The sequence below is a fragment of the Patagioenas fasciata genome, chromosome 15 (genome assembly GCF_037038585.1).
Source record: "Patagioenas fasciata isolate bPatFas1 chromosome 15, bPatFas1.hap1, whole genome shotgun sequence".
Classification (NCBI taxonomy): Eukaryota; Metazoa; Chordata; class Aves; order Columbiformes; family Columbidae; genus Patagioenas; species Patagioenas fasciata.
In genome coordinates, this window is record NC_092534.1 from 2,056,476 (window position 1) to 2,197,034 (window position 140,559).

Genomic DNA, 140,559 nt, shown 5'->3' on the forward strand with positions numbered 1-140,559 from the left:
AGGTAAATCATGGAGGGCTTTAAATAAAACTAAACCCTCAGAAAAGGTAACAGCCGCTTCCGCTGACAGAAGCACGTTACACATCTTTTCCTTGTCTTGGTGTTCCCGAGCTATTTCATGCTTGGATTACAACGTTATAGCTCTATCCATACATCTTCCCTTTGGCCACCTTTGCCAGGCTGGTGTAAAGCTTACGGCTGTAATTTATTACTGTCCTGGACTTGTCGCTGATGCCGTTATGCTGGATGCTCAAAAACCTCCCGTAATGGGAAGCTTATTGGGAACCGTCATCTGCTCTGCGTTTGCACGTGAGGGGGGGAGCACAACGCAGCTGCCTCTTGGTTGTTCTTGATCAATGTCTCAAGCTTGGCCTGTGGTTTCAAAGAGCCATTATCTTACCACCATTTTTTTATCTTACCACATTTTTTTAAGCTTTATTTTTGTCCCTTATTTCAGGTATAAGCTTAAACTTTTATGAAGTGGTTTAATTTGAAATTACTCAGTCTGCAGACGTTACTGTGTGAGCCAGTGATGCTGGCAGGCCCATTTTAATGTGTGTGTTTTAAAAGGGGTATTCCCTGGGGAGAAAATCTCTCCATAGAAATACACTGATTTAATTGGCATTTCCAGCTTGGATCTATTTCTTCTCACTCCAGAACAGTACCACTTTAATGGTCAGAGCTGTGTAAATTCTAATTAACCAGAATGGATAAAAATACTCATACACGCTTTTCCTATTTACAGGAACATGTGGATGATGTAACCATCGTGCGGGAGAAGAAAGGAAACTGTGATGAAGTTAACATAGACAAGGTATCCTTTGTCTTAATTGTGTGAGATGTCAAGCAAGTCAGCATTTAATGCACACATAGAATTTGTAACAAAAATCTGCCTTGTTGCTTGTCTCCATCAAGATTTCCCTAAATAGAGCTCTGCTTAAAGTGTGCGTTGCCTTCCAGGCGTGGAGTCCAAAATAGACGGCTCCAATCAATATCAGAAGCTTATAGTAGCTTATAAGGTTAAATACAGGTTTCTTTGCCTCATGTCAATTTTGTGTAGCTGTTACCTGCATTAGAAGATTAAACATACCTGATAAACCAAAGTATTAATCTAAAATACCACTTGAAAAGTCCCGGTTGTTGTGTTGAGTGTGTCAAAGGATCACATGCAACTTTTTAATTATCCTTGCAAAAATTTGAAAAGAACGACTTACTTTATTCTTCCCTTATCTTTTCCTTGCGAATTGAATGAACTGCGGTTTAACGGCCAAGAGATAGCGTCTTGTGCTGTTTGTTCTGTGTGCTAGGTGAGGCGGCAGGCTCTGCAAGAAGAAATTGATAGAGAATCGGGCAAAACTAAGGTTTTCAGTCCTCAAGCGGAACAGGTACGTATGAACCTGGATGGGAGGGAAATATTGTGTCCCAGAGCACGTTCCTGCAGAAATCACTGCGGTGTTTTGTGTGTGGCCGGGGAACGTGGACACAGCTGCACGATCACACTATAGAATGGGGTTGTAGGATCCCAGGGGCGTCCGGGAGCTGAGCAGTGAGTCCCACCAGCAGTTGGTGTTGTACGGAGCTCTAATTCCCATCCTCAGGCCTCAAAAGCAACATTTTCTCTGGAGAATGAGCCACAACAAATTGCAATAGATGCATTTTCTGCTTGCTGTGAAATATAAATAATTGTAGCCTGTGGGGACAGCAGTAACGGGATTGTATCTGAATTCTTACCTGCAAGATTTCTTAGACATTCAGAAGCGGGTGCATGTGGAAAGGTGAAGTGATGACAACCGGTAACGTATGTGACATATACAGTCAGTCCTCCCAAACGTTGACCTCTTCACTGCAGCCTTTGAAAGCTGATTCTTGACTCTGCGTCCTGCTCAACCCGTCTCCTGACGGCTTTGCAGTTCACTTACCAAAATCACAGGGTTTGACGCGCCATCATTAATTTTGCAGCTGTGCAGTTGTGTCCCGTTCCAAAGGGAGGACATATATATATGTATGTGTGCTTGCATCTGTATCACAGACCTGGGCTTATACAGCAACTTGTCTTTGAGTAAGCTAAAAATACTCACAGATTATGGATAGCTTTCTTTTAGCAGCAGGTATTCTGGCCTGTTACAGTGAATGATACTCCAGCGTTGCAATATTGTGCAGCACGCCGTGTGTTGTGTTGGCAGCTCAGCTCAGGATGGCTGTTTTCATGCAAACTACAGCTGTTCAGTTGGAAGGATTTCAGCCTTACTTAAACCCACAATTAAATTCACAGTTTTTTCCTTTGATGTAGCCAGCTCAGTCTGTTTAATTAATGATCAAACATCCTTCCATTTCATATCACCCCCAATTTTGAAGGAAAAATGGGGAGTAGCAGTCCTGCCATAAACAGGTATAAATGACCGCATTGCTCCTGGCTATGGCTCAGGAGTCAAATCAGATCCTGGAATAATGAAGCCTGTTCTTGGGTAAGCCAAAAATTCATAAACGTTGTCCTGTATACTTTGCTATGTATTTTGGGTTATCCACAAACGGCTGAGTTCTGCTTGTACTTGGACAAAAGAATAATCCTGAAAATTGTGAAGTGAGCTATTTCAGTACTGTGCAGGGCAGTTAATGCATGGGAGGCTTTAAGCCAGACTGAACAGTGTCCCCAAAATGAATGTAGCAAGACCCTGCGGCAAACAACAGCGAGCTGACCAGGCAGGAGGGACAGGACAAGATAACAAGTGACGGGGGAAAGGAGAATTCAGTCTGACAATTGTCTGAGCAGAAGGGAAGCGATGGGGCAAGGTCTGGGGCTGGGTGGATGTTGTCCAGAGAGCAGAACAGCCGAGATTCCCAAGGACAGAGGGAGAGAGGTTTTGAAAATCCATTGAATCCAGGTTAAATGAACTGAAATGCTAATGAAGATGCGCTCAGGCAGCTTTTGTCACATCCTCTGGGAAGCCTTCCAGCACTGTCAGCCCTGGCTTGCCTTCCTTAGTCTTGGTTTTATTGAACTGTAGTGTTTTGCCTCACAGGACACGAGGTTTGGCCAGTGGAGCACAGCTGCTTTTCAGAGTCCCGAGCAACAAATGAAGTTCTTGAGGTTGATGGGAGGCTTGAAAAAGGGCTCCGCGCCTCCCCGGGATCCCTCGGCAGCTGCGCACACGGCGACCAAGGCCCTGGGCAGGAACGGGCAGGACGAGCTGCAGTGGAACCTGGAGATGCAGTTCCACAAAGCAACGGAGCTGAAGCAACACAGAGGAATCGGGCTTGGATTTCAACCCGCTGCCAACAGAAAAGCATACATAGACAAATACGCGTCCAGGTCTATAAAATTTGAAGATTAAAGCTCCAAAGTAATAAAAGGAAAACTCAGCAGGCAGTTTTTGTTTTTTACATCCTTTTGCTTGAAATAAAATACAAAATGTTTATGAAATTCGATTATGAGGCACTTTTAGTACAAGTTTTCAACTGCATATGCCGGACTTTCTGCTAAACAGTTTTTTAAACATTTCCAGTGTTTTCTACAAGGTATGTAGGCAGTGCCTGCAACAAGTTGAAACAGTAATTTATTTTAAAAATGATGTTTTTATAAACTTATTTTTAGCTACATCTCAGTGATTCAAAAGGATTTTAGTGTTCTGTAAAATCTTCACATTTTTACACTCTTAGTGCTACAAAGTGAGTGTTTTACTTGGAAGAAACTACTGGTGCACCTACAAGTTTGATGAGGGGAGACTTTTACCTCAGAAAGCAGTTTCTTCAGTATTAGCATTGTTATGACAATAACGGATAGCACTGAACATCCTTGGTATTTTAACTTTCCTCTGGAAGTTGGATTTTCGAGCAGCAGCTGTTACCTGTGAATGGAGGTATCGCTTTCTGGAGAGCAGCAGCCAATGTATGGATCCAGACTTCCTAAATTATAGAAAGCAAAGTAATTTTAACAATGTGCATGTTGGGTTCATTAGGCATCAATCTGAATGAAATTTGTAGCCTTTGGGTTTTGAGATGGGTACAAACCATGAGGTTGAGCTGCGTGTTCTGCTCAGAACTCCAGCGCCCAAAGCCACCTCTAAGTGTTTTCCTTGATGTTACAAAAAGACGGTGCAAAACTGTCCTGGATGTTATTACAGGCCATGCTGTTTGTTACGGGAGAGCGTTGTTAAGCTTTATGAAGCTCTGGTTCTAAGCAGAACACAACAGCATCTCAGCCCCGGCTGCTGCAGGGCAGCAGTGCCTGATCCGCAGGGGAACCCAGAGCTGGGTTCATGGCTCTGCTGACCCAGCTCTTGGTTTTTCTGCCAAATTAGTGAAGATCACAGAATCACAGGATGTGAGGAGTTGGAAGGGACCTGGAAAGCTCATCCAGTGCAATCCCCCATGGAGCAGGAACACCCAGCTGAGGTTCCACAGGAAGGTGTCCAGGCAGGTTTGAATGTCTGCACAGAAGGAGACTCCACAGCCTCCCTGGGCAGCCTGGGCCAGGCTCTGACACCCTCACCAGGAACAAGTTTCTTCTCATCTTTCAGTGGAACCTCCTGTGTTCCAGTTTGCACCCATTGCCCCTTGTCCTGTCACTGGTTGTCACCCAGAAGAGCCTGGCTCCATCCTCCTGACACTGCCCCTTTCCATATTGATCCCCAGGAATGAGTCCCCCCTCAGTCTCCTCTTCCCCAAACAGCTCCAGAGCCCCAGCTCCCTCAGCCTTTCCTCACACGGCAGATGCTCCACTCCCTTCAGCATCTTGGTGGCCTACCATCTTCACGCCAACTGATCCACTAAATTTCTTCCTCTTTTAAGGCAAGCTCATTTTCCACAATAGACTCCTCCAGTGCATCGTTCCACCTGAAATCAGCTGTCTCCAGCTGAGCACACACTGGATAAAACAACAGTTGGGTCCAATGTGTTTTAGGCAGCTCCTGAGGGAGAGTGACGATGATACAGCAGCTCCAGCTGAGGGGTTTGCCACCGATCCACTCCTTGAGCTGAACTTGTCTTTGTGGAAACCATCTCCTCAAAGTGCCATTTAAAGCCACCGCTGCCTCGGGGTGAGTCTGTTTTGCACCAGCCCCTGGCTGCAGCCGCCCTGCCAGGCTTCGGCTGTTGCTTTGCGTACATTTGGGTAGCAGAGGTTCTGTTTTCTCCTTGAAGACAAAAGCTCTTTTTCCCATCTAGAACCGTGTGACGTACAGCAATGAGCTGGAGCTCTGCGCATGGCACCGGGCTCTTGACAGTTCTGCACACGTAAAAATGTCATAGTTTGAAAAACAAGGCACGTACCTGGGGAAAAAAGTGTCAGCTTTGGCCAAGCCATCAAATTTGATCTGGCCTGTGTATTTGCCAAATACAGAAGAAAGAGGAGATCTATGGTAAGTAGAGTGCTTTAACTAAAATCTGTTTTGCTGTAACGTGGATATAAGCCCAAAGCAGGTTTTTTTGCAGTTTATTGTTAACTTTTAAGCTTGATGGTTGGAGTTTGCTCCTGATAACTAAGTACAGCTTTCTGAGCGATTTTTGCACTAATAAAGAGCAGTAAAACATTTGAAAGCATTTCTCATGGCCATCTTGCATTAATAAAGAAACCAAAGTGACACTGTGAGACGACAGGTAAACACATTAATAAAGAATTAATAAAGAACATTAATAAATTAATAAAGAAACATTAATAAAGCATTAATAAAGAAACCAAAGTTATACTTTGCTCAGGAGACCACTGGTGCATGCACAGGACCAAAGACAGTTGTACACGGCCCTGAGTTTCCGTCTTGCAGGACCTGTATCATTAAAATAGCTACAACTAAAGGTTGGAAAGGTTCAGTAGCAAGTCAATACCACTTCATAATTATCTTGTATTCCTGCAGTTTTACTCAGCTTACGTATATACCAGGACCAGAGGTTTGGTTCTTTACAACCTTAACACAAAATCCAGATTTTAGGTGTACCTGCTTCAATAACCACCAAGGAGGTGAAAAACATGCAACAAGAATGGTTTAATAATTTGAGTGGTATTTATTATCAGCTTGCTAACTCCTTAAATACATGATTCTAGCAAAACCGATTGCTCGTTTAGCTTTAACGAATACAGCATTTTTGTGCAAAAATATATCTTGTATCCATATAAGGATTTAGCTCACTCAAATGAAATACCACTAAGCAAATCCAGCAATAGATGCGAGGTCTCAACGTGGTTCCTTACATGGGACAGAAGTAGCGAGAGTGAGATTTATCAGCTGTAATAGCAGCACATGGAACTAAGTTCCACAGGGTAAGGTGATAAATCTGTATATACAAAGAAACTCCCCCAGAACAAACAGATGAACTGTGTATTGTTTTATTCGGTGACGCTGAACTTTGCACACGTTTCCATTTTCCTTGCAGACAGCACTTGAATATTCCTTCCATTTTACAAAATGCCGCTGAATTAAATGAAAGCATGAACATGTCTGTCAAAATGTATTGTAGAAATCAGAGCAGTGACACCTTTAGCCATTTTTCTCTTTTATTGGAACTGACCCAACAATTGTCGTCAGCGTCCCAAAGCAGAAGACAACTCAGTAGGATTTTGACATTGAAATGCTGCTTTCTACGCAGGGGAAAGACGATAATGCAAGTGGGATGAAGTTTGGAGGCTGTGAATTGATCCTGCAGCTCATTTTCTGCCTTTGTTGCTAAAATGACAACAGACGAGATTTTGAGAGGCTTTTGCAACCACAGAGGTTCAAAATACCCTTTACTGCATCTAGATCAGCATTTGAAATAAGAATAATGTAGTGGGAAAACTGGAAGGAGAAATTCAGGTTAAATTACCGCACTCAGAACAGTTTTACCTGTGTCCAGGTAAACCCATCACACTGAGTTAAATCACAATACACTGATCTCCTCAGTCAAGGTCTCTCCTGTGCGGGTGAGTCCTCGGCCAAGCGCCGTCAGGTGCGGGACTGCAGGGGAAGCCGAAGGGCCAGGTCTGTGAAGTGGCTCATTTCGGGCTGTTTGCTTCGCCTCTTGATGTATTCCAGCGTTTTCACCTGGGTATGCAAATAAAGATATTCCGAGATTTTTAGTGCCTTTGTCTTTTCTCATTTTGTGGTGTTTTAATGGACACTCTCATGCTTTTCTCTAGGTTCTACTGGCCACGCAAGCGCTCGCATCTCTCACTCCAAGCTTGTCACCATGTGTGTCTTTTTCAAAGGCTCTGGCGAGCCCGCTTTCCCCGCTCACACCGTGCAGTTGCTGCATTTCTCCTGAAATGCTGTATTTCTCTTAAAGACAGTTTTCTGTACTGAAAAGTTATAGCACCCAACATTTCCACGTTCCTAAATGTGTGAAATATGCTTGAAAGTGCTAGAAAGATACAAACCACTTGAAATAAGAGAAGCTGCCTATTCATTAAGAACCATTTAAAAACTGGGGGGGTTAGGCTTTTTTTTCTTTCCCTAAGAGAGTAACTTGTAAAGACATTGGGTTTATTCAGATCAATAAACTGTTACCTTTTCCCAAATGAGGAGCTCAGAAATGTCTTAAGAGCCAACATTTCTCTGCACTATCTGTTTTCCTTACCATCGTCTTGGTGTCAGCATAGCCGTGTTTCTGAGCAAGATTCCAGAGGTTGACCGAGAGCTGGTTGAGTTTGTTGTTTCGCAGATCCCCGTGAGCTAGAATAGTGTTAAAGAAGTGGAGCGCCAGCTGGCTTTGTCGCTTTAGGGTCTACAATGCAAAAAGAAATTCCTGTATTAGCATATAGTCATCCCAAAATATCCAGCATAACCTTGCTGGATTCTCTGGACTCTTCAAAGAGTGGGGGGCAATTACTCATTGTGTGACACACAGCAATAGTTGCAGACACAAGAACATGGGCATGGTTTTCACGTTCCATTCAAAATGCAACAAGTAGCGCTGGTCCTGAATCGACCTGGGTTGCTGTAAATGAAACGATGGCACCGGAGTCCCAGGTCTCACACGGCTTTGGCAAAGCACAGTTGGGAGCTCCAACACATTTTTAACTCTAGGCTCCCTACAATTGCATAGAAATCACCCCCCGCAAAAACACATCACCATATTATATATTCTATATTTAGAGAAACCATGATCATAGGTCTACATGAATACAGCTGCAGGCTCTTTCCAGTGGTCTATTCTACTTTCTTTAACCAAAGACAGTTTTTGCCTGCTCTTCTCTCACTGCAACACTAATACCAAAAGATTTGACCATATTTGCAGCTACTTTCCCTGAACCCTGGGGCGTTCAGCTGGAGAACAGGAGCTGAGGGGAGACCTTCTGATCTCTGAACTGCCTGAAAGGAGCTTGGAGCCAGGGGGGTCGGGCTCTGCTCCCCAGGAACAAGCGCCAGGAGCAGAGGAAACGGCCTCAAGTTGCACCAGGGGAGGTTGAGGTTGGATCTGGGAACAATTTCTTCCCCAAAGGGCTGTGGGGCATTGAACAGGCTGCCCAGGGCAGTGCTGGAGTCACCATCCCTGGAGGGTTGGGCAGACAGACATGAGGTTCTCAGGACATGGGGCAGTGCCAGGGGTGGGTTGTGGTTGGGGGAGCTGGTGGAGGAGGCTGAACATGGCTGCACAAACCCTGGGGTCAGGGCCAGGACCCGTCCTGGAGCACCTGCGTGGGTCCGGTGTCCAGCCAGGGTCACCCAGCACAACCCCCTGACCCCGTCCCCTCCAGCTCTTCCCGCTCCGTCCTGTGCCGGCTCCTCACCAGGATTTTCCTTCCTCCGCTCCCGGCCCACATCCCCCTGTTGTTAAGGGAGTGGAGCATCTGCCGTGTGAGGAAAGGCTGAGGGAGCTGGGGCTCTGGAGCTGGAGAAGAGGAGACTGAGGGGGGACTCATTCCTGGGGATCAATATGGAAAGGGGCAGTGTCAGGAGGATGGAGCCAGGCTCTTCTGGGTGACAACCAGTGACAGGACAAGGGGCAATGGGTGCAAACTGGAACACAGGAGGTTCCACTGAAAGATGAGAAGAAACTTGTTCCTGGTGAGGGTGGCAGAGCCTGGCCCAGGCTGCCCAGGGAGGTTGTGGAGTCTCCTTCTGTGCAGACATTCAAACCCGCCTGGACACCTTCCTGTGGAACCTCAGCTGGGTGTTCCTGCTCCATGGGGGATTGCACTGGATGAGCTTTCCAGGCCCCTTCTAACCCCTCACATTCTGGGATTCTGGGATTTTGGTAAAAGCATTTTATTGTGCGAAAAATTCATTTTCCTTTATAGCTTTTAAAGGAAACGAACCAATAAAAACCCAGTATCATCAGAGGCTTGTTCACTGAAATGAGCAGCCAAGCAGATGAATAATCAAAGGTCACCAACACAGAAGCAAACCAAATACCGCAGTGATTTTATGGTCTGTTCTACTTTAGCACAAATGGGGGTCTCTTTGACAATATTCTTGTCGCCTCTTCCCTCGGCAACAGCAGCTTCCTCAAAAAACTACTCATTCTTACAAAACCGTTTTTATCTAAGTCCCTCAAGGACGTTTACTCAACAAAGCAAAATAAATGCTCCTCGCTTTGTAAATAAGGATTTATTTATTCTAGGGCCGCAGAGGCAAAGGCTGGGCAAGGTCCTATATCCATGCTGCTTAGCTTTAAATCCAGTTTTCTACGCAACAACTGTGTCGGTGGAATAACACAGGATCTCATTACTCAAAGTATAAACTTGAAAGCAGAAAAAAAATCCCTTCAGAAGCCCAGGTTTCAAGCCCTACAAACGTTCCCACTCACATATTCCATATAGCAGTCCGATAACAAAAAAAAATTCCTCAATATACAACCCACAGCCCTGATAACTCTGTTGAAAATCCCCTTGCAATACTCACTGGACAGTCTTAGCTGTGCGAGAATGGTTGTTTTCTGCTGTTATTGTTCTGAAAAAGAACTGCTGTTGGATGTGGTGATGTGTACAATGATGCAGAGGCATTTGAACAAAGGGTTTATTCATTCACACAATTGCTCAAGGAAGGATAAACAGGATGGGAAAAGAGACAAAAGGCTAAAGAGGTATCACTTAACACATTGTGTATTGGCAAACACTACATGAAAACAAGCTACCTAAAAAATTCCATCGAATGAATCATCCTCTGCCCTCCCGTGTCAGCCTACAAGCCCCAGGATTTGCAGGGAGGAAGCTGGGGGGTTCACGCTCAGAAACGGGTACATCAGCAGAACACTAAGTTCTCAGTATTTCGGTAATACCGAAAACTCCACTCACCTGACTTTCCTGTACCATCCATGAAGCTGCATCTTTCAGAGCCTCTGAACTCCAATCAAGAAACCCAATAAGCTGCCTGGAGTTTATTTTATATTGAATAATATAACCCCGTCCTAAAACCAAGGTAAAGTCAAAACACCTTTTCGCTCCCTGTGCCCCGCTCTCCTCATTTCATCCTAGCATCTAGGGTGCAAAACTTTTACCAATTAAAGGTGGTTTCCACTGCATTTTACCCAGTAACAGACTGTGAATTCTCATTTTGCCCATTACAGAACTGGTCATTTCAGGCTACTGTTAACTCTGCTTCCAAGAAAATACAGTTTATTTACAAAGAGGGAAAGGTGAGAGCCAGGAGGAAACCTCCGGAAGGACAGACAGGACTTCAGACACAACTACATTGCGAGGGAGGGACTGTGGCACAGTCTCCCGTTTTCTAGTTTAGCGGTAATTGCAATACCAGCATCATGGAGCTCATTATAGGCGGAAAAAAAGGTTATCCCACACTGAGCATCGTATTTCCATAGCCAGACTCCACTAGGAGCCAAGCAAGTTAATTTAAAGCTAACATGACCCTCACTGTCCTGCAGCAGCACTGCGTTCTTGGCTGCGTTGCCAAAGTTGATCCCAGAGAGCGGGATGTACGGCGTACGGCTAAGGAAGAACTTCAGCCTGCATCTTAAAAACGGACTATCATTGCTACACGATCTCTCTCACATCATTAGGCCTTTCCACCACAAGCCTGACTATGTGATTGACTCACTTTTTTAACAAGTACCATTATTAATACCCGATTCCATGTCATTGTAAGGTTCCTGGAGCTTTCTAAAAGGCCTGGACAAGAAGGTGGGCCATTTATTCAGCTCTAAAGTAATTTGGGGTTTGTATTAAATCAAGCTGGGAAAGAACATACCTCCTCTTTCCCAAGGGTTTTCAGATGATCCAGGATCTGCGCTATCACCGTTTCACACAGTTTATTAACTTCAGCCAGGAACTTGGAGTCTCCACCGTACAGGGCATCATTGGAATCAACTGCAGAGAAGAATTCAGGCTTAGGTCTGGCTGAAGAGCTGAGCATTTGTTTGCTACTGAAAACACCAGCTATTTATAGAAGACCAGTTTTGGAAGTTATAAAACGACCCTCCTCCATGAGACACAAAGAGAACAATCTTGGTGAGGTGCCTACTGCTTGGTTGCCCACTTGATTTTAGAACAAAACACTTGTAGGTTAAAGCCAGTCCTGTATGCTTGGTTCAGAAACACAGGCTAGACTTAAGTGCAAAGCAACATACAGTGTCAATTTTCCCTTTTCCCACACAGACGGACTCCCCGCTCCCATCGCTTTAGAAGGGCACGGCCATCGCAGTCAACGGCAGCAGGACTGGGGAAACTGTCTGTGTTGTACTTAGGGAATACAACAACATTTTCAAAGGAAACTGCATTTTGCTCTCCTAAAATAAAACCTCGACTACCTCAAAGTCACAGAGAGCAATCCAGAAAGGGTGTTTTAAATTTCAAAGCCCTTGAAGGACTTTTTGGGGGGAGAGCGCTCTTGAAGTTTTCAGAGCTTATATAATTGTGATTTTAAACATGTGTTTTGGCCTCATTTATTTATAATATTTTAATAAGAAGTTACAAGAAATGTGTAAGCTTGAATGTATTCTGGGTAAATCAGAGTACGTAAGATAGAAGGTGATCGTCTGTTCTCCAGTAAACTCCATTTTAAGAAGCTGAGGTACATGGTCCACTTAGAAAAAAAATCATCATCCAACTACAGGTGAAAAATTATTCATTTGATTTCTACGCTTGTCTCCATTGAAATGTAATTGATTTAAACGTCTCTTCTTGGGATTACGCCATTATTTTGGTCATTAAAAAATGGAATTAAGAAAAGGCAGCTAAGCCAGGTTTCCTTCCAGGATTTGAACAGCAGATTTACTATAGAGTAGTTGTTCAACTGACAGCTATTTTCTGTGCTGCGAACTGCAAGAGATACTCCTGTAGGGGTTGGTAACTCTGACAGACTGTTCACCAAAAGAACTGCAGAATATATTCCAGCCTGAAACGCCTGTGCCAAGAAAAGGCCCAACCAGTTTGGCCTCTCAGACCAACCCATCTTGCCAGTGCACTTCAAAAGATTCAATTAATACTCTACCTTAATTTAGTCACTTCTCATCAATCAGAAGGCAAACATTCAAACTTTAGATCAATCAAAATGTTATTCCAAAAGGACTACAGCCATTTTATAAAATGCAAAATCTTTCTTCTGGCTATTCGCAAGATGTTTGTAAGTTAACCCCATAGTTTCCCAAAGCAAATACGCTGGTATAAATAACAAAGACGAGGCATCACATTCCAAAAACTGGAGTTGTTCATAAACGTAACACCAACAATAAGTATAAATCAAGTTCACACTTTATCCTATAAGAAAACCCTCCATACATATGGAGTTCTAATATTTACTTGAAACGTGCACAGTTCTACATATGTGCATCAACACCACCAGGAACAAACTAAATGAATCACTCCACGCAGATTCACTTTAGAGAACGGACAGCACGACTCTTTGGCAGCCGCCTCCTGTGATTATTTTACGTTACAATGTCTGGACCTACATAGGAAAATAATCCACTCTGTAAGATTCACTACCACCGATCTTCATCAACCAGTGACAATCCTACCAGTGGCCTGGTGGCAGCAAGGCCCCAGAGCTCCCTTCTGCGTTACCTTTATCTACATGGTAGATATACGCTTCCTGAGTCATTGCAGACAGCAGATGCAAAACATGAGTATAAATCCTGACTTTGTCATCGCTGTTGTCCTCCCAAGTGTAATCCTGGATCACATTTAGTAATCCTCGCACAAGAAACAACACTCCTTGTTCTGGATGGTCCTATAGAAAAGAAAAGAGAGAAGTCACAATGAACAACACAACAAGCCGAAAACAAAAGTGGGGCTGCTGGCAGTCATTCAGGGCTTTAGAGTCACAAAATTAGCTTGATAAAAGCAAAAACTACAATAGAGTGAAGGTGACGGCTACTTTTCTGAAGTGTGCTTCCTGCAGATCCTTCTAACAATGTGTTCCAGTTTCCTTCTAAAATGCCCATTTGACCCACAGTCATAAACCTGATCTAGGCAGCTTCTACAGACAAACTTTGAAATGCTTTGTTTTCTAGTTGCAGGGGAGTAGTACAAAATCAATTGTCAGCTTCTTAACAGCTAAAATTGAACACACTGGGTAGGATCTTATAAATTAAAATAATGTCAGTAAGCTATAGAAACAAGCACATTACTCATATGAGTTTCAGAAGAACACCTAAAATAGGAAGTAAAAGTTACAGATAATGAGAATTCTTTTAATAGGAAAGGAATATAATTGTAAAAATATCTGCTTTACATAATGTATGAGTTTTTTCAAGCTAGCAGTTTGTGCAATGGTACCAACACATGTAGGACAAACCACAGCTCACTGGGGACATCCCCTCCTGGTCATGTATCCTGTAAAGTAAATCGGAGAAAAAAAAATTGTGGAAGCTAATTTCTGAATCCTGGTTATTCCATCGCAAGTTCTTCTTCATTACTGAATTTGAGAGGCTGGATCTCCCTCCTTCGATCACCTGTGGCCGACACAAGTCATTTCTCTGAGGAGCGTTCAGCTCTGATGTAGCTTTCTGCAAGGTTTGACTTGTGCTGTCACTGAAGAGCAATGGCAGTCACAGCGGCCACCAGCCCGTCCCTTAGAGCAGCCCGGCCATGGGCCAGGGAGCACACGCTGCTCTGCCAGTGGGGATTGGGGCAGCTGTTAACAGAGAGAGGTCAAATCTCCAAGTGTCAGGTTCTCACTGCAGGGAGATCTGGCAGTCAGAGGCCTGTCTGTGTTCTCTACGGCCAAAGTACCTTGGTTCTACAAGTTTTATCTCAGCTCCTCCAGATCAGTCTACATCTCTTTCCACATCTTTTCGCTGTAGCTGAAAATATTGGAAGGACAATTACATGTATATCTCTACTTGAGCTCAACAATTGGTTAAAAACTGGAAGGGTGCGCAATGGTAGTATTTTGTGAAATATTCATCAGAAAAGGAAGGTTATGCCAAAACACACCTTCTAGTTATCTTCACTCAAAAGATTAGACAATCTGCAACAAAGAAACTAACTGAAACTAAAAGAAACTGCAGCTATTTTCCCGCTCCTCAGGTTTAAAACCACCACTTTCTGCCTCCCTGTTCTGCACCGGGCTGAAGGGTTTTACGTGTTGGGCAGAGTGGTTCAGCTTGCTTGTGGAAAACCAACCGCTGCACCCCCCATTCCGCTCGAAATCTGGAAAGGGGAAAGTCAAAACAGTCTCGTAGCCTGTGTGCTATTGATCCACACACAACTTACCGGAACAACTAATAACGTGGAAAAAAAATTACAAAGGAATTCCAGCAGGAAGGCATCCGAAGGGCGCATCTTCCCGTCGACGTTGATCGTTCTTGGCACTTCAGGAACAAGGCTCACTGCAGCTTTGAAGAAAGCATCAGCTACAAAACAAGAATAAGGTTGCTGCATTATCGCTCCAGCTGCGCTGGCAGCCATGCCCGTGATCTATGATTGCTTTGAGTTTGTTTCAAACAGATTAAAGAGGATGAACATATGCTTCACTGCAAAGAAACTCGAGATTTAGCAGTGAAAATCTGTGGTAATTCACATGATGCTGTTTATTCCAAAGAAGTTCCCACATCACTCCAGACTTCTGGCACATGGAGGACAGGGAGGTGATTCGGGACAGCCAGCACGCTTCACCGAGGCCAGGTCCTGCCTCACCAGCCTCGTGGACTTCTATGATAAAGTAACTACCTCAGCAGAGAGGAAAGGCTGCAGATGTCATCTGACTGGACTTGTGTAAAGCTTTGACACGGTCCCCACAACATCCTGCTCTCTAAGTTGGAGAGGTGTGGATTTGATGGGTGGACTGTTTGGTGGGTGAGGAACTGGCTGGATGGTCGCACCCAGAGAGTGGTGGTCAATGGTGCAATGTCTGGATGGACACTGATAACAAGTGGTGTCCCTCAGGGGTTCATACTGGGACCAGTACTGATTAATATCTTCATCAGTGACATAAACGGTGGGATCAAGCACAACCTCAGCAAGTTTGCAAGTTTCCTGGTGAAAGCCAAGAGGTGTTCCATGGTTGGCAGGAGATAACCGCGGCAGGCACGTGTGGGCATTTCCAGGAGTGCAGTTTGCTCTGGAAAAATTCATTTGAGCACATGAAACTCCAAGCAAATTTTCTAAATATAGTACCAACTGGTATCTAATTCAGGCTTATGAGGAATACCAGGGAAACATGTGCTTTGGAAAAACTGTCATTCTTCTGACTCTTGTTTCTTTCCAGCACACAAGTGCTCAAGCCCTTCTGAACTTCTCAGTGCTTAGAACGCAGATCCTTTCATTCAAACATCATGCTTGCTTTTACTCTGCACATTTCTTTTGAGGTGAATGGTTTTTAACATATAAGTTTACACAGCCAACCCAAAGGAAGGGAAGTAATCCTTCTCTGAGCTTTATTAGAGGAAAGCAGCAGCATTCTAGCACAAGTAAATGAATCGCTGTCACTTGCACAGTTGCCTCAACAGGAAAAAACGTGCGTGCCCCACATCACTATATAACCAAAACATGTGGCCAGACAAAAGGAAAAACGTGTCTCAGAAAACAGTCTGCATACCAAAGCACCAGTGTCTGTGCAGAGAACGCTCCTGCCATCTGCAGCGGGACAGCAGCGCTCCGTGCAGCGAGCAGAGCTGCCAGCAGCTCACCTGAGCTCACCTGTCCGCAGCCAGCACACCCACACACCCTGCGCCGAACTTCTGCCTCAGCACACACCCCGATCCTCTTCTCTTTGCTGTGAACGACTGCCCTGTGATTTGATTCAGTTTCGTGACCTGCTGTTGCTGCAAATGAGAGCTGCCTGCTCAGCAGGTGACGCACCCCCAGAGACCGGCCATCCTGGGTCTGCTCAGCCTGGAGGAGCCTGAGGGCAGAGCTCATGGGCTGCAGGTTCCTCAGCAGGAGCAGGAGGGGCAGGGCTGAGCTCTTCTCTGTGACAGTGACAGAGCCCAGGGAATGGCAGAAGATGTGCCAGGGGGGGTCAGTGGGACATGAGGAAAAGGTTCTTCACCCAGAGGTGCTGGACACTGAACAGGCTCCCAGGGAGGTGTCACGGCCCAACCTGACAGTGTTCAAGAAGAGACCGGACAACGTCCTCAGACACACGGGGTGACCTGTGGGGTGTCCTGTGCAGGGACAGGAGTTGGACTCCATGAGCCTGTGGGTCCCTTCCAACTCAGGACGTTCTATGACGCGACAAGGCAAACCAAAAAAGCAATAAAGCATAAAAGCAATTAGTTGCTTTTTCTATTAGAGAGATATTTTACTTGGCTACATCCAGAAGAACTGGCAAAGGAGAACACGTTCACTTTGCTCTCAAGTTCAGCCAATCTGTGCTGAACACAAAATGGTTGTTATGCTGGAACACTAAAAGAACATTTGTCCAAGGTATATGTGCTTCAGAAGAAGCAAAACTGAAGTAAATTCAAATTAAAGCAAAGGTTTTATTACAGAGTTTGCCGAACACTGTCCTCAGACACTACCAGCCTATTCACTTGTAGAGGGGTGCCAGAGTTGGCATCACATGCTCTGAGTTTGCAGGAAAGTTCACTAAATAGATTGTCACAGAAGTGCCATTTTCTTAGTAAGAATTAAATAAGCATTGTATTTAATTCTGGATTACACTAATTATGAGGTTATGCAACAGTGCTTTCTTTTAAAAGTCAAATTATAAAGCTATTACTGTAGAGATGTTTCAAGAGACTCACATACGTACACCCACTAAGTCTTGCATATCCAAGTCGGCACTTCCAGTAACGCTCTCCTACAGAAAAAGCAATGTATCTACCTCCATATGTTTCTACATATAAAAATGTAGTTTACATTGTATTTGCTCCATCTATGATGGTCAATTAAACTGTACTAATGTAAGATTTCAGGCAGGCAAAAAACCAAGGAGGAGCAAAGCCATTAGAGATGGGGAAACAATTAAGCTCCTTAAGCCCACCTTCAAAGAGCAGAAGGGTCTGACATACCCACACAAACTATTTTTAGTCACGGATACAATTACACGAGGCTACGTCCAAAGGACAGAACCGGGGACCGTGCGCAGCTCCCCACTCCACATCACCTCCGTGTTCTACAGCGCTGTCAGCTGCATTTCAACACTCCAAAGATTTTGCCTCCACATCTGACAGATGTTGGAAATTCAATGACGCTTTGTACTCCAGTGCAAAACAGTAACGGGAAGCAAGCATGGGATTTTTTGTTGCCCTTTTATTTCCTGTTAAATAAATTAACACATTACTGTTTTGACAACCAAGCACTGAAAACATTTGGAACAGTTTCTCCTCACATTGGGAGAGTTTTGCCATGTTGTTGAAATATGTTTTTCCCTTGAGCTATTGAACATTAAAACCCTCTACTCATCACTTCCAACCCAGAAACTACAAAGAATTAATTGAAGTAACCAAGATGAAATAAGAAAATGAAAGTGCTGCTTGGTGAACCGGAATGTACTATGTTAATTCATACTATGAATTAGCTGCAGATTAGAAGGTAATTATGTGGATGAAGCTCGCTAGTGCTAGTTTTAGGAATAGCTTGATTATAGATTGTTAACAAGGTGTCAGTACTTGCAGACAGAGGCCTAAGGGGAAGGGAAGATTCATATGGGGAGATCATACAGTATGAGCAAGAACAATGGATATATGTTATTCTTCAGCTGTCATCAGTAAATGCAACACAACACCCCCCAAAAACACGAACAACAAAAAAAACCCTACCAACCACAAATTTCAGCCTGCCTCTCTAAATTCTATGCAAAACCTAAAGACTGCGAGGTACAGTTTCAGCTGCTTATTACGAGATGATAAAAAACATCTCAATTGAGCAGACACATGGAAACACATGATGCAGCACTGAAGAATCAATATGGTTTTTGCAGACAAAAACGATTCCTGAGAAGCCTCTCCAGATAAGGAGAAAAGTCATCCTGGGGATGTGGACCTCAATAAAGGATGGGGTGGAGGGTGGAAGGAGCGGGAATAAGAAGGTTTCACAGGGGAGTGAAACAACGGCCACGTTCCTTAAGGTTTTGCAGAGACGTGTCCGTGGGGTGAGCTGGGGGGCCGGTGTTTGCAGCCCAGCGCGGGCCGGGACTGCAAAGCGCAGCAGCCGGTTCTCCTGCCTCCGAGCGAGAAAGCAGCAGGTGAAATCTAATATTAGTAAGGCACGTGAGGAATGAAACAGCCCTTGCTATAGCTATAGAAAGAGCAGCTCTAAATAGGGTATTCGCACTCACTAAAGATTTTTGGAGTCATTATAGAAGGTTTCCTGAAAAATACATCCCAAACAGCTGCTGAAAAGGGACAGGAATTATAAGAATCATTAGGGCAGGAATGGAAAGTGGAGCTGTCACTGTACTGTACATATAGTGTGTGCATTTGCACCTGGAATATAGTCCTGATCTGCCCCTTTCCAAAAGGATAAAAATATTATTAGAAAGGTACTAAGGCATGGAACTGTTTCCTTATTAGAAACGACTATACTGACACAAATTCTTCAGGAACTTATCAACTCCATCGTAGTATGAAGAAAATGCACCAAGGAGGAGTGAATTTTTCACAGGATCATGAGCAGATCAGCTGCATGCACTGAAACACCTTTAAAAACAACACAGAAATAAATCCCTCGGGAGCAGATCTCCAAGCAGCATGTAACTGTGGAACTCACTGTCACCTGAAGATAAAGGCCAAAAAGTAACAAACTGGAACACAGGAGGTTCCACTGAAAGATGAGAAGAAACTTGTTCCTGGTGAGGGTGGCAGAGCCTGGCCCAGGCTGCCCAGGGAGGCTGTGGAGTCTCCTTCTGTGCAGACATTCAAACCCGCCTGGACACCTTCCTGTGGAACCCCCCCTGCTCCATGGGGGATTGCACTGGATGAGCTTTCCAGGGCCCTTCAACCCCTGACACTCTGGGATTCTGTGACTCTAAAGAGAAACCGCGTGCACATGCTCTCGTGTGCCCACTCCTGACGAGCCAGCCCATCAGGGACGGTTCCTTTCCAACTCATTTCTCATCCCAGTTTTACACTGATTTAGCTACTTTCAATCAGCATGAAACAAAGGTTACACACAAGGCACAATTGTACTTCCTAACCTAATGCTATCATTAATTGCACACTCTTAAAGGTTCACTTTACGCTGCATTGATTTTAGTAGATCAGTGTCTAACTGGCATTAGTTAACTCTCTTAACTGACTGGATGTAAATTTGCAGTTATGAATTAATCACTACTCATACGCATGAAATGCATTCAAGACATAGATTAAACTGTGCTAAAAGTAACTTTCAAGGACACATTATCTGATTGAAATGCATCACAATATGCAAAGACAGTTCACAAAAGAAGCCCCAAGACTGCTGTCACTGTCGCTTAACTGGTTAAGACACGCTAAATTAGTCATGCAAGTGACATGTCTCTGGATACAAATTATGCCCCAAATAGCTTTTCTACACAGAGCAAAACGCGTAGAAACATAACACCTTGGTGAGCGAAGTGAGTTACTGAACACCCCAGCTTTGCACATGCTTCAACAAAGGCTGAAATGGAGCACAGGCTCCTCTCTCCAGCTTGTGGGTCTGAACCTCAGGAGAGCGCGGTTATGCATTTTAGAGATTGACTTCGTGGCCAATTAAAGCACCGCTGGAAGAAAAAGTGAGGCCATTTTTGGTCAACTCTGTCAACCTACAAAGAAACTGCACAATCCTCATGGCACAACAACAGGGTTTGCAGATCTTTTATTTGCACAACATACTTGGACACAACAGGCAGCTTTACTCTAAATCCCTCGGCTTTGCTACACGGGCAGCACCAGGTTCAAAACAAAGAAACGCGACTGTCACCCTGTGCTAAAAAGTCTTAATCAGCATCCTAAGGCGCGTTGTTTGTGCAGCTGGAACTCACTGGTAAATGCAGAGCTTGGCAAACGAGCTCTCGTGAAGAAGCACGGAGCTAAACCACAGAATTAACAGTCACAACAAAAGATGATGTAAAATAATCCAATTTATTACTCTCACAGCTCCACTGAAAACTACAAAGGAAGAGTATTTGCCAACAGAAAGCAGACATTTAAAGTCAGTATTAAAACTGCAAAACAAAGTAGGATGGAATCACTTTAAAAAAGAAAGATACTGCAAACAGTTAAAAGCATGGGATGACTTTTAGAATACCTAACTGTCTTCCATTTGTGACATGAACAGGAACCGGATCAGATTAAATGGTGACACAGACTTAACGCTCATTCTGCTCCCAGAGTAGCTCCGATTTTTCTTCCCCAAAATAACTTTTTGTGAGAAATTCCAATTACTTAATCCTGAACTAACAGGATGGCTAAAAACTGTACCCAGGTGCTGGGTCAATCAATAATTCAGATAAAAAAAAGAAAAACTACTGTTCATTCTTCATATTACCTGGTATTACTCCATCATTTCATTCTGATAGAGGAGCATCTTTTCTTAGCGAAGCATTTACCACACACATGCTTCGATAGCAAGTTTCTAGTGTCATTGACCTATGTTTTAATTCATTTCCAGCCTATTACAGGATATTGTCAGCCTGTGAACCAGGTGAACTATTTTCTTTTCCCACAATTATAACACAGCACATCCTTTGTGATTAGAGTGCTTGCATCATTATGCAAAAGAAAATCATTCCACACTTTTCATCATTTCTAAGTAATTTAGGTCAACCTACCTCACAGCTGTGTCAACCTGAGTCGGCTGCCTCGGTTATTTAGATCACAGGGTTAGTGTTGGAATTGAAGAGCTGCTTTCACTGTAACAGTGCTTGGAACTGGGCTGTATTTTAATTACATTATAAATATATGACTTATGATTTCAACCAAGCTATTATTCACAGCTAGAAATATTCCCGAAATAAGAGAACCTTTAAGTAGACAAATTCGTGCCTTACCTTGTGAAAGGCACTGATTTGCCAGAGCAACCTGTCCAGAGTGTAGATACAGATTAAGGCGTGTGAAGATACCGCTCAGAGATGGAATCGTGATGAAGCAGAAGGCAACGCAAGCCTAAAGCAAATAAAAAAAAAAGAACTGAAGAAACTTCCTAACTCAGAGTTAGAGCAATCACAACTGATTTTATACACAGTAAATCAGTTTTGGGACAGACTTTCAACAAAAGGCAAATATTACGTGAAGTCCAAAAATCAGCAACTTCAAATTTCTCAATATTTCAATAAATATAACGCTATTTATTATTATTATTTATTATTATGAGTAGATGAGCTCCAAACTTATTCTGTGACTCTAGTTCATAGAGTTCTTCACTCCTCAAGTAACCAGCTTGCAGGTCAAGACCAAAATTGAGCCAGCAAGGCAGCCAACTGGGCCTTGGGGACAACCCTGTCAAACTGGGAAATCAGGCGCACTGGGGACGTTTGGGGGGAAGCAGATCTGGTGTGGGGTGCTGCAGCTGCTGTCGTTACCACGGAAAAGAACGAATCCTGTCTGCAATTGCAAACCTAAAGATACATAAAACCTTTCAGTTTTAGGTCAGTCTGACAAAGATCAGGGTGACTTTGCAAAACTCCTGATCAGAGAGACTGGCCTTGCAGCTTTAGACATTTTGATGCCCACACAATTAGTTGAGCCTTGCTTTAACACAGAACTCAAGATCGTTGGATAAAATGACATTTAGCTGAACGTTGCTCACTATACACTAAAATAATTATCTAATGCAATATGCAAATGTGTAACCAGTTGGCTCGTCAGGACTGCCCTAAGTAGGGGTAAGTTTCTGTATATCGCAGAATCCCAGGATGTCAGGGGTTGGAAGGGACCTGGAAAGCTCATCCAGTGCAATCCCCCCATGGAGCAGGAACACCCAGCTGAGGTTCCACAGGAATGTGTCCAGGCGGGTTTGAATGTCTGCACAGAAGGAGACTCCACAACCTCCCTGGGCAGCCTGGGCCAGGCTCTGACACCCTCACCAGGAACAAGTTGCTTCTCATCTTTCAGTGGAACCTCCTGTGTTCCATCTTGAACCCCATTGCCAGCTCTGCTGCGAGAGAGGCGTATTTGCAAGAAGAGGCGGACAGAACAGGTGACTAAAACTGACCAACTGAGTATTCCATCCCATACGCATCATACACCCTGTAAAAGTGGGAGATCGCAGCCGGTATCTCAAGAGGACCCTGCTTGTCATGCCTGTGATCCCAGGCCTGGTTCCAGCCGCTGCATCCCTGAATCCAGTTCTGGTTTACTCTGAAGTCCTGCCCAGGACTTCCATGTGCCTGCCCTGCAGCCGCTGGAGTGACGCCAACTCACATCGGGCAACCCTGCGCTACCCCGGGATATTCAAGATTAGTTTTATATATTTTGTATATTTTCTCTATTCATTAGCAGCATTAGTAAAGCTTTTAAAACCTCTTTTCCAACTTGCAAGACTCTCTTCCTTATCCTTCTATCACGTCTTCCTACATGGAGAGGATGGGGGGAATTAACAGAGAGTATCTGCCACAGTTTATTGTTGCCTCGCAAGAAACTTTGACAACAACACGTGAAGACTCTTAGTTGCTACATTTCAGGTGAGAAGAGGGGAACAGAAGCGACTGGCAGAGCCTGTGCATCATTCAAAGCTCATCTGCCAGTATCTATACAGGCTCAGAGGCACTTGGCCCAAAGGAAGCACTTTATTTGAAACCCAAATACTGACTCCAGCTGAACTTTCTAGAAGTCACACAGACACTTCTCCAATGAACCTTCCCTTGCAGAGGGAGTTGATCTTGCTGCTCTTTAACACAGAGCTGCTATTAGAGGCTTTGGGTCTTCTTTTCTCTTAAAGGGCAGCATTTGGCTTCGGGGAGTAAAGATCAACAGTAACAAGATAAAATGAGACTACAAACAGTGTCAAAAATTACTAACATACTGTTTTTGCAAAAATCATAAACTGAGATGGCAGCAGATAGTATTATTGCTAAGAAGGCAGGCACAAAGTTTATTAGAGCCAGACCTACCCTGACAAAGGCAGCAGTCTTTCTCGAATGATTTCCTTTCATCACCTTTCTCGTTTCCATTGCTAGTTGGTTCACAGACTACAGATAAAAAACAAAAGCAAATCATTACGAAGAATGCAGAGATTTATTAGGACAGCAGCAAAGAACAAACCACCGGTTTTATGGCATGCATTTGAAGAATAGAAACCATTAAAAGGGACCCCAATATGGTGTGCCCTCCCTGTACTATTTAGTTTTTACTTCAAGAATTTTGGTGACTGGGCTTTAAAGCAAATATGGTTCAGAAGGTTTGTAAGGGTAGACTTGATTTATTCAAGGCTTCAGCTCATCCCTTGTTTCACAGCTATAGAGCTGTCACCGGCTCCTCCCTGCCATACAAATCATGATTTCTAGCTAACACACTTATTAAAAAATCAAAATAATAAAAGGATCTTAGAGAAGATACAAGGTTGCAATGGAATGAGAGCCAGCTAATGCTCACCTGACATGTGACAGAAAAGAGATTCACCTTCCCAATGTCAGCAGGACTGTGCCTGCATCTGCAGCGGGACAGTCTGATCTCTGCTACATCAAGGATTATACAAGAGACAACTCAAATTAGGAATGCACTAAAGTGCCACTTATTTGATTAGACATGAAGTCTCTTGCAAGACAGCCAGTTTTATGTATTGCAATGATACCAAACATGCCTGTCAAGCAAGAACTTCAGAGAGTCTGGGGTGATAAAATAAGAGATGAGATCAAAGTCTACCCTAACAACACTTGATAAAAAGACTTCAGATTTATTTTGACATAGACCAATAATCTGGGCAGGGAATGGGAGAAGTGCGAATATATCCCCACTTATTAAGATGATGTAAATAAACTGCAGCTTACATGAATCAACTGGACTAGAACTGGCTCCAGATTGCAAAACATTGACCTGGCTTCGACATAGAAACTCAGCTGTTGTTCAAAGTCACGGCCGAAAGAAACCTGTAGAAGACAAAAAGCCCAACATTTTACCACTGTAGGCCATTAAAAAATATAAAACTGCTTTTGCCCATACTCTACATGATCTCCCGCTTTACAGATCAAGTATTTTTCAAGAAAAAATTTAAAATCTAGATTTGTGAAGTGTTTGCAAACGAGCAGAACTCTTGATTCTTTACAGAACGGGGACAAAGGCCTGGTATCCTTCACACACTAAAACCAAAAACGAAACCACCGTAAACCCCGCAACAACAGGAGTAGATCCGTGAACGTGCATTCAGACTCATGTAATTTCTAGTTGCTAAGATATATCAGCATTTTCCTACCTAGATACACCAGCAAGAAAAGCAGCTTTTCCTTGAGTTTGCGCAATAAATATACACGTATACAGCACGGCAAAAGTCTGCAACCTTGCACACAGGCAGGAAAGAAGTCAAACCCACCCTGGTGTGAGAACACCCAACTTCACCCCTCCAGATTTAAAAGAACACCAAGTGCTGTCAGCTGGAGTGTCTCAGCTGTCAGTTAAAAGCCCAGCAAGAGGACCAGTCTCCAGGCAGTCTACATTTATGTATTCAAACACATTTTTGTTGCAATAGAAGGTCACATTATTTGTTATTTCTCAAGCCACAAGCAAAAGAAATTTTTACAGAGTTAAAATCAAAATTACATTGGATCCATACAGCGAAAGATCAAAGGATTGCTTCTTCCATCACAGAAAACTGTCTGTGCCTTTCCTCTCTTTGTGCAAGTGCTGATTGTGGAGTCCTAGTTTCAAGAAAGTTTCCCTAAAAATATAAAATTTGCACAAAAAAGGCTGACTGTTACAACTGCTTTTCCCTCTATACCTTAATGTGTGCTGCTTTAAAATGTGTAATTAGTCGTTTTGCTACTATGGGATTTTTTTTCCCCTAAACCAAGACTATAAAAGCCACATCAAATATTGTTCGATGTGGGAAATCCTCCTGAAGGAAATTCTACAACACTATACCGCATATAAAGGTAAACAGAGCAAAATTCTATTAAAAACATATTCAATAGCAAATTATCGCTGAAGAGAAAGCAACGCTCCATAGATAAATTCATAGCATTGCAACAAAGAGCGAAGAGGACGTGCAGAGACAAAGGCTGTGAGCTCTGAGGATGTGACAGAAAAGCCAATGTAGAGAGGAGCTGCTTAGAGAATCAAAAAGGCTTGAGAGCAGCTCCCTAAACCAACCTGACATCTCCAACACAACAAAAGATTTCACTGGGATAAGAGGCTGGCAAATTGATTTCCAGAAAAAAAGCAGCTGCAGTTTTTGTGCGACTATTAAGTTGACGCTACAAATTATCTTCTTTGTAAATTAAGATAACTTGTATGCTCTTCTTATCTCTGTTTATCTTCATTTTGTGTTTTTTAAAGCTGGTATTGGTTTTGTTTGGAGCTGGACAGTGGAACCTCACTGACAGAAACACAGAATTGACCAGGTTGGAAAAGCCCTCAGAGCTCATCCAGTCCAACCCTTGGTCCAACTCCAGTCCATTGACCAGATCATGGCACTCAGTGCCATGGCCAATCTCAGTTTACAAACCTCCAGGGCTGGTGAGTCCAGCACCTCCCTGGGCAGCCATTCCAATGCTGACCACTCTCTCTGCACAGAATTGCTTTCTAATCTCCAGCCACAATTTCCCCTGGCAGAGTTGAAGCCCATGCCCCCTTGTCCTATTGCTGACTGCCTGAGATAAGAGCCCAATCCCCCCCTGGCTAGAACTGCCCTTCAGGTCGTTCTAGAGAGTGCTGAGCTCACCTCTAAGCCTCCTCTTCTCCAGACTAAACAAGGCCAGCTCCCTCAGCCTCTCCCCATAGGGCTTGTGTTCCAGTCCCTTTCCCAGTCTTGTTGCTCTTCTCTGGACCCGCTCCAGCACTTCAATCTCTTTCCCAACCTGAGGGGCCCAGAACTGAACACAATACTCCAGGTGTGGCCTCACCAATGCAGAGCACAGGGGAAGGATCACTGCCCTTGTCCTGCTGACCATGCTATTTTGGATACAGGACAGGATACCATTGGCCTTCTTGGCCACCTGGGCACACTGTTGGCTCCTGTTGAGCTTCCTGTCCATTAGTCCCCCAGGTCCCTTTCTGCCTGACTGCTCTCCAGCCACTCTGTGCCAGCCTGGAGCGCTGCAGGGGGTTGTTGTGGCCAAAGTGCAGGAGCCGGCACTTGGCCCTTGTTGAACCTGCCTTCCAGCAGGTTCACACTCCCTCCTAACTTGGTATCATCAGCAAATTTGCTGATGATGGTCTCAATCCCCTCATCTAAATCATCAATCGAGATGTTGAACAGGACTGGACCCAACACTGACCCCTGGAGACACCACTAGTGACTGGTCAGCTGGATGCAGCCCCATTCACCAGCACTCACCGAATCAGGGAACCTCTTTGATACCGTAATATGCACAGCTTTAATTGCTGTTTAACTTGTAAATACTTACCATACATGTGATTTTAAAAAGCAGCAGAAAAGATGATTAAATAAGCAACATGAGAGTCAGAGCCGCGGTCCCTGCCCAGCTCCGCATCCCCGCATGGCGCTCGACCATCACTCACCATTTTGATGAATCCATTTATCAGAGCCGCTAACGTTCTTTTCTCATCCTCCAGCGTTAGCGCACTGTAAGACAATTTATATGGTAAATTTGAGAATACTGCTTATCTGATTTACCTGCAAAGGTTCAAAAGATATGTGCTAATTTATATACTGTTCTATTCACACAACGTATTTATCGCACAGTAAGACCACTAAGCTCATCATTTTAGTCACAAAGCAATACAGCTGATTTTAATATGAATATCACCAAGTCAACCAGGCACCAAATTAAGTTCCAGAATAAAAAATAAATTAAAAAAGTAAAAATTGCTAAGAGTGCCTTTAGATTTTACAGAAACTCTAATTTTGGCAGGAGGAGAAGGAAGCTGAGCTCATGTTCTTTACTGCAGCAAGCAAAGGGCTTCAGACCTGTGTAACAACATGAGTAGGAACTGATGACAGAAACTTAAATTAGTAAATCTATTTTTATAAGAAAATTATCCTATTTTAGTGGGAAAGCTTTTAAAATGCACTTTAAATGTTATATGGAATAGTTAATGTATCTGTTTTAGAAACAACATTAGGTTTCGGTTTGGTTTCTTTTGAAGATGATCACAGCTCCCTATTCTACAGCAAGAGCCCAAACCTGATTTGAAACAACTTTACATCGCATGAAAATCCAATAAGTCAAACCTGTTTCACTGAGAACAGATGAGCAAAAGGTTAAATTACAATTAACTAATACAATTTAATCCTTTTACTATTACATACTTGTCTCCAGCTTTGACCTTTAGGACATCAATGGCCAATTTCCCAGCTCAGACACCAGATGGGAAGAGAACAATAGTTTTATTATACAAATTCAGCAAAGGGGGGAAAGAAAAGCTCAGCGTGATTAGCTCGTTAGCGTGCTGCAAATCAAAGGAGTCAGCTGATGGGCTCTGAGCGGCTCAGCGACTCCTAATGAGATCTGCGGGTCAGCCCCAGGTTTCCAGTTCAGTTCTGAACGGGCCCCCCCGGCGCACAGGCCGTTCCTGCACCAGCTGGGCAGGATGGAAAAACAGCCACAGGAACCACTGTAAGACAGTCAGAATTCATGATTTGACACAACACAACCAAGCTCACCATGTACACCGTCTCAGCCAAAAGAACTCCTGCGTTAAGGGGTTTTGAGGATCTCAGTAAACTATCAAATGGCTTTGGCAAAATGTCAGCGGAAGCACCAGACATGGATTGCCAGAAACGGCTTAATTTCTTTTAATAAGCTGTCTCAGCTTCAATATCGTGTTCTATTTAAAGGCTGACGTGGCTTTTAGTGCAACATACAGCCACGTACGGTGCTTCAGCCCCAAATAAAGCACTCTAGCTGGTATAAATTGGAATTACGTGCCAAACGTTTATTGGCAATAAATCTTGCATTCATGGCATATCAAGGCAGAGAAAGTTACAGGTTCCTGCCATTCTGAGCGGCTCAGGGTGCCAAATTAATTGTGCCCTTACAATTTTACTCAACCTGAACCAGGGAAAAAAGAAAAGGAGAGTTTTGCTCTTAAGATTTCAAACTGGCAGCGATTCTGGCTCTATTTTCAATCAGGCACAGTGTTCTGTGTGGTTTTGCGAGTTATGTCCAAAGCACAACTGCTTTCCACACTGCACATTCAGAGAGCGAGGGTGCAACAGGGCCCTGAGCATCGCCAACCGTTCAGCACTCAGAGTCAAGGGGAAAACAGGAGGATTTAGGAGAAAGACACGGATGGATCCAGAGCTTCTGTTCTGGCGACTGTTCTGGTTCTAGAGAGATTTCAGGTGCCCTTTTAAAGATTTTACACCCCTTTGTAACGGCTGAAAAAAGGGGCCCCCAAAAAGGTACAACTGAGTACGGCAATCTGTGCTTTCATAGCTACATATTCACTTCAATCTCAAAAACTGGTTTTTATTCACTATAACTCAAAGATTATATTGGTTTCAAGAATATTTTTAAAAGATTGGATTGTTTAGTGTCTCTGCTTCACTAGAAAATTCTACAAAACCATTGCTACTTTCCTATTAAAATTCTGCTTCGGTATTCAAAACAAAGCAGTAATTACAGAGCAAATGGTACGTGCTGCCACTCCACTGCACAGCTCTTCCCTCACCACTAACAGGATCCATGTCTGAATCCACCAGGAAACAAACAGCCTCAGAAATGTGAAACTGCTCACCGAGCAGCCCAACTTTGCATTAACAATAGTTACTAGTACAAATAAAGTTAATCTTACTTCACAGAATCATGCATTGTCTTGCAGATATGCAGAAGAGCGTTGAGTATAACGGGATCCTTTGTAGATTCCTGCTGATGCCTATAAAATTTTTAGAAAGAGTGATGAAGAATCCTGCTCTGTCAAAATTAAAAGCAATAAACAGAATAATGCTGATTTAATGCGTAATTCCAATCATCTGCATCGCATGACACTACAGAAGTTTTATATTCATTTTTCACCCAACGAAACTCCAAAGATCACATGGTTAACAGATGTACAGTTCCAAAAAACGCCAGCCAAGAAATGTTATCTTAAAACACGGAGCCAAACCGCACAACCCGACTCCTTAAGGGATGCAACAAGCTGGACACATGATACCAAGAAGCAATCTCAGAACGTCCAAACAAAGCAAGTCCAGATCTCCCAAGAAGGGATATAATTTCTCAGCTACTGCTGGACAGACAGGAAGGAGAAACGTCCTGTTTGGGAGCAGAGGCACCGCGCACTGAGATGATGAAGGCGCTGCAGCATCTCTCATGCGAGCAAAGGCCGAGAGAGCTGGACAGTCCAGCCTAGACAAGCGCAGGCTTGGGCTGGGCTTAGCGGCGTGTGCAAATACCTGATGTGAAGGTGAAGAAGAACAAAAATATGTTTCAAGGAACCTGTTAATGATTTGAAAAGGACCATTTGATTTTGATTAATACAATATTTGAAGATGAAGCCTCATCTTCTAACTTGGTTTTCAACTGCGGAAATACTCGGTTTTGTATAACACATAACACAGTTTGTAATGAAAGAGCGTCTTGCTCTTCCTCTGTTATACCAAGGTAAAAGGTCAATGCTACCGTATCAGCTGGAAGACGAAATAAATTTCATAAACCAACTAAAGCAATATCAAAAAGCTCAGAGGACAATTATTCTGTTAATCCACAACAAGTCAGCAGCAGTATCATGACTTGGATTTCAGCTTTTTTTGTGAACAGTCAAACAGTCAATCAATAGATTAACAAAATCAACACATTTCCATTTTCCCATAGGCTGGAACACCTTCACATATACTCTATACTATACACCCACCCTAGCAAGCTTTCACCACATTCCCCAGCCCCTCCAGAGTGCGTTTCATCTCAATATTCTCCACTTACTTAATAAAAGATTCCATGATGCACTTGCAAACCTCCACTCTCACACTTTCCTTCTGGAACATATCCAGGAATGGCAGGAATTTCTCCTGAAAGTATTAATACGCAAAAATTAGGTCTTTTACAAACAGCACACTAAACCAATAAATATTTGGGGTAAGTTTTAGAATTGTAGCTGTTTTAGCTACAATTATTTAAATCATTTTTGAAGGCAGTAATTCATCGTGAAGGATCAAAGAGTGGAACAAATGGGAAAGCACCGGTGGCTGAAAGGTGTATCAGATTATTGATTGCAGAGATCCAGATTAAAACATTGAACTGTTTGAATCAAATGTTGCAATTTTTTAAAAAATGAATTATATGCTTGAAACAGCTTAAGATCACAACAAATTCCTATGAGAAAAAAAGGTAGGATATTAAAACCAATGAAAAAAGGCCAGACACCAGCGACCCTTTTGTATGTATCCAGGGCAACTTCTCAAAGTCCAAGACCTTCAAATTTTCTTCAAAGATATGGGTTTAAGTTGTGAAGATACTGAAATACGTTCTGTACCACCTCGAGAATATAGTGAGGGTAAGTTTTTCAGAATTATTTGAGCGATTTGTGACCAAGACCCCAGATCCACAGGGTGAGGTTTGAATTTCAGCTGGTTTCAGTACTCAGACACCTGCCCTGTTCTTCTTTCTGTCCCTCAGCCTCTGATCTTGCCAAGTTTCACTTGGTTTCATCACCAAACTTAAGCCCTAGAAGAGCACGTTAAGTATACATCATAACATAGAGACAGCTACTACACCAACACACACAAATAGTGTTTTATCTTCCATTGATTGTCACCTATGGCATAGCAAGAAACAAACTTGGAGAATCTAACAGCCTAAATATTCAAGTGAGGTGAAATCTCTTGCGGAAGCAGCACAAAGCAGTTCTTCCTAAAAATGCATTAAACAGAGTATCACTTACCACTGAAAAAAGCAGAGAAAAGTCATGGATATAGGTGATAACTTTCTGAATAATTGACTGCAGCTAAAGGAAAAAAAAAAAGCAGGAGGGTTATTGTAATACAAGTTGAAAATTAAGACTGCCCACACCAAAGATGATTCTTCTCTAGGTATTCATAGAAAACTGGGCTGGAAGCCACTTCAAGCATCATCAATGGAATTTCTTTCCCCAGTGCAAGATCAAATGCAGCTTTACTGTTCCAAGAGGAGCTGCTCTGAAGACCATCATGGTCCACAGAACTATGAACAGAGGTTTTATTTGTTCCTCAGTTTTTCGGGTTAGGTAGATTTTTTTCCAGCTTACAGCCTGCACGTCTTCCAGTACTCTAGACTCAAAAAAACCCAAGTAAACAAAAAACCCTGAAGCGGTTTGTTAAATCTTGCTTTGTAGACACTTTAGTTACCTCCCAAGTAACCACAAAAACTGTCTTCTAGAACCTCTTCCACTAACCCATATCTCACCTGGCATGCAGGCTCAAGAACCGGTCACAATATTACACTGACGCCTTATTTTGTGGTTCACTTTTGGGCAAACAGCCTGCCACGAGTGCTGGATTTCTGCAGCACGACACCGCTGTTGATGTGGGCGTTAACTAGTGCTGCTTCTAAACACAGAAATTGTTCTGGTTTAGCACTTCTTGGAACTGAAAGATTGATGAAAGGAAGAAGGAAGGAGGAAGAGGGAAGGAGGAAGAGGGAAGGAGGAAGAGGGAAGGAGGAAGAGGGAAGGAGGAAGAGGGAAGGAGGAAGAGGGAAGGAGGAAGAGGGAAGGAGGAAGAGGGAAGGAGGAAGAGGGAAGGAGGAAGAGGGAAGGAGGAAGAGGGAAGGAGGAAGAGGGAAGGAGGAAGAGGGAAGGAGGAAGAAGGAAAAGGGAAGATGGAAAAGGGAAGAAGGAAAAAGGAAGAAGGAAAGCCCTGTCAGGCCTTGCCCGGCTCTTTTGAGTTGTGTTGATCTCTGTCAAGCCTTGTTGGGCCCTGTTGGGCCTTGTCAGGTTCTGTTGAGCCCTGTCAGGTTCTGTTGAGCCCTGTCAGGCTCTGTTGAGCCCTGTCAGGCTCTGTTGAGCCCTGTCAGGCTCTGTTGAGCCCTGTCAGGCTCTGTTGGGCATTGTTGGGCTCTGTCGAGCCTTGTCACGCCCTGTCAGGGTCTGTTGGGCCTTGTCAGGCCCTGTCGGGCTCTGTTGGGCTCTGTCAGGCCTTGTAAGGCCCTGTCAAGCTGTGTTGGGCCTTGTCAGGCCCTGTTGAACTCTGAACTGAAAGACTGCAAAAAGCAGGAACAAACCACAACATTACAGTGTTCCCAAAGGCTTGCCAAATTATAGCCAGTGGTTTAGAGATATTTTGTGGTAAGAGACATTAGTAATGTTCGAGAATTAATTTCAGCTAAGAAAACACACATCAGATTTTTAGAGACTTGGCAAAAGAAATTCTTTACCTGTGGGTAAGCATCTTCAAATGCTCGATCAGGGGTCATGTGTTTGATAACATCGGCCAAAACTGTACTGACCTCTCGCTTCTGTGTAGCAAAAAAATGAGGTTACACAGCACAACCATGAAATCAGCACATAAATCAAGTCACTGAAAACCAACTGGATAAATTATTTCCATTTGTCAAAGCATCGGCCTTCTGCAGAGCTCTATTTAAGCCAGGAACTTCAGCCATAGCTCCAGTAAATCCCTACTTAAACTGGTCCATCTGCCATTAAAATAAAAGGATAAGAAATACACAGGGCTGGGGAGTGGTGAAGACTCCTTCGAACCTGCATCTTTTGTGTCTCATGAAAGGAAATACATTCTTCCATTCACTACTGAACTCCCACACGCTTAAATTGAACAGTCAGAGCTTTTTCATTTTTATAATGAAACTGCTAATATAGTCACTTAGTCTGTATTAGAAAACATCCCATGGAAACAAAGTCATTTGCACCTACCGTAAAATGTCTGCATGTGTACTCCACCCACACTTCAGCACAGTTGATGTAATCCTAGAAAGAGATATCTTATGATTACCAATATTTACAAGATGTTGCAAGTGCACTTGCAAAAATTACACTTAAACGAATTAACTCCTGTGGTGTGATTCATGCACTAATGACAAACCTCAGAAGTTGCTGATGTAGAATTACGATATGCTTCAGTAGAGCTCACAAAAGCAGGGATCATATAAAGATATTACTAGGTATCATATTTTTTGGCAACTGCGTGTATCTAGAAAAGGGAAGCATGCTAAGCATATGCTTACTGAACAACTGGCTACAATTCTGCGCTAAACACAGAATCAGCAGTGAAACAGAACAGACAATAATTCACCTGTGGGTTCTTCAGCTTTGTTATAACCTTCCAGGCTTCATTTAATATTTGAAGGCGATCATTTTCAGGAGGATCAGCCAGTGCCAAGTTTAATCCCAAGGAGCAAAAGAGAAGATGCTGAAAGTTAAGGACAAATTTTAAATTAAAAGCAGAAGATGCATGTTCTGCTCTAGCCAAGACACTATGTAGAAAGGTTTTTTTGATCAAACCACCTTCTATTTAAATGATGTGCAAGTTACAAAGGTAACTAAGAGTATAAAGAACTCTACCAGACAAGGAACAGGAACTGTTACAAATTAGGTACAAAAAAGTTACCTTGGGGAATCCAGATTCGTCGCACTCTTTAATCATGCCAATGAAGTCCATCGATCTGGCAGCAATAAACTCGGCTCTGAACGCCGACATCACTGAATTCAACAGCAAAGCGCTGCGAGGAACAGAACAGATCAGCATGGAAACCCTGCCGTCCCTTCATTTACATTCATTGCAACTTCTCAGACTAACAACTGTCCGGCATCTATTCTAATTTCTTTTAAAAGGGCTGAAAGGAAGAAAAAACCCTCACAGATCGAGCTTGCATTGATGAGGGGTAATAGTGCATGAGCAAACCAAGATAACATGAAGCCATCAGATAAGGAAAAGGTAGCCCAGGCCGCAGAACACTGGGTTTGAAGCCATCATTTTACCAGTTTACTAGAAAGATCAGATAAACCAGCAGATAAACCTACTCTCTCTTTGTAACTACAGTTCAGAGGATACTTTGGCAGGGCAAATCTCTGTTGAAGTTTTTCCTCACTGAATTCAAACATATACGCATTGTAATAGTCAGATTTCTCACAGATGCATTGTTAGGATTAAAATACATCCAACCAGTTGTTATCATATGATAACAGGCAATGCCACATTTAGATATTTATGATTAATCATTCAGACCCATATCTGTGTAACAATCAAGTCAAAGTTACCAATGGAAGCACAAACTCATTGTGTCACTGTCAAATACGGAGATGCGGGCTGGCGCTTTGCACCGCGATGGCTGCAACGTGGTTCATGGAACATACTGAGATTTTTTAAAGATTTATATATATACTGATGCATATTGCTTCGTAATATTTTGACAGTCATGAGGAGACATACAAACACAGAACTCCACTTTAAAAGAAGACTACTGTGCTTTGTAGAACCGCTAAACCGGATCATTCAACTTCTCAATAAAAAAGACCTGTCCCCAAAATATTTCTTTAATAAAAAACCCCTCATTATACTGGCCATTTTGTCCTTCCTTAAAGAGCAAACAGGCACGAAGAGGAGGCACCCAGCTCATCTTTACAATGAGAAATGCTAAAAGGCGATTGAAAGATAAATTCCACAAAACACATCAACGTATATACAAAATACAGCAGAGTGCACGGATTATTTTTACCCCTATTACACACTCTGATACCATAGCATCTTCACATTGCATTTTTAAAATGGCATTTTGCTCGCGCTCCTTAGCTCAGTCCCAGGATGCCAATGCTGGCATTCCCCAGATAAGTAATTAATGCATTTTAGCTCCTCGGCCACTGCAGAACTGGACTGTGCAAAGCTCATCAGAGAAAAATGAGCTGCAAACCCCCCCGGGAGGCAGCCTGGCTACCAACAAACCCACAGAGAACACCTTCTGTGTCCGCGACTTTGGCTTCAGAGCCAAAATGCAGCAACCAAGTTAAATTAATGAACTTTTACTCTACAAGTAATCTAGCATATTTTTCAAATTCACATCTGGAAAAGAGATGTTCGTTATGATGATTTAGTAAGGTACTGGGAGAGCAAAAGCTACACTATACATCCCAAAAGCGTTTTCAAAAGGGGAGAGAGAATTCTATTACAGGGACCCACAGGTACTCATGACAGACTCATGTCTTCTATAGTGTGCAATACTTACTTGTTCCCCAATTTTTTGCATCTCTCCATCATCTCAGTGAGCAGAACCTGGAAGAATTACTTTTTTCAAATTAGTGAGTAGAGACTCCACAAATATATCCTGCTCTATTTATTGTAGTGAAATCTACTAAAAGCTGTTTAAATTACCTACCCGATCCATCCCAATAATTCTGGTTTATCCTTTTTTTATAACACAAGAAAACAACCGCATAGTACAACATAAAGCACAGAGGTGCACTTGGATTTTACAGAAGACCCTTCAGCCATGGTGTTTCTCCTCAGAATTCCTGTTTGTCAGGCAGGGCAGTTCCTGAACGTTACCCAACGCAACAGGCAGCTGAGATTCAAACAGCTACAGGTTACGCCAACCATTTTTATGACACAAGAAACTACTGAATTCAGAAAATCAAGGTTAGCTAAAGGACAGCAAAAGCAAACAGGAACACTGCTGATGTATTTGAAGCTGTCTAGCGCGAGCTTTGTAGAAATGTTCTTCATGTAGAGAAGAGAAACAAGCAGGCAAATCCAGGCTCTTTATAATAATCTCCACGCTCAGGTAAGTACTGAGGGGTTTTTAACAGGCAAAATTAACCCTTCACCCCAGCGCTTCCTTACCACACTTACTTACTTCAGGAGCACGGTACGCAATGCACTGTAAAATCCAGTCTATAGCAGGAGAATAGAGAGTCAAATACAAAGGGAATTCCACACATTGTACTACCAGCTGATTCTGAACCGTATCCCCGTGAATCTGTTGTAGTAAAAGACAAGAACACGTCGCTGTGAAAATTTAATAAGAGCTACGATAAACTGCACACAGTTTGTGTATGAATGGAAACGACAACAGACAAGATAACAAAGATACAGAGATATTCTGAAGCATTCCTGGCATACTGGGGAACAAATATCAAGCTCATAGCATCTATTATTGAAGTATGGAAACACGCTGAACAGAGCAGTTTCAGCTTCTCAGAATGTACGTAAAACTTCCCAAACTATATCTGGGTACCGGAACATCCCTAAATCTTGATTCAAGAACTTCAGAGATTTTTAAAAGTACACGGTAGTTTGGTTAATGAGCGTATTCATGTGATTTTGCAAATAAAACCCCTATTTACTTACTTGTTTAAAGGTTAGAAGAAAGTCAAAGAAGTTTTTGTTCAGGCTTTCTTTGAGTTGTGGGGCCACTTCCATCCCAATCTGTAGTAAAAGAAAGATTTTATCTTCATCCATCACCTACGATTCTACTTCAAGACAAAAATGCATTTTCTGGAGGAGTCCACCAACTGACAGAATGAAGCAAAGATCCCAAAGGAAAATATGATTATGACCCCCGAGCACATGCAATTCTTGCTGCGTTCATGACAAAGTGGAAGCATCTCCCACAGTCACCTCTTAGTATCACTTTTCTTTATACATCAGTTCCTTTCAAACCGTGGGGCCAAAGAGAAATGCAGCACCTTGCTGTGTCTCTGATTCCATGCATTTATTCCCACATTTTACTACGCTGTGATTTAGACGTTACTTCTACAGATTCTACAGGCTTCCTATTCAATAATTTATATTTTTAAAGATCTATTTCATTATTTTCATGGTGAAAGTATTAATATTGTAATATTGTCAGTAGCTGGAATACAGAAGATTAAATGTCTTCCATTCCAATAAGCTTTCTTAATTTTCAACAAAAACCAGGATTTTAACAGCTGGTATTTTATTCCAAGCAAATTTTCACTATTTATTTTGGATTATCATCTTTGTGGACCAAAAGGAGCATGCTAAGATCCTACTAGATAATTGCAATTACTAGATTATTCATCCTAACAGCTCTATCATCACGCATCTCTCTTAGCTGTAACAGGAGCAGTAAAAGGTGGACCACGCATACAAACTGGTTCCCAAAAAACCTTCAGAAACCTTGCATTATGTAGCAGAAATGATTAGGCCATGACAAAAATGTTGGCATTACTCTGTTTCAGGACTCAAACGAACTAAGCAGCTCATCTATCAGAGCAAAGCAGAGGTCAGCGATGACTCGGAGATACAGGAATTCATGTGGACATCCCTGAATAGTTACACCAAAAGCTCCCTGGGCAGTATATATCAACACTGACCACACTCACATTTCACAGCTGGTTTCACCCAGGTATTGCTAACTAGCAGCCCTACCATTTTCCAATTACAGGCAAGATCTTTGCCACTACTTCAAAAATGTATTTCACAAGGCTTTTTTTGCCACTGTTGGTGACTTTCGGAATCACTTTAGCATCTCTTCTTTGCTAAGTTTATCTTGGCTGGGCTGCTGAGGATAAGAACGCAGCCAGGAAACATCCACTGTGCCAACACTGTGGAGCGGCTCTGCTGCCACATCCACCCCGGCGGGAGGAGGAGGGGGGAGATCAACACACGGACAGCGCAGACATCACTGCGGAAAGCAGCACCCAGCAACCACACAACAGTCAAAACTCTCCTTCCACTGAGGTCCCTCACATTTTGCCCTTCCTGACGATGAAAAACTGGCGTAAGCTGCCAAAAATAAAAAAGTATTTTTACTTATTATGAACACTTAAAGAAAGATTCCCCATTATTAAAACAAAAGAGAAATTTCCCTTTTTTGGTTTGTTAGAAGGAATAGACAGGCTGCCGGCTACTTCACACAAAACCAGTAGTTAAAAGAAGTTTTCTTTTAGTAATAGAGCAGCAAGTCTCTGATACAGATGTGTCCAAACGTTGCCTACCCTGCACAGGTATGCTCTGGCATAGACCGCGACCAGTGGATCTCCGATTCCTCTAATCATAGCAGTCAACCGCGGCAGACATTCCGAAATCCCCCTGTTCAAAGTTTTCAGAAATGGAAATGACATTTAACAATTGATAACAGGATTATACCTCCCAGAGATAACTTCAGTAGCTGCCTTGTAGATGGACAATTGAACGTGAGTTACAGAATCACCTACCAAAATGTGAAGCACATTAGTACAAGATTTTATTTCAGAAGTAAAATTTGATGTGAATAGTAACACATAGCCTATATTTCAATGGCAGTATTTGCTGTTAGTGGTTCAGACAGGCAGGTTGGATGTTTGGCTTGTAAAAGACAAGCACAGGCACAATCTCCATCTTTTTGCCATAATAATCTCAACAATGATGCTTCTGCCTCCACCATCTGTAGCCACTGGTTTTTAATTTGAAAACTCCTGATGTCACAATCATACGTGTATTTCACAACTATGGCATTCCAAGTTGTACCACAGCTCACCTTGAATTTATTCCATGGCATTCTCACCAGAAGCTCCAAAACCCCTCTGTACTGCTTTTCCTCAGACCTATTAAGACTCAACCCATCATTAACCATGAACTTCGGTGCTGAACTCCTAGATTTAAGTTCCTAAGCCTGCCCGCTCACTTGTTTCCCACACTTAACACGTGCTCTTACATTTTGGATAGGAACTTATTGCACTTCAGTATTGCCGCTTCCACATAACTAAAATGAAGCCAAGTTAAGGAACGAAACTAAGACGTATGCAATTTAAAACCACAAAACCAAATGTATACACCAAATACACATTGAGCAAGCTATTTCAAGGCCTTCTGTAATTAACCTTACTACACTTGCTTGATTTTTACTACTTATGTACAAGACATTTGTTGTTTCCCAACTTCTCACACATCAGTTCTACTTTCTCACTGCCACGCTGCTCAGGGCCAGTCATTCAGCACTCGGTTCAGTAGGAAACACGACTCCTATTTAAAACATACAGTCTGAAACAAAGTCAATATAAGCATCAGGTTGCCGTGGGTTTTACTGAAATAAACATGTTCATTTTTTGACAAGCCTGTGGAACACCTGCAGACACGCTCGGAGAGTCTCATTTGACAAGGATACAATCTGGGAATGAGTTCTCTGATGGAAGCAATCTTGAAAAACCAGTTCAAGCACGTTTCTTTAGCTGTATCGTTAACGCAGTCTGGAGAAAAATTATCTGGCAAAAAAAAAAAAACCAACAACCCAGAAACGGTTACGTTCTTTCTGTAGACAAGTTATCTTCATTCTAGATTTAACGTTATATTCTCTTTCAACATGAAATCAAGCGCATCATAACAAACACTGGGCAATATGTCTGATTCTCGGGTCTCTCTTGCAGCAGGAAGAGCTGACACAGACAGCGAGGGCAGTGATGACAGCTTCCATCCTGCATTAAGGAACATTTCAGAACCTGAAGTCAAGCATTCAAAGCTCATCTCAGAGCTGCTACCTGGAAATCTAACCTCTTCTTGAAAGCAGAAATTGTAAAAAAAATATATAAATCTCTAACAAATCAATACATATAAAAGAGATTTCAGCACTCAGATTCTTTACTTTAAAAGGCTATTATAATTTTGAAAGAATATTATTTAAAACTATATTGCAAGAAGTAGGAAATATTAAACACTGACAGACACTTGTTTTTGGATGCTGAACCCCTAAGGCTGCAGTGCAGCTCTGTCCTCGTGAGTTCTAGGACTGCTGGAGTCAGCGGTGGCAGGAGAAGGTGCCACCGCGGGTGGCACAGACGGTTCTGTGGCCTGCGCTGTGTCGGGTTCACTGCTCCCCTCCCCAGGACATGAGGCAAAACCGGCTCCTCAGGATCTGCCCAGGGCTGAGGAAAGACAGTTGGGAAGGACGAGTCTCTCTCCTCTCAGTGATGCAGCTGCACAAGCGGCTTCTGTGACTGTCCACTGATAAACTCCTTGTGACACAGGCTTAAATACCAGTGCTCTGCTGTTCCTGCCCAGGAGGTGGGAAGGTCCTGTTCCACAGGGAGTTTCACATGGAATCCCAGAGTGTCAGGGATTGGAAGGGCCCTGGAAAGCTCATCCAGTGCAATCCCCCCATGGAGCAGGAACACCCAGCTGAGGTTCCACAGGAAGGTGTCCAGGCGGGTTTGAATGTCTGCACAGAAGGAGACTCCACAACCTCCCTGGGCAGCCTGGGCCAGGCTCTGACACCCTCACCAGGAACAAGTTGCTTCTCATCTCTAAGTGGAAACTCCTGTGTTCCAGTTTGCACCCATTGCCCCTTGTCCTGTCACTGGTTGTCACCCAGAAGAGCCTGGCTCCATCCTCCTGACACTGCCTCTTTCCATATTGATCCCCATGAATGAGTCCCCCCTCAGTCTCCTCTTCTCCAGCTCCAGAGCCCCAGCTCCCTCAGCCTTTCCTCACACGGCAGATGCTCCACTCCCTTCAGCATCTTGGTGGCTGCGCTGGACTCTCTCCAGCAGTTCCCTGTCCTTCTGGAGCTGAGGGGCCACAACTGGACACAATATTCCAGGTGTGGTCTCCCCAGGGCAGAGCAGAGGGGCAGGAGAACCTCTCTGACCTACTGACCACCCAGACATGCCCCAGAACCTGACAGGAACTGTCTGCCTTCACAAACCTTTGTGAGAACAGCTTATCAGACCTGCCGCCACCACAGATATTTTAAGTATTTTCTGTAAGTTTATTTCAAATTTAAATATTTGTTGGCTCAAATCCTCTGGATTTAACGGCAGCCGCATGGTACTGCTGCACTGCCAACTACAGTAAGAATGTTTCATATTTCAAGGACATGCACTCAATACACTCTGAAATGCAAGGAAAAGAGCGTATTTCAATGGAATCTTCCGGTGCCTTCCTAAATAAGTACTTCAATATACATTCGTACCATAAATGTAAAACTTTTACATTGTTTTAGAACTCCAACTGAAAAAATGAAGGGGGCCCAAGTTACAAAGATCCTACTGACCGCCTGCTCCTTCGTCCAAAATTCTCCCCCATCAACAGTTTCTAATGTAGCAACAAAAACATCTGTTTACCAAAAACCGAGACTCTCAGCTTTGGCTGTATATGCTGCACAGTTAAAATGTAAACTTGCACAAACCCTGTGGTGAAAGCTATAAGCAATGGAGTTTAGTCTGTTAAAAACTATACATTACTAGATTTTTTCATAAGGAATAGTGTAGCAAGAGTCCTATTAAACCTTTCTCAAATTAGTTGGGACGTGATTTTTTTCCAGCAGCACAGCAGAAACGAACACAAACTTACCTGGCAAAGAGACACGATTGTCCACGCACATTGACAGAATTCTTTCATACACTAGCTTCCCTGTTATAAACATAAAAAACCAAATAACATTCATAAGGAATTAACAAACCATAAACCACAAGATGTTGATGCAAAGGTTCCCTCTCTAAAATACACCGAACTCAGCTGGAAAAACCTGCCCCAAACACTAACAATGTGCTGCCCTCTAGTGAGGCTGCATGTTCAGTGTGAATTCAGCAATTCCCGCGCTATAACCCGTTTATTTCTCTGGCTCCGTCCCTCGCACAGCGGGAGCTCCCAGACCCGCTGGGGTCCTGTCTGTGCCAGTTTGGATATTGTGTTGTCTTCAGCACTTTCAGTAAGTAGGAAAGAGCACAAACACCTGAAAAACAGCTGGATCTGTATCACACCATATCCTGCAAAACATACAATACCCTTCCATTTTGAATGCTGCCGTAAATCTTTTCCATAAGCAGAAAACTATGAGAATCGCATGAGGTGGATGACAATCTCATTTAAAGGATCATTTTAAAATAATTGAAATAGATTTAAAAATTCGGTGAACTACATTTTGATCACTTCATAGGCCCTGTTCACCTACAGAAAACTTGTATTCTTCAACCATAAAGAGAATGAATTATTGAGTCAAGAGGTTGCCAACCCCAAAATCTTTCCATAATAACGAGTGTGTTTTAAATTTCAAAATGCAGATATTATGATTTTCCCAAGGTTTTGTTCTATATATTCACTAATACATAAAGCATAGACCTACAAAATGAAATATTTTTACTTTACCTACTTCACTCATAAGCGTTGTTGAAAAGCTATGTATCACATTTATACTACTGGTGTCCAAATGTTCACGTTGGAAATACTCCATGTTAAAACTGAGAGTCATTTAAGCACTTTTCACACAAATGTAATGTTTTCTACGTTATAAAAAATTAATTTTGTCTTATTAAATATTGTGTAGTGAGTCTGGTACATGAGGTACTTACCAAAAGTATCAAGGATATCCGTAATTAAAACAAATTTACTTGGATAAAACTGGATTACTGTTGTGTCTGAAAGCAGCTTAGAACACTAGAAGAAAAAACAGAAAACATTTTGAGAGGAAAATGTGAGTTTGTGGTTTTACTCCAGACAGATTGAAACAGGTGGAAATAACCAATACAGACTATCCAGCAAAAAACGCCAAAGAATCTCCACATCACACACCATGGTACTCTCTAGATTGTTGAGGTTATTGTTCATTACCAGCAGAGCCCGTCACAGATCTGTATTTTTGTTGCACAAGGTAATCTGCAATGCGGAATTCCAGCTGACCACGCAGATCACAGAATCACAGAAGGGACTGGGTTGGAAAAGCCCTCAGAGATCATCCAGTCCAACCCTTGGTCCAACTCCAGTCCATTGACCAGATCATGGCACTCAGTGCCATGGCCAATCTCAGTTTACAAACCTCCAGGGCCAGTGAGTCCAGCACCTCCCTGGGCAGCCATTCCAATGCTGACCACTCTCTCTGCACAGAATTGCTTTCTCAGCTCCAGCCTCAATTTCCCCTGGCAGAGTTGAAGCCCATGCCCCCTTGTCCTATTGCTGACTGCCTGGGAGAAGAGCCCAATCCCCCCTGGCTAGAACTGCCCTTCAGGTCGTTCTAGAGAGTGCTGAGCTCACCTCTAAGCCTCTTCTTCTCCAGACTAAACAACCCCAGATCTCTGCATTTGTTCAGACAACACCAATTCTCTCACAGCAGAAGCACAAAAAGGTGCTTCTTTTCTAAACCAACTTTCCAAAGGGCATTTTTCTGTTTCTTGCCATGTCTCTGAGCATCCGTATCAAACCCAAAATGTGATGTAGACTAAAATAAGAAAGAATTTTAAAAGTTGAGCTGGTGAGCTCTCCACGAGGCCTTTGTGGCTCACAGAACCACTCAAACGTTTGGGAAGAAGCTGCCCCATCATGTCCCACCAGCACCCAGTGCGACTGCCCACCAACACACATTTGAAAACACATCGGCCAACTTAGCTCCAGTATCACTGAATTCAAAGTCCAGGTAGTAAACACATCCATTTATGATATGCATTCAAAATACATGCTGGGGAATGAAGACATTTTATAAGACATTTAATTAAGCTATACTTTGTTTTCTAAGATGGTGCAAAAACCATACGCTGAACTGCAGGCCAAAACTTTGGTGGGAGTTTATTCACAAAAAAATCAACTTCCACCTGAAGAAAACAGGCAGAGGAGTGACTGGGGCTCCTCCCTGAGCCAACCACGGCCTTTGAGCATGAGCCTTCTCCAGTCTCTATCTGAAGACTGACAAGTACAGTGTTCACAGAATCCCAGAGTGTCAGGGGTTGAAGGGCCCTGGAAAGCTCATCCAGTGCAATCCCCCCATGGAGCAGGAACACCCAGCTGAGGTTCCACAGGAAGGTGTCCAGGCGGGTTTGAATGTCTGCACAGAAGGAGACTCCACAACCTCCCTGGGCAGCCTGGGCCAGGCTCTGACACCCTCACTGGGAAGAAGTTTCTTCTTCTCTATGGCCTCTGTCCCTTGTCTCCTTCATCAGCAGACAGCGCTTCAATCTTGATGGAATAAAGTTCAAGTTTTCATGACATTCCAAAAATGCAGGAAGGAATCTGATACCCCACAAGCCCACTTTGTTCAAGCAAGAAAATCGTAACATTTGAACGTGCTTAAACGGGGGGCATGCTCAGGTTTTTTGCTTTATTGCTAAGGGAGGAACTGCAGCCTGCACCAGCAAGCCAGGCAAGAGCATCCATAACCAAACTTCCAATCAAAGCAGACTCTTCCCGACTTACGGTAAGTCAGTCACCTTCAAATAAAGGTAATTTAGGAGCTGTTCAGGGCCTACACATCCTACCAACGCTTAATTACAACCCTTCTTAGAGCTCACATATATAATCACCTTACTGCAGCTTACTCTAAGCTTGCTTAACTTCTTCCATTTTGACAAGTAAAGTCGCTCGTAGAAAAGGCACGTGAGGAATTCACGTGCTACAAATTCAGGCCTTGCCTTACTGACCAGAACTCTTCTGGCACTTCAGCCCCTGTAAAACTCCTGCACGGAGCATGACAGCTGCATCCCCATGCGCCAACTTGCGTCATTGGTTTTTGTAATTACATCTTGGGTCATTTTCATCATTAGTTCTTACGATAATTCTAGCGTTCAAATGATACAATATATACATCATCACAGCTTGTTGCCATGAAACCTGCTCAGTTCTTAAAATTGTGTTATTTACTAGGAAGAACCACAACAAGGAAAGTTCAGTCAGGTTCCTAGCCTCTCTTGCTTTCTAAGTATAGAATTATTATTAGCTACTTGTAGTCTTCTTTATGCATTTTTTAAATTCATGTTAATTACCCAAACACCTATTTCACTCTTTTCAATTAGTGATGAGCATCTGCAGCACAAAGTTCAAGTGCAAAGTGAACACCACATAGGCAATACTTTAAGAGAGACAAAAATCTGCACTTTTGATACCACCTTCCTATAAGGAAGCACTGAATCCCATCTTAGAAACTTCATTATTTCACAATAATTTGTGAAACCATTTATAAAAGAACATATGAAAGTATTAGTGCATAGATTATCACTGCGTATCAGATACTGTATATATATATATATACATACACACACATATTAATGCATTGTAAATACAGTATGTCCATATCCCTTTTCTTCTCATCCAAAGACTTTTAATGCTGTATTCTCTTTCACTAAAATATTCACACTTCATAATGCTACATATGGATTTTTTTAAAATAATAGTGCTGATTTCATAGTATTACAATAGAACATTACTCACCCTGGGTCACATTCAATTTTTTTAAATCATTTATGTTTATTTCCTTTATTGTCTCCACCACAATTGAAGCTGAAATTACTACAGTTTTCACCAGAGCATCCAGCATGACAAAGAAAAAACAAATCCTGACTTTCTATAACCCCACTTGATGACTATCAGCATTACCTCAGTTCTAGAGCTTTGAAGGATGTCATTATCTCCTCTGGCCTTTTTGAATGGCCAAGCCAAACAAAAGAGCATCTGATTGTCCTATTTCCCCCTGTGCCTCTCAGAGCTGCAGGCAAGTTTAAAAACACAAAACCCACATAAACACACTTCAAAAAATCTGCAGTTGTTTCCTGTAGTTTGCGAGAGTCCTAAATCAGATTATTCAATAGTCAGTCTGGATGGGGAAAATACTGATGTTTAAAAAGCCATTCTCGTATTATTTGGGGTGGGGGGCAAGCGGCTAGGAGGGGAAGGAGAGGGAAGGAAAGTGCTGATATCACTGCGTGTTATTTATTCTAACTACCCCTAACGAGGTAAAATTTCCACATCTGTCATCTGGCCGCTCTCTTTAATGAGAATTCCATCCCACATGCCCTAGTCAAAATCAATACATAACAACTGAGTTGAAAATCCAACTGTTGTCAGACATCATAAAACTCTGAAAGAAATGTGTTTCAGTGAAGAACAGATGAAAATAATTGGAAAATAACAGAAAACATTCGTTCCCCAAGAAAGTAATTGGACAAGCCGCACCACCAAACTCGCCGGTTCTGTACAAAAACGTACAACTGACCTGGATGACTATTTTCAGAGCTTTCACCTTCTGATCAGAGGACCAAGCATCCTTTAAAGACTGGTTCAGTTCTTCAATTCGGTTCATGTAATCCTGCTGAGTCAAATTCAACAGCTCCTTTTGTGAGCCCTGGCAAGAAAACACAAGCCTATTAAGACCAGTGGGAGGGAAGGAAGAAGCGTGTCATTATTATAGAGCCAAATCGCTCCAGGGAAAGAACAAAGCCCACAAAACCTACTACAGAATTCTCTAATTCCCCCTTCTCACCTTTGGGGGATCAGTATGGCAGGTGTTTGGCATAGGAGCGCGTCACAGCTGCCTTGGTTTTCAAGAGACACACGGGTTGTTCGTGAGGTCAGAAATGCTGGACTATCTCAGCAGAATTCTACTCGGGTGTCGTTAGTGCACTAACACCATACACGAGTAGGTTAGTGCCTATGCAGGAGCAGCATCAGAACGAAACGAAACGTTTTGCCAGCAAATTTGTTGACAGCAAGAAAAATCTGGCTGCGCTTTGCCCTCAGTAATAAAACCAAACTATCTTCATTACACGCTCAGCACCAGAGCATTCCTGTGATCTGTCTTCACAAAGATCTCACAGACCTTCTAAAATATTACATGTAAAAAATAAACTAGCCAAACATTGAAAGTAGAAATAATTGTTTAAGCTTTAGAACCAAACTGACACAAGAAGAAAGTGACTAAAAATGCGTTTAGAAAAATCAGAAGGTGGTTCTGGAATAGTCTTCAGTAGAAGTACGAGTGACATGAAAAACCACCTTCAGGACCAGTTTTGATGAGTTTATTAATCTGCATTATAGAGCAGATTTTGTAATATCTGAGAGTCTAGAAGCAACCATCACTAAAAGCAGTCACAGATGAAGAGAGAAAATGCAAATGCAATTACAGTTTCACAAAAAGTTACATATTTCCTTATGATAAAGTGTCCTAACAGAATCCAATCCTTTATTCGTGACATCCTGCCTTGAGAACTGTGCTGGCTCAGGTAGCCTGAAGTTAGTTAAGAGGCAGAGGTTTCAAAACAACATGACTCAAACCAGTTCTAGAAGTACGAGACAGAGTCAGGTTTTAGGAAAGTACGTTATAGCACACCTCGTCTTTGCACAGTAAATACTGCAGGTTGAGAGATAACCTGAGTACTCAGTATTTCTATCCAGCACCTGAGTGTTAACTGTAATTAAGCTCAGGTGGACAGCACGCAGCTTCTGCGACAGGGCAAAGAAAATTATCAGATATTAAGATTATTAGGCTCCCTAAAGTTTTATAGCAGCTGCAGGCCCTACACAGTACCAAGGCACATCAACACTGGTAGAGGAAGTAAATTTTTGAATCGCAGTTTCTAGCGCTACAAAAATATTAATCTGCCTGAATTCTATAACAGAAAGGATTGGAATTGCTGGAGAAGTCCCACAGAAAGTATACATTTATCTAAATACTACATCAGCACATGCAGCATCATGACCTTTCTAAAAGGTTTCATAAAAGATTTCACATATTTATTTCACTTTTAGAATAATAATGTAATTGGAGCATAAAACTTTCTCACCTCTTCCAGATCGTCCAGCTCTTCTAACCTTGTCCTCACTTTTTCAGAAACCGCTGAACCCGTGGTTGTAGCTTTGCCTGTAAAGAATTCTATGTTGAGTTTCTTTAACATTTAAACACTTGGACTTCTAAAGGGCAACAAACCCGAAGAAGCGTGACAGACTCGGACAGCTCGTCAGCTGCCAGGACAGAAGTGCTTTGATGCATTTGGTGACTATTCCTGAAGACACACATTTAAATGCACCTACACTTCATTCACTTTATACAGAAAATTGCAACTAAGCAAAACTGAATATAAATGGATTTTCTTGCAAGTTTTGCTGGTAAGGAAAGAACCACTGGATGGAACCATAGGGCAATTAAGGTTAGAAAAGCTGTCTGGAGGTCTGTGTCCAACTCTTCCCCTCAAAGCAGATCCAAGTTTGAAGTTACAAGAGCTTGCACAGGGTTATATCCCATCAGTTTAACAGGACAGAAACGTCACGCTCTCCCTGGACATCCCGTTTTAGTGCTTCACCATTCTCATTCCAAAAAAGTTTTTGCAGAAGCTGAAATGCCGCATGTTTGGTCATACATAAAAATTCTGGTTTACTATGCAATCAGCTATGACTATTAGCCCAGATTCGCTTTGCTAGAAAACACGATAAAATATTTAACATTTGGTTCTTTTTTGAACAGTCAGCACGCAGTTGAAATAATTTCACTTTCATGCAAAGAGAATAACTGAACAAGTTCCCAAGGGCCTTGTTTGCTCTCCCTTGCAGCAAGCAGAAGAGTTGATAAACGTGATCCTCAAAACACCATTGCTCACTGCAAATGGAAAAAAGCTTCAGGCTCCACTGGAAGGCAGTGAATTCCATTTCCTTCCACAATACACAATCGCAAATTCATCAGCCTACAGGAATACAAGACAAGGTGGCTGGAGGGTTTGTTTTCAATAATTACCTGAAGTAAAAATCCAGCAGAAGTCTTATTCACAAAAAGCCATAGATCCAAGCGTATCTCAGAATGGGGAAGCCAGGAAAACACATTGCAACTGTTCCTGACCACAAACCTGTCGCTGCACCCGACCTCAAGCAAAATCTGTTACTGCTAAAGAAACTGCTCACCTTTTTCAGATCCCATGTACAGATTCTGCAAAGAAACAGCAAAAGAAGACTTTTAGAAAGCTTCCAAGAATGCACAGGGTAATTACATTGCTAATTACACCTCTAATCATTTAAAAAACAGACATAAGAGCCGAAGTTATTTGTATTGTTACAAAAAGACAAAGTGATGGTTTCTACGAATCAACAGACTTTTGGATTTGGTTCCAAAACAATCATTTTAAGTGAGAGCTTGAGGCACAGCATTCTGCAACACTAAAACTGAAATTTAGAGAAGCAGTATTTACTCATTGCATGATTATAAACCAGCAACATCCAAAATCCATTAAATATCTAGTCCAAACACATAAAACTAGAGAAGCCGCCACTCACAATAGAGAGCTTCTCTGTTGTTGTGTATCTAGCGAGGATTTCACCACGTTTGCTTGACCACGGTTCAAAGTCACTTCCCACTGCCGAGCTGTCGTCTTTATCCCGTTTCTTTCGTGTACCATCCTATGAGGAGAAAACAGTGCAAAAGCTAAATACAAATCTGGAAAAAAAAAAGAGGAGGCTGATAAAGGTCAACTTCACGTTCCAAGTGCTAACTGATCCTTTCCAAAATTACAATATTTTTTAAAAATAGTAATTAAATATGGCAACATAAACCACATAAAAATGGGTAAATTAAAAAGAATACATAATTCTATTAATGCAGTATATTTCCTATTTGTATTAACCTCCTAATTGGTCAGACAAATATATTTTAATCAGGGCTAGCTTTGTGGTTCTGGGGTTTTTGGGGGGTTGTTTTGGTTGGTTGGTTGGTTGTTGTTTTGGTGTTGGTTTGTTTGATTCTGATTTAGTTGAGCTAACTGCCCCCAGCGTTACCGTGGTAGCAGCAGTAGTCACAGGATCTGCAGCTGCTGCAAATAATGACAAGGGGTCGGTACCATCCAACACACTGCTCAGCGGATCCATCACCGAACTGGAGGAAGAGGAGGAGGTAGATGAAGTACTTCCTTTCCGGTTCATTTTCTTGGTCTTGGACTCAGTAACCTGAAAGAAAAGTTCAAAACTATTGAACAAAAAGGCCTTCTCTTCCCCCTATTTTCTTCAGTAAATCTTCGAAGTATGTGCTACATAAATCATGCTGGTGCAATGAAAGCAAGAACCAACCAACCGAACTCTTTTTTCCTTCCAAATCTAGGTCTACACAACTATAACAATTTCTTTTTAGCACCCTCATCTATTTTATTGTTTCTCTCCTCCAACCTCTTTCTTGCTATTTGGTTTCCTCTGCCAGTCTCATCTTCACTTTTCTTGTCCGAGACTGGAGCCTGTGCCACCAAACCCACTCCTGGGGCCTCTGTCTCATCTCCCCGCTGCTCATTTATCATTCATTAGTGTGCGACGCTCACCTCTCCGAGCCTGGATTCTTTTTGTACAACCACATTTTAAAGGCCTCTCATACATTAAAGAAACGATAAATGTTTTAAAGCATACAGCTGACTGGAAGTTAACCCAAACCCAAATCTTACATCAAGCAATTACGTAGGTTATTTGTAATGCAGCTATTTGATTTTAAACTTATCCATTATTCAACATTTAATGCAATAAAAACCCCCACAAGTTGGGCTGCTATTTTTGTCAGGAGACTGTTCTTGACACATAACAGCACCAGCAAAAGGAGAAACAGAATAAAACTTGATGCCTCTAACATAAGAGGCCACCAACATAGAAAGTGACTTCACTGGTAGCGCCACGAGCTTCAAAGCCTTTTCATTTTAAAGGAACAGAAGTAAAAAGAGGAACACAGTCAGTTTTAATCCACATTTGTTTTTCAAAAGCTCAAAAAGAAACTCACTGTAATGGGTTTTAGTGGATGGTAATCGCCAAAATCCAAGGGTACAGATTCCAGTTTGCACACTTCAGCTTCCGAAACATAGTTTCTGGATCTCGCGTGCCTTCAAGAGCAAGAGTAAAGGGAAAGTCTATATGCATATAAATAATAACGTACTTATCATCAGAGAAACGTATCCTATTAGATGCAAGCATATTTACACAAAGAAATACACATTGAAAAATAAGTCAATGCAAAGATCAAAACTTCTCTACAACTAAAAGTGAAGAAATCTGACAGTCGGCCATTCTGCTCACTGTGCGCAGAATAAAAGTTGCAAAAGCGAAATTATAAGGAAAAAATGTATCAGTGCTCATATGCCTGAACTGTGGATAAGTCCTTGTAGAAAAGCCTTGCCTCACCTATTAAAATTAAATATGTTATTAAGTGAAACAAATCACAAAAATGTACGTATTTCAGGTTTTATTTTAAATCTGATATTAAGAGAGAACTATGAGAATGATGGACTCCGTCTCTAATTAAAAAACAGACTTGATTCCAGAAAAGAACATAAGTAAAAGTGTTTGAGTAAAACAACGTTGCCGCTATGAACGAACGCAAACATACACTAATTTGTCCATCACAGTTCAAGGATGCTGCTCTTTCACAAAACCATTCATCCTGGTTTTAACTGCTCAAATATAGATACAAATTCACCTTTTAAAGTACACTTGACAATGTAGGAAGGCCAAAAAAGGAGGATTAAAATTTTCCTGACTAGCATCGGATGACAAGTTTCAAGAGACTTAAGAGTTACAAATGCTTTCTAATGTCTCTGACAACACATCAATATATGAAATTAATCCCTTTTAACTGTATGGAGTGGTAGGAATGGTTAACCAGGAACATCTCTGAGACGTGCAGAGCAGGTAAACGTTCTCCTGGTTCACCCAGGATCCCGAGAACGTTTACAGCACACGCCGAGGCCTCCGCTGAAGGAGAAAAACCCGTGGGTACAGAAAGGTTTCTTTAATCAGACTCCTAACGAAAACAATCAGCATACGAGACACATCTTTCCCACATAAACTAACCCAAACCAATTCCATTCCTACTCAGAAACTTAACTCATTAGTAAGAATTCGGCAGTGCCAAGCAGCCAGATCATCTATAAATTGCATGTACCCCTCAAAAATGAGGTTCATTTAAAAAAAATATTAAGAAGAAGTTCTATTTACAGTCGTGCTACTCCAAGGAGAAGCTTTGACATTTAATGAGACACAGCAGAGCAAGAGTCCAGTGAAATCCATCTGCTTATTCCTTTTGTTTTCTCGATCTCCAGCTCCTTTCCTTTATACACAAATAGTCTCTTTAATCTACTGCTGTCCCCCGATTCAATGATTCCCCTTGCTCACTTGTTTCATGGGTTAATTAGTATTTGCATGAAAAATCTTTCAAACTCTTTCTGGCCGCCTGATTTTAACGTTTCTCTTACTCTCCTACAGTTCTGTCAGTATTTCCCCACCTCCCTTCACAGCTATTTCCACACCACCTGGCACAGCGCTCCAGCCAAACTCAGCCCTTCTCCAGGGCAAGTATGCATGTCAAATACACATGTGGGGATGAAGAAGAGCTGCACACCCTGCAAATGCATCTTTTGAAAGCACATCTACAACGTGGCTATTCAAGGGATAAGTCAGCTTGTAACACAGTTAATATGGGGGCAAGCTGAAGCATGTTCTGCCGTTCTGTTCCTCTCGCTCTGCGGGGACAGATGTGACATCCCCTGCTCAGCAGCAGTACCTTCCAAGGGGAAACAGAAATAACCCTCAGGCCAAGCAAGATACGCTCCTGCCTGCAGGTGCCACTTTTACAGCAGAATTCCATAGGAAACGATCATCTTGCCAATACAACAGGCTCAGGCAGGATCTCTCAGCAAAGCAGATTTCCTTGATGATGTTGCAAAACTAGGTGTACTACCTGACGGCAAGCACATGGAACAGGGCAGAAGCCCCTGCTTATATCGCCCTAATCCTGGCCGCAAATTCCCTCCCCTGCTCCGCATTGGTTGGGACAGGACTCACAGACCATCCGACGCTTCCCAGAGGTCCTGCCTCAGTTTACCTCTCTCGCGACTCCAATTCTAACAACCCTCCCCTTATTTATGATTTCCATTTTAGGTCTGGTTTCTTGGCTTTCTGGCTAACCCTCCCCTCAGCTTAACTTTTAACCACAGGAATCAGTTTGCATTCCGCAATTAGTGCAAAGAGGCTTCGTTTCCCATTCAGAGTCCGAGAGCTGATGTCCCTCAGTTCCCCCGGCTGGGGTCAGGCCTCAGATCCAGAGTTGGAAAAAGAACATTCCTCCTTCAATGGCTCTGTACAATTTCCACCTATTTCCACACATGAGCATCGCTGCAGTTGCCATCACTCTGTGCCTCCAAGGCCACTTCTACATCGGCAGCACCAGACCTACTTATTAGCCTGCTATCTCATTGCTGCCTCACATAAAAACTCACTGTCAGCATCCCTACCACGCTGCTTTGTGGCTGCAGTCCTCAGGTTTTCATTAGATTCCAGTGCTGCTTGAAATTCAGAAGTTGCAGCCACATTTATCCCCTTCTGTGCCTGCAAAGTCACTGACCGCATTTGGAGAGTCCATTGACATCACTGTACTTGGAGTACCAACAGTTCCAACAGGCAACTAATGAGCCATTTTACACACTCGGATTTCCTTAGCTACATAAATTCAAGTTTTAAAGTATTTCATACCCGAGTTAATTTCTTTTAAAAAGTATAGCTCCCATGGTTGGTTTTCTTTTACAAAATGTCAACTGGTTTCATTAACGATGAAGCTTTTAAATCCACAAATTATTTCAAATTTTTATTACACAAAAAAGTTTGCTCACACATCAAGAACATGAAAAAGTGAGACAGATGCTTTTCAACGTGATAATGCATATATGTATATATAGAGAAAACTTTTTAGCAACCTAATGCTTGAATAGCTGCGTATTACTTTGTTTGACTCTACATGAGGTTTGATTGCTAGTTTGCTCAGGGCTATAACCCATCAGTCACATCAGAGCCTGGAAGTCGGATAAATTCGGTGTGTTAAAAGAACACTGGCCTCAGGAGACCAAGCCCTCCAAAACCAGAAAATCAGCTCATCTGTAAACAAGGACAAGTTTGGACAAAAATAATTATGAACATATTTTCCTTTGCTCTGTCAGAGCAAGCACCTATTTTATCCTTCCTCTCCCTAACAAATATCAGCCTGTACATTGCTCCCTGTCCCGCGCAGCCTCCTCAGCCGCACACCCAGTCTTCCTGAAGAAATAGCGCACGTCACTTTGAGCCAACTTGGCTCTGCGGTCCACAGCCCGTAAACACCGTGTCTACTCCTAAAGAGCGCATGAGAGACAACTAACAGAAGTTAAACTGTGCTGGTAAACCTAAATTCACGGTACGAAACCTTCACAGAATCCCAGAATGTCAGGGGCTGGAAGGGACCTGGAAAGCTCATCCAGTGCAATCCCCCCATGGAGCAGGAACACCCAGCTGAGGTTCCACAGGAAGGTGTCCAGGCGGGTTTGAATGTCTGCACAGAAGGAGACTCCACAACCTCCCTGGGCAGCCTGGGCCAGGCTCTGCCACCCTCACCGGGAACAAGTTTCCTCTCATATTTAAGTGGAACCTCTTGTGTTCCAGTTTATATCCGTAATAACCACCCACCTTCCCCGGCCAGGCCTGAGGGAGGAGCCGCAGCGCCCCCGCGCGGCCGCGCCGGGCCCTCGAAACGGGACACGGGAAACACGAACCACAGCAAAGGCCTCCGGCCCCGGGCCGGGACACACACCGCCCAGGGGCTCTGACACCGCCCCGCACCCCGGGCAGCCAAAACCACAGAGCGATAAACCTGATCTTCAGATTTCCCCAGAGAGAGGCGGCGAACCGCGCTCCCGGGCCGGCGGAGCCACGGTACCCAGAGCCCCGGCTTCCTCCTGCCGCCCCCGGTACCCAGAGCCCCCGCTCGCTCCCGCCGGTCGCCGAGGTTCCAGCCGCTCATGCCGAGCGGCCCCGAGCCCCGCAGGAAGCAGCGCCGGTAGGAGAGGCTGTCCCAGCCACGCAGCCCTCGCTCGCCAGGGCCGCTTCCCCCGCGGCCACGCTCGGGCGGTCCCCGAGCCGCCCCCACCTCAGCGCCGCGGCCTCGGACTGCGGGAGGCGCCGAGGATGGCGGCGGCCCCCTCACAGGGCGCGACAACCCGCAGCCCCCGCGGAGCCCGCAGCCCGGCCTTGCCCTCCCCCGCTCAGCCCCCCGGCCCGGCACAGAGGCAGGCAGGGCCTCCCGCAGCCTCACCAAGGGAACGCGGCCATCTTTGCCGCCTGTCATGTGGCGCCGCGCCGGGCAGCGCCTTCCGCCGCCATTTCCCGCCCCGCCCCAGGCAGCGCCTCAGAGCGGGCGGCGGCCGCGGGGGCTGCTGTGCGGGCATGGGGTGGGAGTGTGTGAAACATGGCAGGGGGCAGTGCCGCAGCCAGCAGCGCTCGGAGACGGGTCAGAAGAACCGTATGACCTGCATGAATGGCCTTATACCGCTGGGTTTCCCTTTTCCTAGTTTTCACAGAATCCCAGAAGGTCAGGGATGGGAAGGGCCCTGGAAAGCTCATCCAGTGCAATCCCCCCATGGAGCAGGAACACCCAGCTGAGGTTCCACAGGAAGGTGTCCAGGCGGGTTTGAATGTCTGCACAGAAGGAGACTCCACAACCTCCCTGGGCAGCCTGGGCCAGGCTCTGCCACCCTCACCAGGAACAAGTTTCTTCTCATCTTTAAGTGGAACCTCCTGTGTTCCAGTTTGCACCCATTGCCCCTTGTCCTGTCACTGGTTGTCACCCAGAAGAGCCTGGCTCCATCCTCCTGACACTGCCCCTTTCCATATTGATCCCCATGAATGAGTCCCCCCTCAGTCTCCTCTTCTCCAGCTCCAGAGCCCCAGCTCCCTCAGCCTTTCCTCACACGGCAGATGCTCCACTCCCTTCAGCATCTTGGTGGCTGCGCTGGACTCTCTCCAGCAGTTCCCTGTCCTTCTGGAACTGAGGGGCCACAACTGGACACAATATTCCAGGGGTGGTCTCCCCAGGGCAGAGCAGAGGGGCAGGAGAACCTCTCTGACCTACTCACCACCCCCTTCTAACCCACCCCAGGTACCATTGGCTTCCTGGCCACAAGGGCCCAGTGCTGGCTCATGGTCACCCTGCTGTCCACCAGTGATGACCTCAAGTGATTTTTCAATCGAGAAAAAAGGAAATGCAGTTTGTTTTAGAGATTTTAAGTTTATTGGGAAGTATATTTTAAGTAAAAAGCATGACTGGTGAAAATGAAATAAAGTACAAAAATAAATACACTTTTATAATGATATTACAATTCCACACAAAATAAAAACATAAATATGTTTAAATACAAAACACATCAAGTACAAAACCAAATTCTGGCACTTGTCAAGTGAAAGGCCTCATTAAAGTTAAAAAAACCTCATGCTGCAATGTTTTATTACACACACTGGAAGCATGCTTAAAGTAAAAGAGGTTGAGATGTGAAACACAAACAAGGTAAGCACTCATTTTTACTAGCACTCAATCTATTTTTTAATTGCCTATGCTAATAATAGAGCACATAAACCAGCCTCTTCTTAACATCAGTCTTTAGCACTGACCTGTCACTGACACAGGTGATCCCATCACTGGACATTTTTCTCTGGAGATGTTTCCCGCTCTGGGGACAGCTGGGAACCAACCCAGAGCTCTGGATTCCGCTAGAGCAGGAACCTTGTCTCTGGCGTCTTGTGTTACGTCTGAAATTCTCAAGATCCGCAGCATTTGGATGAACGGGGGGGTCATCCTGGTGTGAGCGCTTCAGTTTACACCATTGGGGAGCCCTCCACAAGCTTTCAAATAAACTTCATAGCAAAGAGCCACCGAGCAGGGTCATTCTTAAAAACGTTGAGGCAGCGCTTTGGCACTTTCCAAGCACGCAGTTTGAGTAACCTACTGCATGGCATTAAACAGTTGTTGTTACCAATGGCACCAGCTGCAGAGGACAGACTTGGTGGCAGATAAAAGCCACAGTCAGTGCCACACACCGCTGCCCAACGTTCCTCTTTCATCCCATTTAACACAGCATTTTCAGTCTTTTATCTCTCATATCCATGTCAACACGCTACAAAGCTTAGGTTGCTGCATTACAGAATTCTGCGTCCCTCAAGCTAGAATAGTATCCATCAGCAGGAAGATCAAGGAGAAGTAAGAGCATGATCTTCTCATGATAGACTTTCATAAATACGAGAATGTGCTTGTTGGGATTTGGTAGAGACTCTTCTCCCCTCCTGAAAGGATGATTTTGGAATAAAGGCCTGTTAGATCACGGTAGAAGAAAAACGGCTCTGAAAAATTGCATCTGTCATCAATGAAATAGAAGACATCCAAGTTATTTTTGTGGACAAAGACTTCTAAGTCTAAAATGGTAAAACAATTAAAATCTTGCCTTCTGAAACTTCTGTAGAACATATAAGGCTCTTTCTCTTGGCCAAAAGTTCTTTCCATAAGAAAATGCAGTAGACAAGGTAAAAAAATCCTAGGAATCTTCCAGCACAGTGGTTTGATCTACCACATATATAAACGTGTGGTTTCAGTTTAGTAACTGAAAGTACATCTGTCTGCCCAGCAGATCATCAGGATCCATGTCTGTCCCACTCGGCAGAAACGCAAAAGATTTAGGCCTTTAGTATTTAAATTGAGGTACATTCAAAGTACATCAAAGTACATTCAAAAGGGCTGCTGACACTGATGGAAGAGCTTGGCTTTGTTTGAATTAACGTGTCCTTTTTTTCCTTATTTAACTGCTTTAACTTTGTGGTATGAAACAAACTATATACACACGACTTATTTATGGTGGCAATCGTACACAGAAATTGCAATTTTAAGTAATGCAAAAAGCATATGTTAGATGCAAGAATTAGAGTGTGAAAAAGCCACAAATGAACTTACTGTTGCCCCGTGGTAGTCTTTAGATAAACAAGATTATGAATCTTATGTGTACACAGCAGTATGAATACATAGTAAGTTTAAACATGCAATTTTTCCATGAGTACTAGAGCTTCACAGCCCTTTGTCACTTCAATATGATTGTATTAATGTGTTGTCATGTGGATGTGATGAAGTATGTTTATCATTTCTAAATATACATATTTGAATCAGTGCTGAGAATGCATCATAAAAAACCATTATCCCAGTGAGTGCTGTCGTCTTAAATTGTCACAACATTTGGCTTCTTTTTTTGGGTTCTTCCTGCATATGCTCCTAAAAATGAAGTAGAAACATGACCCATTTTACAATTAGTACTACTGGTTTTTGTAAGAGGATCATGCAACAAAAATAGCTGAAAAAGTTTAGGATAATTTTTTTAAAGCAGTATTATATATTCAGTGGCTACTTCTAAAATGAGTCATCATGTTACACCTAAAATGCCTTACAAATACTACCTATAGGTTTGAAAGTAATGGCATTTTATAGTATTTTCTTCTTCAGTAACTATGCCATCTTCTTTTCTGCTACTCTAAACATTAACAATTACAAATCACAATTTTTTAAGTCTGTCACATCACCAAGACGGAGGATAAATGACTGAGTTTAACCATGCTATGTACTGCTTCTAAACAATCCATTTAAAATATTGTACAAGTCAGAGTTAACTCTTTCCCTTTCCCCTGCTGCCTCATTAATAAACCAAGAGACAGCTGTAGGTTTCCATATGTCAATATACACAACCAGAATTAAAAGTGCAGTATGAATAACGTCATCAGGCAGAGCCCTTAAAAACAGAAAGCTGCTGAAGTATAATAACAAAAAATAATAAATAAGCAAATCTCTCCACATGGAACAAATATATACATAAATATATACATATAAAACCATATTATACTATGCATAGCACAAGTATCTTCCAGTACCGAGGGTTTAGCACCGCAGGCTGTTTAACAGTAGCACAACTGAGCATCTGTGCGGCTGGGGCAGTGACCCCGTGTCCAGCAGCGTGAGCCAACCCGGAGCAGGGAACGCAGGACAGCCATGGGAAAGGGTCAGCAGGCAATGGGATGGATGTGACACAGTGAGTGACCAAGTGACAAAGATCCTTTTGATGCTCTTCAGTTACTCTTTGCACAGCTGCGGTGGTTACAAGTGCCCAGGGGCCACATTCAGTGCAGCTCAAAGCAGCTTTGGAAGCGCCTGCAGAGCATCCGCAGTGGGACCCCTCACCCCCAGTGTTACTGCCCCCTCACCCCAAACGCTGCTCTCTCCTCACCCCGAGCGCTCCCCACACCCTGGTTCCAGGGCTCTGCAGCTCACATGGGATCCCACAGGACAAGCCCACAGGACAAGCCCACAGGACAGAAGGGACAGAAGAAGCCAAATAGTATTCAAGAGTTACGGTTCTTCTGGATACAATTATGACCCAGCCTATTCCAGGGGCACGGGGAGCACTGACACGAGGCCTCTCTCCTGTGACACAAACTGCTGCTCGCACACAGCGTGTCTGATGCCCTCCTGCCATGCTGGCCTGGCCCTCACACACCACAGCGCACACCTCACACCCCTGGGACCCCCACACACCTTACACACCTGGGACCCTCACACACCTGTGTGACCCTCACACCCCTCACACACCTGTGTGACCCTCACACCCCTCACACCCCTGTGTGACCCTCACACCCCTCACACACCTGTGTGACCCTCACACCCCTGTGTGACCCTCACACCCCTCACACACCTGTGTGACCCTCACACCCCTCACACCCCTGTGTGACCCTCACACCCCTCACACACCTGGGAGCCTCACACACCTGTGTGACCCTCACACACCTGGGAGCCTCACACACCTGTGTGACCCTCACACACCTGGGAGCCCCACACACCTGTGTGACCCTCACACACCTGGGAGCCCCACACACCTGTGTGACCCTCACACACCTCACACACCTGTGTGACCCTCACACACCTGGGAGCCCCACACACCTGTGTGACCCTCACACCCCTGTGACCCTGATCTCAATCACCTCCTTTCTAACACCACCAGACCACATGAAATGCCCGGCCTGGCACTCCTATTGACTGAGCATCTCTGTCCTATTCAAAAAAAATTTAAAAAAGAATCTACAAGTAAGACTCTTTACAGATTTAGTAGTTTGTACTTTTCAGCACTGAACTCTGACCGAAGGAGTACAAACCAACAGTCGCTAAATTTAGGGTCACCAGTTGATTCCTACATGAAACGCCCTCTTGTCAGAAAGCAACAACAATCAATCGGAGTGGTATTAAAGCTACAAAGCATTTTATAGGCAGAGTTTAAAGTAACAATTGAAAGAATGGGAAAAAAAGAAGAAAACAGTTGGATGAGAACCTTATTGTTTTCTTCTGAGGGTCTGCCTCGCATCTCATTTGGATGCATAAGAAATGTATATGTAATAGCTGTATTCTACTAACGCTCCTTCCCTTTGCCCCTCTAATAAACACAATTTAATTGGGAGCCAGGGATGAATGAAGACAAGAAATTAAGGACTACAGGTGAGGAGTGTAGCAGACTGACATAGCGGCAGGTATGAATAAAATCTGTATTGCCCAGACCAAACCACTGCTACAACTCTTTTTTCTGACACGTGCAACTTCTGCTAAAATAAGAGAAGCATACGCATTGGATTTCTTACACTTGCTTTTCAAATTGACTTGAGGTTATATTTTCCCTGTCTATGGTCTTTCCTGGACAGAACTTGTTGCCTCATTACAGATGATTGTCAAGGATCTCTCTTGAAAAGATACTTTATTACTTCAAAATAAGATGTAAAAAAAACCCAATAATTTAAAAATCCCTATTCACCATACTGCCAAGCCTTTCACTAGCCACGTTTTATCCATATATAAAGAGAAGTATTGAAATATATTCAACTTAAGGCTTTTTCATTATCGCAAAATTATGCAGATTCTTTAATGCTAAGTGTTCCCCGTCTACAAATTTCAGAATGCATTTCTGCTCATTTACTACAAGCTATTTAAAGGAACATATGGAAAGATTGCTATTATGCCATGGGAACACACGATGTCCAAACACTAAATGAGGTGACGTTGTGCAACCAGAACCGGCCGGCACAGAGTTGATGAGACGTGTGCTGTAAGCTTCAGGAAAACCTCCACTGAAGGCATTCAATAGCTTCCCAGATTCTCAACAATGAGCGATAAGGGAAGGCAAAGGGAAATTTAGAGATGTATCCCAAAGGATTCTTTTTATTGCCAAGTTATCTACTGTCACAACTTGGACAATTACGCCTATGATAACCTGAGGGACTGAGCAGCGCAGCACACGCTGCGGCACAGAGGAGCAAGAAAGAACAACTTAACGGGGCGTCTGACACCAGAGCATGAATTACATGAGATTAGGGATGGCATCCAAACCTCAAATAAGTGCTGAACTTGACAGTGACAGCACCCTTAGACCACTGCTCTCTGTCACGCTGTAGCTGGTGGAGGTCTTTTCTTCAGCACTCCCACTTCCTAGTTCATACCAGACACGTTTTTACAAACTTGCAAATGAAAATTTGCCTCCATGGCTCTCTGGTTGTTAAGACGACATTGCTTACTTCATTGTCTTCTATATATTTCTGAGAGATTATTTAGTGGCTTTGCTAATTTTTCCGTGGCGTCACCGAGTGCAGCTGAACCAGCGCCCTGCACCACTGCAGCGACGACAGCACCGCCCGGACACTTGGCAACAGAGAGAAAACGATGAACAAACCTTGGCTGTAATCTCATTGTTTGCTTTTGTAATTTTGCCCTCCTTTATTTTTCACTTCTTCAACCTGCAGCACTCCAGATGTGTACGCAGAGTTTCTTACCACACATTCTTCTACCGCCACATCTCTTGGCTTCACAAAGTGCTACGGAAAGACCAAACGCTCTGGCGAAACATCGCGTTTAAACAGTGCAGACACTGCACTAAACCTCGGATCCTCCCTGCCAGGGCACTTAATAAACAGAGAATTTCTCTTATAGGAATGGTTTAATAACTCACTAAATAAAGATAATTCAGATCACTATAGAAAACAGTTGGAAATCCTACTACATTATAATTTGGAAATCCTACTACATTATAATTTGCCTTATTTGCCAAAAATTGCCAATTTTTATACTTTACTCATGCAACTCTCCTGTGAGAACAAAGTGTAATTAAGACCTTAAACGGTTTTAAGAGGTATAAATCACTTTAACCTTTGATAAATTATAGTTTGTCACTTAAATTTAAAATCTGATTAAAAACATGCAGATTGTATCAGCTGTTTCACAGTGGTTTAATTCCCTTCACGGCTGAACGGGCTGAAAACTGAGAGGTTTGGCACTATTGTCAAACCTTTTTAATAGAAGGTCAGCAATCAGTGTTATCTGTATGCAAGTAGGGGAATATTCCACTTTGAAAATCAGATCATTAAGACAAACATCCTGTAAGATACTGCAGTAATATCTACAACTTGAGGACTGTCTGATGACTGAACGCTGATCTGACACCGTCCTTTCAACACGCTTCGTGTTGAAGACGAGTTACACGTGTGTACAGAACTAAGGGTCTAATGACACCAGGATTCTAATCCACGCCGAGTCTACTATTGGCTTCTCCAACAGGTACAGTGAAGAGATCTGGCAAACATGTTTACAACTGGGCAACGGGGAGTGAAAGCAAATGAGCCGCGCAGCACATTCCATATCCTGCGCTTACAGAACCTGAAAGTGGATGGTTAAGGTACCAGCACATGTGTTTGAAGAGACAGATTAAATTTCAAGACATAGCAAAGCGGGTGCACAAGAAAAGGAAAACAATATATCCCACATTTACTTTTTCTAGATACTAATAACTTACTTACTACAAGATCCAAGCACCAGTTTTCTACACACCTGAAAGAGCCTTGTTAGACACTCTGCTCTCTGAGGCCTTCTTTCTATTTTGCTCAACCCCCTTCTTTGAGGTCATAGGGGTTCTAATTAAATATAAAAGAGTTAATAAGTCACTTGCATCAAAGTTGAAAGGCTGTATCCAAAATATAAAGGCACTATCAAACTGTGTTTGGCACGAAAACATTTTCTAGTGTCTCCCAAGCCTCCTCCTGAGCACGTGTACAATTCCTACTGACATTATTATGGCTTAAGTAGCTGCATTAAATGGGAGAACATCTCCCCATAAGCTGATTTTCACAACTCGATTCGAGAAACCAATTCAGTTCAGACACCGTGGCGTCACAGTCTACACGTACAAATACATTGAATTAAGTGGAAGCAAAGCTTCATGGAATGAATGTTACAAATAGAAATGCTGGAACACAGTGTAAATGGAGACAATACACGAGAGGATGAGAACACTAAATATTTCCTTTGAGTATCAGGTAAAAGCTTCATCACTCTCTCAAAATACCACAAGAATTAGTTTTACTTTGAACAAGAGCTGCCCCAGCATATGCAAATATGATTCAGAAATCACCGTGCTCTTGCACTTTGCATTTACGTTCATTTTCAGGCTCTAAACATGCAGTGCCCTTACCCTTGTCTGCAAAGCAGCCTGTGAACGGGGGCATTCTGTCCTTGATTTGGTTGAAGCACCCTGTTAAAAGACAAACTCCAATTACTGCTTTTTCTCTCCTTTAAACATACAAAAATCTCATAAGGAACACTGAATTACGCATCACGTTTCACATAAAACGCCCACAAAACGTGTAGGCAAACATGGGAGGAATTAAAATTCCAGAATAGGATTGCTCCTTCCACTATTTAAAACAAAGAAACAATAGAGCACAGATAGGATCGGGTTCCTACTCATTGATCAAAACAATCAGGAAAAAAAGGATTGAATTGTTAAACCCATCACTGAAGTGTGAACGTTTCCTCACAACTGAAAGCTGCTTATTTTCTGACAGCTTTCCAAAGATATCAATGATCACACTGCAAAGTGACGGGAAGAACAGCAGTGGTGTCAAACCGAAGCTTCAGAGATACTAATAGTGTATCTTTCAGAAAAACCTCAAACCTGAGCACATATTTAAAGCCATAAATAAATAACATCTGAAGATCAAATTTCAGAACTGACTTTGAAGAAAATAAACATTTTCTAACTTCTAATGAGCTAATAAACCCCTTTCTCAGACGATGCTAAATCAGATTTGATCACTGGCCATCAACTGCGGCAGGAATTGAGCCGACTGATGGCAAAGCAGCAACGCAGATCTAAGAAACTACAATGATAAGTTCTTTAAAAGCACATCATCTTTACTCACCGGCTTTCAGGAGTTTTTTGCTTTATGATTATTTTTTTACTTGGTATTCCCATTTCCGAAGCCCTAGCGAAACAAAGGTATTGAAACATCAAAATAAAATCATCATCGAGGTCTTAAACAGGGACAGGAAGAGCAAACCCACCCAGCATCTCCACCCACACCCCCCTGGCAGAGCACTAGTGCAAGCTGTCACTTTTGTGACACAACTGTTTGGTCCCTGTGTTGCAGGATAATATCTGCCACATCTTCCCAAAAACTTTGCCAGAGATAGTCTAACAAGTATCTCCAGGGCTGAGCACTTTAGAAAGATTGATAAAACAACTTGGAGCACTTTTTACAATGTACAAACCAACCACAAAGTGCACGGAGATCCCTTTGCTCACCACTGAAATACGCACAACTTAAAACTAGCATTTTTCTCCCATACAAACAATAAGTTTCTTAAAAGTAAGAGCGAACTACTACTAGTAAATAACCACACACCTCAAGACTTTTTTTTATTCATTCCTCCCAGCTTGCAAAGAAGCTGTTACCCCAAAACCATCGTTTCACTATTCCCAACGTCTCCTCCCATCCCCGCGCCCCCGTCCCAGGCAGAACCGCACGTACTTCATGTATTTCTTCCTGTCCAGAGACTTCTGTGTGGCTGTGGAAAGCGTCACCCTCTCCCTCGGGCTCTTCACTTTATCCTAGTAAAGCAAAAGGAAAGAACCAACAGTAACAACACTTACTGCTCTTATAGAGCTCAATCCCATCTCACCTGCCCCACCGTAAAAACAGCCCCACCAGTGTTTTCAGTACTGAGTTCACATCCAGGCTGAATTCAAAGGTTATTTTATTTCTTAAAATTATAGGATCTTCCTTCTGTTATCAGATTTTAAAAGTTTGTATGCCATAATGAACTCTTATTTAAAGCATTAACTTTTCATTATTACTTTCACCATGTTTTCCATTCTATTTCTTATACACTAAAAGTTTCACCATATCAATCTCTTATTGCAGTGAGGTCTTTTAGATTTGACGACAGTACCTACAGAAGCACAATTAAACAAGAAATTAGATTTTAAAAGCTTTTTACTAGGTGAGGAAGAATCTCTTGAAAGCAAAACAATTCAGTACTTAAACTCTTAACACAATTTACATTCTCTTGACCAGAACCAACCATTAGCCTGAGCATCTTCTCTTTACGAACTTCACGATCGTGACGCAGAATATTCATTCTTTCCGATGCCTCCATTGTAAAAAAGATGTCGTGGATGTCAAACAAAGCAGCCCGCAGCTGGAAAGAATAATTAAAATTATAACCAATTATTTGGTCAACAGTCCCATGGTTTCGATCATCAAGCTCTTCTTGCTTTCAATCTAAACAAAACACTTGGAAAGATCATTTTTAAATCTCTTAATGAGTGGGCACAAAAATGGAATCTTCTGTTCAGGGTCATAGTTTAAACTTTTGACTTTGTTCAGAGTCACTGTATTTATTCTACAAAAGCAGAATAGCTGAGGAAGATGTTTTAAGGAGTTAAAATAGCGTCACCTGAGCCATTACTCTCTCGTGCAGGGACGCGTCTTGTGCTGAAACGTTTCCTCTTTTCAACGGTGCTTCAGACTGGAAAGTTCTGATGAACTCCATAGTATCCTGCGGAAGATGGGAAAATGAGATTAAGCACGAAGCACCATCCTGCAGGAGAAAGGACCCTTTCACGCTGCGAGCAGGATGCGTAGCCTTTGACCTGGACCTCGTGACACTGAGCAATGCAACACTCAGATGTCCACGTGATGGACATCCCCAAATTCTTCCAAAAACAGATAAAGCATGATTTCACCTGACAATTAAAGACAGGAGCAAAAACAAGCAGGAGGAGAAGCTGCATAATAAAAACGCTGATCTTACTTTTACAGTCTGCTTAAGATGTTTCAGTTTCTCCGTCTGCAGGAGTCTCCGAGTGAGAAACCCCTTGGCCACGGCAGTGATCTTGTCAAACTTCATCTGTATCTCTGGACTGAAAACCTTAAAAGAAAAGAAGCAGCTTCTAAACATTCCCTAACAAAGCAAGAATTAATTATTTCTCAAATAACATCAACCATGTGACAGAGGTTTTCAAGTAAGAAAGAAGCTGTTGAAGTTTTGGCTAGGCCAGAAGTACCCACCATTATATTAACTTAGCAGAAGCAAAATATTGTTATATTATTATTTTGCATATATGAACACTGAGAAAAATATCCTATGCAGTTCTCTTGTGTAATCAAAGAGATACTAAACTTTTCTGTGAGATTTATACCGCGCAGCTATTATAATGTTACCAGTGTCTCACAATAACCAGAGGGCTTTTAAAGCTACAAATAAACCCCGGTTTCCCCCCTTACCTGAGTCCACCTGGTTTTGATCCTGTTACTCGGCCGAGACACTGAGGTTTTTATAACTCCACTGCCTGATGGGGCCCAGAGAAAGAACGAAGTTTCGCTTGTTGAAGCAAAGCTGGTGGGTGTTGCAGCATGAGCAAAACCTGCACACAACGCAGAACAGACACTTCAACACACAGACGTTGTCCATGAAGTAAATGACTGTGTGTGTATACACACACAGACATAGATACAGAATCATTTCAGCTGGAACACAAATGCAGCACCCCATTAAAACAAAAAATGCAGATAAAATCAAACACATACACAAACTTTAACTCTGGTTTCAGTCAGGAAGCCTTTTTGGGCTTAAGAACAAAGCAGCTCCCAGTGCTGGTAGGTATCTTTATTCAAACTGCAGATTATATTACTTGGATATTGGGAGGAGAAATGTCCATATGCTATATCATGAAAAAATCACTTCCTTAACATTAAAATTGCTACAGAAAATCTTATTCACAAAGCATCTCAAAGAAAATGGTCTGAAAGTGTTTAATGTCACTATCACAGATCCTAAAAATGAAGAAGGAATAATAATGCAGGTCAGCAATTTTACTCTCAAATGGAAGTCCCTTTGCAGTTTGTCTGCTACAATATCCAATTCCCACCTGCATTCGATAAGTGCATTTTAATTCACTCAAGAAACAGAACTCAGCTTGGAGGCAACAGCTTCGTTTACAAGGTCAATTAGAGGCAAGAAGCAACCTCTCTATTTCAGATTTATCTCCCAGCAAAATCTGCCAGGAAGACAAAGCACAACCTTTTGTTTTGGAGCACAAGTGTGATGGGAGCGGCTGAGGGAGCTGGGGGGTTCAGCTGGAGAACAGGAGCTGAGGGGAGACCTTCTGATCTCTGAACTGCCTGAAAGGACCTTGGAGCCAGGGGGGTCGGGCTCTGCTCCCCAGGAACAAGCACCAGGAGCAGAGGAAACGGCCTCAAGTTGCGCCAGAGGAGGTTGAGGTTGGATCTGGGGAACAATTTCTTCCCCAAAGGGCTGTGGGGCATTGAACAGGCTGCCCAGGGCAGTGCTGGAGTCACCATCCCTGGAGGGCTGCACAGACGGACATGAGGTTCTCAAGACATGGGGCAGTGCCAGGGGTGGGTTGTGGCTGGACTCTATGATCTTGAGGGTCTTTTCCAACCAAAATGATTCTATGAACCTAATGTGGAGGAGGTGAGAGGTGTTCCCGGCAGGTAAGACCCCAGCAGAGCCCCCAGAACCCTCCCCAGAGATGTCCTGTCCCACCTGCGCAGCCACAGCTGAGGACGAACGCTCTGTGCACAATGCAACCCCCCCTTGCCCTCCATCCCTCAGCTGACTCTTAGCCTGCTCTCCTCAAACATGCCCTGGAACAACTTGACACGAATGGAGCAGTACAAGGACGGCTGAAACTGCGCTAAACGCCAGTGAGGCAAAAATGCAACAGAGAACTGGTTCTGCGGATGCTGTTGGCAGCTGAGGGCGGCAGCTGAGGGAGGCAGCTGTGGGCACGTGGTGACACGGGACAGGAACAGCCCAGTCACCTGCGCAGCACAGCGTTCCACCCACCCACGTTCTGCGCTCACGGTTTTACCGATGCTGGTGGAGTTGGCGTGTCGGACGGTCTCCAGCTCAGACTCCACGCTTTCCAGCAAGCTGCTTTCGCTCTTCTTCCTCCACTCCAACTCCATCCTGCTGTTAATATTCACTTTGGAAATCTCTATTTCTGTTGTAGCAATCTTCTTTCCTTTCAACTTCCTCTCCTGCTCTTCCAGTTCCTACAAAAGACAGAATCAACTATTAGACTATTTTCTAACTCTGCAAAGCAATAGAATAGACATTTTAAACCCAAGTGCTTCCTGACAAACTGCAATACAACATACGCGACCTTTGTTTAGAGTGTTTTACCTTACCTTCTGCAATTTCTCCTGTTCCCTCTCCTGTTCTGCTATCAGGATCGACAGTTGCTGCGCGTGCTGTTCTTCGAGCCTCTTCCTCATTTCTTCAAAGGCCAACATTTTGGTTTTTAAAATATCTTCTGAGAAAACACATTGCAGAGAATCCAGCGTTCAAAATTGTCTATGCGATTTTACCACAGATACACACGCTTTAAACAGGAGCAATTGGCATCATCGGTAAAAAAGTACAATTTACCTTCCATGTCAAGTTTCTATGATGTATCGCAAAGAATCTCATCAGTTACTACAGTTCTTCAAAATATTTGAATGTTCATATTTGTGGAATAAACATGTGAATGTGTGGCAGAATGCAAACCCCCCTCTATCCCCCTCCCTCCTTCATCGTGGAAGGAGCAGACACATCTCCCTCTCTCCCTGCTGCCTGAGGCTGACAGCTGCTTCTGTTTGGCCCCAGAGCCCCTGGCCAGGGCCGTTAGGAGAAGGGAGCACTGAGGGGCCAGGGAGCCGCTGGGCACCTGTGACCAGTGTGGGGATGTTTGGAGGCTTCAGGGGCACCCACAGCCAGTGTGGGGGTGCAGAGAAGCTTCTGGAATGCCCACAGTCAGATCTGATCAGGCTATAAAATGGGATTCTCGTCGAGACTCCGCCCCTTGCGCGGATCTCTTGGAGTTCCGAGCTGAGCCGCTGCCGCCAGGAGCCACTGCCCCCCCGGGACGGAGACTCCGCTTGCCTTGCGCCACGGGTGGGAGTAAATTAACCCTCGCAGGATTGCCAGTGTATCTGCTTTCCGTGCACATTTGCACCTGGATTTATACTTTCCGTGCACATTTGCACGTGTACTCTCCGTGCTCAATACGACCACGTGTATAAATTATTTCCTCGCAGAGTCGCGAGTGTATCCGTGCTTCCACATAAGCACGTGTAATATTCCGTGCACATTTGCACGTGTATTTCTCCTCGCAGGATTGCGAGTGTATTATAAATTTACCCTCGCAGAATCGCGAGTGTACACTTTCCGTACTCACTACGAGTACGTGTATCCCTTTGAAATAACCCCACACCGTGTTCAGGCAGTGTGGACTCTTCCCGGACTCAGGGACGGCTCGGCATTGTTTTGGTGAAGCCACGTGCATGCACTCTGTGGACCTCCTGTTGGATTAGTTGCTGCCCCTTCATAATTTTCCTCAACCGATATCCGAACCTGTATTCAAGTCACTTTGGAGTGCTAAACCCTGTTTCTCACCAGTTTAATACAAGTTGTTTTGGACCCTGTTGTCCCTTAAACAAACCTTGGGGGGCCTCCGTGACAGAATGGAACAGCAGTAACATCAACTGAGGCTGTATTAAAATAGGGACACAAAAAATCCTGCTCTGAGAACAGTGTAATTACACTCGCTCAAGTGAATTAATATTATTTATGCCACTTCAGCTTGATTTGGTAGAGACACAGATGTTACAGTCTTGAATTGAAGAAAATACCTATATAATGGGTTTTTAGACCTAATGGAACAAGACATTATCTTCTTAGTGAAGCTAAATTCAAATTTCTACATCCGAATGGGTAACTGGTATTTGTGGTGTCAAATAATACCCCTGAGAATAAACACAGAACTCACAAAACTGACAGCGTTTTGGCTGATGCTTCTTCACATTGTTCAATCAAGTATTTGTTACAAATCGCTGGTACAAGACTCCTGACTCCATCAACTGCCAAGACAGCAGTTCTGCCATTCTGGAGCGGTTACAAATGGCTTGGGTAGAAAGCTGAATTTCAGAATTTGTCATGAAGTGAAAATTAGAGAAAGAATGAAGTCACTGAAAAAAAAGATAACTTACACTCAGTAAAATTTTAGCCTTTGATTTATATATTGATTTAGAACCACCAATGACTAATGATCATTGGGTTTTTTCCCAAAAGACTTTGAAACTGAGAAGCTTCAGAAAACCCGGCAACTCTAGTGATGTTTTACCTGCTGCCGCACTACCAGGGGCTGAATTCTTCGGGATGTAAACCGATCTCACAGCGTATTTCTGGTCCTGCAACCACTGCTGCTCTTGTTCTTCCATTCCAGCTGTTACAACACAGGGACTGTTTTCTTTTTGGCAATTGGCAGCGTCCAAATCAAGTCTACGTTTCACCTTTTCGAAACTATTTTCTGGAAACTGCTCGCTGGCCAGGGCAACGCTTGGCGTGTCCATCTGCTGGCACGTGTTCTTGCTCTGCATTAGCAGCGGGGACGGGTTTTCTACGTCATAAGATTTATTGAGCTCTACTGGAGAATTGCATTTGCTGTTTTCTAGCAAAGCAGAGGGTTTGGTCTCATTCACAGCCAGGAGCTTCTGTGTTCCCGCAGCCTGACTGATGGCAAACGCTTCACTGGATTTTGGAGGGACAGGATCAGCGCTGGTCTCTATTTTATATGTCCCTCTGCTGTCCAGCGCTGCCCGTCCTTCCGGGGCGGCCAACAACACTGCTCTGCCTTCCGAGTGCCCAAAGGAAAGGCGATTTGCTCTGCCGACCCCCACGCTGTCCCCAGGGCCCGAGGGATTCCTGTGGACGCCAGGAGCTCTGTTGGGGTTCACCAAGTCCAGCAGGAACTTCGGCGCTGACTCAGACACGTTATTTTTATCTGCAAGATCTTGCATGATTAAATCCATTGCTCTACTCTTGCCTTTAGGACTCAACTCGTAAGCATTCACGGGGTTACTTATGACGATGTGGCCCATCGATAAAGGCCTTGGGCGTCTCCGGTGCATTTTAGGGCTCATGCTTGGCTCCGGGCTCGGTAATTTGGAGTAAGAGCCTGTGAGGCTCCTAACAATGCTGCTGTCACGATCAAACATTGAAGTCTTTTTAAATTCTTCATCCGAATCGGAATCAACCGATGGGGGTGGTGTTCCAACTCTCATAGGTATGTCCACCTTTGAAAAACTGGACAAAGCTGACATACTTGTGCTATTTGTATGAGCAGAGGCACCTTGGAGAAGGGTGTTTGATTTATTAAGACTGGGCTTATCAAGTGTGGGAGCGGTGCAAGTCCTGCCTGTAAGCTTTGCTCTTTCTTTCACAGAGTCAGTTGTTTTAACACCATCGTTTTCTTTATCCGAATGACTTTCGCTCACGCTCCTCTTGGAGTTACTTTTGGAGCTTCGCTTGCTTTGCTCTTTCTCTACGCACTCCCTGGATTTCTTCAGCAGGTTCTGCAGACTGGCACCGCACGGGTCCTTCTGGGACCCGAGCTTGTCATGCGCGCTGTCGGGAGACGCGGCCCTCGGACACGAGGTGGCTTTGCGGTGACCCTCGCTTTGCTCTGAAAACACATTTCCTTCCGCTGCTTTAGCTCCTTGTGTCACACTGGGTGTCACCTGCCCAGTGCTGTCCGGTGGCCCTGGTGTCTGCGCCAGTTCCACGGGACCAACATCAGAACACAAACCGACATCTGATGGAGCTGCCAAGTCAGCCGGAGCTTTGGAAGCCAGATCAGGACAAGTATTCTCAGCCTCATTCATGTCACTCCCACCAGGTCCTTTCCTGATCTGCAAATCAAAATTGAAAAATAAAAAAGAAATCATGGATTTTGGATGAAATTTCCTCAAATCGCTGCAAGCATCACCTGAAAAATTCTGCCACCTTAAAGCAAATGTAAATTTTCAGTTTGACTGCTACCAGTTTCCTTCAAATTACACGCAGTGCAGAGCTCTTTGCAATGAGAAAAAAGATTATTGGAATTAAAATATGAATTTGATTAATAGTCCGCTCAGAATTTTTGCTGATACCAAGGACCTGAATGCAAATGTGCTCTTCTCTTCACAGGGTAATTTGGACACATTCACCTAATTTTGTGGTTTCAAATTATCTTCCAAGAGTCCTCTTAAAATATGAAAACATCTTTACATTAAATGAGAAATGTAATTGAAAAAACATCAGCATGAAATATTGGTTAACCTACAGACAGCTGGGAAGAAATCAAAATAGTTCCTAACAGAAATAGTGGTATATTTCATAATTTCTTTCCTAGTCCAGAGGCAATGAAATACGAATTTTTGTTCGTCAAGTACTTGAATAAACAACTTTAAGTGAGAATTACATGCTACTTCTAGCCAGCGTTTGTTTAAAAGGATCCTCACACTAGGATTATCCTATGGGTTATCCTATGTACTATAACTCCATTATCAAGAGGAAACCTTCGAAAAATACCCTTATTTTTGTATTGAATTGTATTGTTCCTGGTGTGCACACGACACAAACCAGGACGGTACGTTTGTCACCTTCGGAACTCAGCAAACCAAATGGGAACTGCACTGGTTCAAGCAAGAGGTTAATTTAAAGACCATTACAACTGTTTCAAAGACAAAGGCTCCCACTTGATGAGATGTAATTAATACTCTTTTCAACTTAAATCTCTACTAAACTCATCACTGAAGCAGCAAAGAAAACAAAATAGCTCCAGTAAAATTATAAAGCACACAAAACAACTGCGAGTTGTTGTGAAGGCAGTTTTATTTCTGTAATTGTTAAGGTTGAATATAGATTATTTTCTGATTAAACTACAAGCTTGCAAATTGGGTGGTTGGACTAGATAACCTTTGAAGGTCCCTTCCAACCCAAACCAGTCTGTAATGCAGTGAAATAAAGCAAACCAACTGCACCAACTCCAGGGGTTTGTCCGTTTGTTTTTCCAATCCAGTTGTTTCAAACAGTTACAGAAATAACCGTGGGTCACGTGCTGTGATCTGTCTTTTGTACACACCAAAACAAGCAGAACAGCACGTCCCGTGCATTACAACAAACATCGATATTATCACTCAAAATCAATTATGGGGTGACATAGCACGCAATACTATCAAATGCTGGTTCTGGAGCGTTGACCACTATTAATTCCATGTTTATACTGTGAATGCTTTCTCAGTGTGTTTGTAAGCAGCTGCTTTCTCCCAAGGTGTAAGGCACTTTTGGACTAAGAGTACCTGAACATTTTCTAGAATCTCCTGCACACGATTCAATAAAGCTCTTTTCTGAGAGTTCCGTCTCCAGGTCTCCAGATCCAGCGCTTTCTGCTTATATTGCTGGACTTCCTTTTTCTTTTCGAGGCTGAGCTGCAAAACAGGGCGTAAGAAACACAGTTTACAGCAACAAATGCAAATTTCAATACAAAATTACTGAAATAAATTAAAAAGAAAAGCAACAGAACAATAGAAGAACAATGATCATCTGAGACTCTGCACGTGCTCTAAACACCAACTTCTTTTGAACCAGTTAGTCTTTCTTTTTTTAAATTAGAATGCACAAAATGCCTTCTTGGCACGCATGCAAATGAACACGAATTTAAATGATAGTTTATGAAAAACTTGTATCGACATTACACTACGCAGCACCAAGTTAAAACAACCCAGGGCTCCGAGTGCAGATCTACAAAACTACAACCACAAGAATTGGCTGCACAGAGTTCTACAAAATTAATTATGCATTTCTTCTGTGAAAGCTTAAAGTATCCACCCATTTGTAAATGAAAACTATGACAACAGATCGTTAAGTCTCCAATGTATATCCGTATGACGGGTTTTGGAGATGGTTGTTCCAGCGTCTCTCCGGTCACACAGACTCAGCTGCACAACTGCACAAGCACCCGCCTTCCGCTGGGCATCGAGCACTAAACATCGACTGACTTAACGGAACTGATGAGCCTGGGAAATACGTTACAGAAAGCTGTAAACACATGCAAAAATACATTTACTTAAAAGCTTTTTAATTATCTCAGTATTTGCTTTTCTTTGACATTTTCAAACAAACTCACATGTTCACTATTTGGAGTGTCAATATGATTTTACGTAAAGTTAAGCCCAGCAGTAACATTCTTCTATTTAACACCACAAACATTTTTACTCCCCTTGTGAAGATAACAAATTGCACAGAATGAAAGCAAATGCAGTTGATATGACAGAAGTACATTTTACCCCTTTACTTCGTAAAATTAAGGCTAGGAATGCTTAGAATACACCAAGCAGCAGGCCAGACCACACCTCAAACTGCTGCACCTTCAGTAGAATCACTACATGTGGGCAACAAAGCGAGAGCCAAAGGCACAGTCAGTGTGCCAGGGAAGGAAAAGAAAGCCCTTACCAGAGGGGAAAGCACAGGAATTCCATGGAATTGAATGAGGGAGATGTTTTTCTGCGGAACAGTGAAAGAGGTTTCTCTTTTTATTGCCTCTTCTTGGATTCTGGAAAGATGCTTCTTACAGAATATTTCATAGTCTTCCATCTTCATGTTAACTAAGCTGCAATGAATAACAGTGTTACTATTCCAAGACCATGAAGGGAAAACACTTCCACAGCTAAATCTGTATCACCATATTCTGGGAAACAAATTCTACATTAGAAAACTCAATTAAGTTTCTCTTCCTACTATCACTAACGAAAGCTGCAAAGCTGGTTTTGTTTTCCCATATAAACACAGGATCTGCATGAAAAAAGATGATCGCAGGTACACCGAGAAAAAAGCGTTGAGATAATCAAGGTTTACAAAACTACACATGCAATGGATCATTTTAACAGTTTCTATCAAAGACTTAATCTTTAAGGTCTCCCATGAATATTAAACAGCTCTTATCAATTGTAAAAGAAAAAAAAAATCGCAGACAAATTTAAAAAATTAAAAGAATGAACCTGGTATTAAAGCAAGACCGGCCTTTACATTTAGGGGGCTGAGAGGAACTGGTGTCTCACTCCCATGAGTCTCCTCCTGCAGGAACAGCAGCCGATGCTGCCACAAAAACACCAATTCCAGCCCCGTCTCCTCAGAGCCGCGCAGCGCCGGGGGAACCCGGGCAGAGCCGGGGGGACCCGGGCAGAGCTGGGGGGACAGTCAGCGCCGATCACCGCCCGGCCCGGCCCGGCCCCACAGCGCTTTGTTCCCCCGCCACCCGCGGCCCAGCTCGGCCTCCTCCCGCCGCGCCGAGCCCGCCACAGGCCGCCCCGCTGCGCCCGGGCCGCTGCCTCTGCCTCTCCCTCGGCTCCCCCGCCCCACAGCCCCTCTGGGGGCAGGCGACACCGGCCGGGCCTGGGCCCGCGGCCCTTCCTGCCCGGCGGCAGTGCGCACACCGCAGCCGCTTTTCCCAACCCCCGAGGCAGGGCCCGCCGAGCAGCCCCCGAGACCCCGCCTTCCCAGCAATCATTCAGTACCTGAGCGGGCACGGAGCCCCGAACCAGCACCCAGCAACACCGCGCACGGATCTGATCCGCGGCCTCCGCACCTGCCCGCCCCCTGCAACAGCCACGCCCCCTGAGAGGCCCCGCCCCTCCCCGGCGCCCCGCCCCTCCCCGGCGCCCCGCCCCTCCCCGGCGCCCCGCCCCTCCCCGGCGCCCCGCCCCTCCCCGGCGCCCCGCCCCTCCCCGGCGCCCCGCCCCTCCCCGGCGCCCCGCCCCTCCCCGGCGCCCCGCCCCTCCCCGGTCCTTCCGCGGTGCCGCCGGCGCCCGGGCCGGACAGTCCGGTAGCAGCGTCCTCAGAGAGTGACGGGGTGTGAGGGACTGGAAGCGACCTGGAAAGCTCATCCAGTGCAATCTCCCCATGGAGCAGGAACACCCAGCTGAGGTTCCACAGGAAGGTGTCCAGGCGGGTTTGAATGTCTGCACAGAAGGAGACTCCACAGCCTCCCTGGGCAGCCTGGGCCAGGCTCTGACACCCTCACCAGGAACAAGTTTCTTCTCATCTTTCAGTAGAACCTCCAGTGTTCCAGTTTGCACCCATTGCCCCTTGTCCTATCACTGGTTGTCACTGAGAAGAGCCTGGCTCCATCCTCCTGACACTGCCCCTTTCCATATTGATCCCCAGGAATGAGTCCCCCCTCAGTCTCCTCCAGCTCCAGAGCCCCAGCTCCCTCAGCCTTTCCTCACACGGCAGATGCTCCACTCCCTTCAGCAGTTTCGTGGCTGCGCTGGAAATGGATCAGGTCAGGGACATGAGCTCGATCTGCGCAGCTCCTCACACACCTGAGCCAGGCGGGACACACCTGTCACCTTGGAGTGAGCTCCCAGCTGCGATTCCAGAGGGGTGAGGTGGGACTGGGGCCATCCTGGCTCCCACCCAGGGGCTCCCACCCGTGGGGCTGAGCCAGCTGCCCTGTAGGCACGGGTGAAGTCTGTCCTGCCTGTCCTCAAATCCCCTATGGCTGAGCAGTCCCTGCACAGCCAGGACCACAGATGTGCCAGCAGGTATTCGTTTCATGGAACATGCTGTGCTGAGGTAGATAAACGCGAGAACTTGTTCACAGCCCCTTTGGGACAGCAGCGGTGTCACCGCAGACATCCCGTCCTGCCCAGCTGGGCCACCCGCCACAGGAACAGGAATGAGACCTGGGATGCAGGTGCCGAAATACACACCTGTGTGCCAGCACTCGGCCCAGCCAAAATTAACACAGATCTATGGAAACATCGAGTTCGCAGTGAGCGTTTGGAGATGTCAAAGCTGTCACTCTTGTTTAAAAAACAACCCCTTCATCTGTTACCTCTTCAACATGCTAAATATTATTGATTTTTTTTTTAAATCTTCATCTTTAATATGAAGTGATTCAGTTGTTTATCAAAGGATTTTTAAATGTGTAAGACATTTAATTAGATGTTCCATTACTTGTTATGTGTCTGCATATATGTCTGATTTTTCTCAGATACCCCTGGCAGGAGCACAAAACCATAAACAGAAAATAATATCTGAGATGCTCTGAACCAGCTAGGACAATATGTGACAAATATTATCTCAGCTATTAAAACAAAACAAACCCCCTAAATTCAGTTTAACAGACTGCCCGGTGCCTGTTCCACCTCTGGCTGTCAAGAGTTCCTCACCGCACAGTCAGCTTCTTCCCATCCTTCCCACAGGGAACACAAAAACCAGTCAAAATCCTCACTTACGTTAAGGCAAACTCCTTCCCTTGCTGCGCTGTGCTTTTCTAGACCCAGCAGCCAGTTTGTTCTGTTCCCGCCGCTTTCCTGGGGTGTTGCTCTGTTCCCTCAGCTGGTGTCACAGGAACCGCTGCCCTGGGTTTGGGTTGTGACAGGCGGGAATGAATAGTTAGATGTGTGATATATATAATGTATGTAAGGAACGTTTAACAAAGAACTGGTGTTTTTATGTAACTGAGGACCTGGCACCTGACCCCAGCAGGGGGGAGGGACAGAGACAGCTTGGACGATGAATCCTTAATGTAAAACACAGTCTTTCCCTGGAGTATATACTGATACCTGTATACATACTGATACCTGTATTTACAAGTTAATTTAGGGGGAAGCGTAGCCAAAGTACCAGGGATCCATATCTTAAATAGATTGATAAGGAGCAGGGTATTGTATGCGTCGGGGTGGTCTGTGAACCCTGAAGCACCAACATGGGGAACAGGGGAGGGGAATTGCGGCCGGGATTTTAGGGGGGTATAAGCAGGGGGTTTTGCCCTATTATGCGTGTCTGCCTTTAGGGAGAACACCCGCTGTTGCAATATTGTTATTAAAAAAATTGCTTTGCTGAGAGATCCTGCCTGAGCCTATTATATTTGCAAACTAATTGTTTCCTACAACATAGAACATCAAATCTAGAAATACAATGATTAATTGAAAAATAACTAATATTAATACTACATTAGCTGGTATAGCTGGCAAAGCCCCCTGACACACAGGTCTCCGGCAACTCTCTGGGCAGCGGTACCTTTCCTTTCGCTAACACCGCTTATTTTTATTTACGCCATTTTTTATCTGGAATAACCCACATTTTCTCGCAGTGCTGCTCCGACCCTTACCTGAGCAGGTCGCTCCGCCCCCGAGCGGCCGGCCCGGCTCGGCCCTGGTTCTGCGCCTGCGCTACCGCACCACCCCCTCCGCTCCCGCCGGGGGCGGTGCCGAGCGGGGATTGGCTGGCGGAACAACTGCCACGCCCCGGTTAGCTGAAGACGGGCGCCGATTGGTTGCTAGCGGCGGGTGGCTGAGCGCTGATTGGCTGAGCACTGATTGGCTGGCGCTGGTCGTGGCGGTGCTGCCGTCGCTCTTGTCCCGGGGAGCGGCGGCCGCCGCGGGGTCGGTGGGTCTGTCCCGTTCCTGCCCGGTGCGGCCGCGGTCCCGCCATGTTGTGCTACGGGGAGGGCCTGCTGAGCTCTCTCACGGCGCTGCTGGTGGCGGTGCTGGCGTTCAGCCGCAGCCCGGCGCTGGCCTGCCTGCTGCCGGCCGTGCTCTATCTGGCGCTGCACCTCTTCAGCCTGGAGCCCGCCGCCCCGCAGAGCGCCCAGCGCGTCCTGCGGCCCCACGGCGCCGCCGCCCGCATCGCCCACCGCGGCGGAGCGCACGACGCGCCGGAGAACACGCTGGCGGCCATCCGACAGGTCAGCCCCGCGGGGACCCGCCGCGGCCCCCGGCCTCGGGTGGTGCTGGGTCCGCCTCTGCCGTGCCCGCCGGGGACAGGAGTGAAAATGCTCCGTAGGGCCGGGGGGCGCCTGGGGAGCCTCTGCCCTCGGGTCTGATGGGCGAGAGGCTGAGAGAGGCTGCGATACAGCAATACAGCCTGCCCGGACAGCACCGAGCGCTTGTCACAGCGGGCAACGCGGCTCCTGCCCACAGGAAGCTGTGGCTTGTCAGGCAGATTAGGACAGCTTGATCAGATCTTTCTGTGGGGACTGTATTAAATCCTTGGTGCTGATGGGTAGTTTAGAAGTGTAATAGTGGTGAAGTACTGCTACTGAAGTACTGTATTTTGCTGATATTGCAACAATATGGAGAGCAAACAGCAACTTGGAATCACAGAGCAGTTTGTGTTGAAGGGCCCTCCCCAGTGCCCCCCCTGCCATGAGCAGGGACATCTTCACCAGCTCAGGTTGCTCAGAGCCCCGTCCAGCCTGGCCTGGGATGTCTCCAGGGATGGTTCAGCCACCACCTCTCTGCCCAACCTGGGCCAGGCTCTCACCACCTTCAGGGCCAACAATTCCTTGCTCATGTCCAGCCTGAATCTCCCTCCTTTAGTTTAAAACCATCACCCCTTATCCTGTCACAACAGGCCCTGCTCAGAACTCTGTCCCCATCTTTCTTATCAGCCCCTTTTAAGTCCGAAAAAGTGCACTAAGGTCTCCCCGGAGCTTCTCTTCTGCAGCTGAACACCCCAGCTCTCTCACCTGTCCTCCCAGCAGAGCTGTTCCAGCCTCAGATCATTCCTGTGGCTCCTCTGGCCCTCTCCAGCAGGTCCATGTGTGTCCTGTGCTGAGGACCCAGAGCTGGACCAGCACTGCAGGGGCCTCACCAGAGCAGACAGTAACTGACTTAGTAACAGATTGTTTGCTTTTTAGGTCTGTAATGGGAATCCACAGTTATAGGAGAATCTGATGCTGTGAGAACTTCACTGTGTACAGCCACGCCACGAAAATCAGTGCTGCCTCATCCGGGAGGCACTGTGGTGCAGCCAGGTTCAAAAATCTGTTTCTGAGAATCATTTGAGAGACTGCTAGTCACAATTTCAAGTGTAGTGTATCTGTGACAATGAGATCATAGAATGTCCTGAGTTGGAAGGAACCCCCAAGGCTCATGGAGTCCCACTCCTGCCCCTGCACAGGACACCCCACAGGTCACCCCGTGTGTCTGAGGACGCTGTCCGGTCTCTTCTTGAACACTGTCAGGTTGGGGCCGTGACCCCTCCCTGGGAGCCTGTTCAGTGTCCAGCACCTCTGGGTGAAGAACCTTTTCCTCATGTCCCACTGACCCTCCCTGGCACATCTTCTGCCATTCCCTGGGTTCTGTCACTGTCACAGAGAAGAGCTCAGCCCTGCCCCTCCTGCTCCTGCTGAGGAACCTGCAGCCCCATGCAATGTTGATGCTCTGATGGTTTCTGCCCTTTGCCCAGGCAGGGCTCTTTGTTCTGATCAATTCTGAAGCTGCACAATAGAGATCCTGACTTGACAGACACCTCTAGAGTAACCTGTAGTGCATGCCTGGTGTTTCTATTTCTGGTGCGTTTGGTTTTCAGAACAATTCGTCTGGCTTGCCGTTCACTCCGGTGTTTTTCTGAGGAGCTCCTGGGAAATGCCAGCGCAGGAGCAGCGTGTCTGAAATGTTCTCAGGCAGCTCAGCTGCTCGTTGCTCTCTGCTACAGGGGTTCCTTGGCCACAAACAGAGATTTGCCCACATAACAGCGACTGTTCAGTACACGCACAGCAAGTGGTACTTCTGGGAGGTTTTGTTTCTCCTGCGTGTGGTGGATGAGCTGTACTGCACATGAATGGCGACTCTGACTCTTAAAGATAATATCACACCTGTGTTCTGTAAAGAAAAAGGACGATAGCTCTTCCTTGAGCAAGCAAAGGCGTTATGCTCTGATGCCATGCTCTGATTCTGCCTTCTGAGTATTAAGCTATAAGTTATCTAAAGTTTAGGCATTTGCTTTCCTTTGCTTTTAGGAAGTAACATAAGGACACAGGAGTTCTCGGACCAGAAGAAAAGAACAGGATTATTTTCTGCGTTTTTATCCTGAAACAGTCCCAGTCCCAAGACGGAGACATTATCAGTATGGTTTTATCTGTAAAATAGATTGTATACTTCCAGTTGGTCTATAAATGCTTCTCTTGATTATGTGGGTGAAACCTACTTTGTTCTGCAGATCAAGCTGACTAAAAAGAACCTTAGTAGGTTTGGGGTGTTTTTTTACCAGAATACAAACTAATTATAGGTGTAACTGTATTAAATCTATCAAGCTATCTCTTCTGTTATGTATGTGATTTTCTTCTTATTTTTTAAGGCAGCTGAGAACGGAGCAACAGGTGTTGAGCTGGATCTTGAGTTTACTGCGGATGGTGTTCCCATTCTAATGCACGATGAAACGGTGGACAGGACAACCGATGGGTCTGGAAGATTGTCTGACTTGACTTTTGATGAAGTTAGGAAGCTTAATCCAGCTGCAAAACATAGGCTGTGGTAAATGAACTATTGCTATTCTGAAATTACTGTTTCAATGGTGAAAAAAACATAATTGATAAACAAAGTTATTGATTTGATCTATCACCGATGAACATTGTTGTAAATTTAGAACTTTGAGTCCCATATATTACTTCTCATTTGATTTTAGAAGCGTACAAGACTGTATCTCCTTACCCATCCTTGCAATAGGAACAGTGAAGCAGAGTCAAGGTAATTGGCTTTCAAGGACAAAATCCACAGGTTAATCCCTACAAGAGCTTCCCCTGAATTGACTGTAGGACACTAAAGACCCTGGGAGTTTCACAAGGTGCCAAAACTGTCTTGAGTAATTACTTCTAAAATTAATTTTAGTCACATATATTCCTTGACTGCTTGTGTTTTGGTGATTTAGTGATTTCACAATTCCCAAACATCAGGATTATACCATCAAAAAGGAGCCAGGTGTTCCCTGTGTGGTCTCAGGCAGGAGCTGAGACCCCAGTGGCTGATCAGGTATTTTATACATTACTAAATTTTTTATAACAACGCAACCTCTACAGTATTGTAAGTGGATCCATTTTAGCGGAAGAGCTTCTAGTGTGTGTTCCTTGTATCCCTGAGTCACTGCACTGGGGACTGCCAGACTTACAGCACCTGGGAGTCTGGAACCAGTTGCACCTTCCCCGTCCGTGACTGGAAAGATGATCCCCTGAGCCAGAACTTCCCACTGTGGTCGCTGCTGATCAGCTGCTGCTCACTGTCACCTCATCAGGAATCATTTAGTGATGTGTGAAGCTGCTTCTCCTGCATCCTCGGCTGGTCTGGCCTGTTCTGCCGGGTTCTGCTGGTCAGGGAGTGCAGCCAAAGCTGGGAAGGGTCAGCGGTGGGGACTGAACGCTGCTTTGTGGCGGCTGAGGAAGGAGGTGAAGAACTGAGATCGGTGGTTTGGTGTCCACACGGGGTTGGTGAGCGTCAGGTTAGACCTTGAGTTTGACTGAGACAATTGTCTTGCGGGATCCTGGGGGAAGAGGAGATGGGCACGTGTTCCTCTCCAGTTTGTGGCAGCAAACTGTGTTCAGGAGGAAGCAGCTCTGTGGTCGGTGTGTGTGCGCACACGTGTCTCCTGACTGCATCCCACGGATTTCTGTGTTTCCGCAGGAGCAAATTCCAGGGCGAAAAGGTACCGACGCTGCGAGAAGCTGTTGTGGAGTCCATGCGTCACAATCTTATCATCTACTTCGATGTCAAAGGCCACGCGAGTCAGGTACTGCTGTCTGTACCGAGACGCCTTCTGTGGGTTTCTTACCTGCTTTTCTGTTGGTCTCAAACTGGTGGTGGGACGGCCCCTCCTAATGGGAGCAAAGCTGGGTCTTCTGTTGGTGTCATCCAAAGCTGGGCTGTCAAAGCACAGACAACGTGTTTCCATGTCCCCTTCCATCATCCTGGGGAGCTGCAACTTAAAACTGGCGTGTGAGGTGTGTGAGTGTTGGGTTCGGGTCGCAGCCCCATCCTGAAACAGCGATGGGAACGCGCGGCGGTGCTGCGGGAGCTGCCGTCTCACCGTCAGCCGCAACCAGGATCCTGCTTGGCTGTCATTTGCATTGCTGAAGGCACATACGGGTGACCGATCGTTAACACTTCATGAAAATCAGCATAATTGTTTCTTTAGCATAGCAAAATATGGAAATAATTTTCCCCCTTGAATTAAACCCTAGGTAGTACTTAAGAATTTTATCCACAGGGTGTTTCACATAGATGGACACAACAGGTTACAATTACACAAAAATTTACAAACAGTTTAATGAGTTGTCAAGCTTTAGTAACCTTATTATAAATGCTCTGTGCTCCCTCCCGCTGTGGTATGGACTGTGAGAGTTTCATTCACGGATGGTTTGTGATTGCAGAGATATCCTAATTTCAAAGAGTATTTCAAACACTGCTCATTGCTGCAAACAGAATCATGAGAAGGACTTTTGCTGCAAAAAAACACCAAATGTCACTCCGGTGTTAATGGTATAAACAAGATGCTGTTTTTCTTCTCCCCCCTTTTCGTTTCAATCTTGTAATACAAAACAGGGAAGTATTTTTAAAGGGGATTATTCTCAAATGATTTTGCAGTGTGAAGTAAACATGAGCTTATACATAAACGTAACGTCTGCGTTTATCTCTAATTGGCAGGCAGTTGATGCGCTAAAACAAGTCTACCTGGAATTTCCACGTTTGTATAACAGCAGCGTAGTCTGTTCCTTCATGCCAGACGTTGTTTATAAGGTGATGTTTCCTAAAGTTCATTTTGGATTTTTTTTTAGTTCTGTCTGGGAATTTCGGTGGGATATACAACTGAGTTCCAGGTTACTCTTGGCTTGTTGAAATTGCCAAGACTGTTAAAAACAAATGAAGCATAAATCGTAAGTCTCTTGCATAATCTGATCAGAGCCCTCTGTGATGGTTCTGTGCACGTACAACTCTGCAGCAGCTCCCTCCATCCTGAAAGCTCTGCAGAAAAAGCGTGTTGCTCTTCCAGTTGCCATAGGCCAGGTACCTGTCAAATAAACCTCATATTTTGATAGAAATGTAGACAATTCTGTTTCCTGATTCTCTTTGCCAAATCCATTTACTATGTATTTTATTCCATTGCCTGTTATGTGATTTTTTTAACATAAGAGCAGTTGCTTATTCAGTTTTGAAGCCAGAGCAGGAAAATGCCATAAAGGGCTGTCTAACAGAGTTACAAAGGATTGGGGCAGGGGAGAGGGAAAAGGATTCCACGGGCACTTCGTGTCAAACCTCTCCCAAGTTGTGTTGCTTCTGTGTGAATCACCATCCTTTCCCGGCTGTTCCAGATGAGACAAGCTGACGGGAACGTGGTGACGGCCCTGACGTACCGGCCGTGGCAGCTCAGCCACTTCGGAGACGGGACCCCCCGCTTCAGCTCCTCCTGGCAGCTCCGGTTGTACATGCTGCTGGATGTCGCTCTCGACTGGAGCCTGCACAGCTTCCTGTGGCGGCTCTGCGGGGTCTCAGCGTTCCTCATACAGAAAAACTTCATTTCTCAGTAAGTGATGGAAGTTGCTAAAATCTCAGGAGGCAATATCATTCTATTGTATGTAAATGTGGAGGTAACAGTATATTTAATTAATATGTTCCATTTAGTGTTGTCAAAGTTTGTTTAGATAGTTTCTTTACCACATGCTACTTTATTATTTTAAGCCTCTATCTTTTCAATCTGTGTTTTTATCTTATGCTAGAGCCTAAATTTAATCTCAAAGGGGAAGAAAACTTGCTCTTGCCTGTTTACAGTAGTAAGCCACAAAACGATAACATTGCAAAAGAAGGCAAGATACCGATGTAAGACTAAAACTCCGTTGAAGCCTTAGCACTGTCTGCCTGAAACACACGGGTGTCAGCCTTGTTTGTGCTGTCTGTTCCCTGCAGAGACTACGTCAGGTACTGGGCTTCCAAGGGAATTCAAGTGGTTGCCTGGACGGTGAACACGTTTGCGGAAAAAAGCTACTATGAACATGTCCTGGAATGCAGCTACATCACCGACAGCTTGGTGGAGGACTGCGAGCCCCACTACTAACCCTGCGCTGTGCTCCCCACCCAGAGCTGCCCCCGCCATGGGGCAGAGTCCACACAGTGGGGCAGTGCCCACAGTGGGGCAGGAGAACACAGCGGTGGCTCTGGGCCAGCACAAACAGCGACCACGCTGAGGCACAACCAGGATTTGATCTGACAAGTAACCGGGCGATACGCTGTGTGTGCAGCTTGCTGTGGAATTCTCAGACTGTTCCTTCGTTTTGTTTAAGTGCTGGTTATCAAGTCGTCTCATGGTGGGAAAATTTGAAACACACCTTGATCTTTGGTAATTTAAACATCTGCTCTATGTGTAATAATTTCAAGTTGATCTATGGCATCTTTAAAACATCTACATTACCGTTCTAAAACAGAACCTGCAGCTAACGGTGCCAAAACAGAGGGTGATGGATTTGTTGCCTTTGCATGGAAGGGCTCAGTGCTGTGTCTTGCCAGGGGCCAGTGAGCCAGCTCTCCATGTTCTCTGTGAAGACTGTGACAATTAATTAATAAAACTTGAGTGTCTTCTTATCTTCCAGACTTTTTAAAAGAACCAAGGGAGGATAGAAGGCGATTTCTTCTCATGACACAGCACAAGAATTTATTTATTTATAAAAGAAAGCTATGTATCGAGAGCTGGTAGTGGTAGAACAAATAGAGCTGAAATGTCTTTTTACTTTGCTTATTGTTTGCGTGATTGAAGGGCGCTCACAGGGATATGCGGGAAACTAAATCCAGATTTAACGTGAAATCAGGAGTCTGCAACTACAATAAACAAGTACGTGGTGGCTCATGGTTACAGCATTCTTTATCAGATTGGTGTAAAATGTCAAAATTAGTGCAGGTTGCTTGATGTTTTTTCTAACAAGTAAAATCCCAGGTGTTCTTATCAGTGTGGGGGCCGGTTGTGGCTCTGTGCCGCGGGAGCCAGTGGGTACAGACAACTGTTGGTGATCAGCACGGGCAGAAAACTCCCTGGGAGCCAACCCTACCGTCAGTCAGACCACCTTTCCGTCATGGACGATACATAGAATTACTAAGTTGGATAATTTCATTTCAGAAGAACGTGATACTGATTTCAACAGAAATGAGGAATTTGAACGTTTAACCGGTGGGTTCCCTGCCACAGGTTACTCAGACGTCATCTCCCGAGGTCCCGTTGACTCCACGTGCAGCAGTGGCTCAGTGAGGTGGTTTTTGTGCCATGTCAGGGCTGCTGAACTTGTGTTCCTGTCAGGGCAGCGCAGGGGCTGCGCTGGGCGTGCGCTGCGGCAGAGCTGCGCCAGCAGACCGAGCAGCAGCGCAGTTCATGTGTTGCTGTGGATATCAGCGTTCTTGCCAGCGTGCCCCAGTGTTAGAATTGCTTCTCATGCACAGAGCCAACGGAGATCTAGAAAAACTCCACAGACTCACAGGCTCTGCCACCCTCACTGGGAAGAAGTTTCTTCTCATCTTTCAGTGGAACCACCTCTGTTCCAGTTTGAGCCCATTGCCCCTTGTCCCATCACTGGTTGTCACCGAGAAGAGCCTGGCTTCATCCTCCTGACACTGCCCCTTTCCATATTGATCCCCATGAATGAGTCCCCCCTCAGTCTCCTCTTCTCCAGCTCCAGAGCCCCAGCTCCCTCAGCCTTTCCTCACACGGCAGATGCTCCACTCCCTTCAGCATCTTGGTGGCTGCGCTGGACTCTCTCCAGCAGTTCCCTGTCCTTCTGGAACTGAGGGGCCACAACTGGACACAATATTCCAGGTGTGGTCTCAGAACTTCTATCAATGAGATAAAAAGGTAATAAAAAATAAACACCAGCCACTTGAGTCACCGTCCTCAGCGCAGACACTGGGCCCGTGTTCAGTTCTCACAGCCGGACTCCCCAGTGATACATGCGGAAAACCAGAAGAAAATGGAATCTCTGGTCTTGTGCTGTGTCTAAAGTTTGTCCTTTTTTATGTAGGTTTGGCTGGTTTGGGGCTGTCTGGAAACTAAAGGATGAGCGTGAGGAAATGACGTCCTGCTTTCCTAAGGCAGTTTTATGTCCAAAGCAACAAGGGAGAAATAAACCAGGCAGTAGTACAAAATGGGCTAAAAAAAAATATGTATTACTGTCATGGCAAAGTTGTGGGTCTGAATAAAAAGAAGCTCCATCCAATGTCTCAAAGTCATATTTGATTAAAAAAAAAATCTCACTTGTGTTACTTCCGATTTATTCTTTATGGGAAAAGATGTGTAAACTTCTTGTTCACAAGTACTGGTTATACACACATGAGAATTTTGACAAGTAGTGACTCTTAAAGAGTTCTGATAACTGGTTTTGAGTGATTAATAAGCTGTAAAAATGCCCCAGAAAGGTGAAAATGGGGTAGAAGCTGAACCTGGCTCACATGAGTTCCTTTGCAGCCGTTACAACATCTCAGTCGTTAGAAACGACTGCACTTAAATTTCCTCCTGTTTTTACTTGACTGATATTTTGCTTTTGGTTTAGATCAGACAGAAGCAGTTTGAACAATCAAACTGAGTAATTTTAGACCAAAGTTTTTATTTACAATTAGGCCCAAGTTTTCTTGTACTTGGTGAGCAGGACGGGAGCGGCTGTGGGGGAACCCGTGGTGACATCTCTGCCAAACCAGACACCACGACATTGCCCATCATCACCAGCAGCTGCACTGGGGATGCAATTTGCAATCTATTCTTCTGCTTTTTCTACCATTTGGAGGTAAAAAAAGAAGTTTGAATGGTACCTTTGGTCATTCCTTTCTGCAGAACAGGAGGAGGTTCAGTATTGATTCCACCCTGTCGTGGTCAAAATCTTAGTCGTAGTCTTCATCTTCCCACTGAGCTGCCTCTCTAGCACGCAGAGCGAGCGCCAGGGCCTCTGCTGCGCTGGTGCTGCTGCTAGGGCCGGTGCCGGAGCTCCATGCTGTTCACACAACAGCAGAACCGTTACCAGTGCAATCACCACCCCAGCCAACACCCCACGCTGTGTAAGTGCCTCATCTGTCAGGTATCTGGGATGGAGTTACGTGTTTGTGTAAGCCAGGAATACTTCAAGCTACCATGCATGTTTCCATGGCTTTTGTTATTGCGGACACTCAACGCCCTGGAGACTCTACATCACTAAAAACCTTCTGAGATTCACATCACGCGTTTATCCCCGATGAGGCGTCATATTCCTGCCTTTGGCTGCTTCCCTAAGACAAAGCGGCCCATCCACCCACAGACATCCACCTCTGCTGTACAGAACCTCTGATCAGTCTGTAGGAGTCCCTACCAACACCACAACACGCACACCCTATAGAAAACGTTTACCCCCAACCCCAGGCTTTTCTAAAATTCTGTGTCTCTTGCATCAGCTGTCACAAGCTGAGTCTGCACCACCGCAAACACCTTCACTGGGCTGCTCGGGCTGCTTTCCACTTACCTTGTGGGAAGCCGGTGCCTCTCGAGCCCCCAGCGGAGTAGGGAGACTGAAAACAAAAATCACAAGTGGATCCAGGTCAGTGTTTCGCTCATGTTCCTGTCACCTTGCATTTAAAAAGACACAGGTAACACCGCTAACAAACCCAGACTCTGCAGATCTCAAGCAGGTCTGTGCGTATGACTGTTCCAACAGCTGTTCTGATGGGTTGTCCAGTGGCTGAAAATGCCAGGCTGGAAGGACGGTCGGGGAACTACAGACGTGTCAGTCTGACCTTGGTGCCGGGGAAGCTCATGGGGCAGATGATCTTGGGTAACATCACACGGCACATACAAGAGAACCATGTGAGCAGGCCCAGTCACCACGGGTTCGGGTTGACCGACCTGATCTCCTTCTACAACAAGGTGACCCAACTAGTAGATGAGGGAAAGGCTGTGGGTGTTGTGTACTTAGACTTCAGAAAAGCCTTTGACACCGTATCCCACAGCATCTCCTGGAGAAGCTGCAGCTCATGGCCTGGATGCTGTATCTGTGATGGGTAAAGAACTGGCTGGAGGGCCGGGCCCAAAGAGTTGTGGTGAACGGAGCCAAATCCAGTTGGTGGCCAGTCACAAGTTTTGTTCCTCAGGGCTCAGTATTGGGACCAATTCTGTTTAATCTCTTTATCAATGGTCTGCACGAGGGGACTGAGTGCACCCTTAGTAAATTTGCAGACATTGCCAGGTTGGGTGGAGTGTTGATGTGCTGGAGGGTGGGAAGGCCACACAGAGGGATCTGAACCGGCAGGGTTGATGAGCTGAGACAATTGTCTGAGGTTCAACAAGGGCAAGGGCCGGGTCCTGCACTTGGGTCACAACAACCCCATGAACACTGCAGGTGGGGGAAGAGCAGCTGGAAAATGCCTGGAGGAAAAGGACCTGGGGGTGTTGGTGACAATGGCTGATCACGAGCCAGCGTATGCCCAGGTGGCCAAAAAGGCCACCAGCATCCTGGCTTGTATCAAGAATAGTGTGGCCAGCAGGGCCAGGGAAGTGATAGTGCCACTGTACTCTGCACTGGTGAGGCCACACTTTGAATCCTGTGTTCAGTTTTGGGCCCCTCATCATAAGAAGGACACTGAGGCACTAGAGAGAGTGCAGAGGAGATGACGAAGCTGGTGAGGGGCTGGAGCACAAGTGTGATGGGAGCGGCTGAGGGACCTGGGGGGTTCAGCTGGAGAACAGGAGCTGAGGGGAGACCTTCTGATCTCTGAACTGCCTGGAAGGAGCTTGGAGCCAGGGGGGTCGGGCTCTGCTCCCCAGGAACAAGCGCCAGGAGCAGAGGAAACGGCCTCAAGTTGCGCCAGGGGAGGTTGAGGTTGGATCTGGGGAACAATTTCTTCCCGAAAGGGCTGTGGGGCATTGAACAGGCTGCCCGGGGCAGTGCTGGAGTCACCATCCCTGGAGGGCTGGACAGACGGAGATGAGGTTCTCAGGGACATGGGGCAATGCCAGGGGTGGGTTATCGCTGGACTCAATAATCCTGAGGGTCTCTTCCAACTGAAATGTCTATCTTGATGCTGTATGGGATTCACAACAGGGTTAGATCAGAGCACTCAGTTCTACCTCAGCTGAAAAGATGTGGGGGCACAAACCCCAAGCCCAGGGGAAGTGCAGGGCAGGGGAGGAAGGCGCCCTCCTCCCACGGCTGAGCCAGGCTCATGGATGCCCAGACCCATCAGTCGCGCTCCTGGATGAGGAATCTTTCCTTTCAGTTTCATTATCCTAAATAATGTCTAGTGAGGATAAGGGCTTTTCTACGTCCTTCCCAGGTTAAATTCCAGCCTAGAACAACTCGTTAGGGAATTTCCACTGTATTCTTTTGCTGTCTGGAGTTACCCAGTAATCAACTGAGGGGAGGTTTTAAATACAGACATACCCCAAGATGGCAGCCGATTTGCAAGGCTAAGAGGAACCCCATGACATCGTACCCAGTACATACCTGAAACAGAAATATCCCAACCATTGCACTGACCTGCCGGCCTTGTTCTCTCAGTACAGGTGGGGTTTGTTTTACCCTTTGCAATACCCGTAGTTTTTCAAGTAAAAATATTTTATCTTTTCCTTCCTGTGGGCAAGAGACATTGGATCATTAGTTAGAATGGATTCATCATTCTGGAGAGGCTCAAGTAACCACTGACCAGAACAATCATTACAATTATATTATTAAGAAATAATCTATCTATGGAGAGAGCTGCAGCAGCACAGCTCTAAAATAAAATTATTTTGCAACAACTCTATTTGTGAGTTAAATTTCGCTGCAGTTCCCACAGGGAGGGCTCCCTTGAACTGGCAGAGGAACAGCAGATACAGCTCCACCATAGCAGGATGAGACAACCAACAAAGAAGCCAAGTTTTTAAAAATATATAGCTGAAAGTCAAACTTACATTAATAATTTGCTTGCGTAAGAGTTTGGCCATGGTCTTTCTTCCTTCTATTATTTGCCAGTAAAGATAAGTAATAATCCTAAACAAAAAGGAAAAGGTTGAACATAGGAACACTCATATCCACGAGTATCCTCCTCATCACTGCCTAAACTGAATGTTACCTTGTTCATTTTATCCATTAAAAGATATATATATACACACATATATATACACAGACACATATATTTGAAAAAGTCTGTATATAATTACTCGAGGTATGGCAAACACATGGAATTGCTTAAGACATTCTCTTGGAAAAGACCCAAAGGTTTATGGACTTAGAGACGTGCAATTATAGGAAGTCAACAATACGAGATGCATTTCAGATAACAAACAGGCGCCTGATGCTCTTATCCAGCTCTGTGTTATCTGCGCAGACACATGCCCGCACCTTAGACCACAGCACTGAGTGCTGGCTGCTCCCAGGCTGGCTCTGCTCCCACCTGAACAGGCTTCGTCAGAACAGCTTTGGGCTTTTGGCCCCTGCTAGAAACACCAAGCAGCACGGCCACACCACCAAACCCACCCGTGGGCACACAGCTTAATATGCATGTATGATTTTGCCAAAATAATTCACAGCTGAGGGGACAGTATGTGAATTTACCTGAGATGAGCTGGAAGTGACTGCAACCTGCTCGGTAGCATTTCCCTGCATGCTGAGCTCACTTCCATGTGCTGCTTGCACGCTACCTGCCCCTCCCCTGCAGTATCCCTCTGGAAGTTCAGCTTTTCTTTACACGGTATCAGCTCCTCTAAGGACTTTAGGGACAAGGAATTACTTGAGAGAGTCCAGCAGAGAGCTACAAAGATGCTGAGGGGGCTGGAGCATCTTTCTGATGAGAGAGCTGGGGCTGTTGAGCTGGAGAAGAGAAGCTGAGAGGGATCTGATCAATGGGATCAATACCTCAGGGTGGGTGCCAGAGGATGGACCAGACTCTGTTCAGTGGTGCCCAACGCCAGGGTGAGGGGCAACGGGCACAGACTGAAACACAGGAGGCTCCATCTGAACATGAGGAGAAACTTCTTTGCTGGGAGGTGCCAGAGCCTGGCCCAGGCTGCCCAGAGCGGGTGTGGAGTCTCCTTCTCTGAGACATTCAAACCGCCTGGACCCACCTGTGTGATCTGCTCTGTGACCCTGCGTGAGCAGGGGTTGGGCTGGGGATCTGCAGAGGACCCTGCAACCCAACCAGGCTGGGGTTCTGCGATTCTACTGATAAGAAATGGTCAGAAAAGGTAAAGCAACCACCTCCCAAACTTCTGCTTTTTATGTCGCTCAGGGTCCTGTACTACCTGTGCTTGGGAAAGCTTGCTCTTCCTACTGATTTATTCACTTTTATGGAAGTGAAAAGAAGTACAAAGCACTCTATCCTGCCAACTGTGTGCAGCACATTCCTTTTTGCTGATGTTCCTAACGCTAAGTGTGCCAGCGGTAATAAGATCTGGAGCCCAGGCAGCAGCAACTAGAAATCAGTTAGAAGCAGTGTATCCCAGGCTTGGCATGAAGCTGGTTTGGGAAGAGCTAACATCCTAACATAAAAGGAATAGGTTTTATAATTTCTTTATGTACTTCAAATACACAAATTTCCAGTATATTTACAATTTCTGATGCTTTAAAATGCACATTGCCAATATTTTTAATAAGAAATGGCTATGATCCAGCCAGTTTTTTCAACTTCAGGTCCTTTCCCAGTATTTTCATTAGCCGGTACTTACAGGACAAGAACAGAGAGGATGAAGAAGAAAAGTTCACTTGTAATTAAGTTAGAGTAGATCCACACAACCCATTTTGAGGCAGTGTAACCTTCCAGTATCTTTATCCAGTTGGAGACGGCGGCATACATAGAAGACAAACCTCTGAAAGGACCACACTCTTCTGAAGGTTTTAACCTGAAAATGTGAGAAAACAGTTAAAGTTTCATCTGTTAACGGGTGCTGGAGTTAATATTGTGATTTTGCACATCAGGATGCTTGTTAGTTTGCCATAGCCCTCTGCTCTCTGTGGCTGCTCCGGGAACTGTCATGGTCTGTGTTTGACCATGAACTTGGGTCACTCTCCAGTCATTGACCCTGCAGCAAGAGACTGGTCTGAGCCCTGGAAATACAATCTTGACCTAAACTAATGAGTCAATCACTGCAGCGCAAGCTACAACAAACTGAAAATGCGGACTTTCCAAGTTCCACCACAGGTGCGCAGGGAGCCGTGGTTTCACCCGGCCTTCCAGGACACGAGTCGCTGCAGGCTTTCAGTAACAACAGGACATGGCCAAGTAAGGCACCCCGTAGCAACAATTAACAGTTTGGGTAGACTGAAATAGGAAAATGTTGTTTCCTTTTAAACTGAATCATTTCAGACAGTCTGAAATTTCCATCTGCCAGCTGGAAATGTTTCCTCTGAAATATTTCATCTCACCTGGTTTCCTGTGCTTACTAAATATTGAAATCTTGTGGCTGAGAAGTGCCAAGAAAAATAAAAGGTGTATCCATGCTGCCCACACTGTGACCAGAGTAACGTGCACATAAACAAAGCAGCTGTAAAGTACTGGTAACAACCCAGATGCATTATTGCAGAGGCCAGCACTCCCTGCAGAAAGAGCCTTTGAGATTCATCCATAATCCAGAAGTTGACCTCAACCAAGTTTTTCCAGGTGTTTCTCCACTGTAGACCCTGTATGGCCTAAACCAGAAAGAAGTCCAGGACTAGGTGACAGAAACTTTGAAGGAGGAGGAAAAGCCAAATTCCTTGCGACATTTAAATAGGAACCCAAAACTTCAACGCAACTTTGTTTCTCCTCCCACTTTCTTATCACAGACTCACATAATGTGAGGGGTTGGAAGTGACCTGGAAAGCTCATCCAGTGCAATCCCCCCATGGAGCAGGAACACCCAGCTGAGGTTCCACAGGAGGTGTCCAGGCGGGTTTGAATGTCTGCACAGAAGGAGACTCCACAGCCTCCCTGGGCAGCCTGGGCCAGGCTCTGACACCCTCACCAGGAAGAACTTTCTTCTCATACTGTGTTCCAGTTTGAACTTATCCTTGTCTTATCATTGGTTGTCAAGTTACTATGTGAACCACATTCCTGTAAACTCACCGAGCATGTCTCATTTCCAGAATACACAACATCAACATCTGAAACCTTCCACTAGCAATTCATTCAGCTTTTTCTATAGAAAAATGCAGATTTCTCTGCCCAGTCCCAGGTCCCACAGCGCAGCACAGCAGGCGTGGACGCTGGTGATGTGCCGTACCTCCAGACGGTGACCCCGATGACCGACAGGACGCCCACGAAGGAGGGGAAAAACAGCAGGAACATGAAGGACGTCATCATTTGTGCCGTTCTCCAGGCTTTGCGGGGGGGCTGGCAATTCATCATCAGGCTGACCTTTAATGAGATGAAGGTGCACTGACTCTGGAATGGTATTACCCACCACTTCTACTCGGTTTAAGTCAATCTCACTGAAATTGCTGGAATAGCATCTATCAAAAGTGCCCAAGAACTTATTTTGTATGAATTTGATAGAGATACTGGAGTTTTAGAAAATTTCAAGAATATAGGCTTTAAATAGTAAGAGGCAAAACGAGGTTCTGGTGTGTTCTTCAGGACTGCATTGGGTAGAGTTTGCTTTTGCAGCATACGCAAACCCACAGTTCAGGGAAATTTGAATTGACCTCTCTATCTGTAGTATTGTTCTGCTATACTCGACACTACAAACTGTTCAGTGACCCAACTCTGTCATCTGGTCACATTACCAAGGCAATGAATTCTCAAAAGAAGACACTTCCACTGTGATTTTTAGCTGAATCACCCTGCTTACACTCAGATAACTTGGCAGGGGCTTTGCTGGGGCCTAATCGGGCAGACAAAGTCATGGCCACAGTCTCAGTGTCTATATTGACATATGCACTTTCCACAACTAATTCCCTGGCTGTTAATTTTACTGCTTTGTTCTCTCTCCTCTCTAACTGTGCTCTCAACCCCTTCTGTAACCCTTCCATGCTTCCCACCCCTCATGTTTCACAGGTTTGTCATTCTAAATTGTGTATCTAAATTGTGTTCCTTTAAAGCAAATACCACTCCCCACAAAAAATGCAAAACCCCAAAGGCTCCAGAAAAAACCAGCACTTTAATGCAATAAATTCTGCTCGGATTTCAAACAGTGTATGTTTATGATGAACACATATACAGCTTGTTACCTTTTTCACGTAAAATACTATAGAAAACGATATCATCTGGATACCAGGCAGCAGAGGTGAGAACAGGATACCAATCCTACAAGAAGGAATTTGTAAGAGGCAAGTGAGATCTTTGCTATTCACCACACAGCTCTCAGCACGCTGAAAACACAAAATGCCACCCTAACTTCAAATACAGTTAGTGTTTGGTTATTTGGAAATGTAATTATATTCACATGGATCCTGTAACAGTGAATCAACCTTTTACAAAACGCAACTCCAAACCTGAAAAACTGTTACAACTGGACGCATGCACTCGTTCTTAGAAATAAGGCATCTTTTCCAGGGTTTAATACTGAGACTGTTTCTGCAGGAACACCATTCCAGTGGGGAAGTCAACAACACCCCAGGATGTTCCTTTTCTGGGTTTGTCCCAGGCCAGGTGGCCACAGGGTAAACTACAGATTAAGTTATTGTTATCATCTGTAGAATTACACAGAGAACTGCAAGTCCCAGTCCTTACAAAGCTGTTTATATATCAGCTCCCTCAGGCACTTATCCTGTTCTTTACGCCATGATGGGAAACACCCAGAAATGTCTCAATAAGATTGTTCAGTGGTATTTCTAAGTGCAAATGAAGTTTTGGCCATAAATGCAACACTTACCAGGTCAAAGTCTGGGCATAGATCAACTCTAAAACATTTCGTCCAATATCAAATTCAGGCGGCCCCCAGCTTGCACAGACTGCAGTTCCAATGATTCTGCAGAGGGAAACAACACAGCACAATGGCATTTGCTAAATGATAAAACCCTTTGTAGAAATCTCTGCAGATGACCTATAGAATCGAAGCATCAATGACAAATGATTCAGGGGCTACATTAACCATGTCATGCAGAGCAGCCACAGCCCATTGGTCAGACAATACATCAAAAACAAAACAGAATTTGGCAAAAGTAAATTCTCATAGGCCACAGCAGGGTTGAAATAAAACCTAGGGTAATTCTCATGAAACTCAAAAGAAAATAAAGAAGACAAAAAAAGGATTTGTAACTATATCAGAAATGCATGCTGATGCTCAAACTGTTGAAATAGCAAGTTGTCTCAGTACAAAACTGTGACAGCTTTTCAGTTCCCAAGTCCTGAGAATTTTCAGCCTCAATCAGAAAACTGGATGCTGTAGACTGATACTCTTAATATACCCTAAAGTACACCCGCCCCCAAACTAACCGAGGTTTCAAGGCGCTGAGACACACACAGGTAAGCAAGTGCTCAGAGGATTCCTACTGAGGATCCACGATCCCTTCTCATCACCTCATTTTTCCCAAGCTGGGGAGATTCAATTTCTCTTTGTTGTAGCAAGAAAAAATGAAGGTTTCAGTAACTATCCCATCTTGCCTTGAATACAGGTCTTGGGAGCACCTTGTCAGCTGCATCAGCAACAGGTTTCAGGGTGGGCTGTCAGGGGTTACTCTGAATCCGTGCAAATAAACATGAGCAACTGTACTTTCAGCCTTTGACAGGTGTAAGTTTTTGCACAGCTCAGTGCAGGGCACTGACCACAGCTCACACTGCGGGGCTGGTACTGGGAGCTCCTGTGGGAGGGGGTTTCCTACCCGAACAGAACGTGAACAGGAGGATTAAAGTTCACTGGCAAGAGCTGTGCAGGGAAAATCTTCAAGGGCTTCTCAGTGTGGGTTTGTGTTGATTTAACAAAGTCCCACCTTGTAAACCAGTCTTGTTCACATCATGTGCAAAGGGCAGACAATGGATCTCCTACACAAGTATGGCCGGGAGCCCAAAACGCTCTGCAGAGCTGGCAGGCACTTAAACATTCTGCTACTGTAAGTCAGCAATGCTGGCTGGCAACAGGAAGGGACACAAAGGAGTCAGAGACAAATGGACATTTCGTTCACATGCTTTGCTGTGTTCATGTTCAGTTATAAAAACTTTCTCCCTTCCGTGCTGCAGAACTCTACACTTGAGAGCCATATTACACCCTTAATAGGGCTGATTAAAATAAGATTTTAAACTTGTGTGCACTGTAGAGTGACCATTTCTGTTTAATCTCTTTTTCAATGGTTTGTATGAGGGGATCGAGTGCACCCTCAGTAAGTTTGGAGATGACACCAGGTTGGGTGGGGTGTTGATGTGCTGGAGGGTGGGAAGGACACACAGAGGGATCTGGACCGGCTGGATCGATGGGCTGAGAAAATTGTCTGAGGTTCAACAAGGGCCGGGTCCTGCACTTGGGTAACAACAGCCCCATGAATGCTGCAGGCTAGGGAAGAGCAGCTGGAAAGTGCCTGGAGGAAAAGGACCTGGGGGTGTTGGTGACAGTGGCTGAACATGAGCCAGCGTGTGCCCAATGGCTGGAGCACAAGTGTGATGGGAGCGGCTGAGGGACCTGGGGGGTTCAGCCGGAGAACAGGAGCTGAGGGGAGACCTTCTGATCTCTGAACTGCCTGAAAGGAGCTTGGAGCCAGGGGTGGTCGGGCTCTGCTCCCCAGGAACAAGCGCCAGGAGCAGAGGAAACGGCCTCAGGTTGCGCCAGGGGAGGCTGAGGTTGGATGTGGGGAACAATTTCTTCCCCAAAGGGCTGTGGGGCATTGAACAGGCTGCCCAGGGCGGTGGTGGAATCACCATCCCTGGAGGGTTGGACAGACGGAGATGAGGTTCTCAGGACATGGGGCAGTGCCAGGGCTGAGTTATGGTTGGACTTGATGATCTTAAGGGTCTCTTCCAACCAAATGATTCTATACAAGGAAAAAAAAGACAGCGGGACATACCCAGGAAAGGTAACAGCACGTCTGTGCATATGCAGAAAAGCAAGGTTTGCCGCTTGAGACACCTGATCCCTTGTCACCCCAGCCAGATCTATGGGGTGCAGTGTGGCTTCCTCCCTGTCTGGTTTTCTGTTCCCAGAGGGACAAAGGACACGCTGGGAGAGCAGAGTGAGGCACACTCCAGCCTCCTCTTAAGGAGGAGCTACAATATTCCCAGGGCATGTACCCAGAGACTGTGCCTGCTAGAGATCACCCAGGAAGCTTGAGTAGCGGCACAGTCACGCTCCTGTTGGACTTGTTTTTTCACATTGGAGAAAAAGAAAAAGAAATATCACGTCTTTAGTGTCTTTGGTTAACGAATAAAAACAAGATTAGAAAAGTGGTACTCACCTTCGCAAAAACTCTCCAAAGAAAGAGCCAAGCAAACAAAATATGAAGTCAACTAGAACAAGACGATAGATATCCTGGCCAACCAGAGTCTCCCAGCACTTTAAGAAGCAGAAGGAAGAAAAATAAAAATGCATAGCTAGAAGTAAAAAAATCAAGCGATTCTAACATTGATTCCAAATTCTTGGGCACCTGAAACTTGGGCTACAGATCAAAGTTTTGCCAACATCCTGACTAATCAATTAACCTCTCATTGAACAATGCTGCAAAGCTGCTGAGACCTTAGTTGGGCGGTTCATTTTTTCCTACAGTTCATTTCTCTAAAGATGCTCATAAAAACAGACAACTAAATAATGCTAATAAATAATAATAAAAAAAAGTTGGGATGGCAAATTCATCTTTCCAAGACAACACATGTACTTCTCTTTGCTGGAGCAAGCCTTGTATCCAAGTGGTTCCTAACCTGGCACTCTACATCGAAGATTTGCATTTTTGAAACTTTACCTGTGACTGTGATGTAGCCACAACGTTAAGCCAGTAGTAGCACAGTATTCCAACAATTGAGATCTTCAGGATGATATTTCTGAAAAGAAAAAGTAGGAGTAACTTCCCTGACAGCAGGTCCATAAGCTCACTGGAGGGAATGATGGCAGGATGGTCATTGGTTACTCCACATTTTTAACTCCTGTTATCACAACAACAGCCCTGCAGAGCAGCGGGACCAGAGAATCACAGAATGTCCTGAATTGGGAGGGACCCCCAAGGCTCATGGAGTCCAACTCCTGCCCCTGCACAGGACACCCCACAGGTCACCCCGTGTGTCTGAGGACGTTGCCCAGTCTCTTCTTGAACACTGTCAGGTTGGGGCCGTGACCCCTCCCTGGGAGCCTGTTCAGTGTCCAGCACCTCTGGGTGAAGAACCTTTTCCTCATGTCCCACTGACCCTCCCTGGCACATCTTCTGCCATTCCCTGGGCTCTGTCACTGTCACAGAGAAGAGCTCAGCCCTGCCCCTCCTGCTCCCCTGCTGAGGAACCTGCAGCCCATGAGCTCTGCCCTCAGTCTCCTCTGCTCCAGCTGAACAAACCCAGGGACTTCAGCCGCTCCTCATACGGCTTCCCCTCCAAGCTTTCACCAACTTGGTAGCCTCTCCTGGACACTCCAGTAGCTTTGTCTCCTTTTCTCCTGTGTCCCCAGCTCTGCACACAGTGAATGCTCCAGGTGAGGCCGCCCCAGCGCAGAGCAGAGCAGGACAATCCCCTCCCTGCCTGGCTGGCCGTGCTGTGCTGGATGCACCAGGACACGGGGCCCTCTTGGCTCCAGGGACACTGGTGGCTCATGTTCAACCAGCCATCAACCAGAACCCCCAGATCCCTCTCCGCAGAGCTGCTCTCCAGCATCTCATCGCTCAGTCTGTCTGTACAACCAGGGTTGCTGTGTCTCAGGTGCAAAATCTGGCTCTTGCCCTTGTTGGTGATTGCCTGGTTCTCCGGTTTGTCCAGATCCCCCTGCAGGGCCTCTCTGCCCTCCAGAGTGTTGACAGCTCCCCCCAGCAGCAGCTCTCCCCAGAGCTTGGGTGCAGCATCATCCCAGTGTCCTGGCAGATGGGGCACTGGACACAACTTGCACCAGCCTCAGCTAAACAGGCTGACGGTGGGTGTGTGGGTGTGCGGGCTCCACGGGGGCCAAGGGGCACCAGGGGTTACATGCTGTTCATTCAATGTATCTGCAGTGAAGTGAGATGTCCTTGGCCCCCTCTACCCTTCCTTTTCCTGGGTGGCAACAGCCCCAGGGCCGTCTAGGGAAGGTACAAACCAAAACCATGCCCAGTGTCACAGTGTGCCTCATTGAGAGGGGGAACCATACCCCAACCTCCTGCAGAGATGTAACACTCCAGAGGGCTCACAGAAAACGAACAAAACATGGAGAGAAGTGCCTACAAGAGCCTTTGGAGAAGATGAATTCTCCTCCATGGCTTCCTACTGCCCATGGCACCACCTAGACACAGCTTGGTGTCAAAATAAGTGTCAGACAACTTGAGGCAAAAAGCACTAAGAGGTGGCAGCAACAGATACCTTGTAATGGTGACATATATCTGGTATCCAGGAGTCTGAAATCTCTCCAGGTGTCCAAGCCAGGAGTAGAATAACGGGATGAATGTGTTGAGGAGAGATGTGACAATAGGTAGCAGCAACGTGGCAGCTTGGCTCTCAAGGTCATTTTTATGCCAATTCACAAACAGCTTGGAGAGGGGGAAAACAAACAAACAAACCCACAACTTAGAGCCTTAACTGAAATACTGCATCAAGTTGTGTCCACAGGGAAGACACCTGGACACGTGGAACCTCCCTGGATGTTCTCAGGTTAGAGACCATTACGTTTTATGGGCCCATGTGCAGCAGCACAGGGACCCTCTCCCCTTCCCGTGTCACCTGGGACCAAGGCTGGAAGCACCAGCCCCAAAGCAGCTCCTGGGGAGAGTAGAGAAAGGCTTTGCTGAGGCTGCTTCTTGCTCTCAAGGCCACCAGCTGCGCTCCCCCAGAGCCAGCCATGGGCCCAGGCAAGCAGCTGATGGGGTGAGAAGGGAGATTTGCTCCGGCCCCTCAGGTCCTGTGCTCTTGCCACAGTCCCCAGCACCAGGAGTCTTTGCAAACTGGTCGTTTAGGTACAAGCAGAACTTGTGTTTGCATTGGTGGAAACAGCAGCTCCGCTTCCCTACAGTCCTGATAGTGAACAGAGCCCCGTTCGCACTCGGCGTAAGATACCAGGTGGAAAAACGCATCTCCCAAACTGGACTGCAAAATGTGTCCTTACCTTTGCATTATTAATGGAGAGGAAGTAAACACCGGCACAAGCGGCCACTGCTGTGCCCAGCGAGGCAGCCCAAGAAACAAGGTGAATAACAATACGAACAAGTCTCTCCCTTACAGAAAGATTTAGAACTTCTCGGTTTACTTCCATGAGGTCTTCCTGCAAGGAAACAACTCCTTAGTCAACAGCATAAAGTTAGATTGAATGGAAGATTATTTCTCTAGAATATGGGCAAAATAATATCCTGGGAACATTTACTAGACAAGTTTGTGTTCCTAACCTAAAAGTCTTATCTCTTGACAGTTACACTGCATTTTACAGATAATATTACAAGCCTGTCTTTTGTTTAGGTCTAAAAGCAGGAAGGAAAACCAGATGAAGTGTTCTGTTTGGAAAACATTTAATAGTCACAGGGGTTCTTTCAGCAGAACAGAAGCATACAAATATTTATATGTAGCTTAAAGAGAACAGAAAAACAAGCAGCTAAATGAGCTCCAGGAGCTCAAACCAAATTAAACCAAACAGTCAGGAAGACTGAAGTCTATGAGGAGCAGAACTGGCATGCTCGAGTCACTGAGACTCACAGGTTTGTGTGCAGAATTAAGCCTCTGGTAGAGGGACTCACACATTCTAGTTTTGCACCTTTCTACTTTTCTGTACCTCCTGTGTTTTGTACCTTTATCTGTGTGCTGAGATTCTTTTGTTTCAGCTTCACGGCTTTTTCGTTCGTTATGTTGAAGTCCCAAGTGCAGAGAAGCCGGATGGCGTTTCCAGAGTATGTCTGGGGGTTAATGAAGTTCCTGCAGAAGGATTTTGCCATGCTGCAATGAAAATTAAATTAGCGAGATGTGTAATGGGGAAACACATCAAAGCCTGTACAGCAGGGCAAGAAGGGAGATTCGTTGGTTTTTCTATCCCATCCCAAGGCTGCTGGGCCCATGTGAGCATGTCACATAAGTCATGGAAAATAAACTTCTATGTAAGAAGCAACCCTCACATTTCCTCCTCCTAATAGTGGCTGCCAGCGCTCACCTCTGGAAGGCCACATCAATACCAGAAGATATGAGGAGCAACAGCTACAAAAGGGGGATCACAATATTCACCGGCGTGAACTGGGATCCTCTACTTGTCCCTTACTATTTTGCAGTTATTCTTCTTTTGTCTAATAAAAGTCTTGATTTTGGGAGACTTGATTTTTGGGAGTCTTTTGAGCAGAGCTTCTATTTAAACAGTAGACCTGGAAAGCAGGACTTACAGAAAGCCACCCAGGTAATTATTACTGCCAACCATCTACAGGGTGGTGGGTTTTTTGGTGGGATTTTTTCCCCCCCTTTTAATATAAGTGAAATAAGAATATTCAGTTACTTTACCTGAGCAACAAGATAAGAAAACAGATGGCAAAATATATTCCAACAGTGAAAATATAAGCCAGCTGCATGTTGTAAGATGGACCATTCTTTATTTTACTGATTGTAGCATTGGTGTAAAAGCCATAGTAGAGTACAGTTTGTTGAAAATAACCCTGGAAAGATACGGACACTGTTCAGAACGTTTGCATACAGTGGGAATTATCATCATCTGAAGGCCAATTAGTGGAGGTGGGAGCTGCCCCATTCCCTACTGTGAAATCACAGGTGTGATTCAATTGTTAAATATCAGACCCTTTGTTTTCCTCCTCTGAGCTAAAATCTGCCATAGTTTTGAGGGCTTCTGGAGATACACGAATTACTTGTATCCTTAAGATTCATGTGGGATGGTCGTCAGCATTCAACACCTTTGCAGGATTTGGTCTTTTCTGAAAATTCCTGAAGTGGGAAAGGCTTGATTGTTTCTCTCTTAGGAGCAAGGTTCTGTACTCACAAATCATATCAACTGGGAAAGAAACATGTGATACTCAACACTAGAGTTATAGCTGAACTCCTCCAATGGTGACTGTACTTTGCAAAGTCAAACTTTAAGAGCAATTTTAGAAGGAAAAGGTTGACATCTTTCCCTTCCAGAAAGATCGTTTCTCAACTAAGCATTAGTAAGAGCAGAGACTTGTTTGTTAACTAGAGAAATCCTTTAACATCAATAAGATTGACATATTTTTTACTGCAAAGTCATCCTCTCATCACTCAGTTGATTAACACAAGTCAAATTAGAGCAGGGAAAAATCTTCCCTTAAAACCAGTCTGGGTCTTTATTTCCCGAATGTAAAGTTCCCACAATGAAAACGATCCTCCTATTTCCAAGCCCCAGTGGGAGTTCAGCCAGTTGCCACAGAAAGATCCGTGTGCCCCTTGGAAGAATAAAGCTTTGGAAATAACTACAATTCCCAGGATCACAGATGGAAATCTGCACTGTATTTTCAGAGGAAAATTGGCATTGAAAAGATGTTTTGTTGAAGACTACTGTGGCTATTTTGGGCAATCCTGGCTTCTTTTGGGTGTCTTTCAGAAAAAGAGTGGTGAAAGTCTTGAAATATTGCTGAACACAGCAACTGTTTACAGTGAAACGAATGCATCAGAATAAGTTCCATTCATCTCACCAAATCAGTTTGCTGCAGCTTCTTTTTCAAATATGTACTAAACATTATTCCTAGTCATTGAAAATCCTAACTCCACCGCTTCATAAGAAATGCTTTTTCACTGTCATGAGTTTTTAAAGTAGATCTGTTGCAGACAGTGCCAATATAAATCTGTTGTTACATACTTACAGCTCCAGTGAACAGCTCCAGACCCGTGAATGAAACGTTATTTGGTTCTGCTGCAAAAAACTGAGGGATTGTGATGAAACCGAAGTTTATGAGGAATGAGAAGAGGTTGAAAGTCAGCAGCCACTTCAAGAAAATAAAATAAGAAAGAACACTTGTTCCAAACTCTGCACCGATGATCTTCAGAGTCCTGTGCCACAACCGCAGTAGGTGAAAATATTCTGCCAAGCTGTTTCCAAATCTCCGAAATGACTGACGTGCAAAAGAGGAGAAAGGAATGTCAGCAACCAGTCTTCAATGGGACTCAAAGTCCCACCATAAACACTCACAGTTCTTACAGTTCCGTTTTGATGATAACAGATTTCCCCCACTTACGATGCTTAACTGGCGTTCCTAAGTGCTATCACAATGCAAGTCATTATTAACGAACACTGTAGCAATTAATTGTTTCTTTCGTAAGTAACATAAAGCAAGGTAGCAGATACCTCTGGAGACAGAGATAACGTGGCAGCTGAAGCGCTTTACTGCGACAGACAGAGGCTGTGACACTTACCAGTGCTGGTGCCTGCAGCCACTGTGTGCAGCAGGAAAGCTGAGCTCTGCCCCGCCGTGATTTCTCTGTTATTTCTTTCAGAACTTTATTCCTGTGGAAGAGCAGGGCAGGGGGTGACCAGCATTGTAGTACAGGTTGTAATTAAAACAAGAAGTGTTTGACCTGCTGCAAATGCAGCTTCGCACATAAACAGAGCTAATAAAACATGATCATGCTGGTTCTTTTCCTCTTAGCTGATACCATGGTGGTTGTCCATGCTACGACAGCATGTCTAACCCCTCCACCAACTCACTCTGGGAACAAAACTGAAATATATTGTGTGAGGAGACAAAAGGATGGTTGAGACCATGTGGTCTCTCTCCTTTTTCCATGGCCAACATCCAAGTTTCCTTTGGAAAGTAAGCACAAGTCATCATTCGTAATGAAATCTCACGGTCTTGATATTCTGTTTTGTATTATCATGAGAGATTCTCCTCATCCAGAGAAAGGATGATGAACCAGCTTTAAACTATTTTCCCTTGCAAGATGTTAAAAGTGCATCAAAAAGTACTTTCAGCCCTTTTAAAGTGACAAACCAAAGCTGAGCAGATGACAACCCCCCATACTCAATAGCTAGATGTTGAAACTATAGTGTTCATAAAACTAAACAGATAAAGCTTTCTTTTTACCTGATTTCTCTCTTTTTTTTCATGTTCTCTGGCATCTTCTGGATTGCTTTAATCCTTTCACTGGTGGACATACTGGCAAGATCTCCAACTAACTTTTCCTCTGCATAAAACCCAGGAAAAATCCAAATTTGGGGATAATAATACAGTAATTCTTATACAAAATCTGAAATGGATATAATAATATTCCCCATTTCCACTGCTACTAAGATGTGGCAAGTTCTGAGACTTAATAATACTCCCCAGAATATCCTCAGTTTCATCAGTACTCTAATACAGATGTAAGTAGTACTATACTGATAGTTAAAAAAGAAATACCACTTTTCTGATGCTTCTTTAATGTTAAAACAAAGAGCTGCAATATAAAGGATCCTGGCTATTGCTTGATCCCTGACATTCTGGGATTCTCTGATTCTGAGAGTGACTATAATCCTTAAACAATCCACCTTTCAGCTGTGAAGCAGGTGAGCTCAGCCCCAGCTTTCCTGGCCTGCCCTGCCCAGGCCAGTGGGGAAGGCCGCAACAGACTGACGAGCCAGTTAATTATCGCACACGTTGCAGGCTGCTTCACCATAGTTACTATTTAGACGGTCCCCTAATCTTAGTGGCATTTCCACTTGAATTCAACTTCCTTTGTAGCACTTAAAAAGAATGCAGAAAAGAGAAGCATCTGTGCCTCCCTGTGGAGGGACTTCTGGACCTCACAGCACCCAGACATCTATCCTTAAGTTGACTGTGTTGGAAATGCACTCTCTGCTTCCTAGCAGGGGTTAAAACCTACATATGACAGTTAATGTTTGGAAATGCTCCATTTCTATGGTCACTCATGGAGTGAAGCATTTCCAGGTACCAATACAATTGTTGCTTTTTAATATGAATCCAGGATTTTGCCGAATCAGATCTTAACTTAAAGACCATGTTCTTAAAGACGAAAAAGAGAAGAAAAGCAAGAATCCCTCACTTGGGGGCATGGAGAGACAGTTCTTTCAATGCATCTAGGTAACGAGTCCAGAACAGAACTGTTAATTATATTCCAGAAGTAGCAGAGAGGAACTGAATTGATTGTTCGAGGAAAAAGTATACGATCTGGGAGGAACAGTTCCTACCCAGAACATGAACAATAAACTGCAACACTTGCCTAAACCAGAACCTAGATTACATTACTCCAGTCCCTCTGTATTTTAGTGAATATAAATCTCTAGTTACTAGGATAATCTAGAATTTACACTGAGACAACACAGTGAAAAATCCACTGAAGGCAGTCTCCAAAATGCATCCTGTCCTCCCCTTACTTCCTCCTACAATGAGTCTCTTCAGATAACTGTGTAAATTTGCTTAATGTTGACCCACTTATAGGGAGTTTGGGATAAAACGGGTAGGCATTATATCTTTCATTGCTCAAGCAACAAAGACCATCACCTTCAGAAAGATACTGAAAAAAATCAGCTACAACGATGTAGGACAGTAAAAGAAAAGTTATGGTTTGTGTTTCTTTTTTGTTACATGAAGATCTTCATACCCGAGCCAGAAAGCTTTTAAATATTTATTATTTTATGGAGGGCGAGACTGCCATTCAATATTCTGATGCACCGCAATCCTTCTGTCTTACCTTCTGACACAGCGGAAATTCCGCGGGTATCGGGGCGATCCAGCAGATGGGAGGTAGAAGGTAGGCTGAGTGCCAGCTCTGGCTCAGGCTCAAAGGAAAGATTATCTGTTGAAGGGAAGAAGAAAGTCACATAGATTATTTACACACACAGAATATCAGCCCTAATGACCAAACACACTCTACTGCAAACACAGCAAGATACCCTATTAACAGAACTCCTGTATCTCACTCGAGCATCCATCTTCGCGTCCAATGACTTACTCAAGTCAGTATTTACCGATCTGCGAGTACAACAGACAGTCCATGTATCTGTTAATAGAACATCTGAACTATTTCCAAGAAAATAAAAGTGAAAAAGCTCCACTCCTCCCAAGTACAAATATATACAGGGTTGAGCTTTCCAGAGCTGCACGACTCCCTCAGCACAGAGTAAAGCATTATTTGTTCTGGTTTTTCTGTAAGCTGTTCATATGAGAAATTACATACCCGTGGATTTTCCATATGGACTTCTGCTTAGGACATTAACTCTCGGTAAATCTCTGCTGTATTCAGAGCCATGCCTCATGGAGGCCATTCGTACAGCCAGAGGGTAATTCTGTCCTCTTCCACTGTGTTCTCCGGAGGAAACATGCAGTGAGGAGTCGTAAGGGCTTTGGTGAGGGAACAGGTTCTTTTGAGAACTCCTCCTGTGCGAGAAACAAAAAGGAAAACCTCGAGTGCCACAATAACTCTCGATAGATATTCTTAATAAATTGCTACTTATTATCATCACATTTCAGTACATTACAAAACAAACACTGCTATTGAGAGGTATTTTGTATTTAGAACTCCAACGTCATCATTCTGATCTGGTCATCAACGGAACTAGAAAGACTGAAACTCTTCTCCGCCTGAAGCTGGCTGAGGCTCTACTTAAACAGGAATAACTCCTTGGAAAACCAGGACATCCAAGGTTATAGCATCTTGTGAAAATGACTGGAACTAAAAAATGTCCATGATATTATGCCATAAATCCTAAAATGCATTTAACTGATTAATTCATCCAACATGTAAAAGCAAACATGCTATTGCTGTTCAATGCCGCCTTCCTGATAATAGCTTTAAAAAACTGTGTCTGCGAACACAAGCATAAAGGAGGGATTAAAAGAATTCCACAAATTGAAACTCTGGAGAAAGAGTTTCTCCTGCATACCAACAGAGAATTTCATTTCCTACGGCACAGTCACAATAGAAAAATGAAATAAACTCACCTTCTATCAATTTCCAGTGTCTCTGAGAAGTGATAGTCTGGATTTTCAAAGGCTTCATTGTAATGATAAGACATGGCAAGTCCTTAGTTTGAAGGACGAAATCTTCCTGATATTTGTCTCTACAGCTTGATGGGAAGACTGATTACAGACCTAATTACAAAACAGATGCACGTACATACAAATTGAAAATAACTTCATTTTAACATCTTAGAAAATTTTGCCACCCTGCTAACAAATATCACGAAACAATATAAGTCAGAAAAACTTCTAACTTAGTGCTATTTTACCATCAGGAAATTAGGGTTCACCAGATGTTGCGGGTAAAACAGGAGCTAATGTTTCTCTATAGGAAGCTCTCTACAAACCTAAGGAACTGGAGTCCCACTTGAAGGTTTTTTATTTAGGGAGGGCTCCTCCAATGACCTAACGTCTCGATCTTGTCAACGGTTTTGGTTTTAGCTGTGTTTCTCACAGAGCGCTCCATTCTAGTCTTAAGCAAACCGGACTTTGTCAGAGTTTAACAAACGGAATTCCAGGTAAGTCAGTGAAAAGGGAACCTTATATCAGAAAAACAGAACCCAAGTTAAACGGGCAGTTCTTGTAATTAATCAAAAGTCATACTGAAAGTTGAAAAGAAAGCCATTTTTAGCAGCTGTTCTTAAAGGCACCTTGACAAGTTCAATCAACTGGCAAGCTATCCAACAATTAAGGACAAAAAAATAAATTATAAAGAACATGCGGCAAAACCCATCAGAACCTGTTTCTATCTCAGCTCCACTCCTAGAAAAGCAGAGCTGAATCGCATTAATGGTACAATCCCAACCAACTTTTGTGTCTGCAGCAGTTTTTATTCGCACCTTCTACTGCAGCAACAGAAGAATCACATGAAGAAAAGCATCTTCAAAATGGATAATTGTGCAGCATCTAGTTTCTGAAGGCTTGTCCGAATCTTCTTGTTTTGCCAAAAGAAGTTCTTGAATTACTTTTGTGGCACTTACACATCCACAGATCTTGGAAGAGAGTTGGAAATCCTGCAGCTATAAAACACTGCCCAGCTTTTGCACAGTCACCTGCAAGGAGATTTGCACAAAAACACAAGGCGGTCAGTTGAATTCAAAGTCCTACATTTTACTGAGAACATCACAGAATCCCAGAGTGTCAGGGGTTAGAAAGGACCTGGAAAGCTCATCCAGTGCAATCCCCCCATGGAGCAGGAACACCCAGCTGAGGTTCCACAGGAAGGTGTCCAGGTGGGTTTGAATGTCTGCACAGAAGGAGACTCCACAACCTCCCTGGGCAGCCTGGGCCAGGCTCTGACACCCTCACCAGGAACAAGTTTCTTCTCATCTTTCAGTGGAACCTCCTGTGTTCCAGTTTGAACCCATTGGCCCTTGTCCTATCATTGGTTGTCATCAAGAAGAGCCTGGCTCCATCCTCCTGACACTCAGCCTTTATATATCTGTAAACATTAATGAGGTCACCCCTCAGTCTCCTCCAGCTCCAGAGCCCCAGCTCCCTCAGCCTTTCCTCACACGGCAGATGCTCCACTCCCCTCAGCATCTTGGTGGCTGCGCTGGACTCTCTCCAGCAGTTCCCTGTCCTTCTGGAACTGAGGGGCCACAACTGGACACAACATTCCAGGTGTGGTCTCCCCAGGGCAGAGCAGAAGGGCAGGAGAACCTCTCTGACCTACTGACCACCCCCTTCTAACCCACCCCAGGTACCATTGGCCTTCCTGGCCACAAGGGCCCAGTGCTGGCTCATGGTCAGCCTGCTGGCCCCAGGACCCCCAGGTCCCTTTCCCCTACACTGCTCTCTACATCATCTACATTTTCACGATAGTGTGACGTGGCAGCTGTGAGGCCCACATCCCAGCAAATACCCAGTAACACGAGGCAATTTGAATATACAGTGCATCACCCATCCCTTCTGTAAATACTGGAATGTGATCATTGCCAACAGGAAACTACAGACATAGTCTCTTCTAGGTAAAACTTTTTGTTTTGTTTTTCAGGCAACAATTTCACAGCTACAGAGACAGAGTGAGACTCTCGTGTACTCAGAAAAGCAATTAGCAGAGCCCCTTATTTCCAAAGAAAACCAGTAAGTGCACCAGGAATCTAAGGCTCTTTCATAAAAGTCATGGGAAGTTTAAAAACTCCTGAGAGGTAGATTTTCTTTTGACAGGAACCACTGAGCTCTTAATGATCTTTTGAGAACTAGGTTAGAAGTTCTATGCAAACTCTTCAGGAATTAGCACATTCTGTCCTTATACTCAATTAAAAAGCATGGGAACAATTCCTGAAAAAGATAATCACGCTCTTCTGCAAAGAGTCGCTTGGAAAACTAATTTTTCCCCACAAAAGTGTTTTACATTTCAAACTGTAATGAAAAGCTGGAGAGGAAAAGATTACTTTTTCGAGGGAAGAAAGTTCTCAGGCAGTTCCCTCTGAAGAATGTGCAAAATTATATTTCTCTATTTGTAACTGGTTTCCTGGGGACCCAATTCACTCGGCCTCAGCTGAGCACCCATCTGAACAGCCCCACAACTTGCCTGGTCCTCACTCCAACTGGAGAGAGAAGGGATTTGTGATGGAAACGTACAGGTTGTGTAGAATCAGCATTACCCAGAAGCGAGCTCTACCTTCCAGCCTGCTGAAGTGCAGCCAACCAGAATAAACAGATCAGTCTGGCTGAAAAATACATCCCTCACTTCTTTCTCTTACTCATTTTAGAGACCTCTAGGCATATCCAGAAAGACTTGCTAAGACACTCAAGCTGAAGACAGTCTATAGGTTCCATCATTATCCACTTCATTTCCTTGGAGTCTTGCTTTATGTAAGGATTTCTACGAAAATCCACAGGGATATTTACAGTCTAACGCTGAATCCAGCATCTGACACCACTCTGTTTTTCCTCCACTACCCAAGCTATAAGGATTTTAAATAAATTCCCCACGTACGCTGAGACAAATTCAAATCTTTGCATTTCATTCCTGAAAAGAACAGAAATTTTTCTCTTGCTATCTGAAAGCGTTAGATCCCAAACCTTGAGGCATCTGGAGTGAGCAAGAACATGAACACGGGTAACCCATATATAATATCTCTTGTCTGAGGCTGTAGTGACTCCAAGCAGACAGGTGACATGCCAAGGGGTGCGGGTGACACGCCAACCCACCCACTTCCTCCATCCCAAGCCCAAAGATCGTGACAAACTCTTACCAAATCCGACACTTACATCACAGGTTTAGTTTGGGCTTTCACGGACTGGTAGTTTATTCCTGACCAGTGCTAGTTCGTTGGAAAGAACCCAAAGCAGGTAATGCTCAAGCTAAACCACTTCTTCCTTCTTTTGACCTGTGACGGGATGCAGTGAACCATAGCTCCAGGAAAAGCTGTGACATTTATACTTAGCTTTCCATTCTAAAAGTTACTTTCCAAACAAAAAGCTGGAAAACAGAGGTCATTTGTGAAAGACGCACAGAAAGCAGGAGGCTGGCGAATCTCCCCTTTGCAGAGCGGTGCCTGTTTGTTGGACATTTTGGATTTCAACAAGCAACTAGACAAATCTTGTCTTCCTCCTCTGAAGAACAGAAGGGTTTAAGATCAGTGGGTTTAGTAATCATTGATATGTTACAGGATAGGTGGAGACACACACTATGATAATACAGAACAGGAAACTCCAAGCAGTGCAGCCTCATGCTTCTGGATCATTTCCCAGAAAAAATAACTGCCCTCACGTCACAGACCAACAACCTTGACAACGCGTTCCATGTGAGCTTCATCCATACCCGCCCAGGTTATTCTCTGCTATAGAGACTAATCCTCGTTTAGAATACAAATCAAACAAACACGAACGCCTTGCTAAAACAGCACTACGTCCTGGTGCTGAGTTCCAGGAAAGCTGCTGAGACATTTGAGTCCTTTACCTGTAACCTCAGTAACACGAAGTACATAAAGTCCACTTACACAAATCTTAAAGAGGAGTGGAAACAGTAAATTCCAGAACTACATCGCAGTTGACTTAATAGTATTGAATGACCGGAATAGAAGTTGGGGAAGAACAAATTCGGAAGGTTAAACAGGCTCTACTTCCGTGAAGATCTGTTAGTTTTGTAGGGTATGACTCGGACAGAGCCTCACTGTTACCTGAGTTATTTTTATTCATGAATCCTTGTCCTGTTTAACACGTTCCACACGGCTTCACAATGAAACAAATCATATTGATTTCTGGAAGCCAAAAGTGAGTTTGAGAGACAGACCAGAGTTAAAACTGGATGATGTGCTACTCCAGCAGTTCGGTTCCTGTTCTCTCCTGTTATCTCAATCCAAGCAGTTCCAACACTGCTGCAACAAACCAGGAAAGCCTCCCAGAACATCTAGAGAGCCTGGGAATTGATGTTAAGCAAACACTACACTCAATAAAAAATTATATTTAATTGACTTATTAGCAATGAAACAAGAGTGAATCATACACGGAAGTGAAAGTCACTGACCTTTTATGTGTATTGCCCAAGTACCCTGCCTGCGCTGGCCAACGGCACCTCCAACCAGCCTTTAATTGATGTCAGCAGGGTCAGCTACAGCTGCCAACATCACCTTTGTTATTTTAGACATTCAATCAACTTCAGCAGCGTAAATTGTGCCTCTGCTACAAAAGATCTTTCTAGTTAAAGACGAGATGTGGTAGCGCTAAGGAATCATCTGCAAAGGACAGAGAACTGGGTTGGAAAGGCAGAAAGCGACAGCATCCCCGTTACAGATGCGATGCTGTTGTTTCTCCCAACAGCTCCAGCTCAGGAAGGAAGGTATTTCCTAGTCCTGCTTAATGGCAGTGGATGAAAGTTCAGATACTTCATTAATTTAGTGACATTCATAGCAGTCTCCACAGACTACCACAAAAATCCCTGCTTCTCCACCAAAAGGCCCCATGGGATCACAATTCATATGGACTGATGTAGATATCACAGTCATTTTGCATTATCTAATCCTTTCCCCAGAGACCCCTTTGCGACCAAGTCTCTCTTTGTATGCTGCTTTATTGCTTTTTTTAACTCCAACCACAAGTTGCAGACTTGATCCACTGGGAAAATAAAGAACACTTGCTCAAGATGAATAATCAGAGATATATAAATACCCAAATCAGAAATGGGGAATTGAAGGGTAAGACCAGTATACCTGGCAAAGAGAGGAAAGCATAAGAAAACTTGACCAGAATTCTGCTTTATTTCTTTAACACTTGAAAGATACTACGTAGCTCACAGTCCATTTTGGAGAGAAAAAGGCCCAGGCAAGAATCACTGCATATCAGTGCACGTCCGTCTTGTGACTAGATGTCCGAACTGCAGACTATCGTGTTCTTTGCATATAGCAGGACTAAATCTTGCTTTGCAAAACATTTTTTTAAGTCTGTCTGTTAGCCAACATTGCCAGCTACTCTTATAATATTTGAAGGAAATTACTTGTTACAAAAAAAAAAGGAAGCAAAGCAGTTTTTTAATACCTGCTTGGAATTAGTTTTCTGCTTTCAGTGGGAAGGTGGCCGACCACACCAGGTCTATTAGAGGCATGGGACACTGTTTACCAGGACTCTTCTAACATTTTGCCTTAAAAGAAACCTTTGTTTCTTCTGCACTTGCAACAGATACCTATCCAGTTTAAATGCGACCTTCCAATTATATTTTAATGAGCAGTATCAGTTACAGGTGTCTCATTTGCAAGTTCAATAGGAAAAGCTCGTGAAAACGACACATATGGTCATTTCAGATTTTAAACAGGATTTTAAAGATACACAAAGTTGCTGTTGAACTAAAAAAAAAAAAAAAAGACATTGTCCTGTTTGCAATTTCTAGCTTAACTTCCTATTATTTTCCCATCATTACTATTTGCACAAGCAGCATTTAAGATGACCCTGAGGGGAAACAAAAGCTATTCACAATATTCTGGCAAATCACTTAAGAAGCTGGAAAATGGCTGTGGAGAACTAGTCAGAAGAGAACCAGTTTTGCCATGGGTTCTCCTAACTCTTAGATGCAGTTCTCAAATCATTGCACAAATAATTTCACATAAACTAAATACTTTTTTTTTCAGACAAAATGCAGCTACATTAAAATGCAATGTAACATGTTAGTACATTAAGGTTCTATCCTACGATGAACACACAGAAGCAATGGACTACACAAGTCACAATTAGAGAGTGTGAGTGGGGACACTGCTGTAGAGTCCTGAGCTCTTCTCTCTGTGACAGTGACAGAGCCCAGGGAATGGCAGAAGATGTGCCAGGGAGGGTCAGTGGGACATGAGGAAAAGGTTCTTCACCCAGAGGTGCTGGACACTGAACAGGCTCCCAGGGAGGTGTCACGGCCCAACCTGACAGTGTTCAAGAAGAGACCGGACAATGTCCTCAGACACATGGGTGACCTGTGGGGTGTCCTGTGCAGGGGCAGGAGTTGGACTCCATGAGCCTTGGGGGTCCCTTCCAACTCAGGACATTCTGTGATTCTATGACCTCACCACTTTACCACTTTCATGACAAGAATAAAAGTCCTCCTGACATGTTTACTCTGGGAAAAACAGGCAAAACAAAACCCCATAAAAACCAAAACCAAAACTGAAATTACTTGCTTTCCGTGGAGTACTGACCGCTATCTCAGCCCAGAGCAGGTGCCTTTTGGACTGCACTGCTGAGCACAGGCGACCTGGGCATGGATGGACACAGCACCCACATGTGAACCATTACCCCTTGGGCACCAGCCGCTGGTTCTGTTGCTCAAAGCATGACCAGGCTGGCAGAGCCAGGGCCAGCAGAGACCACGGGGACACAGAATCCCAGAATGTCAGGGATTGGAAGGGACCTGGAAAGCTCATCCAGTGCAATCCCCCCATGGAGCAGGAACACCCAGCTGAGGTTCCACAGGAAGGTGTCCAGGCGGGTTTGAATGTCTGCACAGAAGGAGACTCCACAGCCTCCCTGGGCAGCCTGGGCCAGGCTCTGACACCCTCACCAGGAACAAGTTTCTTCTCATATTTAAGTGAAATCTCCTGTGTTCCAGTTTGCACCCATTGCCCCTTGTCCTGTCACTGGTTGTCACCCAGAAGAGCCTGGCTCCATCCTCCTGACACTGCCCCTTTCCATATTGATCCCCATGAATGAGTCCCCCCTCAGTCTCCTCTTCTCCAGCTCCAGAGCCCCAGCTCCCTCAGCCTTTCCTCACACGGCAGATGCTCCACTCCCTTCAGCATCTTGGTGGCTGCGCTGGACTCTCTCCAGCAGTTCCCTGTCCTTCTGGAGCTGAGGGGCCACAACTGGACACAATATTCCAGGTGCGGTCTCACCAGGGCAGAGTAAAGTGGACAGCAGGTGAGAGGACGCAGAAGCTGGCACAGCTTCCATGCAGTGCCACAGAATGTGAGTTTCTTTAGCTCACAGAGCATTATTACTAAGGGACTGAGATTCAGGAATAAAATCTTAGATGTAAAGATTTTGCTTTTCGATGTATATTTAATCTTCTGCATAGAAACGTTTCAACCTCTGTAGGTTAGGGCATGAAGAAAAAAAAAGTAATGCTGAGACTGAAGAAAGAGATAGTAGTATTTAAACAGTAAGTCTGTGTGTTTTGAGGGAGTGACAGTATGATTGACCACGAAGAACATGAATACTTAAACCTGAGACTTTTCTCACCTATTTCATACAAAAGAACATCTGGCTTCCTGTTACCTATCATAACATACAAAACTCACGCCCCGCTACTCAGAGATGCAGTGCCACACTCATTCACTGCTAGCAGACTCCAACACAGCCTATGCCGAAGCTAAAGCAGATGTCACGCTGCAAGCTGGAGATCTCAGCAAGGCTGGTGCACCAGCTCACAGCCTGAACCGTGGCACCCTGGCTGGACCCACGGGGAAGGACATGGCCATCAGTCCCATGGGACCAACCCTTCCAGCTGGAGACAGTGGAGGCTTCTACGTGACTAACACGGTGATAAAGCCGAGAGACGTTCTGCAGCAGGGCTGACAGCGAGGTCAGGCCATTGACCTCTCGGACAGCAGGAGCTGAGTCCATCCCCAAGCAATTGTGCAACCCAGCCTCAACAGCTCTATCACTCCAACGAGCACTAATAAACCGCCGTCGTCTGTCAGACAGTTAGGGCGAGTCCTCCAGGACAGGTGCCCGCAGAAAACACCCTCCAGCAAGCTCCAGCCCCGGCGACCCCGGCCCTACCGACCGCTGCTGTCATGGCAGAGCCGCACCGCGGCCCCGAACCCTCGGCCTCCCGGCCTCCCGGCCCCTCACCTGCCTGCGGGGCGGCGTGGCCGCGCCGGCTGCCTCGGCAGTGCGGGAACCGGCAGTGCGGGAGCCGGCAGCACGGGAATCGGCACCGCGGGAACCGGCACCTCAGAAACAGGTACCTCGGGAACCGGCACCTCAGGAGCCGGCACCGCGGAAACCGGCACCAACCAGCACCCGCCGCGCCGGCGGCTCCTCCCGGTGCGCCGGTGCCGGTCCCGCCTCCAGCGCCGGTGCCGTGGCTGCCGCCGTGGGCATCCCCCGAAGGGCTGTGCGCAGAGCTGCGCCCCTCGGCGACGGGGAGCTGAACTGGCTCCGTCCTCCTGACACTGCCCCTTTCCATATTGATCCCCATGAATGAGTCCCCCCTCAGTCTCCTCCAGCTCCAGAGCCCCAGCTCCCTCAGCCTTTCCTCCTCAGCTCACAGAGGAAGTAAATCAACAAGTCCTTTTCGTGTTACCTGCTATAGAACACGTTGCTTTATTTCTATTTGATCTCCAAGGTGTCCAGTCTCCTTCCCTCCACGAATTAAAATCTGCTTGCTTTTGGCCTGGATCACAATAACACCACACTAAAAGGACAGGGAGAAACAGTTTTCAGACACATGATGTGTTACCTTTATCTCTAGATGAATCAGCTATAGAGCAAAGAACAACTTTGACCTCACATATTTTATTTGTATTACGGGAAGGCTCATCTAGGAGTGAAAAAAAAAAAAAAGCTCATGCTAATATAGGCAGGTCCTGGGTGTGGAATTTAATACCTGTACTCTGTACTCCTGTACTCTGTACTCCTGTACTCTGTAGGGACCAGAAAAACACAAAAAACACACCTTCACACTTCCAGCAACTATTCCTAAGTAACTTCTATGGTCAGCCAGATTAAAAAACTAATAAACAAAGAACACCCTTGTCAGCCTTGGGATTAAAGGCACCCTCAGTAGCCAGCAGGGAACTGGTAACAAACCAGTTTGCTCCCCGTTCAGAAGCTGTGCCGCTGTAATGACTGACGATCACTTTTACCAAATGGCTAGTGCTTTTCCAGCTCCTAAACTGGGTGAAGAAATGTCTGTCCTGTACCAGACACACTCAACATGGATTTAAGTGAAGTTTTCTACTGCTTTAAGATTGCATTTTGCCCAAAGGAACATTCCTGGCGTGACTGCAGAGGACTTGTCTGCAGATCGCTGATCCAGGAGCTGCCCACATGCTGCGCAAGTCACAGGGCAAACCTGCGGGGCAGTCGAACAAAGGATCCCCCAAAAATTTAAACAAGCACTCAGAACTTCCCTGAATGTTTGCTGATTTTTGAGTTGTGGCATTATGGAGAGGAACCACATGAAACAAAAAGTGCCCTGGAAATGCATGGTGTTCCTATAACAAATGTGACAGACGGGTCTCCAGTGTCACTGGAAAGAGTATGTGGCACTGACACATGCTTAGCATGGACTGAAAACTGCTGCTTTCATGAATAAGGTGCATTGGACAAAAAATGGATGAGAGGAACCTACCACACTCCCTGCATGCGACAGTTGGGCTCTGGCAGAATGATCTGTTCCCTCTTCCTCAGCATCCTTGTCTTCCCGTTATCCCACCTGGGATTGCTGTGATCCATAAAATCCACTGAAACATTTCCAAGTGCGTAAAAAAAGGTTTTATAAACTGAAAGAAAAAAGAGAGAGAATAAAGAATGTTCTCACAAAATGCCCGGGCAAGTCAATCTTGTTTCAGTTCCTCCAATCTTTATTTAAATTTGTTCTCACAGGGTCATTAACCTAATACTTTTCTAGCACACAGAGTTTCAGAAAGGGTCTAATTAATCAGCAAATACATTACTCACCTATTTTCATTGTGTTCTTAGTGGTAAGAAAAGGAACATAAATACGAAGGAAAGCTGGCAGCCCAGATGACACCCCCAGGGAAGTCTGGCACCACAAGTACCCCTGTTTGAGGCAGACATGGCCCTGCTGTGCGGTCATGGCCAAACACAGGCAGCTCACGCATTGTTGGCCTCAAGGAACCAAGAACAGTGGGCCCCCAAGCTCTGGTGCTGCAATATACATCGTGGCGTATGAATCGCACATGTAGCATGAATGCTGAACAACACTACATGATTTTTCAGGAGTGCTGCCGAGGGGTTTCAATTTCCACCTCCTGAATTTTCAGGAAGGATCAAGCGGAAGTTGTTCAAATGAAGGCCATGGAATGTGGTGCTCACCGAGGAACCCCCGGGGTAGTGGGCTCAGCGAGGGGCTCAGCTCTGGTACCCAGCAAACAGCCACAGTGCATTGGCCTTTGCTATATTAAAAAAAACCCACCTGGGAAAAATCATCCTAGAGATCTGTGAAAAGGAGAAGGGGAAAAAGCAACAGGCTCCAATTCCTGCCCTCTTGTACAAGCCCCCAGAGTGACCTATTGAAGGATGAGGGAAAGTTATAGCTTATTCTCATGGAAATACTGCTAAAAAACATATTATTTATATATTAGACTAATCTACCAGCACAAAGACAAGAACACCTATGAAGTGGGTGGGCTTATTTTGTTTGTTTTTTGTTAAAGTAGTTCAGTGCAATAAGAAAGTTTTAATTCCACGTCTCTGTATTTAACAACAGTTCCCCTTAGGATATATCTTTCTCCTCTTCCAGTTATACATTGTTTACTAATCATAAACATGTACATCTAAATTACTTGGACAACTTACATTTTTATCAGTAATGTTTTACGGTTTTATTATGAAAACTGGTTATCTGCATAGATTCATAGTGCTAATAAAGCAATTAAAAAATCACACACCTGAGCTGTGCCACGCAATTGAGGTAAGTTACAAAATGTGCTCACTAATGTCTGATTCAGCATCCTGAAAGCTAATGATCACTTATTTTTAAAAGTACTGCAGAAAGTGAATGAGAAACATTCTGAAAAATCTGGTTATCAATATAAGTACCAGTAGAATACAGTAAGAAATAACAGAAATGCCCCTTTTTTTCCTCACACGTGTTACTGGAGCATTCATTTTCTTTTTTGTCACACACTAAAGGCAAGAATTATTCCAAGAAAAAATTCTTTTCAGGGATGTTTACTACAACTTAACACAAAACCACAAAAAATACCATCTGTGTCTAATACAGAAAGAGATCCAAGCATGTACTGCCTTTGTTTTCTCCAGTTCACCACACTCAGCTCACACCAAGGGTGACGCTGCGTTGTTTGCACTGCGGCCTGTGCCGCTGCATCCGTTGCTCAGAACAAGCCACGGAGGTTGGGCCCGCGATCCAACAGGACTGGAACAAGTATCAGAGTTTGCAAGAAGTTGTTACAGGACTGGCATGGACATTTAACAGTAAGACATCAGGACAAAGCCCATTTCTAAGCCAAGCACCTAAGAGAGAAGCCAGGCAGTCAGAACAGCACACGGGCCTGGCCGAGTTCTGACCAAGGGGGTCAGGTAGTAGTGTTCACATCCCCCTGTGCTTCTTCATGGCATTTTTGGAGAAAGCCCTGGGCAAGAGGAACAAAATTACTCTGATGCCCCAGATCTCAAACCCTGATTTTAAACCTACAAGTGTGTGCCCCTCAATTCCAGAAGGACAGGGAACTGCTGGAGAGAGTCCAGCGCAGCCAACAAGATGCTGAAGGGAGTGGAGCATCTGCCGTGTGAGGAAAGGCTGAGGGAGCTGGGGCTCTGGAGCTGGAGAAGAGGAGACTGAGGGGGGACTCATTCATGGGGATCAATATGGAAAGGGGCAGTGTCAGGAGGATGGAGCCAGGCTCTTCTGGGTGACAACCAGTGACAGGACAAGGGGCAATGGGTGCAAACTGGAACACAAGAGTTTCCATTGAAATATGAGAAGAAACTTGTTCCTGGTGAGGGTGTCAGAGCCTGGCCCAGGCTGCCCAGGGAGGTTGTGGAGTCTCCTTCTGTGCAGACATTCAAACCCGCCTGGACACCTTCCTGTGGAACCTCAGCTGGGTGTTCCTGCTCCATGGGGGGATTGCACTGGATGAGCTTTCCAGGTCCCTTCCAACCCTGACACTCTGGGATCCTGTGAGCAGGGAGCAGGGCCGGCACTAGACAGGGTGCTGGGTGCGGGAGGAGCGGCCCTGCGCCTCAGCCCGCCCCTCACGGCGGGTCGGCACACGCCGCGCCTCGACCTGAGCCGGGGCAGCTGCGGCGCGGCCGGACTCGTCGCGGCCTCGCAGTCCCTGCGCCCCCGGACCTGCCCGGGGGCTGTCCCGGCCCCGGCCCCGGCCCCGCTCACGCACGGCCCGGCGGCTGCGGGCGCCCCCTGCGGGCGAGGCGCCCGGGAAGGGCGGCCCCGGCGCAGCCTCGCCCTCGCCCGCGGCGGCCCCGGCGCTCCAGCAGCCGCTGCCCCACAGCTCCGTAGCGCCCGGAAACGGTAGCAGCGCCGCGGGGCTGGGGCTTCCTCGCCGCAGCCATGAGCGGGCTGGGGGCCGCCGCGGAGCCGGCGGGCTGGCGGCGGGACAGCGGTACGGGCGCGGTGGAGGCGGGAACCGGGCGGCGCGGGGAGGGAGCACCGGGCTGGCGGCGGCCCGGGCAGGTGGCGAGTGCGGGGAGACGGGAGGGAGCGGCGCTCCCGCTTCGGCTCCTTCAGCCCCGGCGGGGCGGCCCTGACGGGGCGGCCGCGGGCGGGGGCCATGTTGTGGCGAGCCCGCTCCGCAGCCCCCGCGTTTGTCCTCCCACAGAGCTCTGGCTTCCCGAGGACTTTCCCGCCGCCGCACCTGCGGGCTTCCTGCAGCAGCTGCCCAGCTACCAGTCTGCGCTGAGGCGCCGCGCCGGGGGCAGCCAGCGGCGGGCGGGCGCGCAGGGCTCCGCGGGGCTGAGCGCGGACGAGCCCCGGGGGCCAGAGCAACAGGGACGCGAACCGGAGGCCCGGCCGGCGAGGGAACAGCCCCTGAGCATCGCGGAGAAGAGGAGACTCAGGTTAATCTTTACACCTCTTATTTATTTAAATTACCTTTTTCTAAGCGCAACACAGGTGCTGTGGTGGAAGGCTGCACGAGAATTGGGTTCATCTGTGTCTGTGTCACTCGGTGGCAAGTGGGTTTGACCAGAGGTTGCCCAGGTGCTCAGGCCAAGCTGTGCGGGTCCCTGCGGCTCCTCCAGCTGCAGGAGCAGCCGGGCGCGGGGCTGGCCTGGGCAAGTTCTAAAACTGGAGTGACCAGCAGCTCCAAGTGCGTTTCTCACTACCTTCCTCTTTATTTTATTTTGTTTTTTCCTTTTTTCTCCCCTCAGAGTTTTGTGCCGTTGAGGGTCACTGTGGCCTATCTGTCATCAGCAGCCCCCTTCTGCTACGCGAGTGCTGCTGTTCTTTATCCTCAGCAGTTCTACCAAAATATGTTGAGTTCTCTCTGACATGGCTCAGTACAGGTGGAAAGAGGCTTTCCAGGACCGTTTCTTCTTCCTTTTTTTGTTTGTTTTTGTTTTAATATCCCTTTTCAATTTGCTCTTTGCTGTGGGGAGCTCCTGCCCCTCCAGTGGTGACCAACCCCAGCAGCTTTGCCCCCACCCCATATTTCTCTGCTCGTCTCATGTCTCACTGCTTGGATGAGCAATAGGATGCAGGGTGTGTTTTTATGTTGTCAGGAAACAGTTGCACCTTTAATTCAGATACTTTGCAGTTGTGGTTATTAACCAGGAGAGAGGAGAAAGTACAATTAACCTTTGGTGCTCTACAGAGAACAAGAGTTACTTGTGACAAACAGGTTACAGCCTGACCCTGGAGTTCAGCTTAACCCACCAGCCTGTACACAAGGAACAGAAGATCTAGGTCATGGTAAAGGAAAGTGCTCAATGCCTTGACTTTTTATGTGTAGTTGGGTATTTAAAGCCTGGTTCTTCAAGAAGAAACCACGTTCCTGTGGCCGTGGTGTGTGTTAGCGATGGAGCTGGGACATCCCAAGCTTGTTTACGTGTTTAAACGCTGAGAGATTCTGGTGGGGCTTCTTGGCACTTCTGCGGATCAGTAATCTGTGTGTATTGTGCTGCCAACACAAAATGCTTGATAGAAATGTCCTGAGAGCTGCACACTCAACTTCTGTAACCCAGATGAATGTGCAGCCCACGCCTCTATTTGCAATGCAGGCTGAACACGGGCCAGATAGTTCCCAGAGCCGCTGTTTAAAACACTGGATGCCGCAGCCCGGAGTTTCTGCAAAGTGAAAACTTTTGAGAGCAGCTGTATTTGCACTTAAAGATGATGTCACCTGCTGCCTGATTGATTATTACATATAGGATTTAATTCGGCTTCCTGCCAAAATCCTGATTTTCCTTCCAGCTGAGAAGGGGATGGAAACTGTCACCACAGCACACATGGCAGCGGGTCAGGGATGCGCTGCAACAACAGTTTTTAAAATCAAAACCTTTGTCCTCTGCTCCAGCACGGTGACCTTGTGGGTTCTTTGGTGGCATCAGGGGCTGGAACAGCATATGCTGCATACAAATCAATCCTTAGGCTGTGGTTCTGGGAAATTTCATCTGGTTTTAAGGTTTCTTAAAAGAAAAAAACAAGATGCAGACTCTGACCCTCTGCTTAATTCTCCTTGATGCTGTTGATGACCATATAGCCATTTTAAAAAGGCAAATGTTTGCATATAGTATGAAAATCTGTGAGAAGTGATTAAAAATTACAGGCAGTGTGTGGCACATCCTTGGTGTTTGTTTGCAGCTTGTTACTAGAACGGTACAACCCCACACGTGTGGGCAAAGAAATACTTTCTCAATTCATTGAGTTGGTACTTTCCAGCATTTTTTCAAAATGCTATAAGAAATGAATAACTAGAAATGAATAATGTCAAAAATTGTTGTCTATTCTGTACTGGAATGTGATATAAAAGTTTAAATTGTAAAGTCCAAATTAAATATTTTGACCTCTTTATAGCTCTTTCTCTATTTGACATTTCATTCTGATTTTGAGATCTATTAATTTTCTACCAAAAAAAAGGATAATAATTTTCTGTTTTGGACAGCTGCATGTGAAACATTAAAAGAGAAAAACTAAGTATTTTTGAGACATTTTTGAAGAGCCGCTTGGTGAAGATGCTCCGGTCAGAAGCTTTGAGGAAACAACCATCTCTTCCTTTTCCAGCCGTTTGCAAATACAAAATCATTAATGGCAACTTCCCTGAGATTCCATTGGGAAATTCAGCTACATATTTTTTCTCTGCTGTCCTATTGCCAATTGGATTTTCTAGTGTTTTTTCTGGGAGGACTTGCTGTATTTGGATTAACTCGATGTCGCAGGAGGAGCACACGTGAACTCACCTTTTACCCCACTCCATATGCAGGGCCCTATTACCTGTAGTGAAAAGCATTTCTTGTGCTCAGTAACTGTATTTCTTGATTCTTAGGGACTGTCAGCAGGCTGATATAAAACATTTATCTGGATGGCAACAGTGGAAAAGAACGAGCAGTAAATCATTGAGAAAAGTCCTCAATGAAGCCAAGGAGTTGTCATCTCACCTAGAGCTCTGGCGACATGATATTCACAGCATTGAAGGTATTTACTGCCTTAAGGCGACATCTCCTCTTTCAGGTTGCTTCTGTTATTGGTAGTTTTATGTGTGTGTGTAGTTTCAGATGTAACTGTAGGTATTTAAGAAGTTACCTGCTTCCTTTATTATTGCTGATGTAAAATCCATGATGGAGTAGAAGGAAATATATTAGAGAAAATTATTAAAAAGGTCACATTTCCATTTCAGTTACATAGCTAAAAGCCTGCGGTAGTTAAAACTAGCTTTAGGAAGGTTTCATCAACTAACTCGATGTAACCGAAGTTATAATCTGCTCATTTTGTATTTTCAATAATTTTATGATCTTAATCCTTAGCACATGTTTCTTTCATTCTCAGGGAAGTTTGGCACTGGTATCCAGTCTTACTTCTCCTTCCTGCGTTTCCTGGTCCTGCTGAATTTTATCATTTTTATCCTGATGTTCAGTTTTGTCACCCTTCCCAGCATCATTTCTAAATATGGAATATTCAACAGTACCATTGCTAAAATTCCTCCAAAGAACACAGGTAAACACCTTCTCTATGTACTGCTATTGTTTGTATGATTCCCCCTTTCCATCAGCTTCTCCTCCACCTCCCAGGGCAAATAAATGCTGTTTTTTATAAGAACTTGCCGTGTTTGAATTAACCTGATCTTGCAGCTTAATGAGCATTACCGTTTGAGTGACTTTTCCTGCCTTTCTTTTGACAGAGCCTCACTGCACAGTTTATAAACCTAGTAGTAATGAGGGACTTGTTTACTTCTATACTTACCTCAAAGATTTGCTCAGCGGCACTGTAAGTAGTTAGACTTTTTTTTATAAGTGTCTCACATAACATGTAAAATGTGAAAACATTTTACCTGGGGAGCAAAGCTTGAATAATTTTGAAAAGTGATATGGCATATGCATCACTGGCGTAAAATTAGGCTTTATCCTTTTTCTGTGAGACGTGGAGTCTTCAAACTGCCTTTTCCTGAGCATCTCAAGCCTGGCTGGCCACGGCTGCAGCCTGAGCTGTCCCAGCTGCGAAACGATCTGTACTGTGGAGCCCATTGTGGTCTCTGTGTGGGGCCTTGGTGTCCTTGTCACAAAGCTCTTTGATTGCAGCGGGAGGGATTGTACGCTCACAGTGTCCGCGTTGCGGTTCGCTAGAGGCAGTGGCAATATTTAGAAGCTACAGGCTGTTGCAGCTTACTGGGGGCCCCAATAGTAATTTTTAATTTAGAATCATAACATCGTTTGGGTTGGAAAAGACCCTTAAGATCATTGAGTCCAGCCGTTAACCCAGCACTGCCAAGTCCACCACTAAACCATGTCCTCAAGCGCCTCGTTGTCTTTTAAACCCCTCCAGGTGTGGTGACTCAGTTTACAAAATGATTGTCAAATACCAGGTTGGATTTAACTGGGCAGGTGCTGCTGTTGTTACAAATACTATTTAAACTTCATGTTTTCACAGGGGTTCCTTGAAGTGACAAGTTTGTTTTATGGCTATTACACAATAGATGCTGCGTGGTTCAGTGTCCTGAACTATAACCTGCCACTGGCATACTTGCTGACTACATTTGCCTACCTTGCTTTAAGTCTTATCTGGATAATAAAAAGGTAAAAACATTGGTGTAGTTTCTTTACTGCTACCTGTTGTGCAGTTTACGTTGCATCCTTGCTTGTAGGGAATGTGCTGCCTTCTAGAGCTGGTTTATGTGAAAATAGAGAGTCTCTTGCTTGAGCATGCACTGCTGCAGCGGCCCTTGTCTGTCTCTGGGAAACTAAGCCAGCAAAATAAAGTAAATACATTTGAAGTATTAATTTTTTCACATGGATGCATGCATATGAATACAAGATCCTCAACTCTACCGTAGTTGTTGGAGGATTGATTTGGAGCTGCAGCACCTCGCTGAATGCTTCCCAGGGCCCTGCTGGCAGAACACATGTGGCTGTTTGCTCCTGGGGTTGGGCTGTCCTTTAGCCTTTGAGCTAAGTTGCTGGAGGTTTGGGCTTTTGTTTCATTTTCTGTGGGTATGTCTTTTCATTAATGAAGTAAAGTTGTGTTTTCCTCCAGATCTGTGGACGGATTTAAGCAGAACTTGGTGCATGGCGAAGATCAATTTCAGAGTTACTGTAATAAAATCTTTGCAGGCTGGGACTTCTGCATCACAGATCCAAATGCAGCACAGCTAAAGCATCATAGCTTGCTATGTGAGCTCCAAGTGAGTAACTTTGATTTTACAGTTTTATGTAGCTTAGACGGCTAAAAAAGAGAGGTGTATAATTCTGCAGATAATGGACTAAAGATAAGAATGATTGAAGTAATTTGTGCTGGGGGCAGGGCAGCCCACATCCTCTTGCATGCTTTCGAGGTAGCTGAATTGTGGTGTGACGTGAGATTGGCTCTGAGGTTAATGGCCCTTCCCCTGTCCGTTGCAGCCTGTGAGCTGTTGTCTCGGTGCCTTTTATTCACACTCCAGTCCTGCTTCCTTTGGTAGTTTCTGCATAATCCAGTAGGAAAAGCTGTTGCAGCTGTGGGCAAAGCCCGTGTACTGCTGAGGGTCAGTTTGAGTGTCCGGGGTTATGAGTGTGCAGTGGTTCAAGGAGGAATAAAATTCAGATGGTGCTTTTTGTACAATTCTAGAGCATTGGTGCAGTAAGAAGATACTGATTTTCACTAGGTGGCTTTGACACAAGTGCACATACAAAACACTGATGCACATAATTGATCTCCCAAAGCATAAAGCTCTCTGACAAGAGAGTCTGACAGGCTTTTCTGGTGAAACCAGTACCTTGTTTTTCTCTCTGTACACAGGAAGCAGAGATTTATGTAGTAAAACAGTTACCTTTGAAAAGATACTTGCACTTCAAACCACAAAGCAGTAATTACAGATTTCATAAGTTACAGTGAGTTACTTTCTGCTCTAGTCAAGTTCAGAGTCATCTTTTTTCATCATATAACCGGAGCCCCATTCACTTACTGCACTTTGGCCTCTAGAACTCACAACTCAGAAAAACTTTAGTATTACTACTTGATGGAAGTAAGTCCTCAGAAAGTACCTGGGTAACCTGTGGGCTTGCCCAGGTTAAATCGCCTTCGCGGGCAATACTGTGTGTTCACATCAGCTAAGGTGAAACATCTCAAGTTGATGTGACAGGCTGCTTGAGGCTGTATTTCTTTCTCTCTGTGCCATCCCACAATTTTCCTTCGCAGCACCAGAAGGAGGAAGTTGCAGCCGCAGCGGTGAGGACTGGTTGTTACCTGCGGAAGTGAGGAGATGAGTGCGCGGATTTACCCATTTCAGAGTTTAGTGCCGAGCTATCTGAGATCAGTCGCTCAAGATAAACAGACCAGTTGTCTTTGTGTCCTCAAGGAGATGTTACTGATAAAGTAGAGATAAGAGGGTTACCAGACACTTGACTTTGGCCACCGGGCCCTGCAGAAGGCGTGGTGGCGAGTGGTGTGTGCTGCACCAGAAAACTGCATGTCCTTTTTCTTTTATTTGTAGGCAGACTTGGAGGAAGAAAGACTGAAGCAAAAAATAGCAGACAGGACAATGAAAGAAAAACTTCGCATCTACTCTCTGAGAATATGTATAAATATAATTGTCATTGCAGTTTTATCAGGATGTTTTTACTCTATTTTTAGAGCAACTGTCTTCTCTCGAGAAAACTCCAGCGTGAGTATCAGACATGACGTGAGGACAGATACAATCGGGGCCGGTGATTACAGCAAGAGGAACTATTGTGAAAGAATCAAGTATCTTAATATAGCCCCTTTTGTGTAAGGGATTTGGAAACGCTTTGTACAGCCTTAGAACTTTTTTAGTAGGAGGGAGTGAGAAAGGTCGAGAACCATATGCAAAAAACCCCAGAGATGTCTCCCTTTGACACAGAGGCTCCAGTGTCATCTGCCGTGCAGCTAATGCAGCTGGCAAGAACAGCAATTGTCACTTCCCATGTCACCTTGCTGTGATCTGCTGCAAGTGCTTGTGTCGGGGCAGTGAACTGGCTCAGGGAGCTGATCTGGTTAAAACAAACTGCATTGTGATCAGTTTTGTGATCTGGTTCAGTGCTCAACTGCAAAAATCGACAGCAAGGAGAGGGGAGAGTAAAAATTATGATCTGTGTTGTGGCTTCAGTGACAGCTGCATGGGGCAACAGGAAGACTTTGAACACAGAGCGCTTTGCAGAAGAAAAGGTTCTTGCATCAGCAGTGGAAAGGATCATGTTGGGTGGAGTTGTTCACCCCTGGCAGGACAGACAGATGGGAAGAGTGGGTCAGGAGCACAACAAGGGCAACCAACAACTTCAGTAGTTTCACAGAATCCCAGAATGTCAGGGACAGGAAGGAACCTGGAAAGCTCATCCAGTGCAATCCCCCCATGGAGCAGGAACACCCAGCTGAGGTTCCACAGGAAGGTGTCCAGGCGGGTTTGAATGTCTGCACAGAAGGAGACTCCACAACCTCCCTGGGCAGCCTGGGCCAGGCTCTGCCACCCTCACCAGGAACAAGTTTCTTCTCATCTTTCAGTGGAACCTCCTGTGTTCCAGTTTGCACCCATTGCCCCTTGTCCTGTCACTGGTTGTCACCCAGAAGAGCCTGGCTCCGTCCTCCTGACACTGCCCCTTTCCATATTGATCCCCAGGAATGAGTCCCCCCTCAGTCTCCTCTTCTCCAGCTCCAGAGCCCCAGCTCCCTCAGCCTTTCCTCACACGGGAGATGCTCCACTCCCTTCAGCATCTTGGTGGCTGCGCTGGACTCTCTCCAGCAGTTCCCTGTCCTTCTGGAGCTGAGGGGCCACAACTGGACACAATATTCCAGGTGTGGTCTCCTCAGGACAGAGTAGAGGGGCAGGAGAACCTCTCTGACTTACTGACCACCCCCTTCTAACCCACCCCAGGTACCATTGGCCTTCCTGGCCACAAGGGCCCAGTGCTGGCTCATGGTCACCCTGCTGTCCCCAGGACCCCCAGGTCCCTTTCCCCTACACTGCTCTCCAACAGGCCATTCCCCAACTTATACTGGAACCTGGGGTTGTTCCTGCCCAGATTCAAGACTCTCACAACAGTAACTGACTTCTCTACAGGACCCCAGGGTTGAATTAGCCTGATGGGAGTGGGGACTGCGCCTTCTATCTCCCTTCTGTGCGTTGGTGATGTGATGGGCACTGGCTGTGCGTGGGGAGAGTTGTACCCGTGGTGGACCCAACTCTTAACTTCTGTGAACTGCCAGGATTGCAGGGAGAGAAGCGGGAAGCAGGGACCACAGAAGTGTTGTTGCCAGAGCAGAGCAGAGAAAGAGGAGAGCACAGCACTGAACCACATGGAAAAAGCTTCACTTACTGTGGGATTTATGTATAAGGGTTGATATCCTGGCCTTGCCTGAATGAGTAGATGGTAGGAAAACCGGGGGAGCTGCTTGGCACCAGTGTGAATAGCTTGAAAAGTGTCTGTGCTTTGGCATCGATGTAAAATCTGGTATCTGTAGTGCTGGGTCAGACAACATGGTCAGATACAAGCCTTGGCAACACGAGCCTCTTCAAGAAGAAGCTTTGGGGAAGCACTAAAATACTCGTACCTGGGGGTGTGGGGGTTCCTGGTGATGGGAGCAGGGGGGAACAAGGGTTATAGCAGCAAACTGCAGACATAGACAGGGAGTTCTGGACAAGGGAGGCTGGAGGGAGCACAAGTCAGGAAGGTTTTTCTCTGACCTTTATCTTCCTCTCATCTCTTCTCGTACAGGATGTCAGTAACACGGACTTCCAGGCTAATCTCTTAGTGCAGTATTTGCCTTCCATAGTGATCACATTGGCCAACTTCATTGCCCCTCAGATCTTCTCGTTTCTGATCACATTTGAAGATTATTCACCAGCCTTTGAAATCAGGCTGACGCTGATGAGGTAAAGACATTTTTATTGTGGCCTTGCATATTTCAACAGCTTTTTCTTGGTAGGTTTGAGGCATGGTGAGCGTTCAGGTATGAAGAAGCAGAGGTTGCACTCTGCGCGGGTGGCCTGGGCACTGGAAGCCAAGCAGTCATTGTTTGACTTACTCATAGTTGGAAACTCATTTTAAATCTGGAAACAATCTCCTGTTTTGATGACAGCACAGTGCAGTCATTTCAGTATCCAAGTTCAGTCCAGGTTAGCTGTGTGGTCTGGACATCTTCAACAACCTGGATAAATAGTCGGTAGGGGAGTTGTTGCTGCAGAGCTGTGGATTCGCAGCACGTGGCGTGCAGCAGTGACTGAACCAGGGCTTTGCTCAAGACAGAAATTGAAAGCTTGGCGGTGAAACACTTCAATGTGAGAACATGGAGAGCTGGTATTTGGCAGCTGGAGGCAGTAAGATCTGGACTTTGTCAAGCCCCCGTGCCCTGTTTTGGGTTTGGCGAAGTGCCTCTAAAGGCTGAAGCCACATGTGGGGAAATGCTGCGCACAGAGCTGTCACCTGCCCTCAAACTGCGCCCGTCGTGAGGTCAAGATCTGCAGGTGAAATGACTCATCCAGGAAGAACACAGAGAAAAGAAATGAGGGGCTGGAGCCTAAAGCAGGGAAGGGGAAAAGCAATTTAACTGACTGCTAGGGAAAGACGTGTTTATTAAATAGCTGCTCTCTACGAGCCTTTCGTGTTTCGAGCCTTCCTCAGACTCCTGTGCGTTGAGCCAGGTGTGGAATGGCTCCTGGGCAGGTTTGCCTTTCTTCCAGGTGTGTCTTTGTGCGGTTGGCCAATATCGGCGTTCTCCTGTTCTCGCTGTGGAGCCACATCTCCGACTGTGCCACCGACGAGTGCAAGGCCTGTGGATACAATTACGAACTTTATCCCGTAAGCAGATTTATCTTTGATCATCTGAACTTGTGAGCAGAGATTTGTTTCCCCTGAGCCTTGTTTGCTGGGAGGTGTTCAGGTGTTGATTCTCATTGCTCAGCATGGAGTGGTGCAGTTCTTACATACAACTTGTGCTTATTTGAAACTCTGGTCAGCCTTTCTGACTGTCACAAGGATTATTTGAGGTAACCGTGTTGTGGAGACAGTTGCGTTACAGCTTTTTTTTCTCCAATATGGTGAATGGTTTTTCCTCCAAAAAAACCCAGAGCAAAACAACAACAAAAACAACCAACAAGACAAAATGCAACAAAACAAGCGAACAGCTTGGCATGGAAGCTCTTAAACATGTTAGAAACGGGAGTTTTAATGCAGTTTGAACTTTACGGTGTTAATTGACTGAGAGGTTTGTTGCATTAGTGATTGGTAGATGGATTTTTCACTTGATATTTAGATGCCTAATCTTGTGTTTCCTGACTTGTTTTTATAGTGCTGGGAATCTGAAGTTGGGCAAGAAATGTATAAACTGACGATATTTGATTTTATTATAATTCTGTCTGTGACCTTGTTTTTGGACTTTCCTAGGAAGTAAGTGTCTCTACCTTTTGAGCATAATTTTGCAAATGACTTACGAAACTAATTTATTTTTTCTGTTATTAACTCCTCATATTTCTAACCAGATTACCAGTTTTAAAATAAACTGTAATTGTATTTCTGATGGTTTGGGTACTAGTTCGCTATTCAGATGGCTGTGTAGTTTTTGATGTTTGAGCCTTGTTTTTCATCAAACTTGTGTTCTGTTGTCTTCCACTTAAATGCTAAATCTCCATGCGCTCCAAGTATTTCAAACGTCTTAGAATTCAGCCAAGGCCCGTGACTTCACTTCAGAACTAACGATGTTCTTTGGTTGTAGGTTGTTAGTTACTCATTGCCCTTGCAAGCCAGTTCAGTGGTGTGGATTGCGGGTATTTGGAATCTCTGACAATGTCCTGGAAATCATTTACGGGCAGACTATCTGCTGGATCGGAACCTTCTTTTCACCGCTTCTCCCCGCAATAGCGACTATAAAGTATTTCATCATCTTTTACATTAAAAAGGTAATGAAGTTTTGTGGTAGACAAACAAAACTGAGCACATCTCTGTGGTTTTTGCGATATAGGTATGTGGTTGATTTAAACCAAACAAAAACCCTAAAAACACCCAAGAGTGTGGTGTACTGGAAATGCGGTGATGGTATTCCATTTTCTGTAGTTTTTTGCATTTAAGAGTAGGTAGAATTTGGCTTTGTAATCAGGCAAACCAAGATTTTAATAACAATTATTTGACAGTTGTTTGAGGTTTTTTAGTAAAATCTTTTTATGTAATAAAGCCAGTTTATAACACTCGTCTGCAACAATCTATTTGCTAGCAGCACAGCTTAGAACTTGGACAAAATATTGCCAAGCTGCTAAGAATTTGAAAGCAAAACAGAAAATCCAAGCTGGATTGGATGTTCAAGATGCGATTTCTGCGTATTGGCAGCTTTACTCTATGAGCACGCAGCTCCTTCTGTGTAGCAAATTCTTACAGATACTTTAGTTCTGACAGGAAGTGTGCAGTGAAGATGTGGTGGGACACGGCCATGCCGTGGGTTGGACACCATTGATTCTGTGAGAGTGGATGAGACCCCTGGATCAAATTCTTACTCAAAATAGGAGATGTTAGAACAGAAGGCATTCTTGTCTTAGCCCTTTTTAGTCCATGTACATCAACGGAACGATGGTTATGTGGGAGCTGGTAGTGTGCCTGAGAATGGAAAACGAGTTGGTGGGAAAGTCTATGTGGATGTTTGTATAGAGTTGCACTAGAAACACTCTTGCTCACTTTCCCTCTTCAGATCAGTTTGATGCACACGTGCAAACCTGCAGCTCGGCCTCTCAGAGCATCAAGCTCCAATTTTTTCTTCTTGGTGGTGCTGTTGATTGGGCTCGTTTTGGCTTTTATTCCCTTGGGAATCAGCATAGCATAGTAAGTGATGCTTTAACTTCTATGAAGTTGACATTGGTTCTCAAGTTGTCAGTTCCTTAAAAACACACGCATAACTTCGGAATGACAAATTGGAATCAAATAGTGTACAATTAGTAAAAACTGAGTTCATATCAATAAAAATGACAGTTTTAAAGACAAAGGAGACTTTTAGCCCATTGGCAAAATGGCGCTGGGCTTGTGTTGGATTATTTTCTCTTTACATTTTGGTTTAGCATCTCCTTTCTGTTCTTCTCTGACAGTATCTCCTCCTCCAAGGCCTGTGGGCCATTCAGGAGTTTTAATACGTCCTGGGCAGTTGTTCCAGACACAGTGAGTGGGTTTCCAGCAGGTCTGCAGCAGGTTCTTAATGGAATAGCCTCAGAAGCCTTTGCTGTGCCTTTTTTTATGGTCATTTGGTGAGTACTGTGGAGACCCAATTCTGTTGTGCAGCTGCGTGGTCCATTTCCTTCCTCACTGAGCTGATACCAAACAACTATTAGACTGGATTTTCCATCTGTGGTCAAAAGCATCCAAGCCCCTATGAATGCTCAGGTCTTAGGTCTTTGCCCATGTGTTCATGCTCATTAGCTTTATTCCATTTCTTCTTGCATATTCCAGATCGCATGCTTGTGTTTCTCAAACATGTTAGCTTTGAACCATTCTGCAACTTACTAATGTAAGCCATGTGATCAACAATCCTATTCTCAAACCTTGATAAAAAAAAGAAACAACACAACTGTCAAGGGTTAAGATTGCGGGGTGAGAATCAAACCCTGGCAGATGTGTTGTTCACCTCCTCTCCTTCCCCATTTCCCCCTTTAGCCCCTCCCTCTCCCCCTTCCCACTCAGCACAGGCGATCAGGAGGGAAAGAAGGGCAGAGAGAAGAGAGTTGTTTTATTGATGCTACTGATAAAATAGAGAAAATAATACAAAATATACAAAACCAATCTTGAAAGTCTCAGCAACTGCAGAGCCGGCACCCAAAGTCCTGGACTGGACTCTGCAGCCAACCGGAGCTGGATTCAGTCTCTCACTGGCTTCAGTTTGCAGGGACGACTCGCAAGGTCCTCTCCTAATGTCGCCATAAGGAAAAGGGACGAGATCCTCGTGATCTCCCACTTCTATATGAAGTATTCACGTGAATAGGATGTTACACACAGTTGGTCAGTTTTTGGTCACCTGTTTCTCGTTGCCCCTCTTGTGAGATGTCCATCCCTGCTTATCAATAACTTCACATTCCATTGCTGTGTTTACCAAAACATGGATCTGGTTCTCCAGGAAGATGCAGCTGATATGAAGCTTTAGCTGACAGGCAAATTCACTAAAAGAGAAACTTATTTTTTAACAAAACCAGGACAACACAAACAAAATGCCCCGAACAGTCATTCTATAAGATAAAATTCAATATAGAATCATAGAATTTTCAAGGTTGGAGGTCACCCATAGGGATCATCTAATCCAACCCCCCTATTCAAAACAGGGTCAAGTAGAGCAGGTGCTTGGGACCTGTGTCCCATTAGGTTTGGACCGTCTCTGAAGGTGGAGACTCCCTGACCTCCCTGGACAGCCTTTCCTGGTGTTTGATCACTCTTGTGTCTAAATGCATTTTTTTGCATTTCAGTTTAATCCTACCCTTTTCAGATCTTGGAGGTTTGTTACCTCCTACTTTCTACAGCTTCTACACTTGAGAAACCATGCAGTTTATTTCAGACTTCACCCAAACCTTTCGTTCCTAACATATATTCATGTGTTCTCCTAAAAGGAACCTGTTATTGTGTACATAGGAAATACAGAGTCTTCTTTTTTGGTTTGGGTTTTTTATTATTTTTTTTTCCTTTATCATAAACCTGTGTAAGAGTGGGAGGATGGCTTGTACTGCTGCCCTACTATGTATTATTTGAAAAATAAAACACATTACAGAATCACAGAATCAACTGGGTTGGAGAAGACCTCAGAGCTCATCCAGTCCAACCCTTGGTCCAACTCCAGTCCATTGACCAGATCATGGCACTCAGTGCCGTGGCCAATCTCAGTTTACAAACCTCCAGGGCCGGTGAGTCCAGCACCTCCCTGGGCAGCCATTCCAATGCTGACCACTCTCTCTGCACAGAATTGCTTTCTAATCTCCAGCCTCAATTTCCCCTGGCAGAGTTGAAGCCCATGCCCCCTTGTCCTATTGCTGAGTGCCTGGGAGAAGAGCCCAATCCCCCCCTGGCTAGAACTGCCCTTCAGGTCGTTCTAGAGAGTGCTGAGCTCACCTCTAAGCCTCCTCTTCTCCAGACTGAACAAGCCCAGCTCCCTCAGCCTCTCCCCATAGGGCTTGTGTTCCAGTCCCTTCCCCAGTCTCGTTGCTCTTCTCTGGAGCCGCTCCAGCACTTCAATCTCTTTCCTGACCTGAGGGGCCCAGAACTGAACACAATACTCCAGGTGTGGCCTCCCCAGTGCAGAGTACAGGGGAAAGACCACTGCCCTTGTCCTGCTGACCACGCTAGTTTTGATACATTATTTACATAGGCGTTTGTGCCATTCTAGTTCTTGCTACTGCTCTTCATCATTTAATGCACAGGGGATAATCTGGTTAACAGATTACATCTGGAATATGTGCTATAAGAAATGGTAGCACAAATATCCCAGCGGATGCTTTTGAGCAGAGCTGCACCCAACCTACCCCAGCCCTGGATTGATTGTATTTTATTTTTCCTCTGGCAGGTTATCTCAAGCAAATGCACAAATGAAAATTTCTCTACCCAAAACAGCCTTTTTCTGTCTAATTCTTTTTGCACAATGCTAACACATAATGTTGGTTTGTTGTTTGTAGCCTCGTTATGTTCTACTTTATTGCCTTGGCTAGAGCACACAAACGAGTGGTCGAGCAGCTGAGGGAGCAGCTGGTTCTGGTAAGATTTGACCCACTGTCTTTTCTGAAGTTTTCTTTGTTTTGTCAGCAATCTGGCCTGCAGAGGAACAACACTTTTCATAGTCTTCTGAATAGTTGGTGTTTGGACAGGCAGTGAAGAACGTTTTACAAATCACACAGGAAAAATGACAGAAGCGCTGAAGTATTTCTCAGGGTAGTTGGTTTTCTTGGGTATCAGCTGCATCTGCAGCAAGGTCCAGTTACGTCAGGTGACATGAGTGTGTGAAAATACACCTCTGAGAAGCGGTGTCCCCGTTCTTTATCCATCTTGCTTAAATCCATCCATCTGAGATTTCTGCCAAACAAGAACCTGAACCTTGTTCTCCCTGTCCCTTCCACCAGCTTACGCAGCCCCACCTCTGTTTCCTTCCCTGCTCTCCCAGACAGGCACCCGACTCCCCACCCTTCCCTCCAGGCCCATGTTTCTGCCCTGGCGTGTCTGGTTTGATTTGCAGTGCCCGTCCGAACCTGCCGCCGTGTTCAACCGCGCTCACAGGCCGTGCTCTGGCAAACCACTGCTGCCACGAGCAGGACTTCTTGCTTTCTTAGGAAATACCCCACTTTTTGCTACAACATTTAACAACCCTTCCTTAGAAAAACGCCGCGATGGGGAGAGATTGTTGAAGAGTGAGGAATTTCAGAGCAAAAGCCTTAACTGCGTTGTCAAGAGTTCCCAAATTGGTTAGGAATTCCAAAAATCTTTGCATGCTTTATAATTTGTGTTTGTTTGTTGTTGTTAGGCTTCTTGGAAATATGATCCTAAGTTTTTAGGTGTGCGAGATGTCTTTACTGGGCTCAACACAGCACTGCTAATATGTGACTTAACATGAGATAAATGAGGTCGAGACTGTTGTAAATGTAATGTTGTTCGGGCAGTTGGAGTGCGCTGGAAGCCACTAATTAGAGTACAGTGTGCCGAGTGCACATGGTTATTTCTAATAAAGGAACGAGCTTTTTGTAGGTAACTTTTACCACTTCTGCTCATCTAGCGTGTACTTTTTATTCTGTGTTTCCAGGAGAGTCGTGACAAGCTGTTTCTAATCAGAAAGATAACAGAAGCGCAGAGGCACCCTTAAAAACCACAAAAAGGCAGAAGAACTTGACTTGTGAAACTCCCGGAACCACTAGATAAGGGTAGAGCCACCTGCAGCACCTAAAACCCGAGCAGCTGAGGGGCACCCTGGCACTGCTGTCTGTAATGGGAGCATCTCCAGGTTGCCAGTTAAAGTCTCCAAGACTGGAAATATAGCTAATTTATAGTGTGTTAGACCTGTGCAAAAAATTGTACGGTAGGACAACTCATTGCTGCTACAGTTTCAGGGTTGTTGGGCTTTGTTATGTCCCTATTTTTTCAGGGGTTTTGGGTAAAATGTGATCAGAACTGAAATGCTGTTGAAGAGCTTTGTACTGTATTTATAAATTATGCTTTAAGAATGGGAGGGGGGAAAGGTGTGGTTTTATGTTTTCAACTCACTTCTAAAACCAAAGTAAAAGAAAGATGCATGTATTTTGAAATAGTGCATCAGAGAAGAAAATACGCGTTTGAAATCAGTTTTGTAAATATTTTGTAGAGAAGCTACTTAGATATTTATGTTGCTCCGAAGCAGCAGATGCAGTTGAACACTGGATAACTTCACAAAGTGGTTCAGAGGAAACAATTGATGAAAGAGCTTGAACAAACACCGGCAGCAGGAAGACGCCGCCCGCGGTCGGGTCAGCGCGGGTCTGTCGGGGGAAGCCATTGCTGCTCCCCCTTTCGCTTTTCAGACAAGTTAAGGCATTATTAGCTGTGGTTTATTCTCGTACAAACGTTTTGAACGCTGTTCTCTTTGTTCTAAAATGTGAGTTTTGAAATGTAGCGTTCAGAAACTTGTTTGTCAGCAGCCTTTGAGTTCATGTTTTGTGTCGCTTGGAACTGTGACTGGGAGGGAGCAGCGGTTCTGAGTAGTCTGCTGACCGTTCCCTTTATTCGGACATTATGCTTAAGCATTTTCTGTACAGAATTGTGTTTTATTACTTGGAATTTGCAGCAGTACCCTGTTAGTTAATGTGATGGACTGTTATTCTAATGTAACGTTTTGGAATGTTTTCTGCCTTAATTTTACAGAGATGAACATTCAATAGATGAATTAAAAAGAATAATCTGATTTTAAATAATAAGCTGGTTTTTAAAAGTATTTGGCTGTTGTGCGGCCGCCCGCCGGGGCGGGGCCTGAGGCCCCTCAGCTCTCCCGCCCTCAGCGCGCGCCGCCCGGCACGTCACTCAGCCGGCACCTCGCCCCGCCCCCGTTCCTATGGCAGCCAGGAGACGCCGGCCCTGACTGACAGCTACGCTGTCCAGTGAGGCCGCGCCGAGGAGCCAATCGGAATCGTGATAGGGCGGGCTGGCGGCGGGAGAGTGGCGCGCGGTGGTGACGTTTTGGCCGTGCGACGCGGCGGAGGAGGCGTCGGGGTCAGCGGGATGGCGGCGGGCGCGGTTGCAGCGGCAGCTCCGGCCGTGCGGCGCTCGCTGGGGCCTCTGCGCTGCGGGGCCGGTAGGACCTCGGGCCGGCTCCCTGCCCCCTCACTCCCGCCTGGGCCGGGGCTCAGACCTTTGTCTCTCCAGCAGGTCCGCGGGGCAGGTGGCCCCTGCCCGCCCCTGGGGTTTCCCTCAGGCTCTGCAGCACGGGGCGGGCTCCGGGGGACATCAACAAGCCCGTCATCGAGCGCATCATCCGGGTGGACCACGCGGGGGAGTACGGGGCAAACCGCATCTATGCGGGACAGATGGCCGTGCTGGGGAGGTCGAGTGTGGGGCCTGTTATCCAGGTCAGTGCTGGTCGCTGCGTTTCTGTTCATTCGCGTGTGGGGTCGCAGCTTTCCTTGGGAGGTTGCTGTCTGTCTTTTTCTGAGCGCTTAACAACGTGGGTTTATAAAGAGTGGTGGGATGACTTGGTGAGGGAGTTGCCAATGCTACAGTTGCTGTGGGATTGTCACAAAGACTTTTATTTTGCAAATGTTTTTATGTTGCCTATTTATAACTATCCTCATCTGCCCCTCTTTATCCCTTCCTTGTTGTGATGACAGTAGTGTTACCTGTGTAGTCAAGGTGTGAGTGGCCTGTGCGCTCTTGGTTTCCTTTGCGTTTATTAGTTCTCTTGGAAATGTTTTGGTCTTATATGTCAGTGTGATCTGTCTCTCTTGCAGCAAATGTGGAATCAAGAAAAAGACCACCTGAAGAAGTTCAATGACTTAATGGTTGCATACAGAGTTCGACCTACTGTTTTATTGCCTTTTTGGAACGTAGCAGGTTTTGTTTTGGGTGAGTTTGTATTACTGTTGTTGTTTTGGGAAGTCATCAGATGTGTACATTATTTGCATTGATTTAGATTTGATTCTTTGTGAATGTTTGGTACCTCCCAGGGGCTGGAAGTGCTTTGCTGGGAAGGAAGGGAGCGATGGCCTGCACGGTGGCTGTGGAGGAGAGTATATCGGATCACTACAACAGCCAGATCAGAACTCTTGTGGAACAAGATCCAGAAAAGTACAAAGAACTATTGCAGGTATTTAACTATGAGTTAAAGAGCAGTTTAATGAATTAATTGAATTAGCTAATGTGACTTTAGTCTTTTAAAATAATATACTTATAGAAGTGCAATGCTTATAGAAGGCAATAGTGCCCTGGGTTGCATCCCCACAGCGTGGGCAGCAGGTTTGGGGGATCCTGCCCCTCTGCCCGGCTCTGGTGAGACCCCTGCAATGCTGGTCCAGCTCTGGGTCCTCAGCACAGGACACACATGGACCTGCTGGAGAGGGCCAGAGGAGCCACAGGAATGATCCGAGGCTGGAACAGCTCTGCTGGGAGGACAGGTGAGAGAGTTGGGGTGTTCAGCTGGAGAAGAGAAGCTCCAGGGAGACATTAGTGCACCTTTCTGGACTTAAAAGGGGCCGATAAGAAAGATGGGGACAGAGTTTTTAGCAGAGCCTGGTGTGACAGGAGAAGGGGTGGTGGTTTTAAACTAAAGGAGGGAGATTCAGGCCGGACATGAGGAAGGAATTGTTGGCCCTGAGGGTGGTGAGAGCCTGGCCCAGGTTGGCCAGAGAGGTGGTGGCTGAACCATCCCTGGAGACATCCCAGGCCAGGCTGGACGGGGCTCTGAGCAACCTGAGCTGGTGAAGATGTCCCTGCTCATGGCAGGGGTGGCACTGGGGGAGCTGGGAACGTCCCTTCAGCCCAAACCCTTCAGTGACTTTATAAGTTACAGTCAATCCCTTTTTTTTCTATCACTTAGAATGCTGAAGTCAACAGAAACTTTAAGGTAAAGGGTGTTTTTTCCTTCAGCAGCACTACATTGATCAAGCACCAAAATGAAAATGTCTGTTGGATTAGCTTCAGTATCCTTTCAGTAATTCAGCATTTACTTTTTGATAGGGAGAAATATGCTTTAATTTTAGTTGTAATTGAAATGAAAGGTTTAGAAGGGAAACAAAAGGAGAAAATATGGTTACATAGTAACATTTTGTTTATACAGGATATGATTATATAGTTAGAATAGAAAATTCTTGTAAGTTGCTTCCAACTGAAATACTCTATTCCAACTGCCTGAGCAATTCAGAGCTGACCAAGTTAAATCACGTTATTAACGGCATTGTCCAAATGCCTCTTAAGCACTTACAGGCCTGGGGCATCAACCACCTCTCCAGGAAGCCTGTTCCACTGTTTGACCACCCTATTGGTACAGAAATGCTTCCTAATGACCAGTGTAAACCTCCCCTGATGCAGCTTTGAGCTGTTCCCATGTGTCCGGTCCCTGAATACCGGGGAGCAGAGCTCAGCACCTCCCTCTCCACATCCCCTCCTCAGGAAGCTGGAGAGCCATGAGCTCACCCCTCAGCCTCACAGAATCCCAGAGTGTCAGGGGTTGGAAGGGACCTGGAAAGCTCATCCAGTGCAATCCCCCCATGGAGCAGGAACACCCAGCTGAGGTTCCACAGGAAGGTGTCCAGGCGGGTTTGAATGTCTGCACAGAAGGAGACTCCACAGCCTCCCTGGGCAGCCTGGGCCAGGCTCTGCCACCCTCACCGGGAACAAGTTTCTTCTCATCTTTCAGTGGAACCTCCTGTGTTCCAGTTTGCACCCATTGCCCCTTGTCCTATCACTGGTTGTCACCCAGAAGAGCCTGGCTCCATCCTCCTGACACTGCCCCTTTCCATATTGATCCCCAGGAATGAGTCCCCCCTCAGTCTCCTCTTCTCCAGCTCCAGAGCCCCAGCTCCCTCAGCCTTTCCTCACACGGCAGATGCTCCACTCCCTTCAGCATCTTGGTGGCTGCGCTGGACTCTCTCCAGCAGTTCCCTGTCCTTCTGGAACTGAGGGGCCACAACTGGACACAATATCCCAGGTGTGGTCTCCCCAGGGCAGAGCAGAGGGGCAGGAG

The 140,559-nt window shown here is 45.0% G+C and overlaps 7 protein-coding genes across 15 annotated transcripts in view; 4 read left to right on the top strand and 3 right to left on the bottom strand.

Annotated features, from left to right (window-relative positions):
* Positions 1–3,420, top strand: part of KNOP1 (lysine rich nucleolar protein 1) — an 8,319-nt gene extending 4,899 nt beyond the window's left edge. Inside the window, exons 3-5 of the mRNA XM_065851051.2 lie at positions 745–813; positions 1,307–1,384; positions 3,020–3,420. Coding sequence (XP_065707123.2) covers positions 745–813; positions 1,307–1,384; positions 3,020–3,331 — 459 coding nt within the window. The 3' untranslated portion in view covers positions 3,332–3,420. The remainder of the gene's footprint in view (positions 1–744; positions 814–1,306; positions 1,385–3,019) is intronic.
* Positions 3,421–5,976: 2,556 nt separating this feature from the next.
* On the bottom strand, positions 5,977–55,120 carry VPS35L (VPS35 endosomal protein sorting factor like). 2 transcript variants are annotated; one of them, XM_065850752.2, is made up of 31 exons: positions 55,013–55,120; positions 50,681–50,780; positions 49,705–49,872; positions 49,207–49,329; positions 48,838–48,862; positions 47,730–47,806; positions 46,163–46,291; positions 42,540–42,624; positions 41,542–41,601; positions 39,362–39,458; positions 38,912–38,959; positions 38,214–38,307; positions 36,601–36,678; positions 36,107–36,229; positions 35,480–35,526; positions 33,868–33,979; positions 33,553–33,669; positions 33,174–33,227; positions 32,678–32,758; positions 31,209–31,271; positions 30,251–30,336; positions 29,124–29,204; positions 26,886–26,949; positions 24,200–24,298; positions 23,324–23,401; positions 21,263–21,377; positions 14,581–14,720; positions 12,928–13,093; positions 11,114–11,232; positions 7,545–7,691; positions 5,977–7,012 (listed from the first exon to the last, which is right to left on the bottom strand). In XM_065850752.2, exons 1-31 carry the CDS (start codon positions 55,027–55,029, stop codon positions 6,914–6,916), a joined length of 2,892 nt encoding a protein of 963 aa, XP_065706824.1. In that variant the 5' UTR covers positions 55,030–55,120; the 3' UTR covers positions 5,977–6,913. The 2 variants fall into 2 exon arrangements, with proteins under 2 accessions (XP_065706824.1, XP_071671243.1); XM_071815142.1 differs by lacking the exons at positions 38,912–38,959; positions 39,362–39,458; positions 41,542–41,601; ... (6 more) ...; positions 50,681–50,780; positions 55,013–55,120 and adding an exon at positions 38,735–38,897.
* An 853-nt stretch (positions 55,121–55,973) lies between these two features.
* On the bottom strand, positions 55,974–78,195 carry CCP110 (centriolar coiled-coil protein 110). Of its 4 annotated transcripts, XM_065851174.2 has the most exons (16): positions 78,099–78,195; positions 77,221–77,346; positions 74,435–74,591; positions 73,282–73,410; positions 70,284–71,850; positions 68,308–68,432; positions 67,989–68,172; positions 66,379–66,518; positions 65,906–66,022; positions 65,549–65,650; positions 65,174–65,290; positions 64,621–64,700; positions 64,012–64,074; positions 63,282–63,341; positions 62,642–62,724; positions 55,974–58,006 (listed from the first exon to the last, which is right to left on the bottom strand). In XM_065851174.2, the coding sequence occupies exons 3-16, from the start codon at positions 74,579–74,581 to the stop codon at positions 57,954–57,956; spliced, it is 2,967 nt and encodes a 988-aa protein (XP_065707246.2). In that variant the 5' UTR covers positions 74,582–74,591; positions 77,221–77,346; positions 78,099–78,195; the 3' UTR covers positions 55,974–57,953. The 4 variants fall into 4 exon arrangements, with proteins under 4 accessions (XP_065707246.2, XP_065707247.2, XP_065707245.2 ...); XM_065851175.2 differs by lacking the exons at positions 77,221–77,346; positions 78,099–78,195 and adding an exon at positions 74,980–75,244; XM_065851173.2 differs by lacking the exons at positions 77,221–77,346; positions 78,099–78,195 and adding an exon at positions 75,496–75,584 and having other exon boundaries at positions 55,975–58,006.
* A 125-nt stretch (positions 78,196–78,320) lies between these two features.
* On the top strand, positions 78,321–85,592 carry GDE1 (glycerophosphodiester phosphodiesterase 1). 2 transcript variants are annotated; one of them, XM_065851178.2, is made up of 6 exons: positions 78,321–78,674; positions 81,071–81,246; positions 82,387–82,492; positions 83,407–83,499; positions 84,072–84,283; positions 84,664–85,592. In XM_065851178.2, the coding sequence occupies exons 1-6, from the start codon at positions 78,420–78,422 to the stop codon at positions 84,809–84,811; spliced, it is 990 nt and encodes a 329-aa protein (XP_065707250.1). In that variant the 5' UTR covers positions 78,321–78,419; the 3' UTR covers positions 84,812–85,592. The 2 variants fall into 2 exon arrangements, with proteins under 2 accessions (XP_065707250.1, XP_071671419.1); XM_071815318.1 differs by lacking the exon at positions 78,321–78,674 and adding an exon at positions 79,245–80,839.
* A 113-nt stretch (positions 85,593–85,705) lies between these two features.
* TMC5 (transmembrane channel like 5) lies at positions 85,706–117,613 on the bottom strand. 2 transcript variants are annotated; one of them, XM_065850895.2, is made up of 23 exons: positions 117,406–117,613; positions 116,356–116,466; positions 108,464–108,676; positions 107,607–107,756; positions 106,843–107,042; positions 106,357–106,461; positions 104,751–104,850; positions 104,083–104,173; positions 103,533–103,781; positions 102,205–102,356; positions 101,511–101,655; positions 100,838–100,993; positions 100,099–100,265; positions 98,529–98,607; positions 98,028–98,125; positions 95,519–95,614; positions 94,875–94,950; positions 93,929–94,062; positions 92,396–92,569; positions 90,644–90,722; positions 90,231–90,323; positions 88,221–88,266; positions 85,706–87,719 (listed from the first exon to the last, which is right to left on the bottom strand). In XM_065850895.2, the coding sequence occupies exons 4-23, from the start codon at positions 107,678–107,680 to the stop codon at positions 87,610–87,612; spliced, it is 2,424 nt and encodes an 807-aa protein (XP_065706967.2). In that variant the 5' UTR covers positions 107,681–107,756; positions 108,464–108,676; positions 116,356–116,466; positions 117,406–117,613; the 3' UTR covers positions 85,706–87,609. The 2 variants fall into 2 exon arrangements, with proteins under 2 accessions (XP_065706967.2, XP_071671418.1); XM_071815317.1 differs by lacking the exons at positions 116,356–116,466; positions 117,406–117,613 and adding an exon at positions 115,902–116,094.
* Positions 117,614–120,199: 2,586 nt separating this feature from the next.
* TMC7 (transmembrane channel like 7) lies at positions 120,200–136,677 on the top strand. The gene is made up of 16 exons (XM_065850896.2): positions 120,200–120,382; positions 120,599–120,836; positions 123,263–123,411; positions 123,763–123,930; positions 124,115–124,200; positions 124,861–125,006; positions 125,464–125,611; positions 126,899–127,069; positions 129,135–129,292; positions 130,100–130,217; positions 130,708–130,805; positions 131,131–131,314; positions 132,094–132,224; positions 132,485–132,640; positions 135,044–135,122; positions 136,159–136,677. Exons 1-16 carry the CDS (start codon positions 120,331–120,333, stop codon positions 136,216–136,218), a joined length of 2,142 nt encoding a protein of 713 aa, XP_065706968.2. The 5' UTR covers positions 120,200–120,330; the 3' UTR covers positions 136,219–136,677.
* Positions 136,678–137,561: 884 nt separating this feature from the next.
* Positions 137,562–140,559, top strand: part of COQ7 (coenzyme Q7, hydroxylase) — a 6,123-nt gene continuing 3,125 nt past the window's right edge. For 2 of the 3 annotated variants that reach the window (XM_065850655.2, XM_071815151.1), the window contains exons 1-4: positions 137,576–137,676; positions 137,748–137,950; positions 138,329–138,443; positions 138,545–138,684. In XM_065850655.2, coding sequence (XP_065706727.2) covers positions 137,604–137,676; positions 137,748–137,950; positions 138,329–138,443; positions 138,545–138,684 — 531 coding nt within the window. In that variant the 5' untranslated portion in view covers positions 137,576–137,603. Of the gene's footprint in view, positions 137,677–137,747; positions 137,951–138,328; positions 138,444–138,544; positions 138,685–140,559 lie in introns of all 3 variants that reach the window. The other variant, XM_065850654.2, reaches the window with a different exon arrangement.

Coding starts and splice junctions, on each gene's coding strand:
- TMC5 (XM_065850895.2), bottom strand. CDS start 107,680: ATGTCTTATCATTACAATGAAGCCTTTGAAAATCCAGACTATCACTTC. Junction 94,063..94,874: donor TAGTATTTTACGTGAAAAAG/GTAACAAGCTGT, acceptor ATCTCATTAAAG/GTCAGCCTGATGATGAATTG. Junction 92,570..93,928: donor ATCGGGGTCACCGTCTGGAG/GTACGGCACATC, acceptor TCACATTTTCAG/GTTAAAACCTTCAGAAGAGT.
- VPS35L (XM_065850752.2), bottom strand. Junction 32,759..33,173: donor ACACATGCAGACATTTTACG/GTAGGTGCAAAT, acceptor TTTGCTACACAG/AAGCGAGAGGTCAGTACAGT. Junction 13,094..14,580: donor CCACGTTATTAGTTGTTCCG/GTAAGTTGTGTG, acceptor TCTTTTCTATAG/GACCATCCAGAACAAGGAGT.
- GDE1 (XM_065851178.2), top strand. CDS start 78,420: ATGTTGTGCTACGGGGAGGGCCTGCTGAGCTCTCTCACGGCGCTGCTG. Junction 81,247..82,386: donor GCTGCAAAACATAGGCTGTG/GTAAATGAACTA, acceptor GTGTTTCCGCAG/GAGCAAATTCCAGGGCGAAA. Junction 84,284..84,663: donor CAGAAAAACTTCATTTCTCA/GTAAGTGATGGA, acceptor TGTTCCCTGCAG/AGACTACGTCAGGTACTGGG.
- CCP110 (XM_065851174.2), bottom strand. CDS start 74,581: ATGAAGATGGAAGACTATGAAATATTCTGTAAGAAGCATCTTTCCAGA. Junction 68,433..70,283: donor CCCTGGTAGTGCGGCAGCAG/GTAAAACATCAC, acceptor GTGTTTTCTCAG/AAGATATTTTAAAAACCAAA. Junction 68,173..68,307: donor AACAGGAGAAATTGCAGAAG/GTAAGGTAAAAC, acceptor TGTCTTTTGTAG/GAACTGGAAGAGCAGGAGAG.
- TMC7 (XM_065850896.2), top strand. CDS start 120,331: ATGAGCGGGCTGGGGGCCGCCGCGGAGCCGGCGGGCTGGCGGCGGGAC. Junction 123,931..124,114: donor AATTCCTCCAAAGAACACAG/GTAAACACCTTC, acceptor TTCTTTTGACAG/AGCCTCACTGCACAGTTTAT. Junction 124,201..124,860: donor AAGATTTGCTCAGCGGCACT/GTAAGTAGTTAG, acceptor ATGTTTTCACAG/GGGTTCCTTGAAGTGACAAG.